We start from the raw sequence: 144,179 nt of genomic DNA, 5'->3' as shown, positions 1-144,179 counted from the left end.
AGAAGGAAATGCGCTATGACCAACCTGTGCAACATTTGCCCCCTCCTACATTAAATAAGGGCCAAAATTGACACCCGTTCTTCTGCAGAATGAATGACTTCACCAACTGAACGCCTCACTGCTATTATTTTGAACAACCCCCTTTCAGTCAATGCTTCAATTACTCAGAATGAGTGGGATGCATGTCCTAATTGTTGGGTTTGTTTTGTTTTCATTACTCTACTACACTTTCAAGTGAATTTTTTGCTATGTAGAAATATCACTTCTACTAAAAACAGTGATTTATCAAGTTAATGGTGTTGGACTGCTATTTTTTTGAACACTACTGTACATGTCTCAATGCACCATGGTTAAACTAGCTATCTAAATAACAATGCTCAGACTGTGAAACAAATATTCTAAAGGAATAAATACAGAACCTACAACATCACACTTATGCAAAACTGCTGTTTTAATTTTAACTTTAACACACAGAACATTTAGCAGCATTTTTGGTTTCACTTACGTTCGAGCTGTTGTTCACGTGACACGTCTCACTTTACGGTGTTGTCCAAAGTGTCTACAATTGGAAGATGTGGATGTCAATCAAACACGATGGACCAGTTAGAATTGACGCAGAGTTTGGTTGAGATTTTCCGTTAAAGTTCTGTCAAGTTTTTAGATTATTAAACCCTGCTGGATTTGAAGAGGACATCTGAGACTAAACGAGAAAATGTGTACTTTGTTTTATTTCATAACACTAATGGATTAATCGTTGAGGGTGTGAGAGATCTCCAAGCTGGGACAAGGGAGTTTTCTTTATCTCAGGTGAGCGATTAATCATTTATAAAGTGATTTTTATTGTGTTTAAACAGTGTTTTTAGATGTGGCAGTAGTAGATGATTTTTTTTAATGCTAAACGTAAGTAGATCAGTGTGTTTTAATTTCTGAATGGCTGTTGCGGATGAGTTGTAGATCAGTGGCACATGTTAATGATGTCATCAAGATGCACCTTGTTATGGCAGTTGCAGAGTGAGCTGGTAATAAACGGTGCTCTGTTGGAACGTATCTTCATGTGTTATTTGCTTTACACACAAACAATGGCCTTATTTACATTATTGTTATTTACATTAAGCAACAGTATCGGATCGGAAGTTTTTTTTCCCTCCGATAGCCAATCCAGTGATTTGGGACATTATCGGACTGATACTGATACAGAGTATAGGATTGGTGCCAGCCCTAGCCACAGCATATGATTTGGTATTCTAACATTATTCTACCCTAGTACACGACTTATTGTTTTATGTGGATGATTTATTATGGCCAGAACCTTAACCATTAGGCCAGAAGTAATCCTTTATATTGATAAAGGAAGCCATATCAGCAAACTGTGCCTTGGCATGTCAGGTACCAGACCCCTCACTGACTGAAAGAACTGACCTTTTCCCCTCACATCAGTGCGTTTCTTTTTAAACTCTGGATTTTTTCCCTTTATTTGTTTGTTTAAATGTCTCTAAGTTATGCATCATCCATCCAGTTCATTTCAGCTTATTGTAAATAGGAGCGATATATTACCACTAAATGTAGCCAAGAATTCCAATTAATACATCAGTGAAGATGTATAATTGCAAAGGTGCTGGCAGGGGGCTAGGGACTACTGCCAGATAAAACAGTGATGTAAAGATTTGAGTTGGGGTTAATTAGTTGAGCCTACTCCCACTAGTGAACAAAGAAAGTTAGGGGAGAGACTAACTAAAATTAGTGAGAGAGCGCTCGGTAAAATGACAATCATGGACAGTTAATTAGCTAAACACAGTCCCCATGCTGTTCTCTTGGCTCTATCAACAGAGAGTCTAAGAAAGGACGTGACTCCAGTGAGGAGTCGAAGCCGACGCCAAAGATTAGAAACAAGTTTAAAAGCCAGGGTTTGTCATGGTACGGGGCTGTGTCAGTGCCCTTGGCAAAGGTCATTTACACTTCTGTGAAGGCAGCATCAATGAAGAGAAGTAAATTAAGATCTTGAGCAACATATGAAATAAGTCCAGGTAAAATGGAGAGCTCTCACAAAGAGGAGAAAATACGTACGCACAGCTTTCACCTTACCAACCTTACCGAAGTCAATGAATCAGCATTACGCAACGGTTTCGGCTCTTTTAAACAGAGCCAACAGCAGCTGCATTGTATTAGTCATGATCAGCGCTGCTGCTCGTGGGTTTTGTAGTGGCGCAGCGATAAAAAACACACGCTAGCACACCAGAGCTGGGATCTCGAATACATCGTATCGAATCTCAGCTTTACCTGCCGGCTGGGCTGAGCGGCCACATGAACAACGATTGACCTGTTCTTCATATGGGGTGGGGCATTAAGCCAGATTGACTCTCATGACTGATACAATTATGACATCTGCTGGCTGGTTAATGGCACCTGCACAGGGGCAGGCAAGGAGTGTGTTGATCAGGGTGCGTCTCTCCATACAGAGCTGATCCGCAGCTGATCTCGTCTATTGTGGGTGACAAAATACATATGGCGGCTGCCCACGCGCCGGAGGGGGCGTGGGTTAGCTTTGTTCTCCTCAGTTAGAGCCGGGGCCGGCATTAGTAGAGAGGAAGCATGATGCAATGAGTGGATCAGACACAGCAGCGCTGATAGACTTTTTAAACACCTCACTGTCACTGCTGAACTGAGAATAGTCCCCCAACCAAAAATATCCATCATCCTATGGCCACTGATGAAGGTCTCATAGATGACCAACTCAAACAGCAGCAATAGATGAGCGATCGTCTCTGACTTTACATCTACAAGGTGGACCAACTAGGTAGGAGTGTCTAACAGAGTGGACAGTGAGTGGACACGGTATTTAAAAACTCCAGCAGCGCTGCTATGTCTGATCCACTCATACCAGCACACCACACACTAACCCACCACCACCATGTCAGTGTCACTGCTGTGCTGAGACTGACCCACCACCTAAATAATATCTGCTCTGTAGTGGTCCTGTGTGGGTCCTGACCATTGAAGAACAGGGTGAAAGCATGCTAAAATAGTATGTAGAGAAACAGATGGACTACAGTCAGTAATTGTAGAACTACAAAGTGCTTCTATATGGTAAGTGGAGCTGATAAAATGGACAGTGAGTACAGAAACAAGGAGGTGGTTTTAATGTTATGGCTGATCGGCGTATATTGTACTATCTATACTTTGGTTCCAACACTTATCCAGCAGAGTTATGTTCTTAGACTTGTGTATTTGTACTAGAGTAAGGAAATGTTTACTGAGTAAGCTCTGTATAAAAGCATCTGCATCTCAATTTTCTAAGAGCTGTTAGAAGCATCATGCAGCAGCCTTAGTGACAACATGGTCTCACTCCATGATTATATATCATCCCCATTAATTATCACTAGTGATCACTTTGGCAGCACAGGGTGAGCCTAGAAGAGGTAATCACAATCACAATGGGACAAGCATTGGCCAAAAATAGCTTGTGATCAAGCCAAGATTAATGTTAACATGGCCTCAGTGATCCAGGGTTCTAACATGCAGGTTAATAGGGGCCAGGAGAGGGATAATGGAATCAGAGTGATGAGCCCTCACATCAGGCTGCATATATTCATCCAGAGAGCAGTCCAAGGGCAACTACACTATAATATATGACTGAAATCCTATTACAAGAAAATAATGTAAAATAATGATATACTTGTGCCAGATGCATTCTCTCTCTCTTTCTGTTTTTAGTTCTTGCTCAGAAACACACCACAATTTCTTCATTCTACCCCTACCAAAATTCACCAAAAGCATATCATGAGACCATTGCTCTGGACCATGAGCGTGTTATAAGGGTGTTATTGTGCCCGACCTGATGATAGGTCCGCTGGGGATTCGAACCCCGGATCCCAGCAATGGTGGGCTAGAATATCCAGGGGCTGCACTCGCCAAGTCGTTATTATTATATTACAATATTTTTTTTTTATAAAATATTAAAATAACTAAAAGACAATGAAATATCAGATTACATGCAATCAAAGTGCACAGCAAGGGATTTTGGGAATCTGTGTAGCCTGCTTAATGTTATATTAGTTTTCATTCCATATATTTTGAGTTTCATTTTATATATATTGAGTTTCATTTTATTTATATTAGTTTTCATTCCATATATATCAATTTTCATTCCATGTATATCGAGTTTCATTTTATATATATAAGTTTTCATTCCATATTTATCGAGTTTCATGTGATATATATCGAGTTTCATTTGATATACATCGAGTTTCATTTAATATATATTAGTTTTCATTCCATATATATCGAGTTTCATTCCATGTATATCGAGTTTATATCGAGTTTCATTCCATATATATTGAGTTTCATTTATATATATATATATATATATTTATATATATACTGTTTATACATATATATCGAGTTTCATTTTATATATATATATATATATATATATATATATATACAGCATATATATATATATATATATATATATCAAGTTTCATTATATATATATATCAGTTTCATTCCATATACATCATTTTCATTCCATATATATCGAGTTTCATTCCATATACAGTATATTGGTTTCATTCCATATATATCGAGTTTCATTCCATATATATTGGTTTCATTCCATATATATCGAGTTTCATTTCATATATATCAGTTTCATTCCATATATCTCGAGTTTCATTCCATATATATCAGTGTTTGCTATATATTATCTGTTTGGCTTGCCATAATATTCGTATATACTGTATATATACATATGTGTGTGATATACAGTATGTGTGTGTGTGTGTGTGTGTGTGTTGATTTGTTGCACTGGGGCCCATGAGCTCCTAGTTATGCCACTGAGAATATTGCATGTAGACTACTGGCCTTTCAAAAACCTGTTGGTAGTTTATGGTTTGTTCATCATCAGACCACTATTGATGGGTCTCACCATCTCAAGGGCAACACAGTTATACATTCACCCATTTACTCACAAATAAGTAAACATTTGTGTGGTTAATCCAAACTCTGCACGCTGAATAAAATTTACATATAGGAAACCCATACAGTCACATGTGAAACATTTAGTTGTTGAGGTTTAGTTGTTGTTGTTGTTTTGTTTTCTTCATTAAATTGCAACCACTGATTTTAAATGTTACATTCTGATGTCATAACTTGCTTAGATTCAGCACTTTTTTATTACCTCAGTGATGGTATTTATGAATAATTTACTCTCAGACTGTTATGACGGAGATCCATAAAAAGCTTTTGGTCAGACGGGACCATTCAGGCGAGACCATTTAATAATACTAAGTGGGGGATGTGTAAATGTCAGAACCAAGCAAAAAGTGGCAACTTGGGTACTATTGTACACAGTTGGGCAAGCTTTAAATTACAGTACCACAGATTTTGGAAAATAAGCTAACACTACAAATAACTACATCATAAAACAAATCCAGATTACAAATACTGAAAGTGGGTAAAGGTTTCTCTTATTTTATGTTAACTGTATGTGCATGTAATAACCTCTTACTTCATGTGTACATTTACCAATCTCTTACAGTCATTCACTAACTGCATACTCATGATGCATTTGAAAAGTTCTAATCCCCTCCTGCTTGTGCATAAACTAATCCCTTATTGCCTGTGCAAGTCCTAATCTCATACTGCCTGTACATGTGCCAACCACTGGTGCTTGAGGAGGGTCTAATCCCCTCCTGCCTACAGGATTGCAAAGTGCACCACACACATATATCTAAAAGCAAGTAGAGAGAGTGAGAACACAAGAATGAGAATGTCTGTCAAAATAAATAAATATGGAGTATCACATACACATACAACTACATTTCCTGAAAAGTTGGGACATTTTGTAAAATACAGTAAAAACAAGAATATATGATTTGTTAATACTCTGTTACCTTTTTGTTTGGGACACCGCTTTTATGATTTGAATCAATTATATAAAAGAAATTATATGCTTCAGCAAGTCCAAAAACCAGGGTCTGTCATGGTATGGGGCTGTGTCAGTGCCCTTGGCAAAGGTCATTTACATTTCTGTAATGTCAGCATTAATGCAGAAAAGTACATTGAGATCTTACAGCAACATACACCAACCAGCCATAACATTATGACCACTGACAGGTGAAGTGAATAACACTGATTATTTATTCATCACGGCACCTGTTAGTGGGTGGGATATATTAGGCAGCAGGTGAACATTTTATCCTCAAAGTTGATGTTAGAATCAGGAAAAATGGACAAGCGTAAGGATTTCAGCGAGTTTGACAAGGGCCAAATTGTGATGGCTAGACAACTGGGTCAGAGCATCTCCAACACTGCAGCTCTTGTGGGGTGTTCCTGGTCTGCAGTGGTCAGTATCTATCAAAAGTGGTCCAAGGAAGGAACAGTGGTAAACCAGCGACATAGTCATGGCCGGCCAAGGCTCATTGATGCACGTGGGGAGCAAAGGCAGGCCCATGTGGTCCGAACCAACAGACGAGCTACTGTAGCTCAAATTGCTGAGGAAGTTAATGCTGGTTCTGATAGAAAGGTGTCAGAATACACAGTGCATCACAGTTTGTTGCATATGGGGCAGCAAAAGGGAGACCAACACAATATTAGGAAGGTGGTCATAATGTTATGTCTGATCGGTGTTTGCTGGCTTCAAGATGTCATCTTTTCCAGGGACGTTCATGCATTTTTCAACAAGACAATGCAAAACCACATGCTGCACACATTACAAAGGCATGGCTGCGGAAGAAGAGGGTACGGGTACTGGACTGGCTGGGCCTGCCTGCAGTCCTGATCTCTCCTCAATACAGAATGTGTGGAGAATTTTGAAACGAAAAAATGCGACCATGACGACCCCGTACTGTTGCACATCTTAAGATGTGTTTGCAGGAAGAATGGGACAAAATAAAAGCTGAAACACTAAATCGCTTGGTATCCTCGATGCCAAAACGTCTGTTAAGTGTGGTGAAAAGGAATGGCAACATTACAAAGTAGTAAATGCTTTACTGAAATATCTTAGGTTCGTCATGTCTGCAATGAAATAAAAGTCAAAGTAAATGTAAGAAACTCAATTTTCCATGCTGTCCCTACTTTTTCTGATTTGGGGTTGTATTAATACCTTACTGCCTTTGCATGTTTTAACAATTTATAACCTGTGGCTGAAATGAGTAAACATAATAATAACATACAGTATATACATATATAATAACATGTCCACCAGTAGTATCTCCTAGTCTAGTGTATCCGTTTCCCTATATGCAGGTATGTGTTGAATATAATCAATGTTATTTAAATAAATATGATGATAACAGGCTGCTCAGGTGGCGCAGCGGTAAAATACGCTAGCATACCAGAGCTGGGTTTTCGAATACATTGTATCGAAACTCAGCTCTGCCACTTGGCTGGGCTGGGCAGCTGCATAAACAACAATTGGCTGTTGTTCATAGGGTTATGGGCAAGCCGGATCATTACAACCCCTGCTGGGTGATTGAATAATGCTGATCAGGGTGTGGCTCTCTGTGCACAGTGCTGATATCTGAACTCGACTTGTGCAGGTGAAAAATGCAGCATGTGTCGGAGGGGGCATGTGTCAGTTGAGAAGCGTCCTCAGTCAGCGGTGGAGGGTTGAATCAGTGGATGCAATCAGGGTAATTGGACATGACTAGATTAGGGGAGAACATTGGGGGGAAAAGGTTGAAAAAATAGAAAGCTAAATAAATAAATATGATGATAACCTAGTGCAATATCTGTTGACATTTCTGTGTGGTGGCTGACCATGCATGCAATGATGCTTTGTCACTGGCCATATCTCATTCAGCAATCTGACTGGCTGCAGTCCAGCAATATTCACTCCCTCCATCTTGAGGTGCTAACCATAATTTCAAAAGTCAACACAAGGTAATACACCCCTTCTTCTGGAAAAGCCCTAGTAATACCAGCAGCGAAGTGTCTGATGAGTAAATCTCTGATAACTCTTAGAAAAGCCCTATTTGGCTTCTGCCTCATAAGAGGTTTTGAACAGTTTAATGAAACAGACGAGGGTTTGAACAGTTTAGACCCTTTTCTCTCTTTTCTTTAGTTTATTCACTCACATCAGTTTGAAGTAGGGGATTTTATAAGGATTTTGTGTTATACTGATAAAGACCAAGTGTGTTAACCTTACCAGCCTCTACTATGTCTCTTTTACTCTCTGACAAGGCATGTCATGAGGCGGGTAATGAAGCTCATTTGTAATCAATAGGAAGAATTTAAGTGATAGTGAAGAAAAGAAGCTTGATCTAAATTAAATCTCCAGGCTAGAGTTTAAGGAAGGAACTTCACAGAGGTAACATCAATAACAGTCTAGTCTCTTCTGGCAGACAGGACTGTGTTTAAGATAGGAAACATGATCCTTTCTCCCCGACCATTAAATAGACCTTTATCTATCAATATCAATAGATTAGAATGTGCATATTCTACATTGTGGTAGAGAACAAGCTACGTCTCAATGGACAAGTAACTTAAGATTCTTGATTGCGATGTAGCCTCAGATAGATAAATTATAAAATATTAATATGTTAATAAAATAAAAATGCAGTGTTCCTTACATTTACTTTGACTTTTATTTGATTGCAGACAGGATGAACCTGAGATATTTCATGTTTTGTCTGCTCAACTTCATCTCATTTATTAATATACATCCATTCCTGCTTTTCAAGCCTGCAACACATTCCAAAAAAAGTTGGGACAGGGGCAATTTAGGCCCAGTAATGAGGTGAAAAAACAAAATAATGATGTGATTCCAAACAGGTAATCATGGTTAGGTACAAAAGCAGCATCCAGGAAAGGCTGAGTCTTTGATGAGTAGAGCTGGCCAGAGGACCTCCAGTTTGTCAACAAATGTGTTAGAGAATTATTGAAATGTTTAAAAACATATGCATATTTGCATATTTCTCCCTCTACAGTGCAGAATATCATTAAATGATTTAAGGAATCGGGAGGAATTTCAGTGCGTAAAGGCCAAAGGCGAAAGCTTAAGCTGAACGCCCGTGATCTTCGATCCCTCAGACGGCACTGTATCAAGAACCACCACTTAACAATAGCTGATATAGCTGAGTTACATGCACAAATGCCACTTAAAACTTTACTGTGCATAAAATAAGTCTTATGTTAACCATGTCCCAAAGCGGCATCAACTTCTCTGGGCTCTGAGGCATCTAGGATGGACCATCACACAGTGGAAACGTATTGTGGTCAGATAAATCAGCATTCCAGGGTTTTTTTTTGAAAAAATGGACAACGTGTGCCCCGGACCAAAGCTGAAAAGGACCATCTAGACTGTTACCAGTCAGGGTCTGTCATATGGGGATGTATGCTCTTAGAGCAACATATGCTGCCTTCAAGACGTCATCTTTTCCAGGGACGTCCATGCATTTTTCAACAAGACAATGCAAAACCACATGCTGCACACATTACAAAGGCATGGCTGCAGAAGAAGAGGGTACGGGTACTGGACTGGCGTGCCTGCATGAAAAATGCGACAACGATGACCCCGTACTGTTGCACATCTTAAGACGTGTTTGCAGGAAGAATGGGACAAAGTAAAACCTGAAACACAGGTGTGGTGAAAAGGAATGGCAACATTACAAAGTGGTAAATGCTTTACTATCCCAACTTTTTTTTCGAATGTGTTGCAGGCCTGAAATGCAGGAATGGATGTTTATTAATAAATGAAATGAAGCTGAGCAGATAAAACATGAAATATCTCAGGCTCATCCTGTCTGCAATCAAATAAAAGTCAAAGTAAATGTAAGAAACACTGCGTTTTTTTGTTATTCGCATTTTCCATGTCCCAACTTTTTCTGATTTGGGGTTGTACTTATTCTAACTTTATTTTTCACACAACGTTAGAGCATTACAGTGGTCAGTCATCTGACCTGTACAGTTGTTGAAGTTTGCCGACTTAGTTCTGCTCCATTTCAACCTTGTGGTTCTCCTGATTACAAAGCAGCGGAGCAAGATCAGGCTCTTAGGCTTTATCAGACTGCTGAATGTACCGGTGTTGTTCAACATGTCAGGATAAATTTCTGCCTACGCAGAAGCTGGACAGTGTAGGGTCTTATCTATTTCTCCATTCCTCAGTAAAGCTGCAAGCTTTGCTCTGTTTAGGATGATTGTGCATGGTCACGCAGATGCCGAAAGAAGCTGAACTTATATCTTTCAGGCATGGTTCAGTAGGCACAGACTGTGGCGTGTTGGTGTGTGGTTGAGTGAGTAGCATGTTGGTGGGATGTGTGTGGGATTGTGGAGCAGCATGTAGGTGGGTGTTTTTGGTTTATACACTTTGATATCCAGGCGATTATGTGGCACATTTTTAAGAGTGCTGTTTTAAAGAGAACAATGGCAAAGATGAGACGAGGTTGTGGGGGGGGGGGGGGGGTAATTTGGACATTCTGGATATGAACAAACATTCACAAACAGATGATTTTGTATGATTTTGTGTTCCCTTACACAATTTCTTTACACCTGCCAGTTACTGATTCATCCAGAAAGTCTAAACACATATGGAGGACCATGCTATTCTTTCTGTATTTCTGTATTCTTTCTCCTCTGCTCATGCCCTTGACTCGACCAGACAGTAGGATCCACTGTTGGTAGCAACTGAGAGATGATACCCTATCACTGTGTCTGTTAAGCGCCACACAAAATCAAAGATTAAAATTTATACATTTCAAAAAAAGTTGGGATGGGGCAGTTTATGGCTAGTAATGAGGTGAAAACAACTAAATAATTATGTGATTCCAAACAGATGATGTCAACAGGTGATTGTAATCATGGTTTGGTACAAAAGCAATATTCAGGAAAGATGAGCAAAGATGGACAGAGGATCTCCAGTTGCGTGAGAAAATTATTGAAATGTTTAAAAACAATGTACCTCAAAGAAAGATTGGAAGGGATTTGCATATTTCTCCCTCCACAGTGCATAATATCATTAAATAATTCAAAAAATCGGGAAGAATTTCAGTACACAGAGCAAGCTTAAGCTGAACACCTGTGATCTTCGATCCCTCAGACAGCACTGCATCAAGAACCACCACTCACCAATAGCTGATATAACCACATGGGTGAGGGATTACTTTGGCAAACCTTTGTCAAGCACTACAATACAGAGTTACATGCACAAATGCCACTTAAAACTTTACAGTGCAGAAAAGAAGCCTTATGTTAACCATGTCCAGAAGCTGCATCAACTTCTCTGGTCTTGCAGGCATCTAGGATGGACCATTACACAGTGAAAATGTGTACTGTGGTCAGATGAATCAGCATTCCAGGTCTTTTTTAATGGATCACACACACAGAGCGGTCTGCACCCAAGGTTAATTAAATAAAAAAAGGACCAGAAATTGTTACCCGAAACAACTCACCCAATCAAAACAGGAAAAACAAAAGTGTGACCTAACAACAACTGCAGCTCAGTAAAATGCAATGAAAAGTTTTAATGCATTATCAAAGCTTTTTCTGTTAAAGTAAGATAAAAAAAATAAAACCTTTTTTTAATACAAAGAGAATTATTTCAGAGACCTTTAAAATATTACAAGGTTGTGTCTTTCTGTATTTGAATCACAATCTAATTACATCAGTAACATGTAATTTACCGCGAGTCGTTTTAAAAGTTCATATCTTCATTTGAAATCTAATTTAAGTTGAGGAGTTTAAGAAACTAATTATTACTTGATGTCCCAAAGCTGAGTTTGCTTATCAAATCAAGCATTTCTGTCTGAACTACTCTCACATCTAGTTTTCCAATATTCATTAGAGGTGAGTCTGAAAGTAATGTCTCCAAAGCAAAGCAATCACCCTTTTATAACTGTTATCAGATGGCAGTAAACAACTCAAAATACCCAAAGGCAAAGTGCAAGCCATTCATTTTATGCTCTGTAAAACTGCAATACACGTTTCTGTTTCATTTTTTCTTTAAATAAACTCAAAACTGGTTGTGAACGGGTAAGAAAGACAATTCAAACATCGTCTGACTGACCGTTCGCTGAAAATAATCCTAAATGGATGTTTTACATCACATACCCATCACAGATTGTTCTTAACTCCTTCACTACCCCGTTCTCATACAATGCAGCTCATTAACTCTTCCACTTATTCGGGTAACCCCAGAGGTGACTGCTGCAAAATTCCCATGTGAAAACAGGGGGAGCAAAAGGAGTCCTTTAGTTTTGCACCAATGCCCTTTGCAGGCTTGATTTGTTTACTCATTAGGCCTGACCCTGTGGGACTACATTTGTCCATTAAAATTCTGCCTGCTGTGTAGACCCCAAGCTTCTTTCAATCAATATGGTTTGTTTAAAGAAAAGGAAGAGGTTTAATAATGACTTAGTAAAAACAGTAGTCTACATTTGTTTGCTTGTTCTGGGCCTCACTTCTTAGACACTGGGTAGAGCCTGCTTCTTTGTTGTCCTCTTTATTATTTATTTAAACTGATGTTTGTTCTTGCTAATAATACATGACCAGTATTCTTGTAATCATAATTAAAAGCAAACTGAGGCTCAATTACAGATGATAGTTATATACTTAGTTACTCTGTACTGTATTGCCTAAAGAAACAATATTCTGAGTAACCTTTAATAAGTTTGTGGAGTACAGCTGGATTGTAACTTTGTGCACAAGACACTTCCTTAAGGCCTTAGCATACTTCATGCGGAGACGACGTTTGCCTTGCTTAGGTGACCAGTGTGAGGTAATTGTGGAAAAAGCTAACAACCACAGACGTCTCACAGAGGCTTTGCTTTTTTAGCCTGCTTTTACCATGTTCTTTAATGGTCAGGACCCCCACAGGACCACCACATAGCAGGTACCACCATGTCAGTGTCAATGCAGTGCTGAGAATGATCCACCACCCAAACAATACCTACTCTGTATTGGTCCTGGGAGAGTCCTGACCATTAAAGAACAGCATGAAGGGGGCTAACAAAGCATGTAGAGAAACAGATGGAAAACTCCATATTAATACCCACAGCTTTGGAAGAGGGTGTCCAAAAGCACCAGCAAGCTCAAAGTAAGACATTTTGGCCAAATAGTGCAGTAAAATGTAGTGTTAGCTAAGTGGTTAAGTCACTAGACTATTGATCGGAAGGTTGTTATATAGCTGGCACAAGGCTTGTCTTTGTTTTTTAAATCTGAAATAGTATATATGTTTTTCTTAATAAATAACTTCATCATAGTTAAAAAAAAAATGAAATAAAAACTTAAGGACAGAAGCAGCTGCTCTGGGCTTGAGTGACAGAACTGGAACACTTTAATTGGTTTTAATTTTGTGAATAATTGTCATTTTCCACAAATATATATATAGAAAATTCACATGTGCTACATCTGTTACCATTGCTACAATGGCTTTTGTGTCTGAGTTAACTAACTGATGTGCAGATGTACTATGGTAATTGTCAACATAACTGGAACGATTAGACGAAGCAAGTGCATAGATAAATACTGTAGCAAATCTCAGTTCTTCATTCATTCACTGTCTGTTTTACCAGTCCATCGCTGGGCAGACACACACATACATTCACACACTCATACTTAGGGTAGCTTTTAGTTACTTAATTTGTTTGGACTGGAAACTGGAGCACCTGGAGGAAACCCATACAGATATGGAGAGAACATGCAAACGCAACACAGAAACTTGGCACATTGAGTGGGCTAGCTATTGGACTGCAGCAACCAACTAAGCATCAATAAAATGATTTGTACTTTAATTGTGTAAATATGTATGCTTTCTATGTGGTTTTGTTTCAAAGGCAAAATAAAATTCCATGTGTGTGTAGTGGACTACAGGGTCAACACCATTGTTCTGTAATATACACTCATCAAGCACTTAATTACACTGATCAGCCATAACATTAAAACCACCTTGTTTCTACACACACTGTTCATTTTATCAGCTCCACTTACCATATAGAAGCACTTTGTAGTTCTACAATTACTGACTGTAGTCCATCTGTTTCTCTGCATGCTTTGTTAGCTCTCTTTCATGCTGTTATCCAATGGTCAGGACTCTCCCAGGACCACTACAGAGTAGGTATTATTTAGGTGGTGGATCATTCTCAGCACTGCAGTGACACTGACATGGTGGTGGTGTGTTAGTGTGTGTTGTGCTGGTATGAGTGGATCAAACACAGCAGCGCTGCTGGAGTTTTTAAATACTGTGTCCACTCACAGTCCACTCTATTAGACACTCCTACCTAGTTGGTCCACCTTGTAGATGTAAAGCCAGAGATGATCGCTCATCTATTGCTGCTGTTTGAGTTGGTCATCTTCTAGACCTTCATCAGTGGTCACAGGACGCTGCCGACGGGGCGCTATTGGCTGGATATTTTTTGGTTGGTGGACTATTCGCAGTCCAACAGTGAAAGTGAGGTGTTTAAAACCACCACCATTTCAGTGTCACTGCAGTGCTGAGAATGATCCACCACCCAAATAATACCTGCTCTGTAGTGGTCCTGTGGTGATCCTGACCATTGGAGAACAGGGTGAAAGCAGGCAAACAAAGCATGCATAGAAACAGATGGACTACAGTCAGTAATTGTAGAACTACAAAGTGCTCCTATATGGTAAGTGGAGCTGATAAAATGGACAGTGAGTGTAGAAACAAGGAGGTTATGGCTGATCGGTGTAATTTGTAAATTCATTAATTTATTTATTCTTTTGAAAAACTAGCACGTCTACATTGCAGTTTTAGTCTTTATTCTATACTTGATGGAATCCCAGCCTTCTTGAATAAGCTCAGTGTTCATCTTAAAGAGTCTGCTTAATAAGTTGCCCACAAATATCACTTTGCTATTGGTGATGCTGCTTCTGAGCATCAGGATGCAAACCATACATGTTACACCAATTAAACTTACACTTTTTTCACTTGGCTGGGATAATCTGGTCAGAAGCTGTTAATAAAGGCAAAATTGCAGAAAATTGCTCTCATCCATGCCAGTCTGCTTCTAATGGCTGTACTTTGCAGAGGAAATAGCAGAGGCATGGAGAACTAATAACAATTCACTGCTGTTGCACTGGAGAATTTACCCTCTAGCAGGTGACAAATATGACCAGACTGACAAATTATGAAAATGGGCACTGCTTGTGTACAGCAGGACTGCCTGTGATTGCTCATGGTAATTACACTCAACAATTCCTTAAGGAACAATGACCATAAAAATGAGAAAGAGCGGAATATTGAGAGGTAGCAGGAGAGAGGGTTAAGAGATTAAAAAGAAAAGTTCAAATAGGGCTACTCAGTATTCTGAAGTTAGAAGAAGTCAGTTAACATTAGAAGAAGTCATTTGTAGTTCCTGTGCTCATGGATAATTAATTCAGTGCAGACAGGAATCAGATTAGAAAGATATTGATGACAGACATTAGCCTTAGGCATTGGTATGAAAGTATTCTTTTAAATTAGAAATGACCTACTAGTGATCTACTGGTGATGTTGCTTTGTGTATGACCTACTACTTGAACAGGAAGCTTATTTGGGCCTAGAAGTCCACAGGGGTTATACACATGCACACAGTAATCTGAAAACAATAGTGCAGACAAGTGTCAGAATTTGGGTTAATAGCCATCTAACATGACTGGACGGCTGGGATAGAGCCGGTCATATTACAACATCCAGTTCTCATTTCTGCACTATCCCCCTACTATCCACTATCTCCATAGCAGGTTGCGAATATTGTGTTTTTGCTATCCTATTTGCAGTTCTCAGGTGGCAGGTTATTCTTAGCACTACAATGACACTAACATGAGTGTACACTGTGCAAGCTCAAGTCCAGAATGGGATTCTCTACTACCATTGTTTAATGACCAGGACCTGAAAACAAAACAACAGACATCTAGTCAGTACATCCCCATATGAGTTTGAAGCACACTTATAAATGTTGCCCACAAGTGAACCACCTGATTAGGTGTAGAATGGTACTTCTTTTTTACCCTACACACACCACATTATTATGTAAATTCTGGAGTGAGAAGATACAGCCACATTTGGAAAAACTCAGTGCAGTAGGAATCAAGGCAGCCACCCTCTCTCTCTCTCTCTCTCTCTCTCTCTCTAGCATCTCTAAAATTGCTCCCTGGAGCCATGTTGATCTTTCCTGGCCAATTAGCCTGGAGTGATGTGCCTTTCACCTAAAGGTTTATTTCTGAGAGGTCAATGGTTGGTTGAAACAAAACAAACTCCTCTGTAAAGTTCTGTCTCTAAAGTTTTGTCAGTCTGTTTTACCACCTTTTTTACCTTTGCAAGAGCTCAACACCTAACATTAAGCTCCCTGTGCTAAAGATGAAAATTCCCAGTCAGTCTGTTATTAGTAAACGATGTGAAGCTAACATGTTGTGTGCTCACATCATGTCAGGATTGGCCCTCGTTGCTTCTCCACCCTCTCCGTCAGCACTGTTCTGAGTCCTATCCTATACTATGTGTACACATATGACTCTATACCACCTCATAACACAAACATCATAATTAAGTATGCAGACTATACAACAGTGGTAAAACTGATTAAAGGGGGAGATGAGTATGTCTACGGAGAGGAAGTTCAGAGGCTGTGTACTGAAAATAACCTGGATCTAAATTAATTGATAATTAATTTCAGGAAAAATCAAGATGTTCAGCTGCCAGTGAACATAAATTAAGAAGAGAGTCTCTAGTGACTTATAGCAAAGAGGTGTGTTAGAGCTACTGGCATAACAGGCACTGGCTTTTGAATTTTACATTGGTAACAGGATGGTCTTATGCTTCCTTTGCTTAGAGCTTACTACATTTATTATTTTGGAAAACAATTTGAAGGATGGACTTATCTGACCACAGAATGTTTCCACTTTGCATTCTCTCTCAGATGAGCTTGAGCAAAGAAGAGTCAGTGGCATGTCTGGATGGTGTTGATATATGGCTTTCGCTTTTTGCAGTAGTAGTATTCCTGCATTTCAGGATACGGCAGCAAACAATGGTTACTGAGAAGGATTCCTGAGCCAACATGGTGTATTTATTACACAGTCATGGCATTTAAATGCATTGTTATTTGAGGAATCGAAGGTCAGAGACATGCAATAGTTTTTCTCTGGTCTTTCATTTAAAGTGAAATCTTAACTTCTCTTACAACCTCTCTAGGGAAAGGGACACCAGAGACTATAAGAGGTATAAGAAAAACAGACCCCCAATCTACTTCTTCCCCTGTGCATGCAAATCAAGCATCCTTTACTCTGGAAACCCACATCTGGACCTTCACAGACACCCAGGGACAATTTACTCCTCTCAAACCAAACACACATACATTCTTGTTGAATTCCATTGTCCTGAATCGGAATCTGAGCCATGAGCTACCAGATTTGGAAAAGAACTAAGCCAAGTTAATTCTTCTAAAGAAAATCCAGCAGTTGTTGTAATGTCTATGAATGGTCTCCTCATACATGCTGTCCCCATAATTATACATTTGATGTATCCTGTCTATTTTGCTTATGCTCTTTGACTAAAAATATAGTATTAAGAATTATGTTATACCAATATCCTGTATACAAGGCTAAAGACTAGGGATGTAACGATGCACCACAAGACAGTTAAAAATCAATTCACATGTGTAACGATTCAAATCGATTTATATGTAAAATGAATCGATATTCACTTTAAACAGCAGAGGGCACTGGCGCTATTCACCTCGCCTGGTTGACGTCACTACACCTGGTTGATTGTACCTACCTCATAAATAAAAGGACATCCATTATTTAGATTATTAAAGATAAGCACAAATACAGTATTTTTGTCATAATTTGTCTTCAATTTAATTGTGTTTAAAAAAAATCGGGAAAAAATTGTATCATGAACCCAGTATCGTGAATTGCATCGCGGGTAGAGTGTATCGTTACATCCCTACTAAAGAATATTTGTACTGCATGCTTAACTCATTGTTGTAATGATTTCTGTGTATTAAACCTGTTTAATCCACAAAGTTGAATCAGTTCATCTGGACACAAGTTTGTTGTAGAGATACGTTTCGCCACTCGTCCAAGTGACTTCTTCAGTCTGAGCTGGTGGTGTATACCCCAACCAATACCCCAACAAGGTCACTTGGATGAGTGGCGAAACGTATCTCTACAACAAACTTGTGTCCAGATGAACTGATTCAACTTTGTGGATTTGTGTACCTGGATTATTGAGCATGCATCAAGAAACCTGTTTAATCTATATACTGGCATTTAGATTTTGTTACTTTTGTTAGCCAACTATGTTTTTTGTTAAAACTAAGCTTTTAGCATCACCTATTGACCACAAGAAGGTGGCACGGTCATTTGCAAGCTAGTTCTAAGAGTTTTGGAAGGGTTTAGAGATTTTAGAATTCACATCACCTGCAAGTGATGCAGCATGCAGTTCACTCAGAAGAGTGAGAGTTCGGGCAGCTGATGTAGTTTCACGAGTCGGCTCAGTTGTTCAGTGCAGTGCTCAGTGTTCACCGTTCAAGTTTGGATTCGACTTGAATTGTCTCTTCTGAACTTTATCACTGGTCAAGGTAAAGTTCCTGTTCAGCTATATGAGAATCCAATCTCTTCACCGAATTGCATAGTGCGTGCTGACCTTTGTGCTCCGCATCTGAACATCTTCAGAGCTGAAGAAAGAAAAGTGCTTCTATCCAATTTAAACACCTCAAATCGACAGAAGTCACTGCGTAGAGGCATCTGAGCGGAGTGCTACAGGCAAGGAAGGTCCACTTCTCGACTGAACAGGGTCAGAGCCAAGAATGTAGATGCAAGGTGATTCGGCAACGGGTCTCTCCCTGCAAAGTCTTCTTTTATCAGCCGACAGGTACACGCCTCATGAACTCACGGTTGAAGTGCTTGGTTTCTACACTTTATTATCCGCTTCCAATAATAATCGATGGCATACACTTTAATTAGGCTCTTAACTTTCCTGGTTCTACCCACCAGTTGATCCACTATAGATAAATATTATTATTTCCCAGTCATAGTTTGTACCTGTGAATTTATCATTTTAATCATTAACCCTTAGTATAACCATTATTCCATTTACTTATAAATGTCCGTTGTATATAAAAGCAATAAGCCACGAGAGGCCGTGCATTACTGTGATTTTAGCACGGGGATGACGTTCTTGGCACGACGCGAAGCGGAGTGCCTAAAACTTCTTTCCCCGTGCTAAAATCGTAACAGTAACGTACGGTCTCGAGTGGCTTATTGCTTTTATAAAACGGCGGTCAACAAAAAATATAATAAATACAACAATGTTTAATTCATAAATGTATTTATCGTGTATAAACTTACAATAAAGCATTCTTCCGCGACGCAAAATAGTTCGATTAACAGTGTTGCTAGGCAACATGAGGGCGAAAATAACATTAACTTTTTCGATTCAGTGGCGTAGTAATATGGAATGATGTGAGGTGGTCCTAGGTGTGCGTTTATCGGGGATTTTACAACGGCTTCGAACGCGGCTCAGCCAATCAGATTTTAGGACCGGAACTAACCGTTTTATAAATTATGTTTTACAGTGTAGTTAGCTCACTGAGTTTGATTCTCAGGAAACAGAAATAATCAACCTAATGAACTTAACTCCATCTGAAAGTGACTGATCTGTTAGTAATTCGGTTTTCCTAGTAACTTCTATGCAACAAACTCTTATTTGGCTAAGTATCTGAGGTAGGCTCTTCTGGAACATGTGCTGCTGCTTGCACAATGACATTACAATGACCTGCAACACATTCCAAAAAAAGTTAGGACGGGGACAATTTAGGGCTAGTAATGAAGTAAAAAAAAAAAACTAAATAATGATGTGATTCCAAACAGGTGATGTCAACAGGTGATTGTAATCATGGTTTGGTAAAAAAACAGCATCCAGGAAAGGCTGAGTCTTTGATGAGCAAAGATGATCAGAGGATCTCCAGTTTGTCAACAAATGTGTGAGAAAATGATTGAAATGTTTACAAACACTCAAAGAAAGATTGGAAGGGATTTATATATTTCTCCCTCTACAATGCATAATATCATTAAACAATTCAAGTAATCGGGAGGAATTTCAGTGCGTAAAGGACAAGGGCGCAAGCATAAGCTGAACGGCCGTGATCTTCAATCCCTCAGACGGCATCCAGAAGCTCGGAGGCATCTAGGTTGGACCATCACACAGTGGAAACGTGTATTGTGGTCAGATGAATCAGCATTCCAGGTCTTTTTTCTGGACCAAAGACAAAAAGGACCATCCAGACTGTTATCAGCAACAAGTCCAAAAGCCAGAGTCTGTCATGGTATGGGGCTGTGTCAGTGCCCCTGGGAAAGGTCATTTACACTTCTTTTCCAGGGACGTCCATGCATTTTTCAACAAGACGATGCAAAACCACATGCTGCACACATTGCAAAAGCATGGCTGAGGAAGAAGAGGGTATGGGTACTGGACTGGCCTGCCTGCAGTCCTGACCTGTCCCCAATAGAGAATTTTGAAAGAAAAAATTGCTTGGTATCCTCTGTGCTAAAACAACTAAAAAGTAGTGAAAAGGAATGGCAACATGGTAAAACAGTGGTAAATGCAATGTGTTACAGGCCCGAAATGCAGGAATGGATGTTTATTAATAAATGAAATCTCTGTGTTTTTTTATTATTTGCATTTTCCATGCTGTCCCAACATCTGATTTTCGGGTTGTATATCTGTAGTAAAATTGTTTGGACTGAAGGATGTTCCTTAATTCTTGAGTGTTTTTTGTTCAAAGACATCTCCTGATAAAAATAGCATCCATGTACTAGAAGACTAGCAACCTCTAACAGTAAAAGCTCCACTAGAGATTGTTTCCTCTCAATTACTAGGTCCAGCTGGCACAAAGATCCAATAGTACCAATCATTGTTCTCAGAAAGCTGGATAAGGACTTCAGCTTCAATTTTATACTTAGTGTTTGTCAGGCTGTTTTTGAACTGACTGACCCTCTGTTTCAGATACTTCAAAGCAAGTCAGTCTCTTGATCACAGCAGTTCAGTTTAGTGCCTCTACTGTGCTCAATTGAATACTGAAAGTAATTCAAACAAAAGCAAACTTTATATAATTAACGATTACATTGTTATTACATTGCCAGAACATCTTCTATAGTATAGATGCTTATCTTTGAGAACTTTAATAAATGGTTAATAATTGAAATAACCCAGGTGTCACGATTCCAGCCTCTATGTGCTCCTGGAACCTGGAACTCAGGTGCACCTGCAATGCCCACCTTTCCGAAAGCACATGTTAGAGCCAACGCCCCTAATGTGATTGGTCCCTGCTGCTAATTAGGACTATTTTTGATGTGACTCTGTTCTGTTGGTTTGGTTTCGCTTGAATTTACCTTAGGTCTGTCTGTCAATCTGTCTGTCTGTCAGTCAGTTTAGCCTTTGTCTGTTAGCCTTAGCTCTGTGTGTCAGCTCTGTTTGTTAGCTCTGTATCTTAGTTCTGTCTCTTAGTTGTGTCTGTTAGCTCCTGTTAGCCCCTGTCTGCTAGTAACTGTTCATGCCTTGTTTAGTTTTGTTCCTGTTTGTCTTAATCTAGTTCTTGTTTAGCTTAGGGTTTAGTATAGATTAGTATCGTTCATGTATGTGTAATTTAGGTTAGCATTTAGCATAGTTCTTGTTAGTTTGTCTTGTTCTTACCTGTCTTGTGTAACCTTGTTGTGCGTCTTGTCTTTGTTATTATTAAACTCTTTCGTTAAATACATCTCTGGTTGTGTGTCCGCCCCCTCTTGTCTCGTCACAGCCCATAGCTTTACACCAGACATGGCTAATATACACCCTCCACTTAAAAAAAAAAAATATGCATAGTTATAAACCCTACAGTGCCTAATCACAAAGAAGTATGTTATATATTTTTCTTCTCTTTTTATATACATTTTCTTCTGATATAACAAAATGCACATAGACTTGATGAGACTGTTTTGAATGGCTGGTCTGTTAGTTGGAATTTATGCTCAATCAATCAGTCAAAAAGCCATTGTGAGATCAGGTGAAAGACCTGAATTTAACAATAAGGAGGGATTTCCACATACCTCTTGTGAAAAACTATGTTCATTTAGGGCAAATGTGTCAATCCGGCCCGCCACATCATTTTATGTGGCCCCCAAGAGCTTAAAGACATACAGTTATCTTAAAATACACTGTAAAATCATACATAAACTGCATCTTCCACAATGCATGCCGATTTGTGACCAGCAAAGTGACCAAATCCCACCACTAGATGGCAGTGTTTCCACATCAGCGTTTAACTGAGGCAGTTTTCCAACAAGTGATGTTGAGAAATATTTACAAATAATCCCAAAATGTACAAGAAGAGAAAATTGAAGCAGAAGGAAGAGAATTTAATGAAAGATGGGAAAGTGAATACAAGTTTGTGCTTCAAGAAGAAAAACCGGTACGTCTCTTGTGTTATGAGGCCGTGTCTGTGGTAAAGGAGTACAATATAAATGTATATATACATTATAAATATACAGTATAAATTTGGCATTTTGACACCAAACAGAATTTAACCTCCAAGAAAAACAACAAATTGTTCAAGACTTAAAAGGCAGACTGCAATCACAGCAGGATACGTTACAATAGGCCCTTTGAGGGCCACCACAAAGCAGATGTGGCCCTCTGTGAAAATGAGTTTGACACCCCTGATTTAGGTGAATTAGCTAAAAGGCAATGCTATTTACAAAATAAATGAATAAATACACACGTTTTTTTTTTTATTGATCTTGTTCATTTTGAACTTTGAAATCAAGATGATTGTGACTAATTATGATTAATTACTCTTGTGAATGATTCAGTCCACCATACTTTCCTAAATAATCAGCTCAGAGGTGGTATTCTTTCTAATTCTGATTCAAACAGGAAGCCAAACCACTCTGCAATAACTACTACATTCAAAATGTCAGACGATTCAGTTGATGAATATTCAAATCTGCCTTTAATTGGCTAAAAATAAAAGACAAAGTGTTCTCTTATATCGTTTTATTCCTCCCATTTCTGGTTTTCAAACTGGCATAAAAATCCAGATCATATGAATTTCTGGTGGTATGAAAAAGCAATACAAATGGTAATTTGTTGGGAATTGGGAACATCTGTGTTCACAATTGGAGCCCCATTATTACCCCCTTCTTTCTCCACTGTGCTAACGATCATTAGCTCCATGATTTCACCGATCTTGCTCCTAGTAAAATTACCATGGTAACCGAGTTATTGGCTAAGACTGACAAATGGCGAGGAGTGGATTGGTTTTTACATAACAGCTATACACAAAGCCAAATGCTGATTAAAATGTTAACACACTGTAAACAAGAGGGAGAAAGAGTAACATGTAGTAGAAACTCAGCTGCCCTTCTTAACTGAATGTTTTAAATACAGCTTTGCTCGGAATACTGTAAAAATTAATCCCCAGTTCAATTTCCTTAACAACCGAGAAAAACATCCTGTTAGGAAAGCAGCATCCTGGTTGCACAGTACATAACAGCCTGCCATGTTAGTGTGTGTTGTGCTGGTATGAGTGGATCAGACACAGCAGCGCTGATGGAGTTTTTAAACACCTCACTGTCACTGCTGGACTGAGAATAGTCCACCAACCAAAAATATATCCAGCCAACAGCGCCCCATGGGCAGCGTCCTGTGACCACTGATGAAGGTCTTGTAGATGACCAACTCAAACAGCAGCAATAGACAAGCGATCGTCTCTGACTTTATATCTACAAGGTGGACAGACCAACTAGGTAGGAGTGTCTAATAGAGTGGACAGTGAGTGGACACAGTATTTAAAAATTCCAGAAGCGCTGCTGTGTCTGATCCACTCATACCAGCACAACACACACTAACACACCACCACCATGTCATTGTCACTGCAGTGCTGAGAATGATACACCTCCTAAATAATACCTGCTCTGTGGTGGTCCTGTAGGGGTCCTGACCATTGAAGAACAGGGTGAAAGCAGGCTAAAAAAGTATGCAGAGAGACTACAGTCAGTAATTGTAGAACTACAAAGTGCTTCTATAGTGAGTGTAGAAACAAGGAGGTGGTTTCAATGTTATGGCTAATCAGTGTATGTACGTAAATTTGGTGTTGGTATTTTGGTAGCTAATGCTACAAAATGCTACAAATGCATACTTGTAATAAAAGGGAACAATCAGAGTTTATCTTTCAATGCTCTCTATTAACACTCCTGTATCATGAAAGTTGTCCAATTATTCCCTGAAAATTATATAAAACCCCAATGTACTATGCATAAAAATTCCCTTGAGGTGTGGATTGCAATTGTTATCAATAGGTCAGGGGATACATTAAAAAAACTGTGATTTAGTTACTGTTGGCAAGTGAATCAATCTGGCCACAACAGATGCTGCTGCTCAGTCCTTTCCCCTGCCAAGCAATTTTCTCTTCTGTTAACTCTCCAGCTGCCTGAAAAATACTGAATGGCTACTTTATAAAAAACCCAATTGTACTAATCCCTTGGATTAGTGATGCATTTTTTCCCAAAAGTAAAATCCAGTTGGAAATGTCCATAAATTGCATTTTAACATTCTATTTAACTCATGTTTCTAGAGTTTTTCTTTACAATATTGAAGTGGATTTTGCTACGAGTTACTCTTTTTTTTACTTGTTAATCCAGTAAAATAACATGACTTTAATGACAAGGAGCCAAACAGAACGAAAGTATAAATTCCAAAGCAATTTGAATGATAATAATTGCCTCTTTAGAATTGTAAAAATGATTAAATACTTTAAATACTTACTAGTAGTGTGCACTTCAAGGGGTTTATGACTTTTTAATTGTTATAGTTAAATAATTTATTAGTGTATGCTTTCTGATTTTACTTTCATTTACTTTTGTAAAAATCATATTTTATGTGCAGAACTTAATAAAAAAACACTCAGAGATGTTCACAAGTCACAAAATACGAGTCCAAGTCAAGTCACGAGTCTTTAGGCTAGAGTCCGAGTCAAGTCACAAGTCAATATAATAAACACAAAACATATATTGGAAATGTAGTGTAGAAATAAACAAATAATATGTAAGATCAGATAAAAAAACAACAGCAGATTAGTAACTGTATCTTGCCGTTTTACTTAGTGTCTTTACTTTCCTAGTCATTGTGCAAATGAATGTAATTTCCATAACAAGAAGGTTCCAGTTAAAAGCTTAAACTGATACGTTTTGTTTTTATTGCAAAACAAAAGCGCGCAATAAATCACAGCACAGCGTCCAAAATCCAAAACACAACAAAAAAATCATAACCACTGCTTACCTTAGCTTATGTTCTTCCAGATGCTATTAAATTTATAACCGTGTGTTGTATCATTAGGAATATAATTCGTTATTTTGTAAATGTGCTTATAATTAAAACACGTACTACTAAGTAAAACACGAACTCGTTAGAAAGTCAATCAAGCGTTTCATTGACGCATCATCTGTGTGACACAAACGAAATAAATGCAAATAACAGCATTTCTTACCAAAAATTTTAATCAGAAGGTCTGACTGGTTCAGAAAGCGGTCCTTCAACCATTAGTGCCAATTCTGTAGGAGCGTTCCATTCACTCCAGTTGTTCCTGTGAAGTGCACTGCGTAGGGTATTCCACCATTTTAAGTGAGATTCCAATCCAAAGGTAACGAAAATGATCAAATGAAGTGAACTTCAAACTGTGTAGGGAGTAGGGAGCGAGGCTTCATCACGTGTGCTTGTCACACTTAACTGATGTTAACACATGCTGACGCTAGGGACTTTTGAAAGTCGAGTCTGAAGTCACTGTGTGTGCGACTTACGTGCAACTCGGACTTGAGTTGAAGACTTGAGACCCAACTCTGCTTGCACCCAAGAGGTGAGACGAGCTTAACCTGTCTGTCTGAACATCTGAGTCTCTCGCCGTCTTCAAAAGATGATTAAAACCGTTCCTCTTTACTAAGCACTTAAGCTGACATGTACTTACTTACTTACTTACTTACTTACGCTCTTATTCATTTCTTGCAAAAAAAAAAACTTTGGTTCTAACAAGGTTTTACTTTATTGGACTGTTGTCTACTTAAGCTAGAGTAAGATAATGTTCACTATGGAAGCACTTCTGTAAGTCGCTCTGGATAAGAGCGTCTACTAAATGCTGAAAATGTAAATGTAAAACTTTTGTCATTTGAAACACAAAAGCTAGATTATTATTAAGTGCCATCAAGTCAGTTCTGACTCCTGACGACCATATTAGTGATGGGAATTTCAGCTCCTTTTAGAGAGCCGGTTCTTTTGGCTCGGCTCACTAAAAAGAGCCGGCTCTTTCGGCTCCCAAGTGGCTCCTTAGATTTTTTTGTTGCTTAAATTAATTTATTACCAAATTACATGTAAAATGAATTACTAATGTAAAAAATTTTTTATTAAATGTTTATTATTTAAATTGCTTTATTTATATACTCCACATGGAACAGAGTGCTCCAACAATAAATTATAAAATACAAAAACTATGACCCATCTCAATTAGACAAAAAGATCCGATTGTGTATATTATTTGTACATTTGCATCTAGAGTGGGACGGCATGGTGGCTAAGTGGTTGGCACTGTCGCCTCACAGCAAGAAGGTCCTGTGTTCGATCCCCAGGTGAAGAGCCCGGGTCCTTTCTGTGTGGAGTTTGCATGTCTTTCCCGTGTCCACGTGGGTTTCCTCCGGGTGCTCCGGTTTCCTCCCACAGTCCAAAGACATGCAAGTGAGGTGAATTTTCCTGTCATGAATGTAACCAAAGTGTAAAACGTGACGTTAAAATCCTAATAAACAAAACAAAATAAACCAGCATCTAGAGTGAAACAACACAACATCAACGAAGCATCACTCACACTCAGCAAAATATAAATGAAAATGTGCAAAACAAAAAGTTTAGTGAAGATTAGCATTCAGAAAAACCAAGGAGCTCATCTTTGATGGGTTGATCCTGTTTCTCCTTTCTGTTATGATCTGCCCTGTTAAAATAGATTCTCTCTGAGTGGACAGATACACAGTCTATGTGCCATCACATGTATAAGATGTGGGTAGACTGAACACTTGGTCTCCCACCAGTGGGCCTGCACTTCTCTGTAAAAGGGGCTCCTCGAGTCCAAACTTTACTATGTTTCCTCTTACTCATTTTCCTCACCTTTCCAGCGTGTAATGTCTGCCTGTGTAAGTTAATGCGTATATTTTTTGTAATTAATGTGTATTGGAACTGTGAGGGACTGAGCACCTAAGCATTTCACTCACCTTTCACACCAATTAATCAATTTCAATTTCAAATTGATTTGATTTGTGTAAAGCGTTGAGTTCTCTCTCCCTCTCCCTCCTGTTCGTGTGAACGCTGTCTGTGTGTGTGTGTGTGTGTGTGTAACCCCGCCCCTCCTGCTCAGTGTAAACACACAAACGCCACCACGCATCTTGACCAATCACGTGCGGCTTTGACGGAAAAAAACGAATCGGCTCCCAATCAGGAGCCGGATCCCGTCATTCACTTTGAAGAGCCGGCTCTTAGAGCCGGATCGTTCGCGACCGACCCATCACTAGACCATATGGATAGTGTTTCTCCAGAACGTAACATATTCTGTTAGGGTCTTCAGGCTTCTTCATAGGTTGTTCATTTATTCCTCTAATTCTATCCACCCATCCTGTTGCTGACTGCCCTCTTCTTTTTTTTTATCTTTTACACTTCAGAGCTTTAGTTTAGTTATCTGGGCTTGAGTAAGAAGTTATGCTTGATTTGATCAAGGATTCATTGGTTTGTATTCTTGCTATTCAAGGTACTGTCAGACGTCTTTGCCAGCAGCAGTTCAAATGCATTGATGTTGTTCCTGTCCCACTTCTTTATTGTCCAGCTTTCACATCTTGATCCATAGAGAAGACTATAGTCTGGATGCTGACTACTTGATGACCTTTATTCTTGTTTTGCCAAGTGCCAAATGCTTTGCTGCTAAAAATGTATTCAAGTAGGCAAAAGCTGTCCACCACTTTGACATCTTGTCAATCAGTAGTTATTGGTCTTTTCTTTTGTTATGACATTTGTCCTCTTCATATTGAGCTGAGGTTCCATCTTTTCTTTCTGTTTGTTAACTGTCCTTACAAGGCCCTTCAGGTCCTCCTGATTTTCTGATATACAACCCCAAATCAGAAAAAGTTGGGACAGTATGGAAAATGCAAATAACATTTACTTTGACTTTTAGTTTTTTCACCTCATTACTAGCCCTAAATTGCCCCCATCCCAACTGTTTTTGTGTGTGTTGCAGACCTGAAATGCAGGAATGGATGTTTATTAATAAATGAAATTAAGTTGAGCAGATAAAACATGAAATATCTCAGGTTCATGTTGTCTGCAATGAAATAAAGGTAAAAGTAGTAAATGTAAGAAACTCTGTGTTTTTTTATTATTTGCTTTTTCCATGCAGTCCCAAGTATTTCTGATTTGGGGTTGTAAGTTTTGTGTAGAAAGAAACCATGATATATACATATAGGACTCCTACCTAAAGCAAATTCATGCTAACACAATGATTACAGTCAGGTAAAAGGAACCAACACATCCATCATCTGCATCTTTGTGCTCCCTCTGCTGGCCAGAAATAGCAATACAGATGGAGTTAGCCTGTACTTGAATGTGTGTATAGTGTACCCAGTACCATCACAACAGGCAACACATGAGTCCAGACAAAGTAAGAGGAGCAGCAGCAGTATGTTTCACTGACTTTGTCACATTTACTAATTTAGGAAGTAGCTTAAAAAAAGATGCCAGTCCCACCACCAATGGCACGAAAGCTCTGTATAAAAGTGTGCGGTATAACAAGTGGAAGAGAGTCATACTGAAAAGTCTGTATGACTGTATGACATAGCAGTCATTAAGAAGTTAATGTGACTTAATGACAGATTATCTACTTTATCTAGATTATATTCTTAAACTTTCCAACTGGAAATGGAAATACAGTGGTACCTTGTAACTCGATGTCCCCTCAACTCAAAATCTTTGAAACTGAACATCCTTCATTGAGAATTTGTACCATTAAACTCAACGTGCGACTGCCGTTTGTTCAGCGACCGGCTTGAGCGGTGCGGTAAAACATCATCAAAGTGAGAATATGAGACAAATCAACATTTATGTGGAATAACTGTCAAATCCACTCTAAAAGTGTCCACATGTATCTTTGTTTAGGTCAATTTTCCACTTGTCTCACTTTTAAACTTGTGTTATAGCTTATGTTGTTCTCTACAAACATGATTCTACTGCATTAGCAGTGTGGTTGGGATTGGGATGAATTGAAAATTGTCTTAACTGTTCAGCATTTATGGTCCTATCAATTCAAACAATATTGCAAACACCACTGGTATGGAGCTCAAACGCTGCCATAAGTATCTGAATCTGAATTTTATAAATTTGAAATATTTAATGGCGTAATTTATAAATTTGAAATATTTCAATCTGAATTTTATAAATTTGAAATATTTAATGGCGTAATTTATAAATTTGAAATATTTCAATCTGAATTTTATAAATTTGAAATATTTAATGGCGTAATTTATAAATTTGAATTTTAACAATGCTTTTTTTGTGATTTGAACTTGTGAGGTGGTGAAATTTGCTGTTGAAAAAATGTCATTTCAAAATTACAACTTGCAATTTTCAGATTTTAAAAATTCAGATAAAAAAAATTCAGATCTCTCAGATTCAAATCTCAAAAATACGAATTCAAGCTTGAGGTGAAACATCCGAGTTTCCCAGGAAAAGTAAACTTTCCAGAGCGATCGAACGCAGCATTTAACCAATCACAGCGCTGCCTCACCTGCGTTCATGTCTGTGGAGGAGAAATAAATCCCAATGAGGAAAGTGCATCCAAAGTTCTTCAGATCCACACAGTCAGCTAATTATTTATAGTTCTGGTAAATACTCAACGTGCTTTACGGCAAGTTTTATATTTTGCGTTATGTAACGCTGGTGGCGTGATAACGCGCGGGATAAGGTTAGTTAGCGTTAGCTAGCTTGTTGGTAGTGGTTAGCTAAGAGTTTTGCTTGGCATGAGCTGGTCTGAGTTTAGGAAGGCATGGATATTCCGTTGCTTGCACATATTAAAACGGGGAGTTCAGAAATGTTGTGAAACTTCTTTCCTGGTGTGCCGTATAGCACTTCAGAGTTCAGTCTTTACCTCATTTACCTAACACACCTGGTTCGACTCATCTGGTCAGTTGAGGTTGACACTTTGGATGCACTTACCTCATTGGGATTCATTTCTCCTCCACAGACATGAACGCAGGTGAGGCAGCGCTGTGATTGGTTAAATGCTGCGTTTGATCGCTCTGGAAAGTTTACTTTTCCTGGGAAACCCGGATGTTTCACCTCAAGCTTGAATTCGTATTTCTGAGATTTGAATCTGAGAGATCTGAATTTTTTTTATCTGAATTTTTAAAATCTGAAAATTGCAAGTTGTGATTTTGAAATGAAATTTTTTCAACAGCAAATGTCATTACCTCACAAGTTCAAATCACAAAAAAGCATTGTTAAATATCAAATTTATAAATTACGCCATTAAATATTTCAAATTTATAAAATTCAGATTGAAATATTTCAAATTTATAAAATTCAGATTGAAATATTTCAAATGTATAAAATTCAGATTCAAATACTTATGGCAGCATTTGAGCTCCATACACTGGCACCACTGGATTAATTATTCTATCTCTCTTCAACTCTTCTTTCCACATATTGTCAATAACTGAACCTAAAAAAAAATCAATTGGATGAAGCTGCTAGGTGCTAAGAAGAAACTTTGAGACTTCTCATTAGATTTTGAACATTCTCAGGGCGTTCAAGTCCCTGTTTGTCCTTGACCTCTCCTGATTATTTCTTTACAACAGCTTAAATACCACATTTTCCTCAGATGTATTGAGTAAAGTTTGTTCAGGCACAGGTAATGCTTTAAAATGTAGTTCAGAGAACTTCACTTTCTGTCAACTGTGTTTACAACCCCTTGTTGGTCAGCATTTGTACAGCAGGTGGGCATGTTGCAATTAAAAGACCATTCTAATCTATCACCTAGGTGCACCCACTTGTGGTAATTAGCTTTTAAAATAAAAAAAGCAGTGATCATTTGCATATGCTACCCACAGACTGCTAATAGGTGACTGGTCATACAATGCTATGCTGCAATCCAGTTACAATTGACAAACCACAAACCAAGAGGCGTTATTGTGTAAATATGAAACCTTTTATCTGGATGTTATGAATCCAGCATAAAAAGAATAAGATAATGTGGATTTAAAAGCGGGATCTGCCCTAGAAGAGGGACATCACCTCTGGGGCAACCCACCCTTCATTGGGAGGCCCAAAACACCACAAAACTGTGGTTCGTTTTCTGAAAACTACAGAATGCTGGCATTGCACAGCAGCGGAAGACCAGATCGAGCTATAGAATAGCAGGTGTGCCAACAAAGGAGCTGGCAAGTGTGAGAGGGAGAAACCGTGATATATAGAAAAACTTCCACCAGAAGCGAATTATGGCTTGCAAGGTGCAGGTGATCGTAAATGAAGAGAAACTACATATAAATCATCTGTGCCTCCGTGCCTTCTCTGCTGGCCAAAATGGCAATGCAGAAGGACACAACTCATCACATGTGTCAAACTACTTTAGCAGCTGCCAGGTTACATGCCAGAATACCTAGTTTGTTTGTTTATTAAGATTTTAATGTCATGTTTTACAATTTTGGTTACTCATTACACAAGGTTCATCAGTTCACAAGGTAATGTTGAACACAGTCATGGACAATTTAGTGTCTCCAATTCACCTCACTTGCATGTCTTTGGACTGTGGGGGAAACCAGGGCACCCAGAGGAATCCCACACAGACACACACACACCCTTAACTCTCAATTGCTTAGATTGTATACTGTAAGTCGCTTTGGATAAAAGCGTCTGCTAAATGCCAAAAATGTAAATGTAATCCATTATTATGTTTTATCATCACTTTATCCTGGTCAGGGTCATGGTTGGTCTGATTTTCCCAGAATCACAGGACACAATGCAGTGACAAACCACGAACAGGATTCCGGTCCATTGCTGGGCCTTGGCCATTCTCCGTTTCAGATATAGCCAATCATATATGTATGTATGTCAATGCCTGACCATCAGAAAGAACCAGTGGGTGATACAATGTTGCATAATAATTATTATTTTAATAAATAATATGATCATTTAAGAATATATTTTGCCTTGTATTTTCTTGTATTATATTACATTATACTACATTTTATTATATTTATATTTTTATAGCACTGCATATAAGAATAAAAAAAACCTCTCAAAACTAGCTTGTATTTTCCATTTCGAGCTGATGCATTTTAATGAAAAAGGTCAAATAAAGCAGAACATTCATTTTAATGCCAATAACAAGTATCATACTAGTGGATGAATGATGGATTGTTAATAATGATCCAAGGGGCATTCTCCATGCGCTTTTAATCTTCAATAATCAGGTAAATACTGTAGACATGCTAATTGGACACAAAGATTAATAATCTCTGCTTTAGTAAACAACACAATATGTGCTGATGTGAAAGTCAATTTTGTTTCTTCAAAGCAAAGTTTACAGTTAATGTCTTGCTAAATAAATGGCAAGGGTTTGCTTACTTGAAATCCCTGACCTTTCATGTATTCATGTTCTGCAGCTTGGATAAACATTTTCATTCAGAACACCATAAACATCTGGAGGAGAAATGAGGATGAAAAATGACCAGGTTTATACAGTAAGTTCATGTTATTTATTTATTAGGATTTTACCGTCATGTTTTACACTTTGGTTACAATCATGACAGAAACTGTAGTTACTCATTACTCAAGATTCATCAGTTCAAGTTTAATGTCAAACACAGTCATGGACAATTTTGTATCTCCAATGCACCTCACTTGCATGTCTTTGGACTGCCCAGGACCTCTTTACTGTACAAAGTATTTCAACTACTATTACAAATTGACATCCTATTCCAAATCTATTGGAATTAATATGGAGTTAGTCCCACTTTTCTGGGAAGGCCTTCTACAAGATTGTGTGTCTGTAGAAATGTTGCCCATTCATCCAGGAGAGCATTTGTGAGATCAGACACTGATGTTGGATGAGAAGGCCTGGCTTGCAGTCTCCGTTCTAATTCACCCCAAAGCCATTCAATGGGAGTGAGGTCAGGAGTCTTTGTGGGCCACTTAAGGTGAGCGGCATTGAATTTTTTTAACTTAGCACTTTACTAATGCAACATTTTAATGTGTTCTTTTAAATCCACTATACATGTAAAGCCACTTCTAGAGTAAAGTGGGTAGCTCCAACTTGGTTCCATCCTAAGTAAAAAACATTGTGACAAGTGCGTGGGGGAATTATTCACTATATCCCTGGTGTGATGTCCAACTGTAAAGTGGAGTATTTTTTGATGTTGTGAATGTGGTGTGTTTTGACACTTTGGCACTCCTGCTAGGGGTGGACATGTGGAGCTGCTTTTTTACTTCGATTACAGCTAAGTTAAGTGGAAATTTTTATTATTGAAAGAAACTGTTGCTATTTACTGTTGTAATAAAGGGTGTACTATTAAGTTTCTCTTTCTTTGAAATTGTATTTCTTGTCCTGGACTGGAGTTCTCCTTATTTCCAGGTTTAAACTAAGGGGTCTTTAAGTCTCATTCCTTGGATAACTATGCTACAACTATATAAATATGTATTTTTAATAATATTATTATGAATACGAATACGAATCCTTTATTGTCATTGCACATTGTACTTGTACACTTGCACAACGAAATTGAAATACAACTCCCCCCTCTCGGTGCAAGAAAAATAACAACAGCAAACAATAATACTACTGTATACAAATATAAATACAAAAAAGCACTAAAAAAAAAAAAAAAAGCAGGAAAAGAAGCTATTGCACATGTCCAATAAATGTTCAATTTAAATTTAAATTATAAGTTGCACATGTCCCATTAAAGTGAAATGAAATTGCACAAGACCCGTTGAATGACACATGATGTGTCACATGTTTGTATTTAACAGAGCTATGGCCCTTTTGTAAAAACTCAGTCTCTCAGTCTATTAGTCCTTGTTTTGATTTGCCGGGCAGCAGTAGAGGCCCACTGCCCACTGTGGAAAGTGCTAACAGGAGAGGGTACAGGTGGGACAGCACTAGATGGGACCAGGAAATCAACTCAAAAAAATATGCAGTCCAAAAAGTAATGACTTCCGTACCATGGAAGCAACTGTAACCAAACCTTAAGAGGGTAAAGACATTGCTCGAGAGGAAAAGCAAGGGAGAAACACACACCGGATGACGACCTTACCGACTGAGCAATGACTCCGCACTGAATAAGGCATTTAAGGTTTCCTTAAGTAACCCTGGCTACAGGTTCAGAGAGTTTAGCCCTGATTAGCGCCGCAGCTCCTAGGAAATGCACCTCGAGACGATCTGTGCTTCCTGATGTGAGATGAACCAGACGAACCCGTTACAGATAGAGCAAAACAGAAAACTAGTTATTACAATATGACAGGCGCTGCAGACTGTCATCAGACTTAAAAGAAAAATATGGAACCTTCAGAACAAGAACGGCAATGCAGGAGTGCCACCCCAACCCCACCATGGATTCAGAGGTGGGGTCCGCTCCACGAAAAGGGATGTCATGCCACCTCTGGGGCAAACTGAGCTCCCAGGGTAGTTCAGTTGGGAGAAGGTGCCGCAACACCAGGTGGTTTCCAGAAAGCAATATGTGTGCTGGCATTGCACACAAGCAAAATAAACAGACTGGAGTAAGAGAAGTAACAGGTTGCCAAACAGAGGTGTTAACGGGTCTGTAAGGGAGAAACTGCGATTTGTAGAAACACTCCTACCTGAAGCAAATCATCTGCACCTCTTTTTCCCCCTCTCCTCTGTTGGCCAAACCTGGCATGGAAGATGAAACAAGATTCTGCAACCGGGCCAAGCTGGACCGATTACACACCAGAAAAAATTGATAACTTGGGTCTATTATTTTAGCCCTCATTGTTGATATCTTGGGTGGCACAGTGGCTAAGTGGGTAGCACTGTCACCTCACAGCAAAAAGGTCTTGGGTTCGATCCCCAGGTGGGGAGGTCTGGGTCCTTTCTGTGAAGAGTTTGCATGTTCTCCCCTTGTCTGCGTGGGTTTTCTCTGGGAGCTCTGGTTTCCTCCCACAGTCCAAAGACATGCAGTCAGGTTAATTGGAGACACTAAATTGCCCTATAGGTGAATGGGTGTGTGTATGAGTGTATGTGTCTGCCCTGCGATGGACTGGCGCCCCATCCAGGGTGTTACTGTGAGCCTTGTGCCCATTGAAAAGCTGGGATCGGCTCCAGCACACCCCTGCGACCCTGATTGGATAAGCGGTTAAGAAAGTAAGTGAGTAAGAGTGTTGATATCTGGGTTCAATATCTCAGCAATGCTATCAGCCAGCTGGGCATCTACACAGACCTAATTGACTATGTCAACCTGTGATGGATTGGCACCTGCCATAAACAAACTAGACCTGCCACAAACTTGACCAGAACAAAGCAACTGATAAAAATGCAATGCTGTCATCACCTGTTATTAGTTTTAAAGAGATCTTAGATTTTGAAGCATCCTAGGCTCACAATTTTGGACATGGTATCATTAGTGGGACATGAATATTTTTTATTTTGAAAAATAATCAAAGAGAATATAACCAAACAAAACAAACCTTATGAAACATGCAAGCCTTCCAGTCTCTTTCTTTCGCCTTCTCTCTCTCACACACACTCTTTCTTTTTACAGGTAAATGGTAATATTCTCCTTTCCTGCCATCTTCCTCCCACATCCCTCGTTATCACTGTCTCTCTCTCCACAAGCTGGCCATGTAAGATAAAGGCTTGTGTGGAACAATGGGGATTGCAAAATGACTCACATGCATGTAGACATGCTTGCCTATGAGAGATTGATCATAACCAGAGGTATTTGTTACCTGGCATCTTAGTTCACATGAGGACATGTCTGTAGGAGCTTTAAGTTATCCTGAAATGTTTGTGTTATGTAAGACACACATACAGCATCTGGGGAGATCTGGGGAATTTGGAGGCCAAGTCAACACCTCAAACTCGTTGTTGTGCTCCTCAAACCATTTCTGACATATACGCACCCGGCCATCCACGTGATGTAAAAGAAAACGTGATTCATCAGACCAGGCCACCTTCTTCCGTTGCTCCGTGGTCCAGTTCCGATGCTCACGTGCCTATTGTTGACACTTTCGGCAAAGGACCGGGGTCAGCATGGGCACCCTGACTGGTCTGCGGCACTGTGTATTCTCACACCTTTCTATCAGAACCAGCATTAACTTCTTGAACAATTTGAGCTACAGCTCGTCTGTTGTATCGGACACACGGGCCAGCCTTTGCTCCCCACGTGCATCGATGAGCCTTAGCTGCCCATGACCCTGTCCCCGGTTTACCACGGTTCCTTCCTTGGACCACTTTTAATAGATGCTGACTACTGCACAGACTGTATAAAGCCAGATTAACACCATCAGAGTAAATATTGGAAAGAATATGTAAGAGGTTCAGCAGTGTATTAAAAACAGAACACACAACTGTGTGATATTCATTCAGTTTGAATCCAAACAGTTTGTCTACAAACTGTTTCGAACATATTTAGGTCATACTCGTGAGTGCAATCCTTCCTATGTGCATAACATCTTCTTCAACTGAAGAGAAGCACAAACATTGAGTTCAAGAGACTGTGTACACTCATCAGCAAGACAAACACGAAGAGGCTAATCAGAATAAAATGATTAGGGGAAATGAGCACTGACAAAAAAACCAACAAAAGAAGTTGGTGTTTTAAAAAAATAAAGACTTTTTTTTCAATCAAAATGTCATTGGGAAACTTGATTGGACTCTTTAAAGATTTATTTATTTTCATGTGTTTCTTTCATTTAATCAAGAGAAAGGATGTTTCGTTAAAGAGAAGGCCATTCGTTAAAGAGCTCTAAACATTGAGGATAGAAGGTGGGGAACAGTTTGATTTGTAAGCAGTAATTTAAAATGCAACAATTCAAGACACAGGTATCCAGCACTTATTTTTAGGTGTTTTTAGGCTTTTAAAGTGTTTAATGTTTGTTTTTAGCAAGCCATTATAGATGCAGTGAGCACCCCTAGCAGTGGTCAGTGAAAATACACAGTCCATACATTATTTTATATACTGTAGGCTATGTTTTTGTTTTTGCTTTAGGCCATTTCAGCCTTTAAAGGGTTTCATAGAAACGCTCTTTTTTCTGATAGTGGGAAACTCTGTACAACCCCAAATCAGCAAAAGTTGGGACAGTATGAAAAAAAGGAAAATAAAATAAAAATGCAGTGTTCCTTACATTTACTTTGAATTTTATTTGATTGCAGACAGTTTGAACCCAATATATTTCATGTTTTATCTGCTCAACTGCATTTCATTTATTAATAAACATCCATTTCTGCATTTCAGGCCTGCAACACATTACAAAAAAAGTTGGGATGGTGGGCAATTTAGGGCTAGTAATGAGGTGAAAAGACTAAATAATGATGTGATTAGACACAGATGATGTCAACAGGTGATTGTAATCGTGGTTTGGTACAAAAGCAGCATCCAGGAAAGGCTGAGTCTCTGATGAGCAAAGATGATCAGAGGATCTACAGTTTGTCAACACAATTTAAGGAATTAGTAGGAATTTCAGTGCATAAAGGCCAAGGGCACAAGTTTAAGCTGAATGACTGTGATATTTAATCCCTCAGACGGCACTGCATCAAGAACCACCACTCAACAATAGCTGATATAACCACATGGGTGAGGGATTACTTTGGCAAACCTTTGTCAAGCACTACAATACAGAGTTACATGCACAAATGCCACTTAAAACTTTACTGTGCAAAAAAGAAGCTTTATGTTAACCATGTCCAGAAGCGGCGTCGACTTCTCTGGGCTCTGAGGCATCTAGGATGGACCATCACACAGTGGAAATGTGTATTATGGTCAGATGAATCAGCATTGTGGTGAAAAGGAATGACAACATTACAAAGTGGTAAATGCTTTACTGTCCCAACTTTTTATGTAATGTGTTGCAGGCCTGAAATGCAGGAATGGATGTTTATTAATAAATGAAATGAAGTTGACCACACAAAACATGAAATATGTCAGGTTCATACTGTCTGCAATGAAATAAACGTCAAAGTAAATGTAAGAAACTCTGTGTTTTTTATTATTTGCATTTCCCATGCTGTCCCAACTTTCTTATTTGGGTTTTTGTCTGGCAACAAGAACATATTTTTGCCTTTCCTTGCCTGTTTTTTTTTAGGCAATAGCTTGCCATACTTAAGACACCAATGTAAATAATAGCTTGTAAGCTTTTCAGCTCTACAGCTTTTTCTAATAATGTAGCACACTAATTACATACCATGATGGAGAACAGAGGTTAAAAGCAAAGGTTAAATGCACAACATAATAGACCCACAGATAGGCACAATCACTAATTAACCTTTTTGTCCCCTCAATGTGTACCCGGCCTGTGTAGCAGTCACTTTTAAACCTAACTCTAATGTATGTTCTAGTGTGTGATATGTGCATTGGCATCATTCATGCATTAGAGCCTCAACAGTGGAATATGGTCGGAAAAGAGGGTGAAAGGGCACCCCATGGAATAGTTAAGAACACCCACGTAATAGCCAGGCACTTAAGTCATTCACTTCAAATCTCTTAGGGAAAGTGATAAGGTCTGAATCATTATTGCTAAGATTATATACTGCCACTGCCACAACCTGGTCAAAGATTGCTTCCAATGGGCTGTCTTCCTGTCATGGGCATGCAAACTACACACCTTGTTTACAGCTGGTACCCACCTAGTCATTACATTTACTGCTAAGTGTATAAACAACAGAAGTGATGGGGCTAGTGGCGGTGCAGACAATGGATCCATCATGAGCAAGAAAACAAAGGATCTTAAACCCAGCAGCTGTCAAAATATGGCTCAATTGACAGCTTTCTCCTTCATAAGCTGGGCAAAGAATGTTGTTTTTATGTGGGCAGGGAAGAGCCTGGTGTTGTTGGTGCTGCATGGTGACTTGTCTTTACACAGTGTAGAGGAGTGGCACCATTGTTTTAAAGCTTCAGCACCAGTGTTACAAGGTTTGTCATGTAGCAGAAATAACCCAAGGCCAATTTATTTAAATAGATCGCTTGTCACAGCCAGATTAGCAGTTAAAATAATTCATAAAATTTTATTATACACTCACTGGCTACTTTATTAGCTTTACTTATATTACACATACATTTATTGTCCATTTAAAGCTACAATTAACATACAGTGTATCACAAAAGTGAGTACACCCCTCACATTTCTGCAGATATTTAAGTATATCTTTTCATGGGACAACACTGACAAAATGACACTTTGACACAATGAAAAGTAGTCTGTGTGCAGCTTATATAACAGTGTAAATTTATTCTTCCCTCAAAATAACTCAATATACAGCCATTAATGTCTAAACCACCGGCAACAAAAGTGAGTACACCCCTTAGTAAAAGTTCCTGAAGTGTCAATATTTTGTGTGGCCACCATTATTTCCCAGAACTGCCTTAACTCTCCTGGGCATGGAGTTTACCAGAGCTTCACAGGTTGCCACTGGAATGCTTTTCCACTCCTCCATGACGACATCACGGAGCTGGCGGATATTCGAGACTTTGCGCTCCTCCACCTTCCGCTTGAGGATGCCCCAAAGATGTTCTGTTGGGTTTAGGTCTGGAGACATGCTTGGCCAGTCCATCACCTTTACCCTCAGCCTCTTCAATAAAGCAGTGGTCGTCTTAGAGGTGTGTTTGGGGTCATTATCATGCTGGAACACTGCCCTGCGACCCAGTTTCCGGAGGGAGGGGATCATGCTCTGCTTCAGTATTTCACAGTACATATTGGAGTTCATGTGTCCCTCAATGAAATGTAACTCCCCAACACCTGCTGCACTCATGCAGCCCCAGACCATGGCATTCCCACCACCATGCTTGACTGTAGGCATGACACACTTATCTTTGTACTCCTCACCTGATTGCCGCCACACATGCTTGAGACCATCTGAACCAAACAAGTTAATCTTGGTCTCATCAGACCATAGGACATGGTTCCAGTAATCCATGTCCTTTGTTGACATGTCTTCAGCAAACTGTTTGCGGGCTTTCTTGTGTAGAGACTTCAGAAGAGGCTTCCCTCTGGGGTGACAGCCATGCAGACCAATTTGATGTAGTGTGCGGCGTATGGTCTGAGCACTGACAGGCTGACCCCCCACCTTTTCAATCTCTGCAGCAATGCTGACAGCACTCCTGCGCCTATCTTTCAAAGACAGCAGTTGGATGTGACGCTGAGCACGTGCACTCAGCTTCTTTGGACGACCAACGCGAGGTCTGTTCTGAGTGGACCCTGCTCTTTTAAAACGCTGGATGATCTTGGCCACTGTGCTGCAGCTCAGTTTCAGGGTGTTGGCAATCTTCTTGTAGCCTTGGCCATCTTCATGTAGCGCAAGATCCTCAGAGAGTTCTTTGCCATGAGGTGCCATGTTGGAACTTTCAGTGACCAGTATGAGAGAGTGTGAGAGCTGTACTACTAAATTGAACACACCTGCTCCCTATGCACACCTGAGACCTAGTAACACTAACGAGTCACATGACATTTTGGAGGGAAAATGACAAGCAGTGCTCAATTTGGACATTTAGGGGTGTAGTCTCTTAGGGGTGTACTCACTTTTGTTGCCGGTGGTTTAGACATTAATGGCTGTATATTGAGTTATTTTGAGGGAAGAATAAATTTACACTGTTATATAAGCTGCACACAGACTACTTTTCATTGTGTCAAAGTGTCATTTTGTCAGTGTTGTCCCATGAAAAGATATACTTAAATATCTGCAGAAATGTGAGGGGTGTACTCACTTTTGTGATACACTGTATACTGGTGCTAGTCATAAAATTAGAATATCATGAAAAAGTTGATTTATTTCAGTAATTCCATTCAAAAAGTGAAACTTGTATATTATATTCATTCATTACACACAGACTGATATATTTCAAATGTTTATTTATTTTAATGTTGATGATTATAACTGACAACTAATGAAAACCCCAAATTCAGTATATAGAATATTGTGACAAGGTACAATATTGAAGACACCTGGTGCCACACTCTAATCAGCTAATTAACTCAAAACACCTGCAAAGGCCTTTAAATGGTCTCTCAGTCTAGTTCTGTAGGCTACACAATCATGGGGAAGACTGCTGACTTGACGGTTGTCCAAAAGACGACCATTGACACCTTGCACAAGGAGGGCAAGACACAAAAGGTCATTGCTAAAGAGGCTGGCTGTTCACAGAGCTCTGTGTCCAAGCACATTAATAGAGAGGCGAAGGGAAGGAAAAGATGTGGTAGAAAAAAAGTGTACAAGCAATAGGGATAACCGCACCATGGAGAGGATTGTGAAACAAAACCCATTCAAAAATGTGGGGGAGATTCACAAAGAGTGGACTGCAGCTGGAGTCAGTGCTTCAAGAACCACCACGCACGGACGTATGCAAGACATGGGTTTCAGCTGTCGCATTCCTTGTGTCAAGCCACTCTTGAACAAGAGACAGCGTCAGAAGCGTCTCGCCTGGGCTAAAGACAAAAAGGACTGCTGAGTGGTCCAAAGTTATGTTCTCTGATGAAAGTAAATTCTGCATTACCTTTGGAAATCAAGGTCCCAGAGTCTGGAGGAAGAGAGGAGAGGCACAGAATCCACGTTGCTTGAGGTCCAGTGTAAAGTTGCCACAGTCAGTGATGGTTTGGAGTGCCATGTCATCTGCTGGTGTTGGTCCACTGTGTTTTCTGAGGTCCAAGGTCAACGCAGCCGTCTACCAGGAAGTTTTAGAGCACTTCATGCTTCCTGCTGCTGACCAACTTTATGGAGATGCAGATTTCATTTTCCAACAGGACTTGGCACCTGCACACAGTGCCAAAGCTACCAGTACCTGGTTTAAGGACCATGGTATCCCTGTTCTTAATTGGCCAGCAAACTCACCTGACCTTAACCCCATAGAAAATGTATGGGGTATTGTGAAGAGGAAGATGCGATACGCCAGACCCAACAATTCAGAAGAGCTGAAGGCCACTATCAGAGCAACCTGGGCTCTCATAACACCTGAGCAGTGCCACAGACTGATGGACTCCATGCCACGCTGCATTGCTGCAGTAATCCAGGCAAAAGGAGCCCCAACTAAGTATTGAGTGCTGTACATGCTCATACTTTTCAGTTGGCCAACATTTCTAAAAATCCTTTTTTTGTATTGGTCTTCAGTAATATTCAAATTTTCTGAGATACTGAATTTGGGGTTTTCATTAGTTGTCAGTTATAATCATCAACATTAAAAGAAATAAACATTTGAAATATATCAATCTGTGTGTAATGAATGAATATAATATACAAGTTTCACTTTTTGAATGGAATTACTGAAATAAATCAACTTTTTCATGATATTGTAATTTTATGACCAGCACCAGTATATGCACTTTGAGGGTAGACATTTACTGACTGTAGTTCTTCTGTTGCTCTGTACACTAAGGGTCTGTTCGAAAACCTAGTGAGCTCTCTACACTCACTCACTTTCCAATTACACTGACTGCGCTACACTTCAACTTTACCAATACAGCCCTCCACTGCTGACTGAGGAGCTTCCCAACTGACACACACCCCCTCCAACACATGGGCATCTTTTCACCTGCACGAGGCGAGTTCATATGCGGATCAGTCTTGTGCATGGAGAGCCACACCCTGATCAATCAGCATTATTCCCCAACTCTGCGCAGAGGTCATAATTGCACCAGTTATGAGGAACCCTGGTCCGGCTCGTCCCACCCTGTGAACAACACACGATCGTTGTTCATGTAGCCACCCAGCCCAGTCGGATGGCAGAGCTGAGATTCGATACGATGTATTCAAAATCCCAGCTGTGGTGTGCTAGCGTATTTTACCGCTGCGCCACCTGGGCAGCCTGTAGTGTTGCTGGGATTTTAAAATACCAATTTATACCCTGTTTGCACTTCTAGTTGGTGGACACAAAGAGATTGTAGAGTCTTTTATGAGCACATCTCAATCCAAAACTATCTGTGCCATACCTAATGTGCTATTGTGTGTTTGTAATTGCACAAACTAGAACTGTAAACAATAGCAGCAGCAACAACAGGGTCGATTTTTGGGCCACCTGCTGCAGTTATTATCGTCCTTTTTCTCCACATCACCAATTTACTGACGTCTTTCTCATGTAATACCTCATGTATTGCATTCTTTGTGAAATTGTTTTGAAAGCATTTGCATTTTGAAAGCATTTTACGAAAGCATTTCCTCTTATCACACAATAATGAAAGCTTGCACCTCACAAGCTGAACAAAAGCAGTACTGAATGTTTTCCATTCTTCTTGTGTATAAAACTAAAGCACTTAAAAGCTCCGTCTCAGTAGTCAAGTACATACAATCTTCTGCAGTTAGGTTATAAATATAATGCTTGTATTATCCCACTCCTGTGTGGAGAATGCATATGAACAATCATTGATCTGCACTGTTTCTCACTTCACCCATACTACCATCTTTGGTACATTGGATACACTGGCTCCCTGGCTAAGTCGGATAACCAAATTTGCACAGATGAGCCTGAGCATTAGATCCGTCCCCCAAATATGTGCATTGCAATGCCTATTTCATAGTAATTGTGCATGTCAAGGATATATTAAATATAGGACTGATGGTATTTACTTGTAGTTTATGTGCAGCAGAAATGGGCAGCACAATAATCTGAGTGTCTTTGCACTAAATATGTATGCCCAGAGGCCTGAGTTGAAGTATTGCTAAAACAGTGAGGGGTTCTCACAGGCAGCTGTGGTGAATGCCCACCAACAGTGGTGCAGCAAAGACTCCTGCCTTAAGATATAAAGGCTATGGCAACTGGTACAGTCCAGCAGAAGGGCTACTATAGCTCAAATTGCATATCCTTTCAAAACTAATGACAACTAATGAGGTAAATGTCACAGAAAGTGAATGGGACTGCATTGTCAACATGTCATGGTATGGAGGTGCATTAGTGCGATGTTGGATGATGTGCCTATGTGTGAAGGTACCATTGACACAGAGGTGTATATTGTCACTTGAGGCGTAACATTAAAAACACCTCCTTGTTTCTATGCTCTCTGTTCATTTTATCAGCTCCACTTACCATATAAAAGCACTTTGTAGTTCTACAATTACTGACTGTAGTCCATCTGTTTCTCTGCATGCTTTGTTAGCCCCCACTTTCTTCAATGGTTAGGACTCTCCCAGGATCACCACAGAGCAGGTATTATTTGGGTGGTGGATCATTCTCAGCACTGCAGTGACACTAACATGGCGGTGTTAGTGTGTGTTGTGCTGGTATGAGCGCTGCTGGAGTTTTTAAACACCTCACTGTCACTGCTGGACTGAGAATAGTCCACCAACCAAAAACATCCAGCCAACAGCGCCCCATGGGCAGTGTCCTGTAACCACTGATGAAGGTCTAGAAGATGACCAACTCAAACAGCAGCAATAGATGAGCGATCATCTCTGACTTTACATCTACAAGGTGGACCAACTAGGTAGGAGTGTTTAATAGAGTGGACAGTGAGTGAAAACTCCAGCAGTGCTGCTGTGTCTGATCCATTCATACAAGCACAACACACACTGACACACCACCACCATGTCAGTGTCACTGCAGTGCTGAGAATGATCCACCACCTAAATAATACCTGCTCTGTGGTGGTCCTGATCATTGAAGAACAGCATGAAAGGGGGCTAACAAAGCATGCAGAGAAACAGATGGACTACATTCAGTAATTGTAGAACTACAAAGTGCTTCTATATGATAAGTGAAGCTGATAAAATGGACAGTGAGTGTAGAAACAAGGAGGTGGTTTTAATGTTATAGCTGAGGCCCCGAGATGGATTGGCATCCTGTCTATGGTGTGTCACAACCCAAAGCAGGATAAAAGCAATGGTAAAACATGAGAATTATTATTATTATTATTATTATTTAGTTATTATTACCTTTTATAACATTTATCTCTGATATGGTGGCTCTCAACATTTATTTTCAAACAGCATTATGTCTAGCTCATCAGCAATTACCATCATCTTTTTATTAGCATTAATGATGTAGTTTGAAATTCAAAAGGCATAGATGCAGGTTTAACCTTGTTAACCTCAAATAGAGTTTTTCATTTCTTTTTAATGGAAGCCACTCTGGCTTGTTCAGTCAATGCAGTCGTGCACTAGGGCTTTAATCTACCCACATTGTTCTAACTTACCCTGTTGCTGCACTGGCATTATGTAACTACCTGCATAAAATACACTGATGATACAAATAAAAAAATGAAAAAAATGGACCAGTCCATCAACCTACAGGCATTTCTTTAACCCTGCAATGTGTGTGACTAAGTGATGACTAAAGATCCATCTCCTCAAAACAAATTAGTAATAAACTTGCACATATGTCCAAAAATCAACCTTGTATTTTCTAACCAATACTTCTCCTTAGAGGATTTTACAACCCCAAATCAGAAAAAGTTGGGACAACATGGAAAAAGCAAATAATCAAAAAACACATTTTCTTACATTTACTTTGACTCATGTTTTTTTAACTCCATTTCATTTATTAATAAACATCCATTCCTGCATTTCAGGTCTGCAACACATTCCAAAAAAAGTTGGGATGGAAACTTTGTAATGTTGCTATTTCTTTAAAAACTATTCCTTAAAAGACGTTTTGGCACCGAGGAGACCAAGTGATTTAGTGTTTCAACTTTTATTTTGTCCCATTCTTCCTGCAAACACGTCTTAAGATGTGCAACAGTACGGGGTTGTTGTTGTCCTTTCAAAAGTCTCTATTGGGGATAGGTCAGGTCTGCAGGCAGGCCAGTCCAGTACCCATACCCTCTTCTTCTGCAGCCATGCCTTTGTAATGTGTGCAGCATGTGGCATTGTCTTGTTGAAAAATTCATGGACGTCCCTGGAAAAGATGACGTCTTGAAGGCAGCATATGTTGCTTTAAAATTTCAATGTAATGCTGCCATCACAGAAGTGTTAATGACCTTTGCCAATGGCACTGACACAGCCCCATACCATGACAGACCCTGGCTTTTGGACTTGTTGCTGATAACAGTCTGGATGGTCCTTTTCGTCTTTGGTCCCGAGCACATCCACATTTTTTCCAAAAAAGACCTGGAATGCTGATTCATTGACCACAATACATGTTTCCACTGTGTGATGGTCCATCCTAGATGCCTCTGAGCCCAGAGAAGTCGATGCCGCTTCTGGACATGGTTAACATAAGGCTTCTTTTTTGCACAGTAAAGTTTTAAGTGGCATTTGTGTATGTAACTCTGTATTGTAGTGCTTGACAAAGGTTTGCTAAAGTAATCCCTCACCCATGTGGTTATATCAGCTATTGCTGAGTGGTGGTTTTTGATGCAGTGTCGTCTGAGGAATCGAAGATCACGGGTGTTCAGCTTAAGCTTGCGCCTTAGGCCTTTACACACTAAAATTCCTCCTGATCTCTTGAATGGTTTAATGATATTACGCACTGTAGAGGGAGAAATATGCAAATCCCTTCCAATATTTCTTTGAGGTTCATTGTTCATTTTCTCACACATTTGTTGACAAACTGGAGATCCTTTGATCATCTTTGCTTATCAAAGACTCAGCCTTTCCTGGATGCTGCTTTTGTACCAAACCATGATTACAATCACCTGTTGACATCACCTGTTTGGAATCACATAATTATTTAGTTTTTTCACCTCATTACTAGCCCTAAATTCCCAACTCCATCGCAACTTTTTTTGGAATGTGTTGCAGGTCAGAAATGCAGGAATGGATGTTTGTTAATAAATGAAATGAAGTTGAGCAGATAAAACATGAAATATCTCAGGTTCATCCTGTCTGCAATCAAATAAAAGTCAAAGTAAATGTAAGAAACTCTGCGTTTTTATTTTATTTGCATTCTCCATACTGTCCCAACTTTTTTTGATTTGGGGTTGTGCTAGAATTGTGTCAAGTCCAAAACCTGTTTACAGGCTGGAGATCATTCTGAATAACTACGTTTGCTAAATGCTGTAAATGTCAGTGACTTACCTTCATTAGAACAAAGTACCCCAGTACAGACATTAAAAACAGGCCCAGTCCATTATTTTATCCCACCCAACTTTATTTATTAGCCATTTAGTGAATCATGATTTAAAGATTTTATGGTTCATGAGTCAAGTGGTGGTGACTTTTATACCACTATGGGTCATTAATAGAAAACCCAATCAATGAAGCACCTGACAAACCATTATTGGGGATGTAGCATTCAGGGGTAGTTTAGAATTCAAAAGTACATGTTGCACACAAGGACAAATTATGTGCTTTAGTCCTCAACAGCTCAGTAATACGAGCTTGTGTGTCTTACTACTTAAAGATTAAGCGGTTGTTGTCCACTTTCAATAACACTTAGATTTAAGGTGTGCAGTTCTAACAGTGCAGGCAGTTGTGCTCTTTTTTATGATCCATTCAACTGTCAATGTTTGTCTCTAGTGATTGCATGGTTGCAAAAATTATTGCTGGTGCAAAAAGCAGTACAGCTTTAATTGATGGGTTGGGGCCATCCATCTTCCACTTGATATTCCAAAAATTTTCACTGGGGTTTAGGTCTAGAGATTGGGTTGACCATGTCAGGGTCTTGATCTGGTGATCTGAAAACCACCTTTTTAGAGCATTGTCATGCTGAGTTAGAGAACATTCACAGTGCAGAAGGAAGCAAGATTTACTCCAGGATAATGTTGTACATACACTATATTGCCAAAAGTATTCACTTGCCAACCCAAATCATTGAATTCAGGTGTTCCAATCACTTCCATGGCCACGGGTGTATAAAACCAAGCACCTAGGCATGCAGACTGCTTCTACAAACATTTGTGAAAGAATGGGTCGCTCTCAGGAGCTCAGTGAATTTCAGCGTGGTACCGTGATAGGATGCCACCTGTGCAACAAATCTAGTCGTAAAATTTCCTCACTACTAAATATTCCACAGTCAACTGTCAGTGGTATTATAACGAAGTGGAAGCGATTGGGAACGACAGCAACTCAGCCATGAAGTGGTAGCCCACGTAAAATGACAGTCAGCGGATGCTGAGGCGCATAGTGCGCAGAGGTCGCCAGCTTTCTGCAGAGTCAATCGCTACAGACCCCCAAACTTCATGTGGCCTTCAGATTAGCTCAAGAACAGTGTGTAAAGAGCTTCATGGAATGGGTTTCCATGGCCGAGCAGCTGCATCCAAGCCTTACATCACCAAGCGCAATGCAAAGCGTCGGATGCAGTGGTGTAAAGCATGCCGCTACTGGAGTCTAGAGCAGTGGAGGCGTGTTCTCTGGAGTGACGAATCACGCTTCTCTGTCTGGCAATCCGATGGACGTGTCTGGGTTTGGCGGTTGCCAGGAGAACGGTACTTGTCTGACTGCTTTTTGCCAAGTGTAAAGTTTGGTGGAGGGGGAATTATGGTGTGGGGTCATTTTTCAGGAGTTGGGCTCGGCCCCTTAGTTCCAGTGAAAGGAACTCTTAATGCTTCAGCATACCAAGAGATTTTGGACAATTTCATGCTCCCAACTTTGTGGGAACAGTTTGGGGATGGACCCTTCCTGTTCCAACATGACTGCGCACCAGTGCACAAAGCAAGGTCCATAAAGACATGGATGAGCGAGTTTGGTGTGGAACAGCACAGAGTTCTGACCTCAACCCGATAGAACACCATTGGGATGAATTAGAGCGGCGACTGCGAGCCAGGCCTTCTTGTCCGACATCAGTGTCTGACCTCACAAATGCACAAACGGTCAAAAATTCCCATAAACACACTCCTAAACCTTGTGGAAGCTGTTTTAGCTGCAAAGGGTGGGCCCACATCATATAAAACCCTGTGGATTAAGAATAGAATGTCACTCAAGTTCATATGCGTGTGAAGGCAGACGAGCAAATACTTTTGGCAATATAGTGCAGCTTGATCCATGCACCCTTTACATCTTACTCTAGTCCTCTCAGCCTGGCTCTTCTTTACTTCTTATTAATAAAGGTCTCTTTCTGGCCACTTCAGTTCTGCTGTAAGTCTGTTTTGTGCATAGCCATCCCTGTCATCCTTGACACTTTACCCCAGCTGCTGCTAGACATTCATTTTGTTGGTCAGTTCATGTCATCCTGTGATTGTTTACTGATATTCGAATTAGTTGGCAGTCATCCCGGTCAGTGGAGTCTTTTTTGCCCTCTGCCAAAAAGTCTGTAGCTTTGTTGTCACCGTTGTCTGATCGACCTTGTTCTTATGAACCACCTTCTTTGAAATTTTAAGAATGTTTTGCCACTCAGCTTGATGATGTCCACAGCAGTGGTTTTGTGGGTGCATACACGAAAACAACCTATAAAGGGTGGCTAGCCATCACAAGACATCAAGACATTGCTTATTCATACCTAAGGGCCATCCATCTGTTAGCATGCTTTTAAAAAGTGGAAGGAAACCAGAGTACTGGAAAAACCCTAGGCAACCATTGCAAAAAGCATGGCAAGCTTCTTCTTATATAGTAGCCAGAGGCAAGGAACAAACCTATATCCCTGAAGCTGGGAAATTTTGGAGTGTGTGCTCTAATTTGCCCCTAAGTGTAGGTGAATTTTGAGATATTTAATATACACTGACCATAACATCAAAACCACCTCCTTGTTTCTACACTCACTGTCTATTTTATCAGCTCCACTTACCATATAGGAGCACATTACTGACTGTAGTCCATATATTTCTCTACATAACTTTTTAATCTGCTTTCCCCACAGGACCACCACAGAGCAGGTATTATTTAGATGGTAAATCATTCTCAGCACTGCAGTGACACTGACATGGTGGTGCTGTGTTAGTGTGTGTTGTGCTGGTATGAGTGGATCAGACACAGCAGCACTGCTGGAGTTTTTAAATACCGTGTTCACTCACTGTCCAGTCTATTAGACCTAGTTGGTCCACCTTGTAGATGTAAAGTCAGAGACGATCGCTCATCTATTGATGCTGTTTGAGTTGGTCATCTTCTAGACCTTCATCAGTGGTCACGGGGCGCTGTTGGCTGGATATTTTTGGTTGGTGGACTATTCTCAGTCCAGCAGTGACAGTGAGCATTGCTGTGTCTTATCCACTAATACCAGCACAACACACACTAACACACCACCACCATGTCAGTGTCACTGCAGTGCTGAGAATGACCCACCACCCAAATAATACCTACTCAGTAGTGGTCCTCTGGGGGTCCTGACCATTGAAGAACAGCATGAAAGAAGGCTAACAAAGCATGCAGAGAAACAGATGGACTACAGTCAGTAATTGTAGAACTACAAAAGGCTTCTATATGGTAAGTGGAGCTGATAACATGGACAGTGAGTGTAGAAACAAGGAGGTGGTTTTAATGTTATGGCTGATCGGTATGAAATACAGTCTTGCCATGAATGCATACCTCCACTGCCACCAGGTGGTCCAACGATGTAAAAAACATTGTTGCACAGAGACTCACTCATCATTTCAGAGTAATCAAAATCAGACACACCGATTGATGAGGTCAGATCGCAGACTGCTGGCACTACAAAACAAGACCTGGCCTTTTCATCAAGTGAACCTGAATGTCTGCCTGACCTTATCAGAAGCACTTTGACCCAATACTTCCACACAGCTAGCATTTTACAGCACAAAGGTTAATAACAGAATGCCAGAGACTAAAAAAGGTCATGGTCAGAGTTTCTACCTATCCATTGACTTTCACAGAGGAAATGGGTTCTTTCCAAAAACCATTGACAGGGAATGAATGTCAATTTGAGCAGCACTTTTATTGCTCTGCTTTCAAACATTATAGCAAATTATAAATATAAAGGAAATTTGGAACCCAAAAGTTATCATAGGGACATCTGTGCCCCTATATGGGACACCTATGTTTTTATATTTTAAATCAGTCCAAAAGGCTTGCTATTCTCTACATGTGCTCTACATGGACTTCTACATTTAGTGTACTATGTGGCCAACATACACAGACCAGCATTATAACATTATGACCACTGACCGGTGAAATAAATAACACTGATTATCTCTTCATTACAGCACATGTTAGTGGGTGGGATATATTACGCAGCAAGTGAACATTTAATCCTCAAAGTTGATGTGTTAGAAGCAAGAAAAATGGGCAACCGTAAGGATTTGAGCAAGTTTGACAAGGGCCAAATTGTGATGGCTAGACGACTGGGTCAGAGCATCTCCAAAACTGCAGCACTTGTGGGGTGTTCCCGGTCTGCAATGGTCAGTATCTATCAAAAGTGGTCCAAGTAAGGAACAGTGGTAAACCGAGGACAGGGTCGTGGGCGGCAAAGGCTCATTGATGCACGTGGGGAGTGAAGGCTGGCCCGTGTGGTCCAATCCAACAGACGAGCTACTGTAGTTCAGATTGCTGAAGAAGTTAATGCTGGTTCTGATAGAAAGGTGTGAGAATACACAGTGTATCGCAGTTTGTCGCATATGGAGCAGCAAAAGGGGGACCAACACAATATTAGGAAGGTGGTCATAATGTTATGCCTGATCGGTGTAAATATTTCAGGGTCTTGAGCCAAAAAATGGTCACAGTGAAAAATAACAATAATTAAATCTCACCAGGCACAAACACAAAATAAACAAGAATGCCCCCTTGTGGAGGCTTTATGGTACATCACAGTGGGTTCAGATTGTCACAATTCTTATTAATTAAGCATGTTTCAATATGTGTTTCAATACATTTTGATGCATTGTTTGTGTTGCCTGGGTCATGGTCAAACTCATGGTACAATGTGGGTTGTTTCAGATATTTCAGATATTTTGTTACAGAAGTTTACCTGTTCTGGCTTTTTACAGTTGGTGAAAATGTATCCAAGTTAGGCTTTATAATATAAAATTACACTAAATGGCCAAAAGTATGTGGACATCACTCATAATAACTTTTTTATCTTGATTGGAGACTGCTGTGCAATCCCAAGCCCATGGTTTTGGAATGAGATATCCAACAAGCTTGAATAGGAGTGATGTCATCAAATACATTTGGCAATATAACGTATAAAGATAAGTAACTTAATCAATTCACACAGTTTAACTGTAATGTAATTTTTTTAAGTGACCCACATTTTTACAGACACCCAGGCAACACAAGCAATGCATCAAAACAAAAAACTAAATATACTTAATTATTGAACATGGTGGCAATCTGGTTCCACTGTGGTTTACAAGGTGTATTATAAAGCCTCCACAAAAGGGTGTTCATGTACAACTTTATTTTTTATGTGATTGTTAAAATTTGTTTATTTAATTATTATTATTTTTCTCTGAGACACATTTTTTTGGCTCGAGACCCACCTACAGGTCACAACTGAAAAACCCTGATGTAGTGTACCTGTCAAATGTTTTATTTTCCAGCACTTATTTATATTTATGCTGATTATTTTCCCAATGTACTCTAAAGTTAGAAAAGAAAAAATCTGTCGCCGGTTCACCACTGTTCCATCCTTGGACCACTTTTGATAGATACTGACCACTGCAGACTGGGAACACCCCACAAGAGCTGCAGTTTTGGAGATGCTCTGACCCAGTCGTCTAGCCATCACAATTTGGCCCTCAAATCCTTACGCTTGCCCATTTTTCCTGCTTCTAACACATCAACTTTGAGGATAAAATGTTCACTTGCTGCATAATATATCCCACCCACTAACAGGTGCCGTGATGAGGAGATAATCAGTGTTATTCACTTTACCTGTCTGTGGTAGTAATGTTATGCCTGGTCGGTGTATGTCGCACCTAAACAGGATTTGTGACCCACGCAAAGCTTAAATGGATCAAATGTAGTTTGACGGTCTACAGCACCACCTAGTGTTAGAAAAGTATACTGCCAATCTCTAAACATAAAATATCTGCTAATACTATTAATATATACACTCTCTCTCTCTCTCTCTCTCTGAGCACTTTATTAAGTACACGTAACTGTTAAACCACACAGGAACACTGTATATAAGTAGTGACTGTAGACCATCTGTTGCTCTGTACACTGTCGAATCTACCATGATCAGCACATTGTGCATGAAAAAATAAGCTACAGTCTCTTAACTGTATACCTTAGGGTGTTCACAATGTATCCATTACTAATGAGGATGCAAGTAAGCAGAGCTGGGCCATGGTATAGATGGTATAGACGAATACCAGGGGTGAGGCAAGTAAACGGAGCCGGCCTGTGGCACAGTTGGTATAGTCAAATGCCAGGGGCACCATTTATCAATCCAACTTAGGGAAAAAATATTCCAATTTTTTTAACTAATACTATTTATACTATTATTTCTAAATGTAACAAACAGCCCACGTCATCACTTCTTATTCTAATAAAATAACCAAGACCAGTTGGACACCTGATGCACCTCCTGGATTTTTCTTCATCTCTCCCTGAGCTTTAAATGGTCAGACTTTGGACCGTTGAACTATCTGAATGTTTACTCCTGGGACGATTGACAACTGTCTTAAAAGTTGTCCATTTGTAAACAACCCCTCTCACTGTATAAGGTGGAATTTTTAAATGTTTAAATACGTCCTAGACTGATGAGCAGTAAACTTTGTTTCTCTGAAGGATAGTGTTAGCTAAGAAGGAGGTTTAGCTAACCCATGTTCTGCCCACTGTTTCCCAAGGGAACTGGACCCACTGCAACCAGACCTGAATAAAGCAGTTAATAAAAATGAAATGAAAAGGTAGTGGTCTTTTAATAATTCAGCATGTATTAATTCTTTGGTTTCAATACACATGAATTCGTTTTTTCTTTACATACATATATACATTATATATATACACACATTATCTCACAAAAGTGAGTACACCCCTCACATTTTTGCAAATATTTTATTATATCTTTTCATGGGATAACACTATAGACATGAAACTTGGATATAACTTAGAGTAGTCAGTGTACAACTTGTATAGCAGTATAGATTTACTGACTTCTGAAAATAACTCAACACGCAGCCATTAATGTCTAAATGGCTGGCAACATACAGTGTATCACAAAAGTGAGTACACCCCTCACATTTCTGCAAATATTTCATTATATCTTTTCATGGGACAACACTATAGACATGAAACTTGGATATAACTTAGAGTAGTCAGTGTACAGCTTGTATAGCAGTGTAGATTTACTGTCTTCTGAAAATAACTCAACACACAGCCATTAATGTCTAAATAGCTGGCAACATAAGTGAGTACACCCCACAGTGAACATGTCCAAATTGTGCCTAAATGTGTCGTTGTCCCTCCCTGGTGTCATGTGTCAAGGTCCCAGGTGTAAATGGGGAGCAGGGCTGTTAAATTTGGTGTTTTGGGTACAATTCTCTCATACTGGCCACTGGATATTCAACATGGCACCTCATGGCAAAGAACTCTCTGAGGATGTGAGAAATAGAATTGTTGCTCTCCACAAAGATGGCCTGGGCTATAAGAAGATTGCTAACACCCTGAAACTGAGCTACAGCATGGTGGCCAAGGTCATACAGCGGTTTTCCAGGACAGGTTCCACTCGGAACAGGCTTCGCCAGGGTCGACCAAAGAAGTTGAGTCCACGTGTTCGGCGTCATATCCAGAGGTTGGCTTTAAAAAATAGACACATGAGTGCTGCCAGCATTGCTGCAGAGGTTGAAGACGTGGGAGGTCAGCCTGTCAGTGCTCAGACCATACACCGCACACTGCATCAACTCGGTCTGCATGGTCGTCATCCCAGAAGGAAGCTGACGCACAAGAAAGCCCGCAAACAGTTTGCTGAAAACAAGCAGTCCAAGAACATGGATTACTGGAATGCCCTGTGGTCTGACGAGACCAAGATAAACTTGTTTGGCTCAGATGGTGTCCAGCATGTGTGGCGGCGCCCTGGTGAGAAGTACCAAGACAACTGTATCTTGCCTACAGTCAAGCATGATGGTGGTAGCATCATGGTCTTGGGCTGCATGAGTGTTGCTGGCACTGGGGAGCTGCAGTTCATTGAGGGAAACATGAATTCCAACATGTACTGTGACATTCTGAAACAGAGCATGATCCCCTCCCTTCGAAAACTGGGCCTCATGGCAGTTTTCCAACAGGATAACGACTCCAAACACAACCTCCAAGATGACAACTGCCTTGCTGAGGAAGCTGAAGGTAAAGGTGATGGACTAAACCCAATTGAGCACCTGTGGCGCATCCTCAAGTGGAAGGTGGAGGAGTTCAAGGTGTCTAACATCCACCAGCTCCGTGATGTCATCATGGAGGAGTGGAAGAGGATTCCAGTAGCAACCTGTGCAGCTCTGGTGAATTATATGCCCAGGAGGGTTAAGGCAGTGCTGGATAATAATGGTGGTCACACAAAATATTGACACTTTGGGCACAATTTGGACATGTTCACTGTGGGGTGTACTCACTTATGTTGCCAGCCATTTAGACATTAATGGCTGTGTGTTGAGTTATTTTCAGAAGACAGTAAATCTACACTGCTATACAAGCTGTACACTGACTACTCTAAGTTATATCCAAGTTTCATGTCTATAGTGTTGTCCCATGAAAAGATATAATAAAATATTTGCAGAAATGTGAGGGGTGTACTCACTTTTGTGATACACTGTAAGTGAGGACACAGTGAACATGTCCAAATTGTGCCCAAATGTGTCGTTGTCCCTCCCTGGTGTCATGTGTCAAGGTCCCAGGTGTGAATGGGGAGCAGAGCTGTTAAATTTGGTGTTTTGGGTACAATTCTCTCATACTGGCCACTGAAAATTCAACATGGCACCTCATGGCAAAGAACTCTCTGAGGATGTGGGAAATAGAATTGTTGCTCTCCACAAAGATGGCCTAGGCTATAAGAAGATTGCTAACACCCTGAAACTGAGCTACAGCATGGTGGCCAAGGTCATACAGCGGTTTTCCAGGACAGGTTCCACTCGGAACAGGCTTCACCAGGGTCGACCAAAGAAGTTGAGTCCACGTGTTCGGCGTCATATCCAGAGGTTGGCTTTAAAAAATAGACACATGAGTGCTGCCAGCATTGCTGCAGAGATTGAAGACGTGGGAGGTCAGCCTGTCAGTGCTCAGACCATACGCCGCACACTGCATCAACTCGGTCTGCATGGTCGTCATCCCAGAAGGAAGCTGACGCACAAGAAAGCCCGCAAACAGTTTGCTGAAGACAAGCGGTCCAAGAACATGGATTACTGGAATGTCCTGTGGTCTGACGAGACCAAGATAAACTTGTTTGGCTCAGATGGTGTCCAGCATGTGTGGCGGCGCCCTGGTGAGGAGTACCAAGACAACTGTATCTTGCCTACAGTCAAGCATGGTGGTGGTAGCATCATGGTCTTGGGCTGCATGAGTGCTGCCGGCATTGCGGAGCTGCGGTTCATTGAGGGAAACATGAATTGCAACATGTACTGTGACATTCTGAAACAGAGCATGATCCCCTCCCTTCGAAAACTGGGCCGCATGGCAGTTTTCCAACAGGATAACGACCCCAAACACAACCTCCAAGATGACAACTGCCTTGCTGAGGAAGCTGAAGGTAAAGGTGATGGACTAAACCCAATTGAGCACCTGTGGGGCATCCTCAAGTGGAAGGTGGAGGAGTTCAAGGTGTCTAACATCCCAAGAGGGTTAAGGCAGTGCTCACACAAAATATTGACACTTTGGGCACAATTTGGACATGTTCACTGTGGGGTGTACTCACTTATGTTGCCAGCCATTTAGACATCAATGGCTGTGTGTTGAGTTATTTTACAAGCTTTTACAAGCTGTACACTGACTACTCTAAGTTGTGTGTGTATACATATATATATACAGTGTATCACAGAAGTGAGTACACCCCTCACATTTCTGCAGATATTTAAGTATATCTTTTCATGGGACAACACTGACAAAATGACACTTTGACACAATGAAAAGTAGTCTGTGTGCAGCTTATATAACAGTGTAAATTTATTCTTCCCTCAAAATAACTCAATATACAGCCATTAATGTCTAAACCACCGGCAACAAAAGTGAGTACACCCCTAAGAGACTACACAAAATGTCATGTGATTTCTTAGTGTTACTAGGTCTCAGGTGTGCATAGGGAGCAGGTGTGTTCAATTTAGTAGTACAGCTCTCACACTCTCTCATACTGGTCACTGAAAGTTCCAACATGGCACCTCATGGCAAATAACTCTCTGAGGATCTTAAAAGACGAATTGTTGCGCTACATGAAGATGGCCAAGGCTACAAGAAGATTGCCAACACCCTGAAACTGAGCTGCAGCACAGTGGCCAAGATCATCCAGCGTTTTAAAAGAGCAGGGTCCACTCAGAACAGACCTCGCGTTGGTCGTCCAAAGAAGCTGAGTGCACGTGCTCAGCGTCACATCCAACTGCTGTCTTTGAAAGATAGGCGCAGGAGTGCTGTCAGCATTGCTGCAGAGATTGAAAAGGTGGGGGGTCAGCCTGTCAGTGCTCAGACCATACGCCGCACACTACATCAAATTGGTCTGCATGGCTGTCACCCCAGAAGGAAGCCTCTTCTGAAGTCTCTACACAAGAAAGCCCGCAAACAGTTTGCTGAAGACATGTCAACAAAGGACATGGATTACTGGAACCATGTCCTATGGTCTGATGAGACCAAGATTAATTTGTTTGGTTCAGATGGTCTCAAGCATGTGTGGCGGCAATCAGGTGAGGAGTACAAAGATAAGTGTGTCATGCCTACAGTCAAGCATGGTGGTGGGAATGCCATGGTCTGGGGCTGCATGAGTGCAGCAGGTGTTGGGGAGTTACATTTCATTGAGGGACACATGAACTCCAATATGTACTGTGAAATACTGAAGCAGAGCATGATCCCCTCCCTCCGGAAACTGGGTCGCAGGGCAGTGTTCCAGCATGATAATGACCCCAAACACACCTCTAAGACGACCACTGCTTTATTGAAGAGGCTGAGGGTAAAGGTGATGGACTGGCCAAGCATGTCTCCAGACCTAAACCCAATAGAACATCTTTGGGGCATCCTCAAGCGGAAGGTGGAGGAGTGCAAAGTCTCGAATATCCGCCAGCTCCGTGATGTCGTCATGGAGGAGTGGAAAAGCATTCCAGTGGCAACCTGTGAAGCTCTGGTAAACTCCATGCCCAGGAGAGTTAAGGCAGTTCTGGGAAATAATGGTGGCCACACAAAATATTGACACTTCAGGAACTTTCACTAAGGGGTGTACTCACTTTTGTTGCCGGTGGTTTAGACATTAATGGCTGTATATTGAGTTATTTTGAGGGAAGAATAAATTTACACTGTTATATAAGCTGCACACAGACTACTTTTCATTGTGTCAAAGTGTCATTTTGTCAGTGTTGTCCCATGAAAAGATATACTTAAATATCTGCAGAAATGTGAGAGGTGTACTCACTTTTGTGATACACTGTATATGTGTGTGTGTGTGTGTGTACATATACATACACACACACACACACACATATATATATATACAGTGTATCACAAAAGTGAGTACACTCCTCACATTTCTGCAGATATTTAAGTATATCTTTTCATGGGACAACACTGACAAAATGACACTTTGACACAATGAAAAGTAGTCTGTGTGCAGCTTATATAACAGTGTAAATTTATTCTTCCCTCAAAATAACTCAATATACAGCCATTAATGTCTAAACCACCGGCAACAAAAGTGAGTACACCCCTTAGTGAAAGTTCCTGAAGTGTCAATATTTTGTGTGGCCACCATTATTTCCCAGAACTGCCTTAACTCTCCTGGGCATGGAGTTTACCAGAGCTTCACAGGTTGCCACTGGAATGCTTTTCCACTCCTCCATGACGACATCACGGAGCTGGCGGATATTCGAGACTTTGCACTCCTCCACCTTCCGCTTGAGGATGCCCCAAAGATGTTCTATTGGGTTTGGGTCTGGAGACATGCTTGGCCAGTCCATCACCTTTACCCTCAGCCTCTTCAATAAAGCAGTGGTCGTCTTAGAGGTGTGTTTGGGGTCATTATCATGCTGGAACACTGCCCTGCGACCCAGTTTCCGGAGGGAGGGGATCATGCTCTGCTTCAGTATTTCACAGTACATATTGGAGTTCATGTGTCCCTCAATGAAATGTAACTCCCCAACACCTGCTGCACTCATGCAGCCCCAGACCATGGCATTCCCACCACCATGCTTGACTGTAGGCATGACACACTTATCTTTGTACTCCTCACCTGATTGCCGCCACACATGCTTGAGACCGTCTGAACCAAACAAATTAATCTTGGTCTCATCAGACCATAGGACATGGTTCCAGTAATCCATGTCCTTTGTTGACATGTCTTCAGCAAACTGTTTGCGGACTTTCTTGTGTAGAGACTTCAGAAGAGGCTTCCTTCTGGGGTGACAGCCATGCAGACCAATTTGATGTAGTGTGCGGCGTATGGTCTGAGCACTGACAGGCTGACCCCCCACCTTTTCAATCTCTGCAGCAATGCTGACAGCACTCCTGCGCCTATCTTTCAAAGACAGCAGTTGGATGTGACGCTGAGCACGTGCACTCAGCTTCTTTGGACGACCAACGCGAGGTCTGTTCTGAGTGGACCCTGCTCTTTTAAAACGCTGGATGATCTTGGCCACTGTGCTGCAGCTCAGTTTCAGGGTGTTGGCAATCTTCTTGTAGCCTTGGCCATCTTCATGTAGCGCAACAATTCGTCTTTTAAGATCCTCAGAGAGTTCTTTGCCATGAGGTGCCATGTTGGAACTTTCAGTGACCAGTATGAGAGAGTGTGAGAGCTGTACTACTAAATTGAACACACCTGCTCCCTATGCACACCTGAGACCTAGTAACCCTAACAAATCACATGACATTTTGGAGGGAAAATGACAAGCAGTGCTCAATTTGGACATTTAGGGGTGTAGTCTCTTAGGGGTGTACTCACTTTTGTTGCCGGTGGTTTAGACATTAATGGCTGTATATTGAGTTATTTTGAGGGAAGAATACATTTACACTGTTATATAAGCTGCACACAGACTACTTTTCATTGTGTCAAAGTGTCATTTTGTCAGTGTTGTCCCATGAAAAGATATACTTAAATATCTGCAGAAATGTGAGGGGTGTACTCACTTTTGTGATACACTGTATATATATATATATATTTGTTTATGCATTTTCTCCCCTTTTTTTCCCAACTTTTAGCGCGTCCAATTGCCCGATTGCGTCACGCTTCCACTCCACTAATGCCGGCCCTGGCTCCAATTGAGGAGAACTAAGCTAACCCACGCCCCCACCGACACGTGGGTAGCCACCGTATGCATTTTGTCACCTACACTTGACGAGATCAGCTGTGGACCAGCTCTGTGTACAGAGAGACACACCCTGATCTGCACTCTTTCCCCGTCTCTATGCAGGCGCCATCAATCAGCCAGCAGAGGTCGTGGTTGCATCGGTCATGAGAGAGTCCCTATCCGGTTTAATACCACACCGCTATAAACAACAGGTCAATCGTTGTTCATGTGGTCGCTCAGCCCAGCCGGCAGGCAGAGCTAAGACTCGATTCAATGTATTTGAGATTCCAGCTCTGGTGTGCTAGAGTGTGTTTTTACCGCTGCGCCACCTGAGCGGCTGTTCCTCAAAATTATAAAGATAATATATGAAATGTGTTTAACAAGTACCATATTCATACACCACAACCTTTTATATGGTGCGTAATAGAAACCATCTTATTATAGGCAATTACCAGGCATTTACGGGAAAATGGTGATGTGTTTCTGACCTTGCTAAGCGATGTCACTGATGAAAAGCACTACTGGCTTTCAAGCATTACATAATACTTACAAAGTGAATTATACACCGATCAGCCATAACATTAAAACCACCTTGTTTCTACACTCACTGTCCATTTTATCAGCTCCACTTACCATATAGAAGCACTTTGTAGTTCTACAATTACTGACTGTAGTCTATCTGTTTCTCTGCATGCTTCGTTAGCCTCCTTTCATGCTAGTCTTCAATGGTCAGGACCACCACAGAGCAGGTATTATTTAGGTGGTGGATCATTCTCAGCACTGCAGTGACAATGACATGGTGGTGGTGTGTTAGTGTGTGTTGTGCTGGTATGAGTGGATCAGACACAGCAGCATTGCTGGAGTTTTAAGTACTGTGTCCACTCACTGTCCACTCTAACAGACACTCCTACCTAGTTGGTTTACCTTGTAGATGTAAAGTCAGAGACGATCGCTCATCTGTTGCTGCTGTTTGAGTTGCTCATCTTCTAGACCTTCATCAGTGGTCACAGGACGCTGCCCACAGGGCGCTGTTGGCTGGATATTTTTGGTTACTGGACTATTCTCAGTCCAGCAGTGACAGTGAGGTGTTTAAAAACTCCATCAGCACTGCTGTATCTTATCCACTCATACCAGCACAACACACACTAACACACCACCACCATGTCAGTGTCACTGCAGTGGTGAGAATGATCCACCACCCAAATAACTACTCTGTAGTGGTCCTGTGGGGGTCCTGACCATTGAAGAACTGGGTGAAAGGGGGCGAACAAAGCATGCAGAGAAACAGATGGACTACAGTCAGTAATTGTAGAACTACAAAGTGCGTCTGTATGGTAAGTGGAGCTGATATAATGGACAGTGAGTGTAGAAACAAGGAGGTGGAATGATATGATTGGTCAAGTTTATCATCATCTAAAATTGGTCTTTAATTAAATTCATATTGCTTGGCCCTTTAAAAAAATAGCAACAACAGATGGTGACAAAGGAAATTCTTTCATTTACCCCTTCATATTCTAACTTAATTAGAATTCTAACATGCTTACAGTGACATTACAACTGAGCTTAGGGAGATCCAGCCCTTCCCTCTGAAAAGAGATTTACACACATGCGCGTTACACTAATATGAACTCAGACACCATGTTGAACTAATGTTACATGACACATCCTTGCCTGCAGCTTCATCACAAATCTAGCATTCGTTTCCTCTCTTCATTCAAATACTCATCTCATTTACAGCATTCAAGTCATAATGAGGCTTCTTCTAAGACCTACCCACACACACACGATTCCCTAAGGTACAGCATTAACAACTAGTGAGGGAGGGTGTGCTGGTCAGAACATCTCTCTCTCTCTGTCTTTCTCTCTCTCTGAAATCCACGCCCTGGTGGTGATGCAGAAGTTCAGACGCCTGCAGACACCTCAGACATACGCACAATCCCGTTCTCTTCCCTGCTTGTGAAAACAGCCACCTTGTGCTTTACGGTAAGGGCTTCTCAATCCTATACACTCATCATTATGTGTGAATGTGAAAGAAATAAAGCACCTAAGTGGATATTTTTGGATTAGTGGATTGTGCATGTTCATATGCACTTGGTGGGTGGTAAGCAGGGATGTGAGAAAAAGGATGATGGATGAATGTGTATTATACAGAGATCTGGGCAGGGATAGGGTTTCTGCTTCCTCCACTAAAGGAAGAAACTAGCATGCATGAATGGCTGATGCAGTAGAGATGAAAATGAGAGTGCACGCAGTGGCATTATTGATGAAGAATAGGTAGAACAAAGAGGCGGATGTGAGAAAGCAGAAACAGACATGGTTGTAGAGGTGAGGAAAATGATGTAGCACACGTGCCAGAACATGACCTCACGTTTAGAGACTGAAAGCCACCACTGTTCATGTATGTTCATGCAGGACAGCTGATGCAGTATATGTAGTGAAATATATGCCATGTCCAAAGACAGGTTGTCAGGTTGACAGATTTTAAGTTTTCCCAGCAGAAATGCTTTAGGTAGACAAAGGAAGGTCACAAGTCTGCACCCATTAATGAAATGTTCCTCTCATATTAACAGCAAACATGTCTGACAAGCCAGATCTCACCGAGATTTCCAGATTTGACAAAACCAAGCTGAAGAAGACTGAAACAAAAGAGAAGAACCCTCTTCCCACCAAAGAGAGTGAGTAAATCCTGAGGCGCTGCATGCAGTTTGTTTTTGGATTGGGGTGTGGTATTGAATTCTATTAGCATCCCCTGTAATGCTTTGTCTCATCAGACTTCATTTTTCTGCATTAATAATCATTCATAATCCCTTACTTATCATTACTTACTAACAATTTCATCCCACGTGCACCTTTCTTTCTTTTTTTTCCCTCTTGAATATGACTGTGCACTTAATGCAGCCTCCCAGCCCCCTCAGTCACATACTCACATGTCAGCACAGAGGTGTCAACACAGACTTCAGCCAAATTCCTCCATCAGCACTGCAGCACACACTGCAGCTCATTTGCAAAAATAAAATGCATGTACAGAATAAATGTTTGCACCGAGCCTCAGACTCAATACTCAATACATAATGTTGTCTCTTTGTTTTGCAGCTATTGAGCAGGAAAGGAAAGGAGATGCAAGCCCCTGACCTCATACAGAGAAGGAAAGCCAAGCACAACAGCTGTTCCTGTGATGGCACTTTAAATGAATAACGATTTACAATTTTTATTTCAGTTTAATGGGTGCTACTGCCCCTTGCAATGCATGGTCACTATGGGAAGGGAAGACACCAGGGCCTGATATTGGGTGCGAACTAGGATCTTTTAACATATTTTGTTCTTTGTAATGGGGCATTTTAATCTTTTTTTAATCTTCCTGAAATAAAGACAAATCTGAACAAATAGTACGGCATGTGGCTGCTAATCTTTAAACCAGCATTGTGAAATGGACATACACTGATCAGCCATAACATTAAAACCACCTTCTTGTTTCTACACTCACTGTCCATTTTATCAGCTCCACTTCTTCAATGGTCAGGACCACCACAGAGTAGGTATTATTTAGGTGGTGGATCATTCTCAGCACTGCAGTGACACTGACATGGTGGTGGTGTGTTAGTGTGTGTTGTGCTGGTATGAGAGGATCAGACACAGCAGCGCTGATGGAGTTTTTAAACAGTGTCCACTCACTGTCCACTCTATTAGACACTCCTACCTAATTGGTCCACCTTGTAGATGTAAAGTCAGAGACGATCTCTCATCTATTGCTGCTGTTTGAGTTTGTCATCTTCTAGACCTTCATCAGTGGTCACAGGACGCTGCCCATGGGGCGCCGTTGGCTGGATATATTTGGTTGGTGGACTATTCTCAGTCCAGCTTTGACAGTGAGGTGTTTAAAAACTCCATCAGCGCTGCTGTGTCTAATCCACTCATACCAGCACAACACACACTAACACACCACCACCATGTCAGGGTCACTGCATTGCTAAGAATGACCCACCACCCAAATAATACCTGCTCTGTAGTGGTCCTGTGGGTGTCCTGACCATTAAAGAACAGCATGAAAGGGGGCTAACAAAGTGTGCAGAGAAATGGATGGACAACAGTCAGTAATTGTAGAGCTAGAAAAGGCTTCTATATGGTAAGTGGGGCTGATAAAATGGACAGTGAGTGTAGAAACAAGGAGGTGGTTTTAAATGTTATGGCTGATCGGTGTACATGTATTTTTTATAAAATAATATTGTATTCAATTGTAGTCAAGACCTCTCTCATTGTCTTGCACTTCAAAATAACTGAGGACAAGTCTACATTATGCCTGAAGGGGGTTGAGTACAAGTGAAGACTGAGTAAATAAGAAAACAAAACTGCCAAGATCAGAGTTTAAATCTCAGCCGTGCTGTTGACTGGTCTAGCACAGACGCATTTGGATATGTCTGTATGGGAGGGGGAAAATCATAGAAATTCATAGCCACAGAACCATTGTGGCCTCCGCTTACTGGTTGAGACGTCTGCACTAGCACTGCACTGCTCTCTCTGAGACTCCATTGTGAGCAGGTAAAAAGATGTGGCCGGTGACTAAGCACGTAGGAAGAGGCACATGATAGCGTGGGGGGCGGTACTAGTGGCATGATTTCAATGGAAGGGAATTGGAGATGACCAAATTGGAAGCAAAATGGGGAAGCAAACCACTGTGCACTAGGCCACTATGGCACTCAAACACCTCTTATTTTAACAAAATTATATTGTGTTAAGCTTTTCATAAAACAGTGTATGCTACCATACACTATACTTCACTACGACAATAAATTAATTTTTTTGGCATTTAGCAGACACCTTTATCCAAAGCGACTTACATTACAGTTACAGTATACAGTCTGAGCAATTGAAAGTAAAGGGCCTTGCTCAAGGGCCCAACAGAAGCAATCTGGCTTACTAGCCCAGTACCTTAACCACTAGGCTACGGCTTGCCCATAAATCATGTGCACATTCTCAAAACCTTCAATACATTCTACTTCAACCCAAAAACACCTTTCAAAAATCTAATGTTATATAATGGCTGAACAGAACATATCCAAGTGATTTGATCGTACAGTCCTGATGATAAGGAGAACTACAATTGGAGACTGACAGTACTGGCCCTCTGAAAATGTATAACTGGAATCCCTCACAGCACAGCATTCTTTCTAGTGACAACAGAGGGAGACAAAGGGGCTTCTTCTTACCCACTGACCAGTGATATACTGTAGATCAAGTGAACTTTACTGACTTCCCAAGAATCAGTGCATGGTGCTGCTTATGTACTGTATAAAATAGCCTAAAACGAGTTTATGATAGAGTTGAATTAAAAATTGTTTTTAAATTATGTTATAAATTTGCAAATTATTAACCTAGTAAACATCATTTGTGATTCAGTTGTTGATTATAGGAAACTATTCAGAAACGTTTAACAATACACATTCTGGAACAATTAGATAAGTAGGCATATCATTATATTGGGTCGCCCTTTTGCTGCCCCATACGCAACAACCTATGATGCACTGTCTATTCTGACACATTTGTATCAGAACCAGCATTAACTTCTTCAGCAATTTGAGCTACAGTAGCTCGCGTGTTGGATCGGACCACACGGGCCAGCCTTCACTCCCCACATGCATCAATGAGCCTTGGTCGCCCATGACCCTGTCGCCGGTTTACCACTGTTCCTTTCATGGACCACTTTTAATAGATACTCACCACTGCAGACTGGGAACACCCCACAAGAGCTGCAGTTTTGGAAATGCTCTGACCCAGTCATCTAGCCATCACAATTTGGCCCTTGTCAAACTCGCTCAAATCCTTACACTTGTCCATTTTTACTGCTTCTAACACATCAACTTTGAGGATAAAATGTTCACATGGTGCCTAATATGTCCCACCTACTAACAGGTGCCGTGATGAAGAGATAATCAGTGTTATTCACTTCATCTGTCAGTGGTCATAATGTTATGCCTTGACGGTGTATAACCAATACATCTGACCACTGCATCATGTTTAAAGTGCTAAAAGTGCTCAACCATCGACTGGTACTGGTTGTTACTGCTGTAACAACATAAGACAATTTGATACATTTTTCTTGAACAATGTAGATTTATGTGTATATATTTACACATACACACTTAATGTTCACTATATTAAGCACATAAAAGAACCTACAACAACAGGCCATTTTATCATTTGAAGGTATTCAGTAACTAACTGATCTGTTGCTAAACAGTTTGCCAGTCATGCCTCCACATCCATCTATGAAAAGGCAACACCAGATGGCAACAGCCGAACAGCTTTTTAGTGGGTGGAGGATTATTCTTAGCAGGCATGTGCACACATAGACACCAGGTGGCACTCAAGCATCTGCATTCTTTATGTCAGAATTTCTTTTTCTTTTAATTTTATACTTTAGTTTTTATGCTTGGGTATTAAATATCATCATAAATAAATATGCAAATACAAACTCCATTTCCAAAAAGGTTGGAGCATTCAGTAAAATGCAATATAAACAAAAAGCTGTGACCTTTTAAAGCTCTTGAACCTTTATTTAACTGAAAAGTAAAAAAAAAAAAAAAGATATGTAAGATTTTCACAACCCCAGAGCTCTTAAGGCTGTATTTATTACAGTAGCATGATGGTTTTTCATGCAGTGCTGTCAGAAGGCTTTTGTTTTTGGTTGTTTTTAATATTTGACCTACATGGATCAAGATTTGCCTGGATTTCCTAAATCTTCACAGTATTATGTATGATACATAGAAGTCTTGCACTTCTTGTGTTCTTGTTACTCTTGTTTTGGGTCGGCAAGGTGGCTAAGTGGGTAGCACTGTCACCTCACAGCAAGAAGGTCTGGGGTTCGATCCCCAGGTGGGGTGGTCTGGGTCCTTCCTGTGTGGAGTTTGCATGTTCTCCCCGTGTCTGCGTGGGTTTACTCCGGGTGCTCCGGTTTCCTCCCACAGTCCAAAGACATGCAAGTGAGGTGAATTGGAGATACAAAATTGTAATGAATGTAACCAAAGAGTGTAAAACATGATGTTAAAATCCTAATAAACAAACAAACTCTTGTTTTGCCCATTAAAAAAGCCCACAAAATGTGCTTATGTTTATGCAAAACATTAAAAGTAATTTCTTTGTACTTTGGCAATTGGTTAAAAATTGTTTTTAGTCTATTTTACAAAATGTCCCAACTTTTACTTACAAATCCCTTTTCTAAAAAAATATGTCTGTATTGTTTTATTAATAATTATCACATGGGTGCCCTTTTTTCCTGAGCACCCGCCCTGCAAAATGTGCATGTCCCTGATTCTTAGCAGAGCTGGGATATACAGTGTATCACAAAAGTGAGTACACCCCTCACATTTCTGCAAATTTTTCATTATATCTTTTCATGGGACAACACTATAGACATGAAACTTGGATATAACTTAGAGTAGTCAGTGTACAGCTTGTATAGCAGTGTAGATTTACTGTCTTCTGAAAATAACTCAACACACAGCCATTAATGTCTAAATAGCTGGCAACATAAGTGAGTACACCCCACAGTGAACATGTCCAAATTGTGCCTAAATGTGTCGTTGTCCCTCCCTGGTGTCATGTGTCAAGGTCCCAGGTGTAAATGGGGAGCAGGGCTGTTAAATTTGGTGTTTTGGGTACAATTCTCTCATACTGGCCACTGGATATTCAACATGGCACCTCATGGCAAAGAACTCTCTGAGGATGTGAGAAATAGAATTGTTGCTCTCCACAAAGATGGCCTGGGCTATAAGAAGATTGCTAACACCCTGAAACTGAGCTACAGCATGGTGGCCAAGGTCATACAGCGGTTTTCCAGGACAGGTTCCACTCGGAACAGGCTTCGCCAGGTTCGACCAAAGAAGTTGAGTCCACGTGTTCGGCGTCATATCCAGAGGTTGGCTTTAAAAAATAGACACATGAGTGCTGCCAGCATTGCTGCAGAGGTTGAAGACGTGGGAGGTCAGCCTGTCAGTGCTCAGACCATACGCCGCACACTGCATCAACTCGGTCTGCATGGTAGTCATGCCAGAAGGAAGCTGACGCACAAGAAAGCCCGCAAACAGTTTGCTGAAGACAAGCAGTCCAAGAACATGGATTACTGGAATGCCCTGTGGTCTGACGAGACCAAGATAAACTTGTTTGGCTCAGATGGTGTCCAGCATGTGTGGCGGCACCCTGGTGAGAAGTACCAAGACAACTGTATCTTGCCTACAGTCAAGCATGGTGGTGGTAGCATCATGGTCTTGGGCTGCATGAGTGTTGCTGGCACTGGGGAGCTGCAGTTCATTGAGGGAAACATGAATTCCAACATGTACTGTGACATTCTGAAACAGAGCATGATCCCCTCCCTTCGAAAACTGGGCCTCATGGCAGTTTTCCAACAGGATAACGACCCCAAACACAACCTCCAAGATGACAACTGCCTTGCTGAGGAAGCTGAAGGTAAAGGTGATGGACTAAACCCAATTGAGCACTGTGGGGCATCCTCAAGTGGAAGGTGGAGGAGTTCAAGGTGTCTAACATCCACCAGCTCCGTGATGTCATCATGGAGGAGTGGAAGAGGATTCCAGTAGCAACCTGTGCAGCTCTGGTGAATTCCATGCCCAGTGGGGTTAAGGCAGTGCTGGATAATAATGGTGGTCACACAAAATATTGACACTTTGGGCACAATTTGGACATGTTCACTGTGGGGTGTACTCACTTATGTTGTCAGCTATTTAGACATTAATGGCTGTGTGTTGAGTTATTTTCAGAAGACAGTAAATCTACACTGCTATACAAGCTGTACACTGACTACTCTAAGTTATATCCAAGTTTCATGTCTATAGTGTTGTCCCATGAAAAGATATAATGAAATATTTGCAGAAATGTGAGGGGTGTACTCACTTTTGTGATACACTGTACCTGTATTAAGAATCCTATTCTTGGCCATGTTTCTTTTAATGTAAATTTGTCACAGTGACTAATTATAGGTCATGCAACATAATACAGTATTACAAATAAGAATAAGAACATTTTATAGACTATAGTCAACTCTAGTCAAGTAAGAGAAGTTTAAAGCAGATCTTTAAGATTGGTAATCCTTTCCTTACTGCAATGTGCAAGATTAATATCAAATTAATATTAAATTATAGAAAGAGTTCAATGGCAGCCCAGGGCTAAGTATGTATCTTCGTTATATGTTAATATCGATTGAAATATTTACAATTAAAAAGTGTGTTAACTATGCAATAGAGGCAAGTGGAAGTAGCCACATACTTCCACACCACCATATATACACTATTTGGCCAAATGTATGAAGACACCTGATCATGAGCATGACATTCCAGCCCCTTAACCCCAAACGTTGAGTTCTTTGTGCCAAAGACAAAAAGGACTAACCAGGTTATTACTTAAAGATGCAACAGCCAATATCCAATTATGACAACTATTGTCAAGGGCATGCGTACATACAAACATATACATGTGTACAATTGAATTATTTTTCTACACATCCAAGCTTGTTTGGAAGCTATGCTCAGAGGCCAAGAGGAAAAGAGCCATGCTCAAGGACCCAATATTGGCTGTAAGGCAGAGACAAGATTCAAACCCACAGCCTAAAGCTCTACCCACTAGGCTTCAACTGTCTCTATTTCTGCCATGATATTGGACAACATTAGTACATATGGTAAAGGTATAATTGTTGTGTAGGTGTAAATTAAAGCTGTGTACGCTACAATTAAAATGACATCTTCCCCTGAGAAGTTTATGGCCAGAAATATGGTTTGAACTACTGTAGTTTGACACTACGTACATGGAAATATGGGAAAAAGATTTAAATCGTTACCTTGTACTTTAAATTGTCCAAGAGTTCAAGTGTACGCCAAGATCCACCAAAAACACGTCTACCAAGATTTGCTGCTGAAATAGTCAGACACAAAAATTATTGTGTATGAGAAAGTATGGGGACAAATATAAAGAATTTAATGTCATAATTAATCTAAATTTGGATGTTTGGAAGTCAGCCACCTTTAATAAAAAGACACCTTTTAATTAATATGCCTACTTATTTACCCTCACGTTATTAAAGCTATTATAATCACTGTTAAAGGTGCACAGGACATTATTCAACTATTATAATTAAAGAATTCACCGATCAGCCATAATGTTAAAAACCTTAAAACCACCTCCTTGTTTCTACACTTACTGTCCATTTTATCAGCTCCACTTACCATATAGAAGCACTACATCTACAATTACAATTAAATACCGTGATCACTCACTGTCCACTCTGTTAGACACTCCTATCTAGTTGGTCCACCTTGTAGATGTAAAGTCAGAGAAGATTGCTCATCTATTGCTGCTGTTTGAGTTGGTCATCTTCTAGACTTTCATCAGTGGTCACAGGACGCTGCCCACAGGACGCTGTTGGCTAGATATTTTTGGTCGGTGGACTATTCTCAGTCCAGCAGTGACAATGAGGTGTTTAAAAAAACTCCATTAACATTGCTGTGTCTTATCCACTCATACCAGCACAACACACACTAACACACTAACACACCACCACCATGTCAGTGTCAGTGTCTTGTCACTGCAGTTCTAAGAATGATCCACCACCTAGGAATTACTTTGGCAAACCTTTGTCAAGCTCTACAATACAGAGTTACATGCACAAATGCCACTTAAAACTTTACTGTGCAAAAAAGAAGCCTTATGTAAACCATGTCCAGACAACAACGTGTTTGCAGGAAAAATAGGACAAAATAAAAGCTGAAACACTAAATCACTTGGTATCCTCGGTGCCAAAACGTGTTTTAAGTGTGGTGAAAAGGAATGGCATAATTACAAAGTGCTGCATGCCTGAAATGCAGGAATGGATGTTTATTAATAAATGAAATAAAGTTGACCAGACAAAACATGAAATATCTTAGGTTCATCCTGTCTGCAATGAAATAAAAGTCAAAGTAAATGTAAGTAACTCTGATTTGGGGTTGTACAAATGAACATCAGGTGATGATAAATCATTAACAGTAATAAACAATTGCAGTCTATTTTCAATTAAGAATATTTTCATATTTTGATTACTACAAAGTTGATGGTACCAGGTATATTGGTAATGTGCCAGCATATGTCTGCTTCAAGACTATTTGTAGAAATTTGCATGCACTACACATTGCCTGCATACGTGGTGCTTTGAGAAGATCAGCCAAATAAAAACACTCATTATATTCCAGAGCAACACGTCTAAGCAGACGTGTTGCTCTGGAATATAATGAGTGTTTTTATTGCTGCAGACACTCACTTGGTCGGACTAGGACAAGATTGCGTATTCATTTCACCCTACACCTTATGATTTGTTAACGAGGTGTGATCACTAACACCTTGTTCGCTTTGATGGCTGCATTCCATGCGATAGTTTAGTGAAGCGCGGTGAGCATGGCGTCAGGGCTTCAACCCCGGCTGTCTGGGTTCAAACCCTGCGCCAGTTCCACGACCTTTATCGTTGTTTATTACCTTACTTATCAGCTGCTCATGAATGCTGTCCTAAATTACTGTTCCAAGTCATGAACCCAACATACCAACAATGCTGCAGTAACCCAATAAACAACACACGTGTGCACATGTGTACTTATCACTGTAATACTCACTTACATGTTTGTGTATATCTTCAGCCAACTTGCAAGCTCAACTCCAGAACAGCAATGACACCAATTTGTAGATCTGATTAATTGCACCTGAGTTTTCCTGCTTGTGTGATCAAAATGGAAAATCTGTGCCACAAGGTAAGCATGGGTATGTTTTGTGGATTGCATTCTATAATTTGATGTTATTGCTCTTTCTTTACTGCACCACTTCAACCATTCCAAGTAGGGTGATCCAACTGAGGTTGAACTATTGTTTCTTAGTTTGCTGCCCCATAAATCCATTCAAATGATGATGGCTTGCTCGGCAAACTGGATGTAACAGTCCAAGGGGCATCAAAGATCTCGGTTTAACAGGTCTTTATGGTTTTTGACAAGTAGGTGTGGGAGTTTGGGTTTCAGCCTCACTGAGGGCTTGATGTCGCCGATAAACAATTATTGCGGATTATCCTCACTTGCACGTCCCACTATTGTCTGAAACGGGCTGAGCCGAGTGGCTCGAATTGCTCAACCATTGTCTGACCATCAGATCAATCTTACACTTAAAGGGATTTTGATTGGCACATGATTTGATTCGAGATTGGAGCCCGAAGTGTGGTTTCAACAATTAATCTCACCATGAGCACCTATATGAAATCACATTTCCATTGAAAATTAAGCTCAAAAGTCATCGAAAGTATTGATTTTTTGGTCATCTATGCATATTTAATTAAATCCCTAAAATAAAGAACTATCTTTATATATTTTTGAATATAGTTTGTTCACCTAAAACTATTATAAAACAGCAATTAACTTAATGATGAAAATAACCTAAATATGGTGCATGCATTGGCATGGAATTTACATCCATTAAATGTAAAAAAAAAAAAAAAGCAATAAATTATAGAGATACTATTACTATTCCAAGTCAATAATAATAATATGGTTTTAACTTTCCCGTCTGATTCGTTCCCAGGCTGTTCTATTAACACTCACATGGCAAAGTTGAATGATTTTATGACGTTTTTGTGAACCAAGAACAGTCCTTGCAATGCAGTTACCCTTACAATTACAGATCTTAAGGATAAAGTTGATTTCAGTGTAAAATAAAATAAAAGTTTGATAATCATCAAACATGCTGGTCAACTGGATTGCATATTGCATCTATTAAACAAGGCACAGTCCAAAGGCATATTCAATAAACACACATTAGCACTGCATAATTGGACATTATTTTTAATAGTTATGTTTCTTTATTTTGAAAGAGTACAGAAAAAAACAACAGCTGCTGTAAGTAATAAAAAATATTAATAAAGTTGAAAAATGCACAAATGCAAAATGCACAGTTTGCCAATCAACAACTTGTACACTGATCAACTAGACTACACATTATTATATAATATTTTATAATAATATAATATTATAATTAATTTATATAATATTATTATAATTATATAATATTATTTTTGTTGTTGCTGCTGCTGTTAGTAATAAAAAAATATTAATTAATTAGTTGTAGTCATAGTATGTCTAAAAAGTTAAAGGGCAGTATGGTCTTCTATGTCACATGCAAAATGCACAGTTTGCCAATCAACAACTTGTACACTGGTCAACTAGACTACACATCAGCTCCATTAAACAAAGTACACTCATTACACACATGAACGTGTGGAGCACTGCACATAGAAAAGTCCAATAAACACATGAACACAATGACGACTCCACATCTTTTAATTATGTGAGCTTTCTTTATTTTGCACTAGTACAGGAAAAAACAATAATATTATTTTTGTTGTTGCTGCTGTTGTTTTTAGTAATAGTAAAAAAAAATATTTTAAAAATTAGTTATAGTGTTAGTGTGTCCTAGTGTGTTTTAGATATTTTATTGCTTTACTCTGTATAATTATAAGATTATTAAATTACATTCTAAAGTTGAAAATGCTTCTGTTCGTCGAAACAATGTGGTGGCAATTGTTACTATTATTTTAAAAATAATAATAATAATTATTATTATTATTCTACAACTAATACAGAATAAAGAAACCTCACAGAATTCAAGCAATTAAAAGATGTGGAGTCCAGTCATTGTGTCCATGTGTTTATGTGCAGTGCTCCACACGTTCATGTGTGTAATGAGTGTACTTTGTTTAATTGAGGTGATGTGTAGTGTAGTTGACCAGTGTACAAGTTGTTGATTGGCAAACTGTGCATTTTGCATTTGACCTAGAATTATACTGGCCTTTAACTTTTTAGACATACTACTATGGTTTTTTTTTTCTGTACTAGTGCAAAATAAAGAAATTTCACATAATTCGAAGATGTGGAGACCAGTATAGTTCTAGGTCAAATGCAAAATGCACAGTTTGCCAATCAGCAACTTGTACACTGGTCAACTAGACTACACATCACCTCCATTAAACAAAATACACTCATTACACACATGAACGTGTGGAGCACTGCACATAAAGTCCAATAAACACATGAACACAATGACTGGACATCTTTGAATTCCTTGAATTCTGTGAGGTTTCTTTATTTTGTAGTAGCTGTATTAGATGTAGAATAGTAACAATAATAATAATTATTACTAAAATAATAGTAACAATTTCCATCACAGAAACATTTTCAACTATAGAATGTACTTTAATTATCTTATAATTATACAGAGTAAAACAATAAAATATCTAATATACACTAGGACACACTAACACTATAACTGCTTAGGATTATTTTTTTTTTTTTCAACAATACTATAATAATTACAATAATAATAATAATTGGAATATAACTTATAACATATAACTCATATAACACGTTCATGACAAGTTACTGTTAATTGTCACTTTGAAGTGGTGCGGTAGTGCTGTTTCCCATGTCCGAACAAATCGCCATCGAATCACCATATTTCACAGTGAAATGTCAAAACTGGGGAAAAGCCTGTCACTCAGAGCTGGCCACAGGTATAAATACTGGGAGCATTCGAGCCTGAAGCCATTACCTCTATCTGTCCGGATTACTCCTTCAGTATCTTCACCCTGGCTCACTGAAAAAGGGCAATTTGGAAAACCTAAGGGGAAGCGTTGGCATCAATGGACTCTTACAAACTCCTCGCATCTTTGGTCCTATCTCTGTGCTACCATGTCCTGTCTACAACAGCATGGTACAGTCGGATTAATTTATTACTTATTTATTTCTAAAACAACTGAAATGATCGAATTTGGAACACTTTACAAGTATATGAATGTTTCCATATCTAAACGTTGCTTTATTTTCTGTTTCTTTAGGTCAGTGAATAACTTCTTGATGACAGGACCGAAGGTATTAAAATTTTCATTGCTACATCAACTCATAACTGTTTGTTTTTAAACATTACACACTGGAAAATTTCTAAATATCTGACCATTTTATTTGTTTTCTTTCTTTATAGGCATATTTAACTTATGCAAGCAGTGTGCAGGCTGGCGCATTGCGCGGCATTGAGGAGTGCAAATACCAATTTGCATGGGACAGGTGGAACTGTCCAGAAAGCCAGTTACAGTTGTCTACACAAAAAGGACTGCGAAGTGGTAAGGACAAAAATATATATGCTATACCTGTACACCCCTGTACACATTTAAAATATTATGTAGCCAATGTTGACTCCGTTTGCGTATTTGCGTATTTACGCATTGTGTGCAATGGATGTAACTCACATGTGAGGACAAAAACTGTACATAAATTTAACAAACACTTTTGTTTTCATTACAGCAACCAAGGAAACAGCTTTTGTACATGCCATTAGTGCTGCTGGAGTGATGTACACACTGACCAAGAACTGCAGCATGGGGAATTTTGATCATTGCGGCTGTGATGACTCAAAGGCTGGTATAGGTAAGGACCAATATCACTGCAACACATATAACAGAGAATGATAATAATAATAAAAACAGCAGATGCATTTTATCCAGATGTGTTCTAATTAATCTGTTCATGCGTGTGTTTACAGGGGGTCGCGGTTGGATTTGGGGTGGCTGCAGTGATAATGTTGATTTTGGGGAGAACATCTCCAAGCAGTTTGTAGACGCCCTGGAAAACGGGCACGATTCCCGTGCTGCCGTCAACCTACATAATAACGAAGCTGGCAGACTTGTGAGTAGAAATTACATTAAATGCAGTATAATTTTATAATCAGAGCATATTTGATTGATATTATTGTACGTATTATTATTGTTTCTATTAGGACCTCAGTGATTATGCTAAATGTAAATCTAGGCTACGAATTGACCAAACTAAAACAAAAAAGCAAATATATTTATATTCATAATATCACTTATAAGAATATGTTACCTTATTCGCTTCATTACACTTTCCATTGTAAAAAGGTTAATTAAATTCTGGATTAGAGTCCGGGTAGCTTGTTAATTCCCACAAGAGCCATTCACTCCATCACAAACTTCATTACTTTCAAACAAAAACATGACAAATTGTCTTGCTAAATTTGGTAAAACACAAATTTTATTCAAAACATGACTAAGTGCTAAGCATAATGATTATGTAACCCAAAATCTATTTGTAAAATGAAGCATTTTGTCCTACAAGAGAAAAAAAGTATCATGGTCATGTCATAGGGGATCCTGGAGTGGTGCACTGGTGATCCTTGGTGAAAATACATTTTAGGGAGCTCATGATTTAGATTTTATCCTGTATATACAAATGACATGATTTCCATTAAAATTCAGTTCAATCCCAGGCTTCATACACACAAAAACATTAAATATTTTTTATATCATTTGTGTGTGTCTTTAAATCTTGTCAATACACATATACAGTAGATAGATAGATAGATAGATAGATAGATAGATAGATAGATAGATAGATAGATAGATAGATAGATAGATAGATAGATAGATAGATAGATAGATATACACATACTTATGTACATACATACATATAAACATATATAGTTATGATTTGAGCTAATCCTAATAACAAACCTTATTTAGTTTATGCACTGGTGGGTACCTGGTATATATATATATATATATATATATATATATATATAATATTACATATAGTATACACCAGTGCATAAACTAAATAAGGTTTGTTATTAGGATTAGCTCAAATCATAACTATATATGTTTATATTATTAGTTTATAATAGTTTTATTATAAACTATTTAAATAAACTTATTTAGTTTATGCACTGGTGGGTACCTGATATATATATATATATATATATATATATATATATATAATATTACATATAGTATACACCAGTGCATAAACTAAATAAGGTTTATTATTAGGATTAGCTCAAATCATAACTATATACTAACATTTTTTTTTTATTTGCATCATCAGGCTATCAAGGCGACGATGAAGAGAACATGCAAATGTCACGGCGTATCAGGAAGCTGCAGCATCCAAACGTGTTGGATGCAACTGTCCGACTTTAGAGAAGTTGGAAACTACCTGAAAATCAAATACGACCAGGCGCAGAAGCTAGAGCTGGACAAGCGGCGCATGCGCGCTGGGAACAGCGCTGACAATCGCGGCGCAATCGCCGACACCTTCAGCAGCATCGCCCGCACCGAGCTCGTCCATCTAGAGGATTCTCCCAACTACTGCGCTAAAAACCTGAGCCTCGGACTGCACGGAACTGAGGGCAGAGAGTGTCTACAGAGTGGCAAGAATCTGTCGCAGTGGGAAAAGAGAAGCTGCAGAAGGTTGTGCCATGAATGCGGACTTAAAGTGGAGGAGAAAAGAATAGAAATCGTGAGCAGCTGTAATTGTAAGTTTCACTGGTGCTGCACGGTGAAATGCGAAAAGTGCACACAAGTGGTGACCAAATACTTTTGCGCAAAAAGAAATAAGGGCAGTCGGTCGCATAACGGTTCAAGAAGAAGGCAACGTGTGCGCAATTAATCCCTCCTGGGATTGGGGTTAATATTTATATAGTATAGTGTATATTTGTACATATTGACAATTTATGGACGATATTTTTTTTTTTTTAAACTGACAGAAAAAAACTGGTTGGGTAATTAATTTTCAGTACTTAAGTTCTTAATCTGCACTTTTATATCACTAATCTGGTTGCCTGCTTTAAAATCATTGTTCCATTACCACAAACAATTTTGTTTTGCTTACACATTTTACTTGACAATGTTTATTGCACATGAAAGTATATTGCTTATTTTAGTTCATTTTAATACATTTTTGATGTATGTAATATTTTGTACTCACAATAACATTAAATATTTTTATATAATTTGTCTGTGTCTTTAAATCTTTTCAATACACACATAGATAGATAGATAGATTAGATAGATTAGATAGATTAGATAGATAGATAGATAGATAGATAGATAGATAGATAGATAGATAGATAGATAGATAGATAGATAGATAGATAGATAGATACCTAACATAAATAGTTATAATCTGAGCTAATCTTAATAACAAACCTTCAACTGTTCTACTTATTTTTGCATAGATAGATAGATACTTACATATCTAACATATATAGTTATGATTTGAGCAAATCTTAATAACAAACCTTCAACTGTTTTACATGTTTTTGCATTGTGCACTGGTGGGTAATTTGTACCTATGTAGCTATTTTACCTACTTTGTAGTACCTACCTATTTTAGTTTTAGATAGATAGATAGATAGATAGATAGATAGATAGATAGATAGATAGATAGATAGATAGATAGATAGATAGATAGATAGATAGATAGATAGATAGATAGATAGATAGATAGATAGATAGATAGATAGATAGATAGATAGATAGATACTTACATACCTTCAACTGTTCTACTTGTTTTTGCATTATGCACTGGTGGGTAATTTGTATTTATGTAGCTATTTTTGTTTAACAGTTACATTTGCTGGCGTTATATAGTATACATGCAGTATGTAATGTTTACAGTAAAACTGCAAATTGCAACTATATTTTTGTGACAACCTCCTGCTAAAACTTCATAATCCTGACAAGCCTGCTCGGAGTTACACATGGTTGATTGAAGGGAAAGTGTATTGGCGTGTATGGTGTAAACCCTCACCAGGATCACTGGATTTAAGCATTAAATTCAATGATCACGTGCTGCTACCCGCAGAGAGAAAATAAACATGCCGATATTGATATGCTTTGAAGTTCATTGGAGGCGTTTCCTCCACTTGGATGCTTGGCAGCTGTGGGCCAATAGCGTGCCAGGGATTCTGAAACAAAAGGTGACCCCCCATCGACCCTGATGTGGATTGTATAAATTTCTTAAACGAGATTGAATTGAAACATCAGTTCCTCATAATTTGCTCTGCCAGTAGGAACTAGGTGACCTCTCTAAAAAAAATGACTTACTCGTATTTTTGGGCGTCTTTATTTTGTATTTATTACCAATTACTTCTAGGGCACACATGGTAAGAATAGAAATATAAAGCACTGCTTTAATTACTTACATAAATACCAATACAATTCATATTATATTGTTTATGGCATTACTAATATGATTTTTTTTCTCTTTTGTTTTGTTTTAGGGTTGTTAATAATTTGCTTATGACTGGACCTAAGGTATGTATTTTGTCTTTTACCTTACTATTTTACATAAGTTATTAAATCACATATTACTGTAATTTATAGCAACCATGCCATGATTGTGGTGGTACTTAATAATGTAAAAAAAAAAGCATTTTCTCTCAATATGTGTTAAAATAACTTTTGTTTTTCATCACCAGGCGTATTTAAGCTACACGAGTAGTGTTTTGGCTGGAGCACAGAGTGGAATGCAGGAGTGTAAGCACCAGTTTGCATGGGACAGGTGGAACTGCCCAGAGAGCAAATTTCATCTCTCAACTCACAAACGCCACAGGACTGGTATGATGTGAAAAATGCTGAATAATTTCATACCTTTCAGTTTTGAGAGTCAAACCAACAGTCAGTTTAACTTGATGTATGTGTTTTCCTGTAGCAACTAGAGAAGCGTCGTTTGTCCATGCAATCAGTGCAGCTGGAGTTATGTACACACTGACCAGAAACTGCAGCCTTGGGGATCTGGATAACTGTGGATGTGACCATTCCAGAAATGGCAAACTTGGTAAGAATAATACATATAAACTCAAGCTATTTATATTATAGATGCTTTACTTTTGACACAAACATTGGATACTGATGCAAGAACCAATCATAAAATGTTACTTGCTATAAAATTACAACAACCTAATCGATTTTCATAATTCCTTGACAGGGGGTCGTGGGTGGCTTTGGGGAGGATGTAGTGATAACGTAGATTTCGGAGAGAGGATATCCAAGCAATATGTGGACGCGTTTGAGACTGGACAAGACGCCCGAGCTGCTGTCAATCTTCATAATAACGCTGCAGGTCGCCTGGTAAGTTCTGGCTTGCTTTAATTTACTACTTACTAATGAACTAATTAAGTGTTATTATTAACAAGAAATAATACTCAAAAAAAGTTGTTCATGTACTTTGTATACAGCCATTTAATCCTATATACTATTAATATTTAGAGATGTGTTGGACGTTTAGGTTATACACAATCACATCCTATTTCACTACTTGAATACCACTTAAATGTGTTGGCACTTTAATTTGTGATTTATTGTACGGTTGTACAACATACCTTTGTTAGGTCTAGGGATACAATGTGCACAGTTTAAGAATCCACGAATAATGCAGCTTCAAATAGCAAACGTGGAACTGTACGTGTGTTATTTATTTAACAGATTAGATTCTGGATGATGCTATTGTTTTTTAAACCCAATTGTTACCCTTCAAACAGACTGATTAGAAAAGTAATAGAACAATCGAATATTAAAAATATAGTGATGAATGGAGGAGGTGGTTATGGAGGAGTGAAGGGGACTGTTGAGGTGAAGCTCAACTCCTAAAAAATGCATTGGCCATCAGATGGGACCACGGTTTATTCCAGATACCCTAGAGTTGGTTTTCTCTTCCAGAACTTTACGCACTGGATGTGGTTAAAGTACTAGAACCAAATATTAAAATATAGTGAAGAATAGGTGATTATGGAACTCCTGAAAATGCCTTGGCCATCAGATGGGACCACGGTTTATTCTAAATACCTTAGAGTTGGTTTTCTCTTCCAGAACTTTACGCACTGGATGTGGTTAAAGTAATAGAACCAAATATTAAAATATAGTGATGAAGGGAGGAGGTGGTTATGGAGGAGCGAAGGGGACTGTTGAGGTGAAGCTCAACTCCTAAAAATGTTTATTCTAAATATATTCGAGTTGCTTTTCACTTTTCAAACTTTACGCACGGGATGTGGCTAAAGTGGCCAGATTTACTTACATTTACACTTTAAATTTAGTGAGATCTAATGTTATCATTTGTGTTGCAGGCTGTAAAAGCAACCATGAAAAGGATTTGTCGATGCCATGGCATGTCCGAGAGCTGCGCAATGCAGACGTGCTGGATGCAGCTGTCCGAGTTCCGCGATGTGGGCAATTATCTGAAGGTGAAGCACGACCAGGCGCACAAGTTGGAGATGGACAAGCGACGCATGCGTGCTGGTAACAGCGCAGACAACCGCGGAGGCGCAATGGCAGACGCTTTGAGCAGCATCTCACGCTCCGACCTCATCTATCTGGAAGATTCTCCTGACTACTGCGCCAAAAACCTTAGCCTCGGATTGCACGGCACGGAGGGCAGGGAGTGCTTGCAGAGCGGAAAGAATCTGTCCCAGTGGGAGAAACACAGCTGCAGGAGGCTGTGCCATGAATGCGGACTGCGCGTTGAGGAGGTGCGCACTGAGATAGTGACCAGCTGCAACTGTAAGTTCCACTGGTGCTGCACGGTCAAGTGCGAGACCTGCACACAGGTTATAGTGAAATATGTGTGCGCACGGAGACACGGTGGTCACGGACATAACAGGCGCAAATTTCGAGGACCCAAATGACGCAAAAGACTTTTCTGCACTTTGTACATACAATATTACGTATATTTAATATTTTAATAAATTAATTCAGTAATACCTGTTGTGGTGATTTGTTTGATTTATATAGATTTATATATTATAATTAAGTGCACTGTATTGTACTTGATCTAGTAAGCTAGTAAAGCATCACAATGTTAATTTGAGGAATGTCCAATAAATAGTATTAAAGGTTCAGTTAGTATTACACTAAAGAGCCATCATGTGAATGAATGCAGTTGAGGGGATTAACGTGTACCAATTTGCACTTCGCCCTGGGCGTTGTTCATTCTGGGATTTAGAAGCTTTGATCTGCAGTAATGCTATGCATCTCATTGTGAAATAATCATAATGAGATTATTATGGTTCTTGTTAGATTATTATTACTTGCTTCTACACTCACTGACCATTTTATCACCTGGCTGTAGTCCATCTGTTTCTCTTTTTCTGCAGTGACACTGACATGATGGTGGTGTGTTAGGGTGTGTTATGCTGGTATGAGTTTTTAAATACCGTGTCCACTCGGTGTCCACTCTAACAGACACTCCTACCTAGTTGGTCCACCTTGTAGATGTAAAGTCAGAGACGATCGCTCATCTATTGCTGCTGTTTGAGTTGGTCATCTTCTAGACCTTCATCAGTGGTCACAGGACGCTGCCCACAGGGTGCTGTTGGCTAGATATCTTTGGTTGGTGGACTATTCTCAGTCTAGCAGTGACAGTGAGGTGTTTAAAAACTCCATCAGCGCTGCTGTGTCCGATCCACTCATACCAGCACAACACACACTAACACACCACCACCATGTCAGTGTCACTGCAGTGCTGAGAATCATCCACCACCTAAATAATACCTGCTCTGTGGTTGTCCTGGGAGAGTCCTGACCATTGAGGAGCTCATAAAATGGACAGTGAGTGTAGAAACAAGTAGGTGGTTTTAATGTTATGTAAGAGGATGAATTCCATATTAGAGGGGTGGGACGGTAGCCCAGTAGAGTGGGTGCCACACAGCAACATGGGTCCTGAGTTCAATTTTTCCTGCTGTTTAGGAGTTTTGCAAGTTTATCATTTCCAACAGCATGTAAAGGGTGGACTAGCTGCTCTAAATTGCCCAGAGCTGTGATCGAGTGAGTAATAGTAATAAGCCTGGAGCCAGGCACCAATCCTAGTGCAACCCTAACCAGAAGAGGTCTGTTGACTAAAACGCTTTTTTACTCAATTTACTAGTTGATCATAATTATAGGGAAAAAATAAAAATCAACTGAAATTTGAGTTTATTTTAGAAAAAAAAAAAACATCCACAAACCATTACACTATCACCCCCTGTTGGTATGATGTTTGAGAGTTTTAGCCTCGTGCCAGATCACTAAAATCAACTCTCTTACTGATACAATTCTTTTCAGCAGTTTTTCTTTGTTTGTTTGTTTATTAGGATTTTAACGTCATGTTTTACACTTTGGTTACATTCAGGACAGGAATTGGTAGTTATTCATTACACAAGGTTCATCGGTTCACAAGGTTATATTGAACACAGTCTTGGACAATTTAGTGTCTCCAATTCACCTCACTTGCATGTCTCTGACACAGGGAGAACATGCAAACTCCACACACAAAGGACCCGGACCGCCCTACCTGTGGATCGAACCCAGGACCTTCTTGCTGTGAGGCGACCGTGCTACCCACTTAGCCACCGTGCCGGCCAAGTTCTTTTTTGTTGAATTATGAACAATAAATTTATCCAAGTCACTGCACTTTTAAAAGACATTTTGGCCGGCCAACCACTTTTGGGAAGATTCTGTGCAAGATATAGCAGAAATACAGAGGTGTTAGCTTGGTGGTTAAGGAACTAGACTGTTGACCAGAAAGTCACTGCCGAGATGCGACTGTTGAGTCCCTGAGAAGGTCCCTAACCCATAATAGTTTGCATTGTATTGGTCACAACTGTAAGTCATGATAAAAGTGACAACTAAATGCTGTACATTTAAAAAATAAATAAACCATATAGAAGCACTATGTAGTTCTACAATTACTGACTGTAGTCCATCTGTTTCTGTACATATATTCTTAACCTGCTTTTACCCTTTTCTTCAATGGTAAGAACAGGGTAAAACCACAGGACCACCACAGAGCAGGTATTATTTTGGTGGTGGATGATTCTCAGCACTGCAGTGACAATTACATGGTGGTGGTGTGTTAGTGTGTGTTGTGCTGGTATGAGTGAATAGGACACAGCAGCACTGCTGGAGTTTTTAAACACCTCACTGTCACTGCTGGACTGAGAATAGTCCTACCAACCAAAAATATATCCAGCCAACAGCACCCCGTGGGCAGCGTCCTGTGACCACTGATGAAGGTCTAGAAGATGACCAACTCAAACAGCAGCAATAGATGAGTGATCGTCTCTGACTTTACATCTACAAGGTGGACCAACTAGGTAGGAGTGTCTAATAGAGTGGACAGTGAGTGGACACAGTGTCTAAAAACTCCAGCACTGTTGCTGTGTCTGATCCACTCCAACACACCAGTACAACACACACTAACACACCACCATCATGTCATTGTCACTGCAGTGCTGAGAATGATCCACCACCTAAATAATACCTGCTCTGTGGTGGTCCTGGGAGGGTCCTGACCATTGAAGAACAGCATGAAAGGGGGCTAACAAAGCATGGAGAGAAACAGATGGACTACAGTCAGTAATAGTAGAACTACAAAGTGCTTCTATATGGTAAATGGAGCTGATCAAATGGACAGTGAGTGAAGGCTGATAGTTGTATATATTAATATATTAAAGAGGAAGTTCTGTCACGCATAAACGCAGAGGTCACGGTACCTCAGGCTTTGAGAACTACTTATTAAGAGCGGTATATTTGCTCAAGGAAATGTGACTCTATTTGCCTCATGGGAGGGACAAAAAGACCTCCCTAGTCATGGCATGTGGTTCAACACTCTCTTATCTCTAAATTTCCCTACTAATTTCCCTTAATACATAGTTAATCTCATCTGCTCAGTGGGACATGCCATAAATCTGCCAACCTGTCTGGCCAAATGAATGATGGGATATTAGCTCCAGCGGGGGTCTGAATCCTGATGAGATAGGGCCAGGAGAGGGGGTTTGATAGGATGTTTTGTTATCTTGTAGCACTAATTTAAAATCCCAATTAGGAATCCTTTCACTCGAGATAAGTTTTGCTACCTAATCGTTTAGGCTGTTATATGACAATATTTAAAGAGTAAAACTAGCCGATTCAATATAGGTTTACCATTACAGGTCATATGATAGCAGCGTTTTGGATATTGATGCATAAAAATAGAATTTGACACTTAAACTACTATTAAAATAAAATGTACACACTTGTTGCATCATTTAAAGTTTTATGAGGTTCAAACTAGGTCATTCTTACGTGATTAAATAAGAATTAAGAAGTAATTGTAGGTTTTTATGTTCTAAATCGTATTGTGCCTGGTGTCGGAGACAATGCTCAGAGTTAATGACGTCCATTCAGAGTCTTCCTTCTTTTCACACCAAAACGGACCAGCTTGTCAAACAGTCCCTACATCCCGGTTTGCCCGTTTGCCTTTAGGGATACCATGTTTTTCCCAGGCCGCCCCGCTGTGCCGTAATGAATGGGGAACAAAATGACCATCCCTCTAAATACAGAGCCGGGTTGTCATCCAAGTTAGCCCCAGCCACCCAGAGCGTCCCCTCCCCTTCTCTCACAGGCCATTCATATGGATAGAATTGGACTGTGATCTCCATAAAGCCCTTTGGTTTTAGGCCGCTTCAAAACAGCAGCACTGAGGGTGAGCGCAGTCTGCTCCACTCCACAAAAGGCCCATTTCCTTTATGCTTAAAGGGTCTGCATGCGCATGACAAAGATACGCAGTCCTGCGCTGCCTCATCAGAAGTCTCTGTTGGGGCAAGAGTTCTCTCAAATGAAGCACCGACACCCCATTCGATTTATGATTCGACACACGTCTGCTGAGTCAACCCAGTCACACACAATTACAGGATTCCTAACAAGTGAGAGCTATTCGATTGGAATTTGTACAACCCCAAATCAGAAAAAGTGGGCACAGTGTGGTGAATGTAAATACATTTAATTTGACTTTTATTTCATTGCAGAAAGGATGAATCTGAGACATTTCATGTTTTATCTGCTCGGCTTCATTTCATTTATTAATAAACATCCATTCCTGCATTTCAGGCCTGCAACACATTCCAAAAAAGTTGGCACAGTAAAGCATTTACCACTTTGTAATGTTATCATTCCTTTTCACCACACTTAAAAGACGTTTTGGCACCGAGGAAACCAAGTGATTTAGTGTTTCAGCTTTTATTTAGTCTCATTCTTCCTGCAAACACGTCTTAGAATGTGCAACAGTACGGGGTCGTCGTTGTCACATTTTTCGTTTCAAAATTCTCCACACATTCTGTATTGGGGACAGGTCAGGACTGCAGGCAGGTCAGTCCAGTACCCATACCCTCTTCTTCCGCAGCCATGTCTTTGTAATGTGTGCAGCATGTGGTTTTGCATTGTCTTGTTGAAAAATGCATGGACGTCCCTGGAAAAGATGACATCTTAAAGGCACATGTTGCTCTAAGATCTCAATGTACTTTTCTGCATTAATGCTGCCATCACAGAAGTGTAAATGACCTTTGCCAAGGGTACTGACACAGCCTCATACCATGACAGACCCTGGCTTTTGGACTTGTTGCTGATAAGAGTCTGGACAGTGTAGCCTAACAGTGAAGGTACTGGACTAGTAATCAGAGTGTCGCTGGTTCAAGCCCCACCACTGCCAGGTTGCTGCTGTTGGGTCCTCGAGCAAGGTCCTTAACCCTCAATTGCTTAGACTGTGTACTGTCCCAGTAACGTAAGTCGCTTTCGATAAAAAGCGTCTGCTAAATGCTGAAAATGTAAATGTAAATGGACGGTCCTTTTCAGTTTTGGTCCGGAGCACACAACGTTCACATCATTATTTAGTTTTTCACTTCATTTCTAGCCCTAAATCGCCCCCGTCCCAACTTTTTTCAGAATGTGTTGCAGGCCTGAAATGCAGGAATTGAGGTATATTAACAAATGAAATGAAGTTGAGCAGACAAAACATGAAATATATTGGGTTCAAACTGTCTGCAATCAAATAAAAGTCAAAGCAAATGTAAACTAAGGAACACTGCATTTTTATTTAATTGGCATTTTCCATACTGTCCCAACTTTTTCTGATTTGGGGTTGTAAAAAAGCTTCAACAGTGTGCTACTTATTATTAATTGACCTGTGCAAATCCATACAAGAGTAGACTGGACTATCACTTGCATTTTTTTTTTTACTCATCTGAAGATATTACGTAATAAGACATTTTACGTTGTTTGAATATGTAAAACAGAATATTGACATTACAACTATTGTAGCTGAAGTACATGGACAATGCCAATACACTGTTGTAACATCATAAATATATTCACATTGACACTTGACTTTTCTTAGTTCCGCGAGACAAAAAAAAAAGCCCTCCTGTTTTTTAGGAGACTCCCTGGCTAAAGAGTGAGGCGGCAACTTCATGCAAAACCCCCTAGGGCCACAGTTCCATTCACTGGGAGTCCTGCTGGCATGGAGGTGAGTGATGAGCCTCCTCACAACTCTCACCTTGGTGAGAGGACGGGATGGGCTCAGCAGCTGGCCCACGGTTTCATTCCCGCCAGTGATCTTTCCCTTTTCTTTTTTTTCCCCTGCTGTAGCCATGCATAATGGAACAACCAAAGGTCAAACCTGTGTGGTAGTTTATAGAAATTTAGGATGACGACTGATATCCAAATAATTCCTGTTAACCATTTATTAGTCAGTTCTGTTGACTTTAATCCTGCCAGAATTGTTTCAAGTGTAGCCTGAATTTGTGTTCCTCTGTGTAAAACACTGTAAAATACTCTGATCAGCCATAACATTAAAACCACCTCCTTGTTTCTACACTCACTGTCCATTTTATTAGCTCCATTTACCATATAGAAGCACTTTGTAGTTCTACAATTACTGACTGTAGTCCATCTGTTTCTCTTTTGTCTTTACAAAATAATAAGTGACTGTATTATTGCTGCAATTAGAAGGAAGAGGTTAAGATCATTAAGGTACATTTTCTAACTCTGCTTTACACACTGTACTAAAGATGAACTTGTTCCACATTTAAAGTTAAATCAATTCCTCTGTTTAAAGCCACTAGCTGAAGGTGTGTAGATTCTTGCCTTCTTCTCACTGTACATTCATTTCAAGTAAGATGAACCAAAAGGAAACTACAGGATAACAATACTATAACATTTTTTAAATTGCACCACAAAAAAAACAGATTATCTTGGCAATGAACAATTTTCCTTCCAAATCAGAAGTGACACACTGGGACACAGATCATCTGGCTGATTACCTGAAAAAAAGTAGAAATGACTTATTATCTGTTTAGTTCATAACAAAACACTAATGAATAACACTATTTAAAGTATGTGCTAAACCTTAACCAAAAATATGTAATACATTGAAATATAAGACAGTTGGTACATTGAATAAAACATGTTAGTGAATGAGTGGCAAAACATATCAAGTGCAGATGATTTCAGACTGGTTTACTGCATAAAATAAAATGAATAAAACCCCGGTGTGCCCCGTGACACATAAAAATGCCAAGTACCCAGTTGACCACAATTTATAAATAAAGAATATTGTGTCAATATTTTGTGTGACCACCATTATTATCCAGCACTGCCTTAACCCTCCTGGCCATGGAATTCACCAGAGCTGCACAGGTTGCTACTGGAATCCTCTTCCACTCCTCCATGATGACATCACGGAGCTGGTGGATGTTAGACACCTTGAACTCCTCCACCTTCCACTTGAGGATGCCCCACAGGTGCTCAATTGGGTTTAGTCCATCACCTTTACCTTCAGCTTCCTCAGCAAGGCAGTTGTCATCTTGGAGGTTGTGTTTGGGGTCGTTATCCTGTTGGAAAACTGCCATGAGGCCCAGTTTTCGAAGGGAGGGGATCATGCTCTGTTTCAGAATGTCACAGTACATGTTGGAATTCATGTTTCCCTCAATGAACTGCAGCTCCCCAGTGCCAGCAACACTCATGCAGCCCAAGACCATGATGCTACCACCACCATGCTTGACTGTAGGCAAGATACAGTTGTCTTGGTACTTCTCACCAGGGCGCCGCCACACATGCTGGACACCATCTGAGCCAAACAAGTTTATCTTGGTCTCGTCAGACCACAGGGCATTCCAGTAATCCATGTTCTTGGACTGCTGGTCTTCAGCAAACTGTTTGCTGGCTTTCTTGTGCGTCAGCTTCCTTCTGGGATGACGACCATGCAGACCGAGTTGATGCAGTGTGCGGCGTATGGTCTGAGCACTGACAGGCTGACCTCCCACGTCTTCGACCTCTGCAGCAATGCTGGCAGCACTCATGTGTCTATTTTTTAAAGCCAACCTCTGGATATGACGCCGAACACGTGGACTCAACTTCTTTGGTCGACCCTGGCGAAGCCTGTTCCGAGTGAAACCTGTCCTGGAAAACCGCTGTATGACCTTGGCCACCGTGCTGTAGCTCAGTTTCAGGGTGTTAGCAATCTTCTTATAGCCCAGGCCATCTTTGTGGAGAGCAACAATTCTATTTCTCACATCCTCAGAGAGTTCTTTGCCATGAGGTGCCATGTTGAATATCCAGTGGCCAGTATGAGAGAATTGTTCCCAAAACACCAAATTTAACAGCTCTGCTCCCCATTTACACCTGGGACCTTGACACATGACACCAGGGAGGGACAACGACACATTTGGGCACAATTTGGACATGTTCACTGTGGGGTGTACTCACTTATGTTGCCAGCTATTTAGACATTAATGGCTGTGTGTTGAGTTATTTTCAGAAGACAGTAAATCTACACTGCTATACAAGCTGTACACTGACTACTCTAAGTTACATCCAAGTTTCATGTCTATAGTGTTGTCCCATGAAAAGATATAATGAAATATTTGCAGAAATGTGAGGGGTGTACTCACTTTTGTGATACACTGTATATATACTGTATATACATATATATATATTAGGGCTGTCGAAGTTAACGCGATAATAACGCATTAACGCGACCTCAATTTAACGCGATTAAAAAAATTAGTGCCATTAACGCAAATTCTAGTTCATGTTGACACTTGACTGGTAGAACAAACGTTTTAATGTCGGACTTGCCACCGTTTTTCATTTGTGGTTTGTTAACATAATGTAACCGATCGTGGTAGTGATGCACTTGCATAATAAAGAAATAAATACACGCTATATTCACAAGTTGTCGGGAGCAGAACACTTTATTACACTTAATTAACTTCTTCTTCTGTACCGAATACCGGAAAGCTGAGTCGAGCACGTTAGTTCATGAACTATGGAAGCCCCAAAGGGTCAAAACACACTCACTTCGTGTAGAAACGTCCATCAAACCATCGTCACGATACAACCACAGACAAGTCTGATACAATAACTACGCCTTATCCCACCTAAAGCACCGCTGATCTACAATGTTTGCTGATGGAGAAATTCTAACCTACAATCTGACATTTACTGCCTAGTATGTGAGTGAATAAAACTCCCTTACAGTTTTCTCTTGTCCCAGCAGTTTTTAACATAAGTACATTTAGCATAAAATGTGTTCACCATTTTAATTGTAACATTTCACTTAAAAATCCTTGTTTTCTATAACATTTACACAGATTTTTTTTTTAATGCGATTAATCGCGATTAACTATATGAAATTCTGAGATTAATCGCGATTAAAAATTTTAATCGTTTGACAGCCCTAATATATATATATATATATATATATATATATATATATATATATATATATATATATATGTATATACTGTATATAGATAGATAGATAGATAGATAGATATTTTTTATTTATTTATGCATTTTCTTCCCTTTTTTTAGCGCGTCCAATTGCCCGATTGCGTCATGCTTCCTCTCCACCAATGCCGATCTCTGCTCTGATTGAGGAGAACGAAGCTAACCCATGCCCCCTCCGACACGTGGGCAGCATGCCGTATGCATCTTATCACCTACACTTTGACGAGTGCAGTGCAGCTCAGCATTGTGTACGGAGAGACACACCCCGAGAGCACTCTTCTCTCGTCTCTGTTCAGGTGCCATCAATCAGCCAGCAGACCCCATCCGGCTTAGTCCCGCCCATATCTGAACAACAGGCCAATCGTTGTTCATGCTTCCAACTTTGCAACAACAGTTTAGAGAATTTCTTAACCAACATCAGTGCCTAACCATAAAAATGCTCTTTTAACTGAATGGGCATAAATTCTCACAGACAGGATACCCGGACAGGTGCCAGTCCATCACAAGGTAGACACACACACCTTTTTACACAATTTTTAGTACCTTTAATTGGCCTAACTGCATATCTTTGAACTTGTTTGGAGGAAACAAGTTAATGTACCAAACTCATTCTTAAAAGACCAATTTTAAGTAAGCGAGAAGGTTTTCGTTTTGGGAATTCACAAGACGATGGAATAATCTGAAATTCATAAACGTTGCTGGCAAAAACAAGCTTTGAACTGCAGAGGCCATATAGAGGCGTGGTGTTAAGTAGCTACAGTACCACAAGATGGCGACATTGCAATGTACGGTGTGTGTGTGTGTGTGTGTGTGTGTGTGTGTGTGTGTGTGTGTGTGTGTGTTGTTTATTAGGATTTTAACGTCATGTTTTACACTTTTGGTTACATTCATGACATGAATGGTAGTTACTCATTACACAAGATTCATCACTTCACAAGGTCATATCGAACACAGTCATGGACAATTTAGTGTCTCCAATTCACCTCACTTGCACAGGACCTTCTTTCTGTGAGGCGACAGTGCTACCCACTTGGCCACCGTGCCGCCGCGTGAGTGTTGAGTTATTTATTTATTTATTAGGATTTTAACGTCATGATTTACACACTTTGGTTACATCCATAACAGGTACAGGTAGTTATTCGTTACACAAGATTCATCAGTTAAATGTCAAACACAGTTACGAACAATTTAGTGTCTCCAATTCACCTCACTTGCATGTCTTTGGACTGTGGGAGGAAACCGGAGCTCCCGGAGGAAACCCACGCAGACACAGGGGGAACATGCAAACTCCACACAGAAAGGACCCGGACCGCCCCACCTGGGGATCGAACCCAGGACCTTCTTGCTGTGAGGTGACAGTGCTACCCACCGAGCCACCGTGCTGCCCAAGATCACAGCATAAATTTCAGGAACTTGCTACTTGTGCCCATGAAAATGTAGTAGTTATTTGTAATAGGCACAATAATAATAATAATAATAATAATAATAATAATAATAATAATAGGTAATATGTACAGTGGTAATATTCTCATATAAGAAAATGTAATTATTTCTAGATCTGATTTAACGGTGATTGTATGCTGGGTCAGTATAAATGCTTTTGTCTGTTCCTTGGCTATGCAAAGACTTTCTCCAATCCTTTACCTTTTCTTTACCTTTTCAGCATTTAGCAGAGGGTTAAGGGACTTGCTCAGGGACCAACAGTGGCAACTTGGTGGTGGCGGGGCTTGAACCGGCAACCTTCTGTTTACTAGTCCAGTACATTAACCACCGAGTTATCACTGCCCTGAATCCGACTGAATTCATTCCGATGTTTATATGTACACTGTAATCAACACCCAGATTAAGGGTGTGTTCGAAATCCTAGGGAGCTGCCTTGCTGTCTTACTGTCTACATAGGCAGCTGCCTTAGTAGAGAGGATTCTAATAAGTCAATGACTTAGGCAGATTATTCGAACGCACTACTTAGACAGCGATTCCATCGGGTTTCGCATTTCACGTTTAGCATTTAGCATCTTGCCATTAAAACCAATGGATTGAGGTAGCACAGCATGCTAACAAGTCAATATAGCATCTCCCTTCATGTACCGATAACGGTTACATTTCCTGACAAGTTCGAACTTGCAAATAAAAAAACTCGGTACAAGTTTATACAAGTTAAAAATCAGTAATATTTTATTTACGTTTGAAAATAACTCCATTTGTTCGTCCATACCGTCAGCCATGTTTATTTATCTGTGAGAGAAGAGCACCCGACCCGCAATGAATTCTGGGATTGCCTTGATCACTAAGGCAGCGTCGGAGCTCACTCGTTCTTGAGCCAAAATAACATTGAAATATTAAGATGCCTCAGTAGTGAGGATTTTAAGGCATCTAGGATTTCGAACAGCCTCCTTCTCGGGAGCGCGCACAGGATGACGTAAAATGCTGCCTATGTAGACAGCACACTAGCTTTTCGAACACACCCTAAATCTCTATTTACATCTCAGAACCGAGTCAAAGTGATCAGTCACTACAGGAAGCATTGCTAAAGGGCTCACATACCTTTCAGTCTTAATTTTAACAGATAGTTTCTCTTTTTCACATTTTATGATCATGTTTTACCACTGCTTTATCCTGGTCAGGGTTGCAGTGGGTCTGGTGATCCAGGAATCACTGGGCAAAATGCAGTAATACACCTCAGACAAAATGCTATTTCATCGCAGACATAGCCACTCATGTTTCAGACATAGCCAATCATGACTGGGGATTTAAACCCTGGATCCCAGCAGTAGTGTGCTAGCATAATTTATGTACTTTATTTATAGGGATTTTAATGTTATGTTTTACACTTTGGTTACATTCATGACAGAAATGGTAGTTACTGGTTACACAAAATTCATCAGTTTAAGTTTAATGTCAAACACAATCATGGACAATTTTGTCTCTCCAATTCAACTCACTTGCATGTGTTTGTACTGTAGGAGGAAACCATGCAAACTCCACACAGAAAGGAACCAAACCGCTCCACCTGGGAATCAAACCCAGGACCTTTTTTGCTGTGAGGTGACAGTGCTGCCCACTTTGAAAGACCCTAATCATGGTTAAGACAACATTCTGAATAATTCATGCAGAAATGCAGGCAATTCCACAGGTTACACAAATGATTAGGGATGTAACGATGCACCACAAGACATTCACATGTGTAACGATTCGAATCGGTTTACATGTATAATGAATCGATATTCACTTTAAACAGCAGAGGGGACTGGCGCTATTCACCTCGCCTGGTTGACGTCACTACAGGGTTGCCAGGTTCGGAATTTTCCAGCCAAATTTATTTATGTGAGGATACTTTCTTTATTTGTATTATTCATTTATTTATTTAATGTGGGATTTGTTTTGAAATTTCATTTCATTTCATTTCAAAGGGAAATGTGCAGCACTGTTTTGCATAGTTTGTACCTACCTCCGAAATAAAAGGACATTCATTATTTAGATAAAATAAAAGATAAGCACAAATACAGTATTTTATTTATTTATTTTTTAAGAGAAATAATAAAAGGAAACTTTGTCATAGTTTGTCTTCAATTTCATTTTGTTTAAAAAAAAAATCGTATTGTGAACCCAGTATCATGAATCACATAGCATCATGGGTAGAGTGTAACGTTACATCCCTACAAATGATTCTTGCTACTGTATATGTGTTAAACACACATGTAAAAAGATTACAATAAGATAATAAGTACAGTGCAGCAGTGAGAGCATTTACCATCAGACCGATTCACTACCATCCTGCTTATTTCTATATTGTCCAAATGCAACCATACACACTTATGCTTATGAGCAAAGACAAAATTTACAACATCTATGTGTACGTGTCTGTATAAACAACATTGGCTACTCTCTTGGCACAGCCATAGGTGTGTTAAGATGAGCAACAAAAATTATTAGATATTTATGTACAAAGTAAATGAGTAGAGTGAGCTAGTGTTTCACCTTTATATTAAAATGCTTGTGTATTGTATAAGTTCAAATTTGAGAGACAAGTTCGAGAGTCAAGCACTACACAAGACTCCTCTGAAATTGATTGATGCAATGGACCGTATGACTGAAGCTCAGCATCAATGCCATCTAATGCATCCAGGAAGCCATTGACCTACAGTATATGTCAATGTGATGGAGTACAAAAGCTTTTAGCAGGCAGCTAAATAAATGCTCCAGGCAGTCTGTCTCATTGTAGGTAATTTGACATGCTGCATGATACATATCGACAACCTCTGTGTTTCATTGAAACCGAAGTAGTTCAGTTAAAGCTGTAGTACATATGGAATTAATTGGAATAAGGATCATTAAACGTAGGTATGCATCATTACCTATTAAACAATGTACAGCATGTAGAACAGTCAGTAAAATGAATCTACAACATGGTTTATGAGTGCAGTTGTTTTTAAGTAATGATAAAAAGCCTTAATTACAACATTAAAGTCAGAATTTAGCATTACTTTTTCTGACCTTTTCGGACTGTTCCACCACAAAATCACAACTGTTTCGAGAATTGACATCCGATTAGTCCAGAGGAATGGATACTTCAAAATGTTATTTTCTAATGTGCCTAAAATAAGCATATATATGTTGATAATCCTATTAAAAAGCTACAAAGCTACAAACACTGATGACAGGATTAGGAAACGCGAGATTGCTATCTATAATGCAAACCTGGTCTCCACGTTTCACAGCCCACTAGTCGCCATGCCGTTGCCGTACAATGTTGTGTTTCTAATTCAAAGTGGAATACAACAGTTTTCAGGATTTTTAAAACAGTAAGAATCAGTTTCTCTCCATCATGTGACCATGCTTTTCACCAAGTCATATAAACAATTAGTCTCACTGGCGGCACTTTAAAAACTTTGGCAACAAACTGATTAAACTTTGAGTGCAACGGCAAGCTGTAAAAACTGGGAATCAAAACAGAAAATCTGTGTGGTACACAAGTCTCAAGATAGCGCAGCAGCAAGGTAAGCAGTGCCGTGTCACTCCATAGTAACAATGGCAAGCCTAGCACAAAAGCTGTTTTGCCGTGTATCATATGAATGCATCCTGAGGTTCTGGAAAGATTAGTAGTTATTAAGGGATCAATTAATTTATAACTGTAGTAGACATAAAATATAAATGAATGAATGATTCCTTTTGGCTGCTCCAATTGAGGGTCACGCAGTGGATCATGTGACCACATATTAGATTTGGCAGTTTTTGTTTTTTTTAAAGCCAGATGCTCTTTTCAGGCACAACCCTCTTATTTATCCAGGCTTGGGATTGGCACTAAGCGTGCACTGATGTGTCCCTCTAATGGCTAGATTTACACAACTCCATGCGCCTTTTATTTTTAACATTTATTATTTTATTTTATTCGGATTTTAATGTCATGGTTACATTCATGGCAGGACAGGCAGTTACAGGCACTTACATGTTTTTGGACTGTGGGAGGGAACCGGAAAACCCCGACAAAACCCACACAGACACGGGGAGAACATGCAAACTCCAGATAGAAAGGACCCAGACTACTCCACCTGAGAATCCAACCTAGGACCTTCTTGCTGTGACGCAACAGTTCCAACCAAGCCACTGCGCCACCCACTCCACATGCGCCTTCTGTATTTGTTAGCCCAGCCTGGGATTCGAAACTTTGAAACTTGCACACTGCTGGTACCAGCAGCATTGATCTTAACCATTAAGCCACACAAACCCACATATAAAATATAAAACGTCATAAAATTAAATAATAAAAAATATCAGAGGTAACGGTTCATCAGCTGAACGGTAACAAAAGTTGAACAATATATCTTGACAATGACCCAAAACATAAATGAGTCTACACAAAAGTGTTAAAAAATAACAATAATTGTGTTTTGGAATGGTCAGGTCAGGGTTTAGACTTTAAAACAATTAAAATGCTGTGGTATGACTTAACAAAGCTGTTCATGAAAAAAATCCCAGAGATATTCTGCAAATTTACCACTGTGCAAGTGTGATCAGTCACACTTATTATTATTATTATTATTATTATTATTATTATTACCAATCATAAGATTAATTCACAGCAAATGATTAAAAATGTTCCTTTCTAATGTGCTTTTTCTACCACAGAGGTCTCTAAACCCCCAAATCTTACATGCGGCAGCTTTAAACAAAACTTCAGTTTCTAACCTGTGTTCTACAGTGGTCTGGATTTTTCCTTTTGGGTGTAATAAGTTATAAAAATGTAACCTGTCCAAGGAATGTGAATTTTAATGAAGGTTTCATGCCTAACAAATTGCTTTTATCTTCATCCTTAACTGTGGGTTTAATGATTAACCTAACCTGTTTTTTTAAATACATGTTCAGATAAAATGAACTAAAAATCAAATGTCTTTGTTACTGCTATTACCTCTACTGCTCTAGTTCTGGAGGTGCTGTAAACCACGCAGAGTCCTCTCTGGCAGAGTGCAGAGCTTCCGCCCTATTAGGGTGTGTGAAGCCCACGGTGAGGTCACACTGCAACATCTGAATCTTTACTGAAAAGAAATAAAAAATGTGCAAAGGTTAAAATAACTAAGGCCAAATAAGTTAATCTAACTACTAATGCTACAATACACTACACAATACACTGATCAGCCATAACATTAAAACCACCTCCTTGTTTCTACACTCACTGTCCATGTTATCAGCTCCACTTACCATATAGAAGCACTTTGTAGTTCTACAATTACTGACTGTAGTCTATCTGTTTTTCTACATACTTTTTTAGCCTGCTTTCAACCTGTTCTTCAAAGTTTTGTTCTTAATGGCAAACGTTAACCCATCCTTATGGTAGTGCTCCTGTAATGCTGAGTCATGATAGCATCACCTGCTACTTGTTTACCTGTGGAAATGTCAATCCACAAACCTTTAGTCTTACATTGTCCATATTCTTACAGTGACCAGGGTGTATTCTTTCATTATACCACTGTTTTCAGGTAGCACTGGAGCCAATTCATGCCTGACCAGGATAAACAGTTAGTGGAAAGGAAAAACGAAAACCGATCTGCGTATTTCAATCCTTCCGCAGTATGCAAAAAAATTTCACCAAAAGCATTGCAATGTCAGATTTGACATAGCCGATTTGACTAATCTATTCACAGACTCAATATGTACCACTGTTAATGTTAAATTTGCCTCCTTTTGACTTTCCTCTTCTTTTCAGCAGCCTTCACAACTGATAGGCATCAGCAGATGTTTATCCAGGTTGCAGTACCAGTGTAATGGGAGTTTTGCCCCAAGCAGTTTGCAAAACCATGACCTGCTGCTTCATAACTAAAAGTGTTATCAAGGGACCTAAAATGGCCTGTAGAGCAAAGCACCTTTATATTTTTACTATTTTAATTAAAGGTGTGCTGATTAAATATGTTGCATTAAGCTATACTTGACCATTACATCTATGAAATGGTTCTTGAAACATACAGTACATAAAATGTATCAAAGAATGTAATAGTTAATCACGACGGTGTAGTGTAAGCCAGTGGTTCAAATTCTTGTGAGGAACTGATTTATTTAAGGAAAATAGGCAACTAATATTTATGGTTTTTTCTTTTTTTATTATTATTTTAATTATTTTTAATGTATTTTATGCAATTATTTTATTTATTTAATTAATTATTTTATTTATTTATTTTATTTTTATTTTTGTATTTTTTTTACATAAAGCCCCAAAGAGATTTTTGCATAATTTTAATGTTTATTGGCTGAGTATTTTATTTATAATGTTTTAAACTTTTATGTGCATTAATGATAAATCCTTTACTCAAGAGACAAGGAAAATAAGAATATTATATATTATTGTTATTGTTATTTTTATTTTATTTTATTTATTTTTTATTTTATTTTACTTTATTTTTATTTTATTGAGTATTAACAGTGGGTTTTGATAGATAAACAGTATTAATAACTGTTTTAATAACACAAATAAATCATTCAGTTTGGGTCAAACAGAATCCATATCTTTACTACTTAGTAAGTAGTTCTCTTTGTTTGCTAACCTGACGATTTCAAAATGCCAGATGACTTCACACACAAGCATTAACAAGATGTGTCTATCACCTAGTTTCATATTGTTTTTGGCCTAATTCAACATTCATTCTGGTTCATAAAAACATTAAGGACACCTTAATACCCCACCACGGACTATCAGTGATTACCCGACCAGTGGTACAGGCCATATACACACATACAGTGTATCACAAAAGTGAGTACACCCCTCACATTTCTGCAGATATTTAAGTATATCTTTTCATGGGACAACACTGACAAAATGACACTTTGACACAATGAAAAGTAGTCTGTGTGCAGCTTATATAACAGTTTAAATTTATTCTTCCCTCAAAATAACTCAATATACAGCCATTAATGTCTAAACCACCGGCAACAAAAGTGAGTACACCCCTAAGAGACTACACCCCTAAATGTCCAAATTGAGCACTGCTTGTCATTTTCCCTCCAAAATGTCATGTGACTCGTTAGTGTTACTAGGTCTCAGGTGTGCATAGGGAGCAGGTGTGTTCAATTTAGTAGTACAGCTCTCACACTCTCTCATACTGGTCACTGAAAGTTCCAACATGGCACCTCATGGCAAAGAACTCTCTGAGGATCTTAAAAGACGAATTGTTGTGCTACATGAAGATGGCCAAGGCTACAAGAAGATTGCCAACACCCTGAAACTGAGCTGCAGCACAGTGGCCAAGATCATCCAGCGTTTTAAAAGAGCAGGGTCCACTCAGAACAGACCTCGCGTTGGTCGTCCAAAGAAGCTGAGTGCACGTGCTCAGCGTCACATCCAACTGCTGTCTTTGAAAGATAGGCGCAGGAGTGCTGTCAGCATTGCTGCAGAGATTGAAAAGGTGGGGGGTCAGCCTGTCAGTGCTCAGACCATACGCCGCACACTACATCAAATTGGTCTGCATGGCTGTCACCCCAGAAGGAAGCCTCTTCTGAAGTCTCTACACAAGAAAGCCCGCAAACAGTTTGCTGAAGACATGTCAACAAAGGACATGGATTACTGAAACCATGTCCTATGGTCTGATGAGACCAAGATTAATTTGTTTGGTTCAGATGGTCTCAAGCATGTGTGGCGGCAATCAGGTGAGGAGTACAAAGATAAGTGTGTCATGCCTACAGTCAAGCATGGTGGTGGGAATGCCATGGTCTTGGGCTGCATGAGTGCAGCAGGTGTTGGGGAGTTACATTTCATTGATGGACACATGAACTCCAATATGTACTGTGAAATACTGAAGCAGAGAATGATCCCCTCCCTCCGGAAACTGGGTCGCAGGGCAGTGTTCCACCATGATAATGACCCCAAACACACCTCTAAGACGACCACTGCTTTATTGAAGAGGCTGAGGGTAAAGGTGATGGACTGGCCAAGCATGTCTCCAGACCTAAACCCAATAGAACATCTTTGGGGCATCCTCAAGCGGAAGGTGGAGGAGCGCAAAGTCTCGAATATCCGCCAGCTCCGTGATGTCGTCATGGAGGAGTGGAAAAGCATTCCAGTGGCAACCTGTGAAGCTCTGGTAAACTCCATGCCCAGGAGAGTTAAGGCAGTTCTGGGAAATAATGGTGGCCACACAAAATATTGACACTTCAGGAACTTTCACTAAGGGGTGTACTCACTTTTGTTGCCGGTGGTTTAGACATTAATGGCTGTATATTGAGTTATTTTGAGGGAAGAATAAATTTACACTGTTATATAAGCTGCACACAGACTACTTTTCATTGTGTCAAAGTGTCATTTTGTCAGTGTTGTCCCATGAAAAGATATACTTAAATATCTGCAGAAATGTGAGGGGTGTACTCACTTTTGTGATACACTGTATGTAGTATACTCTGTCTTAGGCAGGGCTTTTTAATTATTTTAAAATGATAGAATTAGTCAGAATATTCAAACCACTGTACAACAAACACATTATCATTAACACATTTAGATACAAAATGTAAACATGAATCCAATCGTTCTTCTTACGTGTTTGCAATTCTAACTTGGGTTTTACTAATAAGTGATTGGGATTCTAGATTTTAAATATATCTACATGTAGATAGAGTTATAGTTTTCAAGTTTATTAAACATATTTATTCAGAAAGCATCATATACATTTAAAATCATTTAGGTTAACTACTAGCAGTAGGTTGTACACCGATCAGCCATAACATTAAAACCACCTCCTTGTTCCTACACACACTGTCCTTTTTTTCGGGCTTCACTTACCATATAGAAGCACTTTGTAGTACTACAATTACTGACTGTAGTCCACCTGTTTCTCTGCATACTTTTTTAGCCCCTTTTCATGCTGTTCTTCAATGGTCAGGACCACCACAGGACCACTACAGTGTAGGTATTATTTGGGTGGTGGATCATTCTTAGCACAGCAGTGACACTGACATGGTGGTGGTGTGTTAGTGTGTGTTGTGCTGGTATAAGTGGATAAGACACGGCAGCGCTGCTGGAGTTTTTAAACACCTCACTGTCACTGCTGGGCTGAGAATAGTCCACCAACCAAAAACATCCAGCCAGCAGCACCCCGTAGGCAGTGTTGTGTGACATCTACAAGATGACCAACTGAAACAGCAGCAATAGATGAGCGATCATCTCTGACTTTACAACTACAAGGTGGACCAACTAGGTAGGAGTGTCTAATAGAGTGGACAGTGAGTGGACACAGTATTTAAAAACTTTAGCAGCGCTGCTGTGTCTGATCCACTCATACCAGCACAACACACACTAACACACCACCAGTACACAGTGTCACTGCAGTGCTGAGAATAATCCACCACCTAAATAATACCTGCTCTGTAGAAGAACAGCGTGAAAGCAGGCTAAAAAGTATGTAGAGAAACAGACAGATTACAGTCAGTAATTGTAGATCTACAAAGTGCTTCTATATGGTAAGTGGAGCTGATAACATGGACAGTGAGTGTAGAAACAAGGAGGTGGTTTTAATGTTATGGCTGATCGGTGTATTGCAAATGCATGAAATGTCAAATTAATTCTGTTGGATAAAGTGTATCTTACCTTCCAACTCATCAAACGTCTTAGAAATAGAATCCAGCTGCACCAGTATATAATCCAGGTCAACAGTTGAAGCTGTGGGTGCAGTACCTGTAGTCATTTTCAAGTTCTCCATCTGTAACAAACCACAATATATGGGATTAAAAGTAACTGAAAAAGATCACAATTTTATTAACAGTGATAATTATTTTTGTAAAATACATACATTATATGTTAGATTACACGTGTCATACATATTTTAGTCATACCAAACACAAAATTAAATGAGTTAAAAAAAAAGTACCTGCAACTGAACCAGTTTTTTTAAGGAAACTGTATAGCCTTCAGCAACACATGCGAGACGAGACAATTCACTCTCTTTTTAAGTCTTTTATTTATTTCGACATAACTTACATTTCACTTTGTGTGAGAAACTGCCTTAAAGTAAACCAGTAAGTAGGTACAATCTGTAATTAACAGTAACATTTAAGTTTTACAACAACAAACTGGTATGTGTATTTGTCTTGCAATTTACTCATTCATACTGCAGACATTTTGCTTTACCCTCACTAACCACCAGTATGAACTGAGGTTTGACGACAAACATTTACCATAATACACATGGTAAACAAATCGGTGTCTACACTGGCATCGTCTTCTGGTCTTCAACTCCATTCTGAACAGTAAGATCATTTCCACTAATAACAGCTTTACACTGTAGGTATTCATCCTCCAGTCTCTTAAGAGACTTAGAAAGTTGAGGATCGGTCCGCAGTACCACCATGTCGTATGCCATCCAAGTCAAATGTACTAAAAACAGACATAAAGAAGCAAACTGTCGTGATTTCTAGCTTTCTTTTACATACCACTAATCCAAGTACTAAAATAAAGATCAAATAATAACTGTTTAGACAGTAATGGTACCTGAAATATTCTCCATCTGTTCTGTAATCCTTTCTAAGTCTTTACTGAGCTGTAAAGTCTCACGACCAAAATCCTTACTCTGTTTTCCAGCTGAGCCATTGTCAGTCATCTAAAAAACGACACAAACTTGCCAGATTTAGTCAGCAAAAGCTGAACTACCCAGTATTATTCAGCATTGGATTATAATGGATGTGTTTTTTCATGAATGTATGAAAGTTTCTTGGGACTATACCAACAACAAACAATTAATATTGTTTTAACTAGTGCACACAGTATTTTTAATGAGCCTCTACCACACAGTTGAGATCACTGATGGATGGAACTGTCAATTATGATTTTTCAGCTACTAGCTTCAAGTTGACATATAGGTTAGAAATGCCGTTTTCCCAGCGGCGAGATTCTGAACTCATCGGTTCGAAACTCAGCATTGCGACCGGTCGGCTGGGCGCCATCTAGCGGGCATAATTGTCAGTGCCTGCAGCAGACACGTTTGGTCTTCAAACACTGTGTAAAGACCCTGACTGGCAGATAGAGAGGCGCCTGTGCAGAGTGCATGGGTGAAAAAGGGTTCCGCTAAGGGCTGCGCACGGGTCGGAGGAGGCGTGAGCAGCAATATACCCATCTCGACTGCAATCAGGGATCCCCCAGCAGCGGAGGACAAATTGACTATGCTAAATTGGAAGAAAAATGGGAGAAAATGCATAGATAAAATAGAGAAAAAGAAAAAACTCATGAACAAAAGTGGCAGGCCACGGCCGAATTATGATGGACCAAAAATTAATTTTTTTAATGTCTTTTGGACTAGATTGTGTCAATGCTCACAGGAATGTAACTCAGGTAGTATGGGTACTGTATGGCATCCACAGCACATGCTCTACTATTGAATTTTGGCTTTTTCTAACAGATTACAATTTACAATGCAGATTATGCAGATATTATGTCTGTACAGCTGTTTTGTCATCATATTGGTGTAAAGTTGCAAATTAGTTGCACCAAATGTTTCATTATTAAATTATTACAATAATAATAATAATAATTATTATTATTATCATTATTATTATTATTACTACTACTACTACTACTACTACTACTACTACTAGGCGGCACGGTGGCTAAGTGGGTAGGACTGTATATAGCAAGAAGGTCCCAGGTTCAATCCCCAGGTGGGGTGGTCCGGGTCCTTTCTGTCTGGAGTTTGCATGTTCTACCCGTGTCCGCATGGGTTTGCTCCGGTTTCCTCCCACAGTCCAAAGACATGCAAGTAAGGTGAACTGGAGTTACTAAATTGTCCATGACTGATGAACCTTGTGTAATGAGTAACAACCGTTCCTGTCATGAATGTAACCAAAGTGTAAAACATGACGTTAAAATCCTAATAAACAAACAAACAAACTACTACTACTAATAATAATAATAATGATAATTTACTGTGGCGCCACTGTTATGTTGCCATTGTTTGCAAAACATTAGCCAAACTGAATACAAGTAAATATCGTCCAATATCTGACTACATAAGTAATATTGCAAAAAATGTTCTAAAAATACAAAATTTGTATATTTAAGATGTTGTTCATGCTATTATCATTAAAATATCGTCAAACTTTAGGTTCTAGTCAGCAAGCCACCGAACCTGCTAACTGTTTACAGCTGCCTTCATATTGCCCAGCAATGTCAATGTTTACATCGGTATGTGTGATAATAGCGACGTAAGTTATATTAGAAACACCGTCAGAAACAACACATACATTTTATATTTATAAGTAAACAACGTCACCTTCATTAATTATTTCTCGGTGGTTAATTAATACAGATAATATTTGAAGTTAACCTATCGCCAACGAACTACCCTTATTGCCTCAACGGTCGATTCCAAAAAGAATCGATTCGTAGATTCCAGCTATTGGAACGTGGGAGTCGACTGTATCGTTTCCTGACAATGAAACGGAACAAATGAAACGATCCTCGCTTTGGGTCAGTGTATGCAAAGAGTTTTTGTTCCACGTCCGACCTTTTAAGTGGCGCCCGGACCCACAGCGACACCGAACAGTATAAACTGTTGGGTAAATGACTTGCCACTTTCAACAGTCACAAGTATATGCTACAAAACTTCTAAAATCAGTTGAGGAATCGACTCCATATGTTCACTGAGTCGACTCCAACGTTCCTGGAATTCCAAAGATAAATTTCAAAGATAAATTGCTAATAAATAATAGACCAGGTTTACGAATAAAGAATATTTTAACTGTAACAAGGTGAAAAGTTTAAATTGTAGTATTTGAAGATGTGAGAGTTTGTGCTGTTAACCCCTGGACCCTGTATTTCACATAAAAAGTACACAGACCAAATGTGTACACTCACTTTCTTAACCGGGGGGCCGTGCTGGAGCCTATCCCAGCTTTTCAATAGGCGCAAGGCACACAGTAACACCCTGGACGGGGTACCAGTCCATTCGCAGGGCAGACACACACACATACATACATACACACACCTATAGGGCAATTCAGTGTCTCCAATTAACCTGACTGCATGTTTTTGGACTGTGGGAGGAAACCGGAGCTCCACGGAGGAAACCCACGCAGACACGGGGAGAACATGCAAACTCTGCACAGAAAGGATCCGGACCGCCCCGACTGGGGATTAAACCCAGGACCTTCTTGCTGTGAGGCCACCTTGCCGCCCAAATGTATACAATACATACTTTAAGTTATTCATTATATCAAATTATTATTACCCACTTTACACTGAATGCACTGCACACATGAGGAATACACCATGGGCATAAAAAATCATAAAAAAATTTAGATTTAGGAAGAAATGTGCTGTAATGTCAGCTACCTTAAATACTACAAAGAAAAGTACCCTGAAGAGATCACACACTAGAGCAACTGTAACTCATTCAGTCACTCACTCACCTACATCCTTACACAAAGTGGCAATTTAGAGTAGCCAGTCCACCTAACAGCATGGTTTTTGGTAAGTAGAGGGAACCAGTGGAACCAGAGCTGGGATCTCGAATACGGCTGATCGGCCACATGAACAACGATTGGCCTGTTGTTCAGATATGGGCGGGACTAAGTCGGATAGAGTCTCTCTCCCATGACTGGTGCAATTACGACCTCTGTGTGTCTCTCCGTACACAACGCTGAGCTGCACTGCACTCGTCAAAGTGCAGGTGATAAGATGCATACGGCATGCTGCCCACGTGTAGAGGGATTGTCTATTACATGAAAAAGCTCTTCACAGACAAGCACCATCAACTGCTGCACCACCATACAGCTTTCCATTCTCACCAAAAGTAATAAGTAAAAGGTTTTCAACATAAGACTTTATTTTACTAGCTAAATTTGCTAACATTTACATTTTATTACATTCTAGTCCCAGATCAATAGAATTTTATTGCTAATAAATTGGGTTAAAGATTTGTCGGATATTTTGGACCGAGATAATGAATTAATGAATTAATTCATTATGAATATATATTTTTTTCATTTATTTTCGTGGCTGTATTAGTTTGTTTGTTTGTTTGTTTATTAGGATTTTAACATCATGTTTTACATATTTTGAACTGAGATCATGAATTTATTCATTATGAATTAATATTTTTTTTCATTTTTTTTCATGGCTGTATTAGTTTGTTTATTAGGATTTTAACGTCATGTTTTACATATTTTGAACTGAGAATATGAATGAATTAATGAATGAATTATGAATTAATATTTTTATTTATTTTAATAGCTGTATTAGTTTGTTTATTAGGATTTTAACGTCATGTTTTACATATTTTGAACTGAGAATATGAATGAATTATGAATTAATATTTTTATTTATTTTCATGCCTGGATTAGTTTGTTTATTAGGATTTTAATGTCATGTTTACATATTTTGTACTGAGATCATAAATTAATTCATTAATTAATTATGAATTAATATTTTTTTCATTTATTTTCGTGGCTGTATTAGTTTGTTTGTTTGTTTATTAGGATTTTAACGTCATGTTTTACACTTTGGTTACATTCATGACAGGAACTGTAGTTACTCATTACACAAGGTTCATCAGTTCATACAAGGTTATATCGAATGGACAATTTAGTATCTCCAATTAACCTCACTTGCATGTCTTTGGACTGTGGAGGAAACAGGAGCACCCGGAGTAAACCCAGGCATTTGTTGTCCTGCATGCATACCATACATAAACCCACGACACTGGGAGAACATGCAAACTCCACACAGAAAGGACCCGGACCACGCCACCTGGGGATCGATCCCAGGACCTTCTTGCTGTGAGGCGACAGCGCTACCCACTTAGCCACCGTGCCGCCCTGGCTGTATTAGTGAAATATTTCTTTTAAGTACATTTGTTGTCATGCAAGCGCAACAACTCAAGAGAATTGTGCACGCATATCATACATAACACATCTAACATGCTTATGATCCAAATTATTCAGATTATTCAAAAATCAGTTGTAATAATGGTTTATCAAGTGTCAAACCAATAATAAAGATAATCTGCCTCTTATTTTACATAGACAGCACATTTTACATTCTTCTTTTACACAATAATAAATCATATAGGCTTCTAAATACAAATCATATGCATAATTAAATATAGTCTGGCAGTTTGGTTTATATGGACATAGTTCTAAGTTGATTACTTTAGGAATAATAATAAATATAATTAGTTAATAAATGTTTAATAAATTGTCCAGGCATTTTAAAGTCCCTTGCAATTACTTTTACTGGCAGACAACTGGCAAAAGGGGCTCCGTTTACTACATATTTATTTAAAAAAACTGGATTATTAGTAAGTAGATTTAAGAGTAGATTATTATAGTCCACTGATAAGAGAGTAAAAATCGTCGCTCTTTGAATGGCCAAAAAATGACAAAGGGGCGAAATAGTCCAAAGACTAGAAAGGGAAGGTAACCAATAGGAAAATGGGAGGGCGGTGCCAGGTGTGCATAAATAAAGCAGGTGCAACAAGTGACAGCAGTGACAGAGTGCAAGGGCAAACAATAACAGAGTAAAGGAAAGAAACAGGACTCTCACTCAACTCTCACTCAGTCTTGGAGAAAAAACAAGAAAGATTCAGGACAGCTGAAACAGAAGGTCACATTTTCAGCAACTTGAACCACTTGAGTGCAGAGAGCTACAATATGACATCATACGAACAAGGTCAGTCTCCAACCCGGTGTGGGCCGCAGTTTCCGAGCCTGGGACAGGAGCCTCCGGAGCTGAGTCTATACAGCGACAACTACTACCCTCCACCATCTCTACCGAGTCCACAGAGAACAAACCCATCATCCTATGACCTTGGGGAATATGCTGCTTCATCTCCTAACCCCTATCTGTGGTTTAATGGTTCTGGGATAAACAACTCCCCATATCTTGGTGGAACACCGGGTTCTGCAGTATCACCATTCGTTCCGCAGCACTACGGCATGCAGAGACCGTACCTTGGTCCAGGGGCTCCTGGTGGAGAACTAAGCTGGTTCTCTATGCCCTGTCAGGAAGACCTGATGAAGCTGGTCAGGCCACCCTATTCATACTCAGCTCTTATCGCTATGGCAATACATGGTGCCCTAGATCGACGACTGACCCTTAGTCAGATATACCAGTACGTAGCAGATAACTTCCCTTTCTACAACAAGAGCAAAGCTGGCTGGCAGAATTCCATTCGTCACAACTTATCACTGAACGACTGCTTCAAGAAGGTTCCGCGGGATGAAGATGATCCTGGTAAGAGCTTGGGTGTGTTTTTTTTAAATAATTTTTTAGTGTTTTAATCAGTTGAAGCATAAAACTTTGAGATTCTTTCTGATCTGTTTCTAATGGCTGTCAATTCATGTCAAATCCTTCTCTCCCCCTCAAGGAAAGGGTAATTACTGGACCCTTGACCCTAACTGTGAGAAGATGTTTGACAACGGCAACTTCAGACGCAAGAGGAAGAGAAAGTCTGACATCGGAGAGGGCAGCTCTGAAGGTGCTCTTAACTCAGGAGAATCAGGAGACGGGAGCGGTCCCAAAAATGCTTCAGGAGACGTGTCGACTTCACCCGAGAAGGTTCTTTCACCTCCATCTGTGGGTCATTCCCCTTGCTTGAGCAACTTCTTAACAGAGATGTCTGGAGTAGTAGGTGGGTCAGTGGAGGTAGGAGCAGATCCACTGAACCGTCCACTTTCTCACAGCCTGCCATCTGATGGTAGTCAAAGAATGCCCCAATCTTCAGGCTTTAGTTCTTACTCCCCTAGTTCCTCAGTCCCTGAGTGGATATCCCCTCTTCCCCCACCACCTCCTATCTCCCCTTCAGGTTCTCATTCCTCTTTAGGCTACAACAGCCCTGTTATCAACCAGTTCAATGGACATTTCTACACCGGCTTGAGCTCGACGGGCATCCTGTATCCCAGAGAGGGGACAGAAGTGTGATAAACCTGAACAAGCGATAATAATCAAACGACTCCAGAACTGGACTGGTGAACAGAAAAAGTGCTTTTTTAATGGCAAGTGGATGAACTCTGAGATGATCCCGTGAGTGTGAGATTAAAGCAGATTCCCACAGGAACAGCTTAGTCAGCGCTTGATATGCGTGACTCTCAAAAAGCAACCAGCAGCTTCAGCGTGAGCTGCTGACATCATGCCATTCCACCCAATTATCTCCTCTGATCATATCACTAAGACCGTGACCACCTGTAGTAAAACCAAACGTAGCAAAAAAAAGTCTCTAACTGGCAGAGTAAAACTGCATACTGGGCAACATTCTTCAATCTACACCTGTAATTTGAGTCTTTCAGTTTTTGAAATGCTGTGTTTGTGTGTTTGATGGAAAGTTGTGATGTCTTTTTACTTCTAATGGTGAGAGTGAATGTTTAACAGAATTGTATGTAAGCCTTCTGATTTTTGTAATAAAGAAATGAAAACACTTCTCATTGTCTAATCAGTTTATGTTAACACTAATGTATTGGTATAAAGTAATTTGGAGAGTTTTCTATGCAAATTAGTCAATTATTAAATGACAACAAGGCACAAAAATTAGTATATGTTATAAAAAACTTGCCCTCGACTTGTTTTGGTCTGCAAGTTCACCAGTTAACATTTATTAATAAACTGAACTGTCTGCCTTCCGAAAATGAATACATTAAATTAACTGAGCATTTTAAATAACAGAAAGGTAATCATTGAACCATACATGTACTTTACACTGATCAGCCACAACATTAAAGCACTTTGTAGTTCTACAATTACTGACTGTAGTCCATGTGTTTCTCCGCATACCTTTTTAGCCTGCTTTTACTCTGTTCTTCAATGGTCAGGACGCTCCCAGGACCACTACAGAGCAGGTATTAGGTGGTTGATCATTCTCAGCACTGCAGTGACACTGACATGATGGTGGTGTGTTAGTGTGTATTGTGCTGGTATGAGTGGATCAGACACAGCAGCGCTGCTGGAGTTTTTAAATACTGTGTCCACTCACTGTTTACTCACTGTCCACTCCTACGTAGTTGGTTCACCTTGTAGATGTAAAGTCAGAGACGATCGCTCATCTATTGCTGCTGTTGGAGTTGGTCATCTTCTAGACCTTCATCAGTGGTCACAGGACGCTGCCCACGGGGTACTGTTGGCTGGATATTTTTGGTTGGTGCACTATTCTCAGTCCAGCAGTGACAGTGAGGTGTTTAAAACTCCAGCAGCGCTGCTGTGTCTTATCCACTCATACCAGCACAACACACACTAACACACCACCACCATGTCAGTGTCACTGCAGTGCTGAGAATGACCCACCACCCAAATAATACCTGCTCTGTAGTGGTCCTGGGAGAGTCCTGACCATTGAAGACCAGCAAGAAAGGGGGCTAACAAAGCATGCAGAGAAACAGGTGGACTACAGTCTGTAATTGTAGAACTACAAAGTGCTTCTATATGGTAAGTGGAGCTGAAAAAATGGACAATGTGTGTAGAGACAAGGAGGTGGTTTTTTTTTTTATGTTATGGCTGATAGGTGTATGTTAATGCATTATAATAAAACCATTAAAGTATTGATGCCTCCATGGTGTGGGGCAGTGGCACAGCTGGTAGAGTGGGAGCCACACAGCAACATGGGTTGTAGGGACCGGACATTAATCCTTACTTCACATTGTCCATTTTATCAGCTCCACTGACCATATAGAAGCACTTTGTAGTTCTACAATTACTGACTGTAGTCCATCTGTTTCTGAGATCAACTTCATATTAATGCTTGTGGTTTTGGAATGGGATGTCCAACCAGACAATATGAAAATATACAGATCAGTCACAATTTGCACACTTAATTTTGTTGTGAATTTGATTTTAAATTGATACAATCACCAATTTAACTACACTTATTCACTCACAAGAGCCTCTTTGGCAGCAGTTACAACAGCAAGTCTTCCAATTCATCTCTTGGATTTGGCCAGTTTATCCCATTCTTCATGGCAGATCCTTCAAAGCTCCATCACACTGGATAGCAAGCATCTGTGAACTGCTTTGCTCAGGTGTCCTCATGTGTCCCCACAGAAGGGGTTTGAGTCTGGGCTTGAAAAAGAGGACTGATGCCACAGTGTAGGTTTGAATGCACACTGAAGGAGATTTTCTTTAAGGAGGCTTCTTCCCAGTCTTTTGGTCCGTGATACTGAGCAGGACCATCATAGCATGATCCTGATGAGGTGATGAGCAGGGCCTTTTCTTTACAAGACACTGTGCTTGCTGTTCTGTATTAAAACGTAGGTTTTCATTAGCATTTTACTCAAAAGTGGCTGTCTTTTATAAAGGTCTGATTTTTGGAGTCATCCACCAGGCTCTCCCATCTCTGCACAGGACTTTTGGAGTTCTTTCAGAGTGACCATTGTGTTCATATTTCCCTGAGCCAAAGCTAAAGCCCTTTATGCCTAGATTTACAATTTGGTCAGATGATCAGCACTTAAGAAGGTTCAAGACTATGCCAAGCACTTCATAAAAAAAAATAATGGAGGCCACTTGGTCCAAAAACACTCAAAGCCTTAGCCCTGATCTGTACTTTGCCACAACTTGATCATGAAGGCCTCGTTTTTGGAGTCATCCACCAGGCTCTCCCATCTCTGCAGAGGACTTTGAGCTCTTTTAGAGTGACCATTGGGTTCTTATTTCCCTGAGCCAAAGCTAAAGCCCTTCATGCCTAGATTTACAATTTGGCCAGATGATCAGCACTTAAGAAGGTTCAAGATTGTGCCAAGTACTTCATTAAAAAAACAATAATTGGGGCCACTTGGTCCAAAAACAATCCAAACCGTTGCCCTGATCTGTGCCACAACTTGATCAAGCAGATCCTCAAACTGATCATTGGGCTGTTTTTTGTCTTGATGATACAGTCTAAATTGTGGCTCTTATAGACCTAAGTGTGAAGATTAACCTACTTGAACACTACAAAAACAATAGTAAGTGGCGTCTGTAACTGTGCAGGTGCCGACTATAGTGTTGCTGAAAGTTTCTGAGCGTGTACGGTATGTGCCAAAAATTGTACAATATTGCAGGTTACTCGTGACCCGATGGGGGGTAATTTATTCACCGCTCTGAAATAACATGCAAAATGTGAGGTTTATTGATAAAATCAGCTTATTTTAACTGCTGTCTATACAGATGTCAAATATCTGTGCCTGACGGATTACACAAATATTCAATTGTTTGGTTGTGTTTACAACCAGTATCTCACTTCGTATGGCCCTAAGGTCACTATTTACCCTCTAAACACAGGCAGCACTCCTATAACTGAAGAGAAAGAACAAGATCACAGGAACGTTTCTCCTCAGGCCTGGGGGCAGTTGAGAAAGGAGTGATCAGCTTAGGTTTGTGTGTGTGATGCTGAAAATGTAAATATTTTATTCGTACCTGTATGCACCGTAAAAACCCTGAATGATTCACTTTTCACCAGGTCCTTGAGATCACCAGAAGATAAACTGTACCAATAATAATATTAATGCTTTTACCCAGCAGTAACTACTGACTGACAGGCGTTCACTGTCTGCGAAAACATAAAAGTTTTTATTTTTCAAGAAACAGATCTGTCTCTCAGACTATACCTGGCAACTGTTTTTCACAACAGCTACTAGCATATCTGATACTCAGCAGTACAAGTGTAGGGGCTTGATGTTACGGCTGATTTGTGGCTTCTGTTTGGCTCTGAGCTTTAAATGTCAAGAGCGAGATGGTTATCACGAGGCCCTGTTATGATGGGCAAACAAATGCTTTTGGGACAAAAAGGGCTGCTTTTTTAAACAGTGAATAAGGGCTCATAAAAATAGAGTTTTGTTGACTGAGCATGCAGAGCTTTGGCACACTTTTCTAATTACCTTAAAAAAGATCATAAATTTACCTGCACAGTTAATCCTAATTTTTTGTATTTAACTACTTACTAAATTGCAAAGAAAATTTGTTTATTTATTTGAAAATTTATTATTTATTTAAGTGAAAAAAACTGACCAACTTAATTGTATTGTTACATTTTGAAAAATAATAATTTTATTCCTGCAACAGAAAAGGTTGGGACAAAGGCATGTTTAACATTGTGTTCCATCACTTTTCTTATTATTTATATTATTAATTACAACCCCAAATCAGTTGGGACAGTATGGAAAATGCAAATAAAATAAAAATGCAGTGTTCCTTACATTTACTTTGACTTTTATTTGATTGCAGACAGTTTGAACCCAAGATATTTAATTTGTTAATATACATCCATTCCTGCATTTCAGGCCTGCAACACATTCCAAAAAAAGTTGTGACGGGGGCAATTTAGGGCTAGTAATGAGGTGAAAAATTTACATAATGATGTGATTCCAAACAGGTGATTGTAATCATGGTTTGGAACAAAAGCAGTATCCAGGAAAGGCTGAGTCTTTGATGAGCAAAGATGATCAGAGGATCTCCAGTTTGTCAACAGATGTGTGAGAAAATTATTGTAATGTTTAAAAACAATGAACCTCAAAGAAAGATTAGAAGGGATTTGCATATTTCTCCTCTACAGTGCATAATATCATTAAACAATTCAAGGAATCAGGAGAAATTTCAGTGCGTAAAGGCCAAGGATGCAAGCTTAAGCTGAATGCCCGTGATCATCGATCCCTCAGACGGCACTGCATCAAGAACCACCACTCAACAATAGCTGATATAACCAAGGACGGATTAAGGATAGTCTGGGCCCCTGAGTTCATTCTTAATACGAGCCAGTTTGGAGAATGAACGCTCCCCTTCACAATTTGTGATAGGCACAGTCAAAAAAAGTCTAAGTGCTATGTAGACATTTGGAAAGGTTGACTGTAAATTCTAATTTATCATGGTTTTGAGCATTTTACTAGGACATTTTTCTTTTTCTGTTATGAATGATTTGTATTGTATCAATTCATCTGCCAGGCTCATGTTCAAATCTGAAGGATATGCTGCAGCGAGTGAGTTAGCCTTTAAAGTGAGCTCACTGTTGGACATATTGTCAGGCATGAAAAGAACATCAAATAGCTCAGTTAAGTGTGTGTATGCATTCAAACGGTGGTTGAGACAGGACACAAGTTTGTCAATGACAACATTGAAACTTGTCCTTTCCGTTAAATGCTACACCTGGCTCTGCACTATCATCAGACATAATTTTGTGCTTCTTTGTACGCTGGAGGTCATGCCTGTACTCTTGGGAGACAGCAGTGGTGACATTTAAAGCTGCCCCTTCAAACACCTCAAAGTTATCTCTCTGTGCTGCCACAAAGTCTCGTAAAGACAAGAGAAGTTGTGTAACTGTACATATGTCAATATCATGCTTCTGCAGCTGCAGGCTTGTGGCTTGGAACCTCTGTAGTATTGTGTCCCAGAAGTATGCCATGAAGGCCATCTCCAACGTGTCCAATTTGTCACAGAGTGCAGAGGCTTCACTTCGAGTTACACATTTCTCCTCCATATCTTTAGACATATCATTCAATGCCTCTCTCAGTTGTGCATAATATTTCCAAAGAGCCTTAGTTGACTCAGCTCGTGCGCTCCATCGAGTACCTGACAGTGATTTCAGTGTGAGTTTGATATCAGTATCACGGAAAACCTTTCCCCACCTGTGTGTAGATGATGCACAAAATGTGTACATTGCCTGTACAAAGTCAAAAAAACGTCCAACTTCTGGGCTACTGTCAACAGCATTGACACCAACTAAATTCAGTGAATGTGCTGGCAAGGGCCAATGTGCTGGCAAGTGGAAGTCAAGGGCCCCATAGCAGGGGCCCTCATGATCAAGGGCCCTCTAATGGTATGCCCTGCTCTTCTCTAGGGCCCCCTGGTAGGGGCTCTCATAACCAGGGCCCTCTAAAAATATGCCCCCCTCTTTCCTAGGACCCCTAATAGCCAGAAGTCGAAGTCAAAGCAGTGCCACAACGCCTCATCCATTTTCATAAGGGGCCCAAAAGCATGGCTAGGGCCCAAAAGCATGGCTAGGGCCCCCAAAAGCCTGGCTAGGGCCCAAAAGCATGGCTATGGGCCCCAAAAGCATGGCTAGGGCCCCCAAGAGGCCCTGGGGTCAAAGTCCCTAATAGTCAGAGGATCCTTAAAATGGAGGGCCCTCGGAAATAAAAATATATTGTATCATAAATGTTGATAGGCATCGCAAAATGTTTTGGGCCAGGGCCCCCCCGGGGCCCCCTGACCTCAAGGGCCCCTGGGCGCTGGCCCCACTGGCCCGGTCAGTAATCCAGCCTTGGATATAACCACATGGGTGAGGGATTATTTTAGCAAACCTTTGTCAAACACTACAATTACAACAGTCCACATACCATTGATGACTTGCCTATGTGCAAATGTGTAACTGACCTAGAAGCATACATTGAAATTTTAGAAAGTCATTAAGACAACGTCCCTACCTATTCATTCTTCCACTTCACTTTATACAAAAAATTTAATTGTCAAGACTTCTCTCAAGATTTGGACCCAAGTTAAACGTTACTTTGGCTTGCAATCATTCTCAATTTATGCTCCTCTGGCTGCTAATCACTTTTTTCCTCCCTCCCTGGTGGATGGTGCCTTTTCCAGATGGGCGAACCTTGGTATAAACTCCTTTAAAGACTTGTATTTTGATAATGTCTTTGCTTCGTTTCAGCAACTTTCAGATAGATTTTCTATACCCAGACATCACTTTTTCAGATATCTACAGTTTCGTAGCTTTGTTAACAATACGTTCCCCACATTCCCCAACTCACCTGGAGACTCAACAGTAGATGGTCTCCTCACACTAAGTACAACTCCTAAGGGTCTGATTTCCAAAATTTATAATCAAATCTATGCCTTACGGTCAGAGTCGTTAAGTACCATTAAATCCCTCTGGGAAGAGGACCTTGGGATAGTGATAGCGGAGCCAGTTTGGGAGGAGATTTTACAACGTATACATACAGTAAGTCTTCCATTTGTGCAAGGCATGGACTTATCCAATTTAAGCTGGTTCATCGCACATACTATACCAAAGTCCGGTTGTCTAAATTCTATGAAAATGTATCTCCATTGTGTGATAGGTGTCGACAGGCTCCTGCCAATCTTATACATATGTTCTGGCATTGCCCTTCCCTCTTTGCTTACTGGACGGAGATTTTTGGCACCCTGTCAAAGATAACTGGAGAGGAGATCGAACCAAATGCCTTGTGTTTGGGGTCACAATCTCTCCCAACACCCAAAAAGAATGTAATAGCATTTGTCACTTTATTAGCTAGGAGATTAATTGTGATTAATTGGAAATCCAAAACTCCTCCTTCCTACACTCACTGGATCAGGGATGTTTTTCTCTTTCTTAAGCTGGAGAAAATTAGACTTACGCTTAGTGGCTTTTCAAACAAATTTGAGAGGATATGGGCCCCATTTTTCCAATTTGTGGGGGGGACAGATCTTCCACTCACTCCAGATTAATCCTACTTGTTGGTTGGACGCTTGGTTTACTGGTTATCGCTGAATGTTGCTGTTTCTGTCTGGGTATTGATGTTTGTATATGTGTTTTGCATGGTGGGCTGGTCAATAGGGGTTTTCTTTCTTTTAGAATTTTAATCGTATATTTTTTCTTGCTATTTATTTATTTATCTGTTTTTCCTCTTTTTTTTTTTTCTTTTTTTTTTTCTTATTTAGTTTTTTCTAATTATATGTGTGTATGTGTATATATATATATATATATATATATATATATATATATATATATATATATATATATATATATATATATACAGTGTATCACAAAAGTGAGTACACCCCTCACATTTCTGCAGATATTTAAGTATATCTTTTCATGGGACAACACTGACAAAATGACACTTTGACACAATGAAAAGTAGTCTGTGTGCAGCTTATATAACAGTGTAAATTTATTCTTCCCTCAAAATAACTCAATATACAGCCATTAATGTCTAAACCACCGGCAACAAAAGTGAGTACACCCCTTAGTGAAAGTTCCTGAAGTGTCAATATTTTGTGTGGCCACCATTATTTCTTAGAACTGCCTTAACTCTCCTGGGCATGGAGTTTACCAGAGCTTCACAGGTTGCCACTGGAATGCTTTTCCACTCCTCCATGACGACATCACGGAGCTGGCGGATATTCGAGACTTTGCGCTCCTCCACCTTCCGCTTGAGGATGCCCCAAAAATGTTCTATTGGGTTTAGGTCTGGAGACATGCTTGGCCAGTCCATCACCTTTACCCTCAGCCTCTTCAATAAAGCAGTGGTCGTCTTAGAGGTGTGTTTGGGGTCATTATCATGCTGGAACACTGCCCTGTGACCCAGTTTCCGGAGGGAGGGGATCATGCTCTGCTTCAGTATTTCACAGTACATATCGGAGATCGTGTGTCCCTCAATGAAATGTAACTCCCCAACACCTGCTGCACTCATGCAGCCCCAGACCATGGCATTCCCACCACCATGCTTGACTGTAGGCATGACACACTTATCTTTGTACTCCTCACCTGATTGCCGCCACACATGCTTGAGACCATCTGAACCAAACAAATTAATCTTGGTCTCATCAGACCATAGGACATGGTTCCAGTAATCCATGTCCTTTGTTGACATGTCTTCAGCAAACTGTTTGTGGGCTTTCTTGTGTAGAGACTTCAGAAGAGGCTTCCTTCTGGGGTGACAGCCATGCAGACCAATTTGATGTAGTGTGCGGCGTATGGTCTGAGCACTGACAGGCTGACCCCCCACCTTTTCAATCTCTGCAGCAATGCTGACAGCACTCCTGCGCCTATCTTTCAAAGACAGCAGTTGGATGTGACGCTGAGCACGTGCACTCAGCTTCTTTGGACGACAAACGCGAGGTCTGTTCTGAGTGGACCCTGCTCTTTTAAAACGCTGGATGATCTTGGCCACTGTGCTGCAGCTCAGTTTCAGGGTGTTGGCATCTTCTTGTAGCCTTGGCCATCTTCATGTAGCGCAACAATTCGTCTTTTAAGATCCTCAGAGAGTTCTTTGCCATGAGGTGCCATGTTGGAACTTTCAGTGACCAGTATGAGAGAGTGTGAGAGCTGTACTACTAAATTGAACACACCTGCTCCCTATGCACACCTGAGACCTAGTAACACTAACAAATCACATGACATTTTGGAGGGAAAATGACAAGCAGTGCTCAATTTGGACATTTAGGGGTGTAGTCTCTTAGGGGTGTACTCACTTTTGTTGCCGGTGGTTTAGACATTAATGGCTGTATATTGAGTTATTTTGAGGGAAGAATAAATTTACACTGTTATATAAGCTGCACACAGACTACTTTTCATTGTGTCAAAGTGTCATTTTGTCAGTGTTGTCCCATGAAAAGATATACTTAAATATCTGCAGAAATGTGAGGGGTGTACTCACTTTTGTGATACACTGTATATATATACACAGTGTATCACAAAAGTGAGTACACCCCTCACATTTCTGCAAATATTTCATTATATCTTTTCATGGGACAAAACTATAGACATGAAACTTGGATATAACTTAGAGTAGTCAGTGTACAGCTTGTATAGCAGTGTAGATTTACTGTCTTCTGAAAATAACTCAACACACAGCCATTAATGTCTAAATAGCTGGCAACATAAGTGAGTACACCCTACAGTGAACAAGTCCAAATTGTGCCCAAATGTGTCGTTGTCCCTCCCTGGTGTCATGTGTCAAGGTCCCAGGTGTGAATGGGGAGCAGGGCTGTTAAATTTAGTGTTTTGGGTACAATTCTCTCATACTGGCCACTGGATATTCAACATGGCACCTCATGGCAAAGAACTCTCTGAGGATGTGAGAAATAGAATTGTTGCTCTCCACAAAGATGGCCTGGGCTATAAGAAGATTGCTAACACCCTGAAACTGAGCTACAGCATGGTGGCCAAGGTCATACAGCGGTTTTCCAGGACAGGTTCCACTCGGAACAGGCTTCGCCAGGGTCGACCAAAGAAGTTGAGTCCACGTGTTCGGCGTCATATCCAGAGGTTGGCTTTAAAAAATAGACACATGAGTGCTGCCAGCATTGCTGCAGAGGTCGAAGACGTGGGAGGTCAGCCTGTCAGTGCTCAGACCATACGCCGCACACTGCATCAACTCGGTCTGCATGGTCGTCATCCCAGAAGGAAGCTGACGCACAAGAAAGCCCGCAAACAGTTTGCTGAAGACAAGCAGTCCAAGAACATGGATTACTGGAATGCCCTGTGGTCTGACGAGACCAAGATGAACTTGTTTGGCTCAGATGGTGTCCAGCATGTGTGGCGGCGCCCTGGTGAGAAGTACCAAGACAACTGTATCTTGCCTACAGTCAAGCATGGTGGTGGTAGCATCATGGTCTTGGGCTGCATGAGTGTTGCTGGCACTGGGGAGCTGCAGTTCATTGAGGGAAACATGAATTCCAACATGTACTGTGACATTCTGAAACAGAGCATGATCCCCTCCCTTCGAAAACTGGGCCTCATGGCAGTTTTCCAACAGGATAACGACCCCAAACACAACCTCCAAGATGACAACTGCCTTGCTGAGGAAGCTGAAGGTAAAGGTGATAGACTAAACCCAATTGAGCACCTGTGGCGCATCCTCAAGTGGAAGGTGGAGGAGTTCAAAGTGTCTAACATCCACCAGCTCCGTGATGTCATCATGGAGGAGTGGAAGAGGATTCCAGTAGCAACCTGTGCAGCTCTGGTGAATTCCATGCCCAGGAGGGTTAAGGCAGTGCTGGATAATAATGGTGGTCACACAAAATATTGACACTTTGGGCACAATTTGGACATGTTCACTGTGGGGTGTACTCACTTATGTTGCCAGCCATTTAGACATTAATGGCTGTGTGTTGAGTTATTTTCAGAAGACAGTAAATCTACACTGCTATACAAGTTGTACACTGACTACTCTAAGTTATATCCAAGTTTTAGTTCTATAGTGTTGTCCCATGAAAAGATATAATAAAATATTTGCACATACAGTGTATCACAAAAGTGAGTACACCCCTCACATTTCTGCAGATATTTAAGTATATCTTTTCATGGGACAACACTGACAAAATGACACTTTGACACAATGAAAAGTAGTCTGTGTGCAGCTTATATAACAGTGTAAATTTATTCTTCCCTCAAAATAACTCAATATACAGCCATTAATGTCTAAACCACCGGCAACAAAAGTGAGTACACCCCTAAGAGACTACACCCCTAAATGTCCAAATTGAGCACTGCTTGTCATTTTCCTTCCAAAATGTCATGTGATTTGTTAGTGTTACTAGGTCTCAGGTGTGCATAGGGAGCAGGTGTGTTCAATTTAGTAGTACAGCTCTCACACTCTCTCATACTGGTCACTGAAAGTTCCAACATGGCACCTCATGGCAAAGAACTCTCTGCGGATCTTAAAAGACGAATTGTTGCGCTACATGAAGATGGCCAAGGCTACAAGAAGATTGCCAACACCCTGAAACTGAGCTGCAGCACAGTGGCCAAGATCATCCAGCGTTTTAAAAGAGCAGGGTCCACTCAGAACAGACCTCGCGTTGGTCGTCCAAAGAAGCTGAGTGCACGTGCTCAGCGTCACATCCAACTGCTGTCTTTGAAAGATAGGCGCAGGAGTGCTGTCAGCATTGCTGCAGAGATTGAAAAGGTGGGGGGTCAGCCTGTCAGTGCTCAGACCATACGCCGCACACTACATCAAATTGGTCTGCATGGCTGTCACCCCAGAAGGAAGCCTCTTCTGAAGTTTCTACACAAGAAAGCCCACAAACAGTTTGCTGAAGACATGTCAACAAAGGACATGGATTACTGGAACCATGTCCTATGGTCTGATGAGACCAAGATTAATTTGTTTGGTTCAGATGGTCTCAAGCATGTGTGGCGGCAATCAGGTGAGGAGTACAAAGATAAGTGTGTCATGCCTACAGTCAAGCATGGTGGTGGGAATGCCATGGTCTGGGGCTGCATGAGTGCAGCAGGTGTTGGGGAGTTACATTTCATTGAGGGACACATGAACTCCAATATGTACTGTGAAATACTGAGCAGAGCATGATCCCCTCCCTCCGGAAACTGGGTCGCAGGGCAGTGTTCCAGCATGATAATGACCCCAAACACACCTCTAAGACGACCACTGCTTTATTGAAGAGGCTGAGGGTAAAGGTGATGGACTGGCCAAGCATGTCTCCAGACCTAAACCCAATAGAACATCTTTGGGGCATCCTCAAGCGGAAGGTGGAGGAGCGCAAAGTCTCGAATTTCCGCCAGCTCCGTGATGTCATCATGGAGGAGTGGAAAAGCATTCCAGTGGCAACCTGTGAAGCTCTGGTAAACTCCATGCCCAGGAGAGTTAATGCAGTTCTGGGAAATAATGGTGGCCACACAAAATATTGACACTTCAGGAACTTTCACTAAGGGGTGTACTCACTTTTGTTGCCGGTGGTTTAGACATTAATGGCTGTATATTGAGTTATTTTGAGGGAAGAATAAATTTACACTGTTATATAAGCTGCACACAGACTACTTTTCATTGTGTCAAAGTGTCATTTTGTCAGTGTTGTCCCATGAAAAGATATACTTAAATATCTGCAGAAATGTGAGGGGTGTACTCACTTTTGTGATACACTGTATAATAAAAAATGTGAGGGGTGTACTCACTTTTGTGATACACTGTATATACATATATATATATATTTGTATTTTTCCTTAATGTCTTGCGTAGTGCTTAATATGTTATTGCTTAAGTATTTGTTATGCATACCTGTAAGACATTTGTATGTTGTCTTTGATTCAAAAAATTTAAAAAATAAAGTTGGGGAAAAAAAAAAAGACAACGGCCCTACTTGTTAAGTCCTTGGTTATTTCAGCAAGACAATGCCAGGCTTTATTCTGCAGATGCTACTCCAGCTTTCAGACACAAAGAGTGTGTGTGTGCTTAACTGGTCTGCCTGTAGTCCAGCTCTGTCTCCTATTGAAACCATATGGCACATCATGAGGAGGAGAATCGGGCAATTGCGATCATGGACTGATGAGCAGCTAAAGACTGGTATCAAACAAGAATGGGAAAAAAAACTGACAAGTATCCTTGGTTCCCCAGTTTAATATCGTAATTAATAATAAAGGTGATGTTACACAGTGTGTTGCAGTAATAATCAAATTCTAAATTAGTTTACATTTACTTGTTTATTTATTTTAATACTATTATTATTGTTGTTTGGTGCAGCACTCTTTTATGCTAGCTTTAATCTCAGTGGTGCTATCAGCCGGCTTGTCATCTACACAGACATGATTGTCTATGTTTATGGTTTATGGCCAAGACCACGTGATGGATAGATATTTAAATCTCAGTGGCTGGCTGGGTGTCTACACAGACAAAATTGGCTACGTCTGTCTGGGTTGGGGTTTTGACCGAGACCCTGCAATGGTTCGGCGCCCTGTCCAGGGTGTTTCTGCTTTACGCTCTGTGTTTCCAGTAAAACCAGACCCACCACTACCCTGATCAGGATAGAGAGGTTGATGAAAATGAGAAGTTTGTATTATTATGATTATTTCCTAATCCCTGTAGCTTTTGGTGCCTCAGGGTTTAAGAATAATTGCTGAACATGATTAAATCTGTAAATTTCCAACTAGGCATGCTGCCTGTCATGTGCCGTTTACACACACACTAAAAGAGAGAGAGAGAGAGAGAGAGAGAGAGAGAGAGAGAGAGAGAGAGAGAGAGAGAGAGAGAGAGAGCAAATATACAATCAAGGATTAAAAAATCAAAAAACTTTCATTAAACAATTAACATCTACAACAAAAATGTTGTAATATTGTTAAATGGTTAAATTGAAGGATTTGTAAGTAATCAACAGAATATGGGACACCTGTTGAAATTATTTGCATTATCTTCCAAAGCTTAATGTACTATTGCTTAAGAACAGCTATAAGGTGTTCAACAAGGATTTGTTTGCCTTTTTGTTATCTCTTAAAAAAAAACTCTAAAATTGGCATCATATTCAGTTTTTGATAACTTAAGCTTTATTATTTTTATTAGTATTGTTGTTATTATCAGTTGGGTGGCACGGTGGCTCAGTGAGTAGATCTACTGATAACTACAATACCTAAATAGGACAAAGCAGTGGTAAAACAAGCATTGAATGAATGGCATCTGACCTACTGTTGCTTTGACCATTAAATAGCAGTTTGTAAAAGTAAATAAAAAACAATTATTACTATACACTGATCAGCCATAACATTAAAACCACCTTGTTTCTACACTCACTGTCCATTTTATCAGCTCCACTTACCATATAGAAGCACTTTGTAGTTCTATAATTACTGACAGCAGTCCATCTGTTTCTCTACATACCCTTTTTAGCCTGCTTTCACCCTGTTCTTCACTGGTTAGGACCACCACAGAGCAGGTATTATTTAGGTAGTGGATGATTCTCAGCACTGCAGTGACACTGACATGGTGGTGTTGTGTTAGTGTGTGTGGTGCTGGTATGAGTGGATCAGACACAGCAGTACTGCTTGAGTTTTTAAATACCGTGTCCACTCACTGTCCACTCTATTAGTCACTCCTACCTAGTTGGTCCACCTTGTAGATGTAAAGTCAGAGACGATCACTCATCTATTGCTGCTGTTTGAGTTGGTCATCTTCTAGACCTTCATCAGTGGTCACAGGACGCTGCCCATGGGGCGCTGTTAGCTGGATATTTTAGGTTGGTGGACTATTCTCAGTCCAGCATTGACAGTGAGGTGTTTTAAAAACTCCATCAGCACTGCTGTGTCTGATCCACTCATACCAGCACAACACACACTAACACACCACCACCATGTCAGTGTTACTGCAGTGCTGAGAATGATCCACCACCTAAATAATACCTGCTCAGTAGTGGTCCTGCGAGAGTCCTCACCATTGAAGAACATCATGAAAGGGGGCTAACAAAGCATGCAGAGAAACACATGGACTACAGTCTGTAATTATAGAACTACAAAGTGCTTCTATATGGTAAGTGGAGCTGATAAAATGGACAGTGAGTGTAGAAACAAGTAGGTGGTTTTAATGTTATGGCTGATCGGTGTATAACAGTTTGTAAAAGTGAATAAAAAGACAATTATCACTACATACTAATTGTATTTATATTTACTACGGCAGATAAAAGAACTCTAGAAACACTGCATGCAGGGCAGTTGTCAAACCACATCTAGGGTCTTTAAAAATATTCAGATTTTTAAAACATTTGAACCATTTTTATTTGCATGTTTTAGGGACATGAAAGTAAACAAAAGTAACCCAAACAGACATGAGGAGACTAAGACAGTAACTGTAAAAGTATGGAATCCAGATTAAAAACCATGCTGCTGTCCAACTCCCACTCTAGCAGACCAAGAAAAATCATATCTTATGGAAGTAAAATATTTACTTCCATGGTGCACTTCTGTTTTATAGTTTCTATGAAGGCCAAGACCCAGACCCACCACCACTCCTACTAGAATAAAGCGGTTAATGAAAATAAATTTAGTAAAAGTGGAAAAATCCTGTCCCCAACCTCAACATTAGTGGCTGACCTTAGACAGAAAGGGCATAATTACCACAGACACACTCCAAAATATTGTGGATAGCTTTCTCAGAATAGAGAAAACGATTAAAGCCACAAAGTGAAGGGGGTGTACACATCGTAAGGTGTCCTCATACTTTGACCATATAGTGAATAATAATACTGTATTTGATTGCCCATTTTTGACAGGAGACTTAATTGGGTATATTTATATTTTAATTGCATTATAGAGTTGGTGGTAAGCCAGCGTACATTTCTAAATTCTCAGTAATGGAAGTGTTTTGTAAACACTGTAGTTCACATGTGGCATTGTGAATAAGGAAGGATAAAACGGAAATGTTCCACCCACAGCAGTTTAGATATTCCATGATTTCTCTGGTAATTAGAAGAATTGTTATTGAAGTAACATTGAGTAAGGGTGATTTACAACGACCGTCAGGGCATCAAACATCAGCAAGGGTGTAAACTGGCATTAACCAGTCTCAGTCATTTGAACATGAACATTAATTGGTTTTGAAGCATCTACATTGAAGCAGTTATGGTTGTATTGTGTATACATCTCAAAACTAGTTTTAAACTTTGGATAAATAACACATTAAACAATTATTCCTTGTGTGCTAAGTCTGTAATTCAAATTAAATCATTATCGGACAAGCTGAAATGCTGACTATATATACAACCCCTGGCAAAAATTATGGAATCACCACTCTTGGAAGATGTTCTGTCAATTGTTTAATTTTGTAGAAAAAAAATAAATCACAGACATGCCACAAAACTATCATTTCTCAAACTGTCAACCCTCTGGCATTAAGAAACAATAAAAAAAGAAACAAATATAATAGTTGTGGTCAGTCACAATTGCTTTTTTTTAGATCAAGTAGAGGAAAAAAATATGGAATCACTCAAATCTGAGGAAAAAATTATGGAATCATTAGAAAACACTGCACCATTATTACTTTGTTGCACCACCTCTGGCTTTTATAATGGTTTAAACTCTCCGAGGCATGGAGTTAACTAATGACAAACAGTATTCTTCATCAATCTGCCTTCAACTGTCTCTTGCTGTTGCCAGATCAGCTTTGCAGGTTGGAACCTTGTCATTGACCATTTTCTTCAATTTTCACCAGAGATTTTCAAATGGATTGAGATCCGGACTATTTGCAGGCCATGCCATTGACATTATATGTTTTCTTGAAGGAAAGTTTTCACGTCCTTTGCCCTATGGCAAGATGCATTATCATCTTGAGAAATGAAGTCATCATCACCAAACATCCTTTCAACTGATGGGATAAGAAAAGCGTCCAAAATTTCAATGTGGACTTTGGCATTTATTGAAGACCATCTCCCCTGTGCCTTTACCCGACATGCAGGCCCATATCATCAACAACTGTGGAAATTAACATGTTTTCTTTAGGCAGTTATCTTCATAAATTTCATTGGACAGACACCAAACAAAAGTTCCAGCATCATCACCTTGCCCAATGCAGATTCGCGATTCATCACTGAAGATCACTTTTATCCAGTCACCCACAGTCCACGATTGCTTTTCTTTAGCCTACTTTAACCTTGTTCTTTTCTTTTTAGGTGTTAATGATGGCTTTTGTTTGGCTTTTCTGTATGTAAATCCCATTTCTTTTAGGTGATTTCTTACAGTTCAGTCACAGACATTGACTCCACTTTCCGGCCACTTGTTTCTCATTTGTTTTGTTGTGCATTTTCTGTTTTCAAGACATATTGCTTTAAGTTTTCTATCTTGATGCTTTGATGTCTTACTTGGTCTACCAGTGCTTCCCTTTTACAACCTTCCCATTTTGTTTGTACTTGGTCCAGATTTTAAACACAGCTTACTGGGAACAACCAACATCTTTTGCGACATTCCACAATGATTTATCTTCTTGAAGGAGTTTTATAATCCTCTCATTTGTTTCAACTGACATATCTTGTGTTGGAACCATGATTCATGACAATCTGCTTTGTGCAACAGCTCTCCGAGGTGTAAGCACTCTTTTTAAACTGAAGAATAATTAGCAAATCTAATCTGCTGCAGATGTTTTGTTTTTAAACTGCAAATTACAGAGTGATTCCATAATTTTTTCCTCAGATTTGAGTGATTCCATATTTTTTTCCTCTACTTGATCTAAAAAAAGCAATTGTGACTGACCACAACTATTATATTTGTTTCTTTTTTTTATTGTTTCTTAATGCCAGAAGGTTGACATTTTGAAAAATGATAGTTTTGTGGCATGTCTGTGATTTATTTTTTTTCTACAAAATTAAACAATTGACAGAACATCTTCCAAGAGTGGTGATTCCATAATTTTTGCCAGGGGTTGTATATAGCTTTATATATAGCCATAACATTAAAACCACCTATTTCTACACTCACTGTCCATTTTATCAGCTCCACTTACCGTATAGAAGCACTTTGTAGTTCTACAATTACTGACTGTAGTCCATCTGTTTCTCTACATACTGTTTTAACCTGCTTTCACCCTGTTCTTCAATGGTCAGGACCCCTACAGGACCACCACAGAGCAGATATTATTTAGGTGGATCATTCTCAGCACTGCAGTTACAATGACATGGTGGTGGTTGGTGGTTAGTGTGTGTTGTGCTGGTATGAGTGAATCAGACACAGCAGCACTGATGGACCTCACTGTCACTGCTGGACTGAGAATAGTCCACCAACCAAAAATATCCTGTGAGCAGCGTTCTGTGACCACTGAGGTCTAGAAGGTGACCAACTCAAACAGCAGCAGTAGATGAGCGATCGTCTTCGACTTTACATCTACAAGGTGGACCAACTAGGTAGGAGTGTCTAATAGAGTGAACAGTGAGTGGACACGGTATTTAAAAACTCCAGCAGCGCTGCTGTGTCTGATCCACTCATACCAGCACAACACACACTAACACAGCACCACCATGTCAGTGTCACTGCAGTGCTGATAATGATCCACCACCTAAATAATACCTGCTCTGTGGTGGTCCTGTGGGGGTCCTGACCATTGAAGAACAGCATGAAATGGGGCTAACAAAGCATGTAGAGAAACAGATGGACTACAGTCAGTAATTGTAGAACTACAAAGTGCTTCTATATGGTAAGTGGAGCTGATCAAATGGACAGTGAGTGTGGTTTTAATGTTATGGCTGATCAGTGTACAGTGGGGGAAATAAGTACTTGATCCCCTGCTGATTTTGTAAGTTTACCCCCTTACAAAGACTTAAACAGTCTATAATTTTTATGGAAGGTTTATTTTAACAGAGAGAGACAGAATATCAACAAAAAAATCCAGAAAAAAACATTAAATAAAAGTTATAAATTAATTTGTATTTAATTAAGGGAAATAAGTATTTGATCCCCTACCAACCAGCAAGAATTCTGACCCCCACTGACCGGTTATGTGCACAAAAGGCACACAAATTAGTCCTGTCCCTGTATAAAAGACAGAATCAGTTTCTTCCGTTCAAATCTCTCGACCACCATGGGCAAGACCAAAGAGCTATCAAAGGACGTCAGGGACAAGATTGTAGACCTGCACAAGGCTGGAATGGGCTACAAGACCATCAGCAAGAAGCTTGGTGAGAAAGAGACCACTGTTGGTGCGATCATTCGAAAATGGAAGAAATACAAGATCACAGTCAATCACCCTCACTCTGGAGCGCCATGCAAGATCTAACCTGGTGGGGTAAGAATGATTCTGAGAAAGGTGAGGTCAGTCCAGAATTACACGGGAGGAGCTTGTCAATGATCTCAAGGGAGCTGGGAGCACAGTCACCAAGAAAACCATTAGTAACACACTTCGCCGTAATGGATTGAGATCCTGCAGTGCCAGCAAAGTCCCTTTGCTCAAGAAGGCTCATGTTCAGGCCCGTCTGAAGTTTACCAATGAACACCTGAATGATTCAGAGAAAGCTTGGGAGAATGTGATATGGTCAGATGAGACCAAAATTGAGCTCTTTGGCATCAACTCCACTCGCCGTGTTTGGAGGCAGAGAAATGCCCAGTGGGGATGGTGTTCTTGGGGTCATATCCAGCATTTCTCTGCTCCCAGATCCCTTGAGATCATTGACAAGCTCCTCCCGTGTAATTCTGGACTGACCTCACCTTTCTCAGAATCATTCTTACCCCACCAGGTGAGATCTTGCATGGAGCTCCAGAGTGAGGGTGATTGACTGTGATCTTGTATTTCTTCCATTTTCGAATTATCGCACCAACAGTGGTCTCTTTCTCACCAAGCTTCTTGCTGATGGTCTTGTAGCCCATTCCAGCCTTGTGCAGGTCTACAATCTTGTCCCTGACGTCCTTTGATAGCTCTTTGGTCTTGCCCATGGTGGTCGAGAGATTTGAACGGAAGAAACTGATTCTGTGACAGGAGTCTTTTATACAGGGACAGGACTAATTTGTGTGCCTCATGGGCACATAACCGGTCTGTGGGGGTCAGAATTCTTGCTGGTTGGTAGGGGATCAAATACTTATTTCCCTTAATTAAATACAAATTAATTTATAACTTTTATTTAATGTTTTTTTTCTGGATTTTTTGTTGATATTCTGTCTCTCTCTGTTAAAATAAACCTTCCATAAAAATTATAGACTGTTCAAGTCTTTGTAAGGGGGTAAACTTACAAAATCAGCAGGGGATCAAATACTTATTTCCCCCACTGTATATACATTTTGTACATATTTAGTTTCTGCTTAATAAACTACAGGAAATAGGTGAAAAGGATTTGCAAACTAAAAGAATAAAAACCATGTTAAATTCACTCGCCATCTTGTTTCCAACAAAGTTGCCTAAAACATTGTTGTTTTCTAACGTTTAAATACAAGACTTAAAAAAAGAAACCATGCAGCTGAGTATGATTTCGTTTGGGAGTCATTCAGGTCACAGGTAAGTGTACAATGTTGATACCATAAACTCCAAACATTAGCGTGAAATCCATCAAAATGAAGAAATGTGCCAAAATGAGCAGTGAAAAAGAAGAACTACTGTTACACATCAGTACAAAAGTACATCACATACTGTATATATCAATGCTAGATTTGTATTCTTTTCTTTTAATTGAATATATGCCAATAATCTAAAAACAAATTTGATCTAAATTACATCACAATGACACGGGGGAATCGCCCCACTGCCAAAGTAACACCAAACAGTGAGCGCATGCTGCAGTGTTATGACTAAAACAGTACGGACCTTTTAGCTGTGTTTAGTAAACTCAGATTTAGAGGTCCAGGAAGAGCTGATGGACGAGGCAGGTCTTCCAGTTCTAGCGTTTTGTTGTCTGTAAATACTCACACACGCTCCAGACACATTAAGTGAGGAAGGTAAGAGCTCTGAGGGACTGCTATAACTCCATCCCTCACTTATTCACTCACTCAACGGTTCACTCCATTAGTTCCTCACTCACTCCCTCACTCACTAACTCACTCACTCGCATTTGTAATTGAAATTCAATTGAAGCAAACATTAAGATTTACATCAAGGTCTACCTTTGATGAGATCTAAAGGTCTGAAAACCTAGTGAGCTGCCTTGCTGCCTACTGCCTACCTAGGCAGCTTTCTAAGTAGAGAGGATTCTAATAAGACATCAAACTCATAAGGCAGATTATTTAGACGCACTACTTAGACAGCGATTATGGCGAGGATAACACAGTTAGCCTCAGGCCATTCAAACCAATGGGCTGAGGTGGCACAAGCCACTAGTGTTCCAGCTATCATCTCCCTCTGTGTATTATAAATGGTTCAATTGTCACGGACATGCCCGAATTTGCAAATAAATTACACTTGTGCACCCTTGTACAAATTTAATTAGAAAATATTTAAATTTCTGCCCATCTGTCTGCCCATTTTTAGGGAAAGTTGTGCCACACAGAATGCTGGGATTGTTTCACATCTATTAAAGCATTGGATGCTCCCTCGTTATTCAGTCAGAATATCATTTAGAATTAAGGTAACTCAGCAGGCAGCATTTTAAGGTATCTAACAATTTCTTCTTCTCCGGACTTCTTCTCCGGAGTGCGTATGATGACGTAAAATGCATCTATGTAGAGAGCTCACTAGGTTTCCAGACAGACCATTAGTTTTAAAAACCAAACAAACACAGCTTATGTTAATATATTATTCACTTGATCATTCTCAGTAACTGCTTCATGATGTTAACTCTCAGAATCATGGATTTTTCATATAATGCCATACCGTAGCACAGTAAATACAACAGCTGTAAGCTTCAATAGGCAGCAAATCATATAATATTGCTTGCTGCTAAAAGCGCCAGGGAGCCAGTTGAATTGCTATACCGATGTCATACCGTGAAAACGTCAGAATCTTAAAAAATACTGTGATACAAACATACCGCCAAGTCCTAGTGCACACTGGACAAGGCACCAGTTCATCTCAAGGCATCACATACTCACTCGCGCTTACACCAAGCCAAATTTCGAGTATTGAGAGGAAACCTAAACACATAGTAACCAGAAGGATAAGACCCATGTCCCCATCTTGCCACCTTAATTCCTTTTCATAAGTCACTATATTCTGGTTAGGGTTCCCTGGGTTCAGAGCCTGTCCCCGACAAACTGGGTGCCTTTTTTGACCTGGTGGTTACCGAGTAGGTAGAACAAGAACATATAAATGAATAAATAAAGACCAAAAATTATCCATAAGGGTTTTCTGTGGGTATTTCAGTTTGAACCCAGCTTCCAAAAACAAGTGGTAAGAGTGAGTGTCAAGTCAAGTCAAATTTATGTGTATAGCACTTTTTACAATAGACATTGTCTCAAAGCAATTTTACAGAATCCAGGACTGACAGACCAAAAAACGCGGTTGAGCAAGCCAAGGGTGACAGTGGCAAGAAAAAACTCCCTTAAAATTACAGGAAGAAACCTTGAGAGGAACCAGACTCAGCAGGGACCCCCATCCTCCTTGGGTGGCCTGGAGAAAAATTGAATAGGAATGAATATGAATAGGATGAATAGGATTTACACAAATCATACATACACAAAATAAAATGAACTAAAAGTTATAACTAGCAAAATGAGTGAGCGAGTAAGTGAGAGAGTGAGTGAGTGGGAATAAGCTAGTAGGAAATACAACTCCAAATCAGAATAACTTGGGACAGCATGGAAAATGCAAATAATAATAAAAAACACAGAGTTTCTTACATTTACTTTGACTTTTATTTCATTGCAGACAGGATGAACTGTCCTGGAGCACACAGCATCCAATTTTTCCCAAAAAAAACCTGGAATGCTGATTCATTGACCACAATACACGTTTCCACTGTGTGATGGTCCATCCTAGATGCCTCCGAGCCCAGAGAAGTCGACGCCACTTCTGGACATGTAACTCTGTATTGTAGAGCTTGACAAAGGTTTGCCAAAGTAATCCCTCAACCTATGTAGTTATATCAGCTATTGTTGAGTGGTGGTTCTTGATGCAGTGCCGTCTGAGGGATTGAAGATCACGGGCGTTCAGCTTAAGCTTGTGCCCCTGGCCTTTAAGCACTGAAATTCCTCCCGATTCCTTGAGTCATTTAATGATATTATGCACTGTAGAGGGAGAAATATGCAAATCCCTTTCAATCATTCATTCAGGTATATTGTTTTTAAACATTTCAATAATTTTCTCATGCATTTGTTGACAAACTGGAGATCCTCTGATCATCTTTGCTCATCAAAGACTCAGCCTTTCCTGGATGCTGCTTTTGTACCAAACCATGATTACAATCACCTCATTTCTAGCCCTAAATTGCCCCCATCCCAACTTTTTTTGGAATGTGTTGCAGGCCTGAAATGCAGGAATGGAGGTTTATTAATAAATGAAATGAAGTAGAGCAGACAAAACATGAAATATCTCAGGTCCATCCTGTCTGCAATCAAATAAAAGTCAAAGTAAATGTAAGGAACACTGCATTTTTATTTCATTTGCATTTTCCATACTGTCCCAACCTTTTCTGATTTGGGGTTGTACACTCTGACAGACTGGCACCCTGTCCAAGGTGCATGCTTTGCTCTGCTCCCAGGTTTTCCAGGAGAGTCTTAGAGCTCTTTGCATCCCTTACTAGAAGATGGTGTTTACTGAACATCAAGTGAAATCCAAATGTTGGTTCATAAGTGGAATTATCCATCAGTCATCTTGTGTCAAAATCAGCAGCTAGTTTAACCATAAACATGCTATTTCTATATGAACCCTAGATCTGTAGAACATGAATCCAGCAAATTACACATTATATTACATATTACATTCTTTATTCTATTTATTTAGCTACATAGTATTGTACAGTAATACTTACTTAAATACTTTTTTACCTACAAGCCTTGAGCTGCTGTATTTCCCTTATCTATCTATCTATCTATCTATCTATCTATCTATCTATCTATCTATCTATCTATCTATCTATCTATCTATCTATCTATCTATCTATCTATCTATCTATCTATCTATCTATCTATCTATCTATCTATCTATCTATCTATCTATCTATCTATCAAGATCAAAAAGTGCAAACAATACATCTTTGTCAATCAGCCTTGTCAATCTGGTAAAACAATAAACTCTCTGTCCCTGTTCCTCTGTTTCCATAATCCCAAAGATATTTCCAGATGAATATCCACAACTGACAATTTTCTTGATAAAGAATCCCAGCTAGTCCATCTAAAGTAAAACTTTCCCTCGCGAGAAGTTTACTTTACATCAGAGAGTTCTGGCTGGAGTGAGATCTCCAAGGGCTTTTATACAATATTTATAGTAGTGTTGGTAGACAACAAACAGTCTTTACTGTATTGCAGTTTTGTTATTTCTCCCTAAAATATTTGACATGTCAACATGGCATAAACAAGAACATATGATTGTTAAGCACTGATTAGTCAGGTCAGAGTCCGCTAGCTGCTGGTTGCATACATAACCTGGACTGTTTTCTAACCAAACATAAACATTAACATAATAATAAAATTGTTCTTCTTCTTCTTCTTCTTATTAGTATTATTATTATTATTATTATTATTATGTTAATATTTATATTACTAACTTTGAAGGTCAGGATAAAGCAATGGAAAAACATTAAAAAAATAATTCCTCAGCTGACATTCAATTTTAGTAATATTAACATAATAATAATAATAATAATAATAATAAAATTATTGTTTTTCTTCTTATTATTATGTAAATATTAATATTACTAACACAATGTCAGGATAAAGCAGTGGAAAAACATTTAAAAAATTCATTCCTCAGTTAGCTGACATTCAATAAGAAGAAGAATACACAATATTCTTGTTCTTCTCATGTTTATTATTATTATTATGCTTATATTAATCTTACTAACATTGTAGGTCAGGATCAAGCAGTGGACAAAACATGAAAAAATATTAATTCCTCAGTTATCTGACATTCAAAGTTAGTAATATTAACATAATAATAACAATAAGAAGAATAATTTGCAATATTCTTGTTCTCATTTTTATTGTTATTATTATTATTATGTTTATATTAATATTACTAACATTAAAGGTCAGGATAAAGCAGTGGAAAAACATTAAAATAAATAATAATTCAGCTGACATTCCATGTTAGTATTATTAATAATAATAATATTAATAATAATATTCTTGTTCTTCTTATTATTATTATGTTAATATTAATATTACTAACATTGAAGGTCAGGATAAAGCAGTGGAAAACATGAAAAAAGAATCCTCAGTTAGCTGGCATTTAATGTTAGTAATATAATAATTCTTATAATTGTTATTATTTTTATTATTATTATTACTAGTATTAATAGTAGTAGCATGTTAATATTTCCACTGCTTTATCCTAGTCAGGGTTGCGGTGGGTCTATTTTTTCTGTAAACACAGGAAAACTAGACACAGAAAACACAGAAATACACCCTGGACATGGCAACAATCCACTGTTGGGGTTTCAGTCACAACCCCCCAAAGGCAAAGACAATCCTGTCTGTGTGAGCGTCACCCAAAAGCATAATAATAATAATAATAATAATACTAACAATAATAAAAATAATAATAATAATAATAATTCACTTTTCATTTCCAAGCATCCTTTATTAAGCAGGTAGGAACAATCGAATCAGGTGTTAATATTCTGTTCTCTTTACTGAGCAGTATAACAAATGAATCTAAAAGTAAGTCAACTAACTCTGCTATTTGGTAATAAAAGAAAATCCTCAGGCTTCACAAGGCCCGAAATATAGCATGGTTTAGTGAGACACATGTTCAGGTGGGTTGTATCCAGCTGTTCCAGTTTCATTCTAAATGTAGAAGGTAAATTGCACTAAACTGCCTTTAGAAATGAGTGAGTGAAGCTGGGCCCACCACTACCCTGGCCAGGATGAAGTGGTCGAGAACCAATGTGTGAGTGAGTGTTGCACAACAACTGATTGGCACTCACTGCTCTGGTGACCCTGACAGTGATAAAGTGGTTAGAAAAATAAATAAACACAGGTGAATTGAGTCTGTTTACCTGCTGCGACTCCCTGTGGTTGAACATGTGAAGTGTCTGGTTTATAATTGACTCATCCTGGTCCTGAGTGCCAGTATAGGGCACAGGGAATACCCACTTGCACAGAAAACCACTCACTCACTCACTCACTCACTCACTCACTCACTCACTCACTCACTCACTCACTCACTCACTCACTCACTCACTCACTCACTCACTCACTCACTCACTCACTCACTCACTCACTCACTCACTCACTCACTCACTCACTCACTCACTCACAGGAACGATTTAGAACAGCCAATCCACCTACTGCTTGTTTTCTGGCAAATGGAAAGAAAATGACAAGCTAAACTACACGAAGACACAAAGCCAGGTCCTCAGTACCCATGTTTCTTTGCGGCACCCACCATACCAGCAAAAGTCTGCATTATATTATCCAATTCATGCAATAATCACACAATGATCTATTTTAATGTAGACGTTGTTAAATTACACACAATGATTTATTATAAAATATTTGCATTTATTCACACAGCTACAGTCCTGGCGATCTGGGTTCAAACCTAGAACCTAATGGGTAGAGCTTTGGCTATCAATTGAAAGGTTGAGAGATTGAATCCCAGCTCTGCCATGCAGCCACTGTTGGGCCCTTGAGCAAAACCCTTAACCCTCTTGGCGCATTACAATGGCTGACCCTGTGCTCTGACCCCAGCTTTGTATATGTATATATACTGATCAGCCAGAACATTAAAACCACCTCCTTGTTTCTACACTCACTGTCCATTTTATCAGCTCCACTTACCATATAGAAGCACTTTGTAGTCCACCTGTTCCTCTGCATGCTTTGTTAGCCCCCTTTCATGCTGTTCTTCAATGGTCAGGACCCCCACAGGACCACTACAGAGTAGGTATTATGTAGGTGGTGGATCATTCTCAGCACTGCAGTGACACTGACATGGTGGTGGTGTTAGTGTGTGTTGTGCTGGTATGAATGGATCTGACACAGCAGCGCTGCTGGAGTTTTTAAATACCATGTTCACTCACTGACCACTCCATTAGACACTCCTACCTAGTTGGTTCACCTTGTAGATGTAAAGTCAGAGACAATCGCTCATCTATTGCTGCTGTTTGAGTTGGTCATCTCTCGACCTTCATCAGTGGTCACAGGATGCTGCCCACGGGGCGCTGTTGGCTGGATATTTTTAGGTTGGTGGACTATTCCCAATCTAGCAGTGACAGTGAGGTGTTTAAAAACTCCATCAGTGCTGCTGTGTCTTATCCCACTCATACCAGCACAACACACACTAACACACCACCACCATGTCAGTGTCACTGCAGTGCTAAGAATGATCCACCACCCTACAATAATACCTACTCTGTGGTGGTCTTGGAGAGTCCTGACCATTGAAGAACAGCATGAAAGGGGGCTAACAAAGCATGCAGAGAAACAGATGAACTACACTCAATAATTGTAGAACATCTGTCTCGCGTGTGTTAGAAACAAGGAGGTGGTTTTAATGTTATGGCTGACCTTGCCCATATGTAGCCTGGCTAATCCAAATTACCCCTAGTTGTGTGTGTGTAAATGAATAAATTATTGTTTGATGCCCTGTGATGGACAGTTACACAAGACAAATGAATGAATGTATGAATAAGATGATTAATAAACCTCAAATAAATTAGACAAACAAATAGAGAGAAAACAATGTATGTACCAGAAATCTACTGGCGATGTTCTTTCTGTCTTAAGGGATTAATATATATTGATATAGTGTGAGGGCCGGTTAAAACCAGTGTAGTAGCTGTTCACAGCATGTAAAGCTACATTTGATGTGCTTCAACAGTGTTTACAACCACATTTTGAGCAGGATCAAAAGTTACTCTGGCATTTGTTCCTGCACGGACCCTGAAATGTAAATGGCCTAAAGTAAACAGTATGAACAGACGACAGGGAGATTGGGATTGTTAGGAATCACTGGGCTGTGACTTAGGTTCCTACGGTCTGGAAATTCCACAGCAACATGTAGCATACTTTGCATAAATTCAATCGTATTAACCCATAAAAGCATCTGGTTAGGGCCAAGAACAATGTCTCGGGGGAACAGACTAACTAGACTCAGGTCGCTTGATGACTAGTGCTAGAAGTTCTGCTAAAGGGCAGAAAATGTGTAGATGTGTCAATAAAGATTTGTAAGACCTAAACTAGTGCTGGTTCCAGATATATTTTATGGTAGGTGCTATCATGCATGTTTTCATAGGCAGCGCAGCTGCTTCGCTAATGTATAACTCTCTGCTCAAAAGATGTAAATAATAGTGAATGAAATGAAATGAAATAGCCGGACCTCAGGCCTGCTTTAAAAGCTGGTACGCAACCGAAAGCCCTAAAATTAAAGCTGAAATTAGGGCTGTTATAGCCCTAAAGGGAGACGTTGCCCACCTTGCCCATAGGTTGTCATAGTACTGTATACTGACATGCCCTGAAAGAACTGAGGGCACTTTGTAAACAATCATTCACTAACATCTTGTGACAATTTAGAGCTACCAGCCCACCTACTAGCATGTAAAACAAATTAATATTCAAATAAAAAGTAACACACGGTGACTTTTATTTAACTGCAGACAGTTTGAACCCAAGATATTTCATGTTTTGTCTGCTCAAAGCAGTATCCAGGAAAGGCTGAGCCTTTGATGAGCAAAGATGATCAGAGGATCTCCAGTTTGTCAACAAATGTGTGAGTTAATTATTAAAATGTTTAAAAACAATGTACCTCAAAGAAAGATTGGAAGGGATTTGCATATTTCTCCCTCTACAGTGCATAATATCACTAAACCATTCAAGGAATCTGGAGAAATTTCAGTGCACACAGGGCAAGAACGTAAGCCTAAGCTGAGCACCTGTGATCTTTGATCCCTCAGACGACACTGCATCAAGAATTGTCATTCAACAATAGCTGATATAACCACATGGGTGAGGGATTACTTTGGCAAACCTTTGTCAAGCACTACAATACGAGTTACATGCACAAATGCCACTTAAAACTTTACTGTGCAAAAAAGAAGCCTTATGTTAACCATGTCCAGAAGCGGCGTCGAGTTCTCTGGCCTTAAAGGCATCTAGGATGGACCATCACACAGTGGAAACGTGTATTGTGGTCAGATGAATCAGTATTTCAGATCTTTTTTCAAAGATGTGCTCCAGACCAAAGACAAAAAGGACCATCCAGACTGTTTTCAGCAACAAGTCCAAAAGCCAGGGTCTGTCATGGTATGAAGTTGTTTCAGTGTCCTTGGCAAAGGTCATTTACACTTCTGTGATGGCAGCATTAATGCAGAAAAGTACATCAAGATCTTAGAGCAACATATGCTGCCTTCAAGATGTCATCTTTTCCAGGGACATCCATGCATTTTTCAACAAGACAATGCAAAACCACATGCTGCACACATTACAAAGTGGTAAATGCCGTACTATCCTATCAATTTGGAATGTTTTTCAGACCTGAAATGCAGGAATTGATGTAATAATAGTCCGTTTAAATGTAAGAAACACTGCGTTTTTATTGCATTTTTTATACTGTCCCAACTTGTTCTGATTTGGGGTTGTATTATAAAACCCTAATGCCTAGAGGTAACTCACGCAGACACAAAGAAAAGTCAGCAAACTCTACACAGACAGTAAACACAGATAAGGATCCAGGAGCCGTAAGGTACCAGCACCACTGGCCATCATGCAACCGTACTCTCTCTTTTCAAAAATCATTAGTAACAGTAACGGTCAAATAGTTGACATTACCAAGAACAGCAATATACAGTATATATACACCGATCAGGCATGACATTATGACCACCTTCCTAACTGACTGGTCTAACAAACTGAGATGCACTGTGTATTCTGACACCTTTCTATCAGAACCAGCATTAACTTCTTCAGCAATTTGAGCTAAAGTAGCTCGTCTGTTGGATGAGACCACACGGGCCAGCCTTCGCTCCCCACGTGCATCAAAGAGCCTTGGCCGCCCATGACCCTGTCGCCGGTTTACCACTGTTCCTTCCTTGGACCACTTTTGATAGATACTGACCACTGCAGACCAGGAACACCCCACAAGAGCTGCAGTTATGGAGATGCTCTGACCCAGTCGTCTAGCTTATCCAACTTCATAACTACTTGTATGTATACATCATCCCCACTGGACTGACTGTATATAGCATTTGGACTGACTGTATGAAGCATTGCACCTTGCACACTTTCCCACTGGACTGATTGTATATTCTGCTTATCCAACACAGTATGTGTATATATGTATATATGTATATACACTGATCAGCCATAACATTAAAACCACCTTCTGGTTTCTACACTCACTGTCCATTTTATCAGCTCCACTGACCATATAGGAGCACTTTGTAGTTCTAAAATTACTGACTGTAGTCCATCTGTTTCTCTACATACTTTTAAGCCTACTTTCACCCTGTTCTTCAATGGTCAGGACCACTACAGAGCAGGTATTATTTGGGTGGTGGATCATTCTCAGCACTGCAGTAACACTGACATGGTGGTGGTGTGTTAGTGTGTGTTGTGCTGGTATGAGTGGATCAGACACAGCAGTGCTGCTGGAGTTTTTAAATACCGTGTCCACACACATCGCTCATCTATAGCTGCTGTTTGAGTTGGTCATCTTCTAGACCTTCATCAGTGGTCACAGGACGCTGCCCACAAGGCGCTGTTGGCTGGATATATTTTTGGTTGGTTTACTATTCTCCGTCCAGCAGTGACAGTGAGGTGTTTAAAAACTCCATCAGCGCTGCTGTGTCTGATCCACTCATACCAGCACAACACACACTACCACACCACCACCATGTCAGGGTCACTGCAGTGCTGAGAATCATCCACCACCTGAATAATACCTGCTCTGTAGTGGTCCTGAGAGTCCTGGACTACAGTCAGTAATTGTAGAACTACAAAGTGCTTCTATATGGTAAGTGGAGCTGATAAAATGGACAGTGAGTGTAGAAACAAGGAGGTGGTTTTAATGTTATGGCTGACCAGTGTGTATATATATTATATTATTATTTCCTAAGTAGAGCACTCTGAATGTCGTACTTCTACAATGACAATAAAGGTATTCGTATTTTGGGGCAAGATCTTGGGAATTCTTAAAATGGAGAGTGGCAACACTGCATGTGTTCCACTCACTGGCTTTGTATAATGTTAGGATCCATTAGCATTCAGTTATTGATACAGCAGGAATGTTTTAGAAAGACAGGGAGCCTCCTAATTCTGGTAGATTGGTTCATTTCATGGCTACGCCAATGTTTATTTCATGGCAGCATTACAGCATGGCTAGTCCTGGATTTGAATGCATACCATGTTGAACTGTACAGCAGTCGTTCTTAACCAGGGGGGCACTTTTTTATTTTATTTTTTTTTAACACAAAAGGGTCTAGTATCAAAAAATGATTAAAAAACGCTTCTTGTACCGTTTTGTGCAATGAAAAATGTGCTACATACCATCTTCTTTACACTTTAGTTCACTTCCCGCTGCTGAGTCAAACACAAGATGGCGACATCACTACAAGAATAGCAGCAGCAGAGTAGAAGAGAAGCGCGTGAACCAATCAGAATCGATGTTGCCGTTTAAAAGCGGGAAATCCAAAACGATAATAAACTGTTTGCATTTGGAAGAGACGAGAAAAGCAGAGACAGAGACACTGAACAGTGCTGAAGCGTCACTTCACCGGTACTAATTATATCACTACACCGGTATTATTATATTATTAACTATTGTAAATATTGTAACGGAACTGTTACTAATATTAACTCTTGTGTTCATTTAACTAGTCGCGAGCTAGCGGCTACAAGCTAGCGTACTACGTAGCGTTCTAACCTATATGAATATGATCTATAAAACTTAATTTTACATACACTGTACGTTCATTATTGTCACCGCTATGAAATATACGCAATATATTGTCCTTAAGTTACCGGACAAATGTATCATGTCAGTTATTGTAGTAAAAACGTTACTTTTTCTGTTTGCCAGAATAAGTGCACTGAAATTGCACTTATTCTGCTTATCCCTACATTACGCTTTGCAGCTGAATAAATGTCATTTAAACAATTTTATATTTATAGTACATATTATACATGCACATAGTATTATACATTGTGTGTTTTTTTTTTTGTTTGTTTTTTTTCTTTTTTTTTAAATGTAGCCAGATCTGTCACTACTAAGACCTTTTCCCTTTTCGATCAATGATTTATATAAAGTAAAACACATTAATTTCATTTTCATGTCTTGCCACCGCTTTGTCCTGGTCAGGGTTGTTGTGGGTCCTGTGTCCCTGGAATCACTGAGCACAATGCAGTAACATGCCCTGGACAAGGACGCCAGTCTATTGTTGGTGCAACTTCTTGTTGATGTGATGACTCTTCACACTGACTTTCTATACAAATGTTCTCATTGATCTTTTCCCCATGTTTGGTACTAAACAGTAAAATTTGAGAATTTGGTTCTTGCATTATAAGACTTACCATCTCTTTCTGGGTAGTACAACAGAGAATTTGTTGTGCCTAAATATATTGAATTGAAATCATACCTTGGTGTTGCCCATAGAGGACTCTCCTAATTAAAGCCTGAATTTCCCCCAATTAAGTTATAAAGTTTGAATTTCTATTTTGACCTGACTTAAAACAAAGGAACTCCAAATACTAGCATTTGCTTATTGTTAAATTTCCCTTCATATGTTAGTGTGATCATGGATGCCATGATTTATCTTGGTCAAGAAAATGACAGACTCTCTGCTTCATCTATTAAATCACGCCAGAGGCTTCAGTCTGCACCTGGTAAGTTCAATTTGTATTTACTGCATTTATTAAATGCCTTTATCCAAAGCAACGTACAAAGGTGACTAGTTTAATGCAAGCAACTGAGGGTGGTTCTTTAACCAGCAAGCTTCTAATAACTAGTCCAGTATCTTGATTGCTTAGCTACCACTGCCCTTTTGATCTGTTGCTTTGTACAGAAACAAATTAAGATGCATCCAGATGACTAGTGGGGTTTAAAACCTGGGGTATCAAAGCTTTTTTTATATACAAGGGTTACTTTGTGGCATCTTTGCAGAGCGGCTATCAAAAACTCCAAAGCTGAGGCCAGTAGGTTCTGCTCTATCAGGTCGGAAAGCTTTGGGAGCAGTCAACAAGATTGTAGCAACACCAGCAGCCTCGCAGAAAGCTGAAGCTCTAAATAAACCACTTGGAACTCAGGTTAGTAACTTAAGTTACATCTATATTAAATTATTCTTGAATTGCTTGTTGATTATCTTTATGAAACTTGTTTGTAGAAGTGTAAAGTGGCCCAAAAGCCCACTGGTCAGGACTACCCAGAGATTGAGAAGTGCTTCCCATACAACCCAAGTGGTAAGTCTGTGATGGAATTCTAATAGGTGACCCATACATCACACTGCAAACATACTGTACATATACACACCACTCAAATGATCACACATCGGATCTCAATAAAAAAGATTCTAATTAAAAATCTTAATTGATATGTGTAATTTGTGGAACAATAATGTAACAGTTAATTTAAATCAAATTCAACCCACTGAGGCCTGAATTTAAAATCACACAGTAAAAAGTTAATCACTCATCCAACTTGTATTCATTTCATTATGGCAACTTAATGTGACAGTAGTATGTATGGCTCCCTGTGGCATGTATGCCTCCTGACAATGTCTGGGCATCAAACATCTAAATAGTAAATTCATTAGAGAAAGTGTCCTGGGTTCAATCCCCAGGTGGGGCGGACCGGGTCCTTTCTGTGTGGAGTTTGCATATTCTTCCTGCATGGGTTTTCTCCGGGTGCTCCGGTTTCCTCCCACAGTCCAAAGACTTGCAAGTGAGGTGAATTGGAGATGCAAAATTGTCCAAGACTGTGTTCAATATAACCTTGTGAACTGATGAATCTTGTGTAATGAATAACTACCCTGTCATGAATGTAACAAGTGTGTAAAACATGACCAATAATTAAAAGCAGTACTCACCAACAGCTTTTCAACACTGTACATGTCATTAAGTGCATATGTGCACTGGAGAGATATTAACAAAGGAAGTTGAATCAAAATCACAAACCTGAAATGTATTATCTGTCTTGAACCATTTTCAGACTTTGAAATATACACTGTACCTGAGGAAGTCTGCCTGAGTCGACTTTCACTGGCTGGTTTGGCAAAACAGTGGCCTGCAACAGAGTTTGAAGATTTCACTGTGGAGCCATGTTTGCCACTGTCTCCACTCAAGATGCCCTCAGGTAAACCTGAGAATCTTAACTGGATAAGTTCAACAGGCTAAAAAATGCAATTCATTTCAACTAAGATGTTTCCACAGAAAACTGCAGAGATGAGCTAGAGGCATTCCTAGAAGCCGTCAATGAGTTAACTGTGGATTTACCCCCTGAATGTTGACCAGTGATGGCATTTTTTGGACTTCTTTTGTAATACTTGTTTTATGTTTTATTCTGTAATAAAAACGTTTGTTTTAAACTGGCATTTTTTTCTGAATTAAATAGTTGTCAAGATGTATTAAAGGACTAGCTTAAATATGCTATTACTTATTGAAATTGGATTATCACATTTAAAGAAAAAGTGTAATGTTACCCTGGACTGCTTTCAGCATGTTTTAAGAAAGTAGAGCCTGTCTTAAATTCTCAAGAAGTAAAATTCTATTTATTCTATAAACATTACATTTTCTCCCATATTCCAACTAGAAATGTCATTTAGAGTATTTACTTTCAGAAAATAACTGGTTTAAAATAATAGAATCCAAATACTACTGTTTAAAGTTTGAGTTTAGAAATCAATATTTGATTGAATAAGCCTGATTTTCAATCACAGCTTTAATGCATCTTGGCATGTTCGCCACATATCTTTTATACAGCTATTGGGTGACTTAAAAAAACATTTTTTATTAAGAA

At 39.7% G+C, this 144,179-nt stretch overlaps 6 protein-coding genes across 9 annotated transcripts; 5 read left to right on the top strand and 1 right to left on the bottom strand.

Annotated features, from left to right (window-relative positions):
• Positions 1 to 62,241: 62,241 nt before the first annotated feature.
• tmsb2 (thymosin beta 2) lies at positions 62,242 to 63,753 on the top strand. The gene is made up of 3 exons (XM_062999927.1): positions 62,242 to 62,350; positions 62,938 to 63,042; positions 63,461 to 63,753. Exons 2-3 carry the CDS (start codon positions 62,943 to 62,945, stop codon positions 63,496 to 63,498), a joined length of 138 nt encoding a protein of 45 aa, XP_062855997.1. The 5' UTR covers positions 62,242 to 62,350; positions 62,938 to 62,942; the 3' UTR covers positions 63,499 to 63,753.
• Positions 63,754 to 75,052: 11,299 nt separating this feature from the next.
• On the top strand, positions 75,053 to 77,976 carry LOC134318967 (protein Wnt-8a-like). The gene is made up of 6 exons (XM_062999926.1): positions 75,053 to 75,145; positions 75,270 to 75,303; positions 75,413 to 75,551; positions 75,733 to 75,855; positions 75,971 to 76,113; positions 77,329 to 77,976. The coding sequence occupies exons 1-6, from the start codon at positions 75,075 to 75,077 to the stop codon at positions 77,890 to 77,892; spliced, it is 1,074 nt and encodes a 357-aa protein (XP_062855996.1). The 5' UTR covers positions 75,053 to 75,074; the 3' UTR covers positions 77,893 to 77,976.
• Positions 77,977 to 79,322: 1,346 nt separating this feature from the next.
• On the top strand, positions 79,323 to 81,931 carry LOC134318966 (protein Wnt-8a-like). Its single transcript, XM_062999924.1, has 6 exons — positions 79,323 to 79,390; positions 79,508 to 79,541; positions 79,706 to 79,844; positions 79,939 to 80,064; positions 80,215 to 80,357; positions 81,350 to 81,931. The coding sequence occupies exons 1-6, from the start codon at positions 79,323 to 79,325 to the stop codon at positions 81,905 to 81,907; spliced, it is 1,068 nt and encodes a 355-aa protein (XP_062855994.1). The 3' UTR covers positions 81,908 to 81,931.
• A 20,285-nt stretch (positions 81,932 to 102,216) lies between these two features.
• On the bottom strand, positions 102,217 to 140,801 carry syce3 (synaptonemal complex central element protein 3). 3 transcript variants are annotated; one of them, XM_062999922.1, is made up of 3 exons: positions 140,717 to 140,801; positions 102,766 to 102,874; positions 102,217 to 102,651 (listed from the first exon to the last, which is right to left on the bottom strand). In XM_062999922.1, the coding sequence occupies exons 1-3, from the start codon at positions 140,717 to 140,719 to the stop codon at positions 102,482 to 102,484; spliced, it is 282 nt and encodes a 93-aa protein (XP_062855992.1). In that variant the 5' UTR covers positions 140,720 to 140,801; the 3' UTR covers positions 102,217 to 102,481. The 3 variants fall into 3 exon arrangements, with proteins under 3 accessions (XP_062855992.1, XP_062855991.1, XP_062855993.1); XM_062999921.1 differs by lacking the exon at positions 140,717 to 140,801 and adding an exon at positions 104,540 to 104,654; XM_062999923.1 differs by lacking the exon at positions 140,717 to 140,801 and adding an exon at positions 104,396 to 104,447.
• Positions 107,919 to 109,188, top strand: foxi3b (forkhead box I3b). Its single transcript, XM_062999918.1, has 2 exons — positions 107,919 to 108,501; positions 108,635 to 109,188. The coding sequence occupies exons 1-2, from the start codon at positions 107,919 to 107,921 to the stop codon at positions 109,186 to 109,188; spliced, it is 1,137 nt and encodes a 378-aa protein (XP_062855988.1).
• A 17-nt stretch (positions 140,802 to 140,818) lies between the features above and the next one.
• On the top strand, positions 140,819 to 143,748 carry pttg1 (PTTG1 regulator of sister chromatid separation, securin). 2 transcript variants are annotated; one of them, XM_062999919.1, is made up of 6 exons: positions 140,819 to 140,945; positions 141,957 to 142,051; positions 142,329 to 142,471; positions 142,549 to 142,624; positions 143,373 to 143,516; positions 143,594 to 143,748. In XM_062999919.1, exons 1-6 carry the CDS (start codon positions 140,833 to 140,835, stop codon positions 143,668 to 143,670), a joined length of 648 nt encoding a protein of 215 aa, XP_062855989.1. In that variant the 5' UTR covers positions 140,819 to 140,832; the 3' UTR covers positions 143,671 to 143,748. The 2 variants fall into 2 exon arrangements, with proteins under 2 accessions (XP_062855989.1, XP_062855990.1); XM_062999920.1 differs by having other exon boundaries at positions 140,881 to 140,968.
• The last annotated feature ends 431 nt before the right edge of the window (positions 143,749 to 144,179 follow it).

The sequence above is a fragment of the Trichomycterus rosablanca genome, chromosome 8 (assembly GCF_030014385.1).
Source record: "Trichomycterus rosablanca isolate fTriRos1 chromosome 8, fTriRos1.hap1, whole genome shotgun sequence".
In the NCBI taxonomy this organism is placed as follows: domain Eukaryota; kingdom Metazoa; phylum Chordata; class Actinopteri; order Siluriformes; family Trichomycteridae; genus Trichomycterus; species Trichomycterus rosablanca.
This window is presented reverse-complemented; position numbering and strand designations above follow the sequence as displayed.

What these genes read in the sequence shown, in the direction of transcription:
- tmsb2 (XM_062999927.1), top strand. Translation starts at nt 62,943, where the DNA reads ATGTCTGACAAGCCAGATCTCACCGAGATTTCCAGATTTGACAAAACC. An exon ending in CCCTCTTCCCACCAAAGAGA is followed by an intron (nt 63,043 to 63,460) that starts GTGAGTAAATCC and finishes TTTGTTTTGCAG; the next exon opens with CTATTGAGCAGGAAAGGAAA.
- LOC134318967 (XM_062999926.1), top strand. Translation starts at nt 75,075, where the DNA reads ATGGACTCTTACAAACTCCTCGCATCTTTGGTCCTATCTCTGTGCTAC. An exon ending in ACAAAAAGGACTGCGAAGTG is followed by an intron (nt 75,552 to 75,732) that starts GTAAGGACAAAA and finishes TTTTCATTACAG; the next exon opens with CAACCAAGGAAACAGCTTTT. An exon ending in ATAACGAAGCTGGCAGACTT is followed by an intron (nt 76,114 to 77,328) that starts GTGAGTAGAAAT and finishes TTGCATCATCAG; the next exon opens with GCTATCAAGGCGACGATGAA.
- LOC134318966 (XM_062999924.1), top strand. Translation starts at nt 79,323, where the DNA reads ATGACTTACTCGTATTTTTGGGCGTCTTTATTTTGTATTTATTACCAA. An exon ending in TGCTTATGACTGGACCTAAG is followed by an intron (nt 79,542 to 79,705) that starts GTATGTATTTTG and finishes TTTCATCACCAG; the next exon opens with GCGTATTTAAGCTACACGAG. An exon ending in TCACAAACGCCACAGGACTG is followed by an intron (nt 79,845 to 79,938) that starts GTATGATGTGAA and finishes GTTTTCCTGTAG; the next exon opens with CAACTAGAGAAGCGTCGTTT.
- syce3 (XM_062999921.1), bottom strand. An exon ending in ACAGATGGAGAATATTTCAG is followed by an intron (nt 102,652 to 102,765) that starts GTACCATTACTG and finishes GTCTGTTTTTAG; the next exon opens with TACATTTGACTTGGATGGCA.
- foxi3b (XM_062999918.1), top strand. Translation starts at nt 107,919, where the DNA reads ATGACATCATACGAACAAGGTCAGTCTCCAACCCGGTGTGGGCCGCAG. An exon ending in GCGGGATGAAGATGATCCTG is followed by an intron (nt 108,502 to 108,634) that starts GTAAGAGCTTGG and finishes CTCCCCCTCAAG; the next exon opens with GAAAGGGTAATTACTGGACC.
- pttg1 (XM_062999919.1), top strand. Translation starts at nt 140,833, where the DNA reads ATGTTGCCGTTTAAAAGCGGGAAATCCAAAACGATAATAAACTGTTTG. An exon ending in GCTGAAGCGTCACTTCACCG is followed by an intron (nt 140,946 to 141,956) that starts GTACTAATTATA and finishes TTCATATGTTAG; the next exon opens with TGTGATCATGGATGCCATGA. An exon ending in CTTCCCATACAACCCAAGTG is followed by an intron (nt 142,625 to 143,372) that starts GTAAGTCTGTGA and finishes AACCATTTTCAG; the next exon opens with ACTTTGAAATATACACTGTA.